The 116,012-nt window shown below is 42.9% G+C and overlaps 5 protein-coding genes across 11 annotated transcripts; 2 read left to right on the top strand and 3 right to left on the bottom strand.

The window, feature by feature from the left end:
* Positions 1–17,862: 17,862 nt before the first annotated feature.
* On the bottom strand, positions 17,863–32,901 carry ubtd1b (ubiquitin domain containing 1b). The gene is made up of 4 exons (XM_015963630.3): positions 32,624–32,901; positions 19,327–19,554; positions 19,084–19,241; positions 17,863–18,508 (listed from the first exon to the last, which is right to left on the bottom strand). The coding sequence occupies exons 1-4, from the start codon at positions 32,703–32,705 to the stop codon at positions 18,239–18,241; spliced, it is 738 nt and encodes a 245-aa protein (XP_015819116.1). The 5' UTR covers positions 32,706–32,901; the 3' UTR covers positions 17,863–18,238.
* A 5,551-nt stretch (positions 32,902–38,452) lies between these two features.
* On the top strand, positions 38,453–61,027 carry mms19 (MMS19 homolog, cytosolic iron-sulfur assembly component). Of its 3 annotated transcripts, none has more exons than XM_015963632.3 (31): positions 38,453–38,584; positions 39,028–39,076; positions 42,491–42,591; positions 42,706–42,791; positions 42,914–42,988; positions 43,216–43,285; positions 45,916–46,044; positions 46,121–46,182; positions 48,174–48,260; positions 48,339–48,413; positions 48,517–48,594; positions 50,161–50,299; positions 50,400–50,554; positions 50,632–50,710; positions 51,949–52,074; positions 52,144–52,225; positions 52,310–52,407; positions 52,501–52,644; positions 53,025–53,180; positions 53,889–53,988; positions 54,455–54,557; positions 54,641–54,715; positions 54,801–54,927; positions 55,015–55,121; positions 58,616–58,672; positions 58,782–58,968; positions 59,048–59,130; positions 59,203–59,367; positions 60,373–60,432; positions 60,616–60,716; positions 60,800–61,027. In XM_015963632.3, the coding sequence occupies exons 1-31, from the start codon at positions 38,467–38,469 to the stop codon at positions 60,828–60,830; spliced, it is 3,105 nt and encodes a 1,034-aa protein (XP_015819118.2). In that variant the 5' UTR covers positions 38,453–38,466; the 3' UTR covers positions 60,831–61,027. The 3 variants fall into 3 exon arrangements, with proteins under 3 accessions (XP_015819118.2, XP_015819117.2, XP_054605019.1); XM_015963631.3 differs by having other exon boundaries at positions 54,638–54,715; XM_054749044.2 differs by having other exon boundaries at positions 54,638–54,715; positions 60,610–60,716.
* A 5,929-nt stretch (positions 61,028–66,956) lies between these two features.
* On the bottom strand, positions 66,957–79,823 carry zdhhc16b (zinc finger DHHC-type palmitoyltransferase 16b). Of its 2 annotated transcripts, XM_015963636.3 has the most exons (11): positions 79,690–79,823; positions 78,228–78,308; positions 76,724–77,015; positions 76,446–76,640; positions 73,796–73,884; positions 73,682–73,710; positions 73,440–73,573; positions 73,013–73,098; positions 72,815–72,938; positions 69,166–69,236; positions 66,957–67,280 (listed from the first exon to the last, which is right to left on the bottom strand). In XM_015963636.3, exons 3-11 carry the CDS (start codon positions 76,982–76,984, stop codon positions 67,178–67,180), a joined length of 1,092 nt encoding a protein of 363 aa, XP_015819122.1. In that variant the 5' UTR covers positions 76,985–77,015; positions 78,228–78,308; positions 79,690–79,823; the 3' UTR covers positions 66,957–67,177. The 2 variants fall into 2 exon arrangements, with proteins under 2 accessions (XP_015819122.1, XP_015819123.1); XM_015963637.3 differs by lacking the exon at positions 78,228–78,308 and having other exon boundaries at positions 79,690–79,820.
* A 379-nt stretch (positions 79,824–80,202) lies between these two features.
* vps35l (VPS35 endosomal protein sorting factor like) lies at positions 80,203–97,856 on the top strand. Of its 3 annotated transcripts, none has more exons than XM_015963635.2 (30): positions 80,203–80,306; positions 80,913–81,012; positions 81,104–81,286; positions 81,384–81,503; positions 87,990–88,014; positions 88,143–88,222; positions 88,311–88,439; positions 88,504–88,588; positions 88,662–88,718; positions 88,818–88,914; positions 91,085–91,132; positions 91,202–91,295; positions 91,374–91,574; positions 91,669–91,715; positions 92,097–92,208; positions 92,338–92,454; positions 92,524–92,577; positions 92,657–92,737; positions 92,818–92,880; positions 92,965–93,050; positions 93,132–93,212; positions 93,345–93,408; positions 94,926–95,024; positions 95,090–95,167; positions 95,244–95,358; positions 95,440–95,579; positions 95,698–95,863; positions 95,987–96,105; positions 96,196–96,342; positions 97,689–97,856. In XM_015963635.2, the coding sequence occupies exons 1-30, from the start codon at positions 80,290–80,292 to the stop codon at positions 97,785–97,787; spliced, it is 2,904 nt and encodes a 967-aa protein (XP_015819121.1). In that variant the 5' UTR covers positions 80,203–80,289; the 3' UTR covers positions 97,788–97,856. The 3 variants fall into 3 exon arrangements, with proteins under 3 accessions (XP_015819121.1, XP_015819120.1, XP_054605020.1); XM_015963634.2 differs by having other exon boundaries at positions 96,193–96,342; XM_054749045.2 differs by lacking the exons at positions 80,203–80,306; positions 80,913–81,012; positions 81,104–81,286; positions 81,384–81,503 and adding an exon at positions 86,506–86,732 and having other exon boundaries at positions 96,193–96,342.
* Positions 97,857–102,235: 4,379 nt separating this feature from the next.
* On the bottom strand, positions 102,236–115,421 carry get4 (guided entry of tail-anchored proteins factor 4). Of its 2 annotated transcripts, none has more exons than XM_015963638.3 (9): positions 115,172–115,421; positions 114,266–114,344; positions 113,939–114,020; positions 110,313–110,462; positions 108,811–108,949; positions 106,055–106,195; positions 105,883–105,958; positions 104,580–104,652; positions 102,236–102,909 (listed from the first exon to the last, which is right to left on the bottom strand). In XM_015963638.3, the coding sequence occupies exons 1-9, from the start codon at positions 115,387–115,389 to the stop codon at positions 102,818–102,820; spliced, it is 1,050 nt and encodes a 349-aa protein (XP_015819124.2). In that variant the 5' UTR covers positions 115,390–115,421; the 3' UTR covers positions 102,236–102,817. The 2 variants fall into 2 exon arrangements, with proteins under 2 accessions (XP_015819124.2, XP_015819125.1); XM_015963639.3 differs by lacking the exon at positions 115,172–115,421 and adding an exon at positions 114,910–115,159.
* Positions 115,422–116,012: the final 591 nt, after the last annotated feature.

The following is a 116,012-nucleotide window of genomic DNA, read 5'->3' as shown; positions in this document are numbered from 1 at the left end:
TATTTGTCATTGTAACTGTGTTTTGATGCCTCCAGAAGCCATGGTAACTGGTGTGAGTGCAAACAGCAGGCTGGAAAGAGCCGACCCGTAAGCGCAGCAGTGGTTTCTGTGAACCTACATCCTGCCACGGGGGCTGGCGGTTGAATTAAAAATGGGAACAACAAACAGAAGCTACGGAGTTATTTATTGTTTATATTGTATTTTTCTGATCATGAACAACAATGCAAAATTCATAAACATTTAGGCTTCTTAAAAAACATTTCATGCCCTTGCTGATCTGTTTTACATGTTTGAGTTTTTCAGATCAGCAATGAAATGTAGTATCAGGCAACGAGAACCTGAGTAAATGTCATTTTTAAATGATCATTTTGAAATATTCAATTCAAAGCTGTGGAAGCTTATTACAGTCAGAGCAAGGACAAAATAAAGGAAGCAATGTCTCGTAATAAAGTAAAACAATATTTCTAGTTATTATGAGGTAGTTTTCTGTAAACCTCTTAATAATGAGATAGCTCGTAACGATAAAACACAACCATCTCGTGACCCAACCGTGGTCCTTAGGGCACACTGTCTTGCCTGTTTTCCATGTCTCTGCTTCAGCACACCTTTACATCGCCTCCTCAGGAGAACATCAAGTGCTGCAGATGCCTGTTACTCACTCATTCATTTAAGTCAGGTGTGTGGCAGCAGGGCAACATGGAAAACATGCAGGACAGTGTGCCCTGAGGACCAGGGTTGGGAAACTGGTCTAGAAGATATGGAGCGACCACCGTTATGACTTTTTAGCTGTGATTTGTCAAAGGAACACACTCCTACACACTTCGGTCAACAAATCTTCATGTTAAAACCAATGGAGAAGCCATTGTGTTTTAGGTGTGTTAGGCTCCTGTTACACTTCACCAGAATGCATTAAAAGCTGTTACCCCCAAATTCCACTACCTCCGCTCTGACACGAACGCCGGCGGAGGTAGTGGAATTTGGGGGTTAGTCTGTTGTCTTGGAAATGAGGTGTATATGGCAGAGCCAGCAGCGAGAGTGTAATTTGTTGAGTTACACACCATTTGTTTGCTGGTTTGGCACCTTTTGTTGTGACTCAGGCTGCTATTGACCCTTTGCTCCTACATCCTCTGATCACGAGGGTTCGCCATGGTGGATGTCAACAGTGAGTTACAGGAGTATTAAACAAAGAGCAAAAGTGGAGACGGAGATTGTTTTGTTTGCCAGTTTCACCTGGGCTTCTACTGGTTCGAGCCAAGTTCACTTGTAGCTGTAGCGCGCTAGGTGGGGCTCATAGGGAGCGGTACTCACAAAAGTCTTCTCACCAATTTAAACAAGTTTCCGACTTTGTCAGAATTCACCCTGCCAGATTTAAAGCGTAATGTGATAAACAGCGTTTCACTTTTCACTGGAGCAGATAAAAATACAAGAAAAGCCTGGATGCCTACCTGTTTTTGTCATTGGCTGGGTCACCGGGTTCTGCTGCTACTCTCATGCCGGGGTGAGACAAGACATCTTATAATGGTCAAGCTCATCGTGCTAAATAAATAACGTCCTTTTCACGTATGTAATCTTGAATTGGAACAACATTTAGATGGTAACACACATCCTTCATAGCAAATATATAGGATTATCACTAAGTAACATAAACACCACATCACCCCAGTCTTCTTCATGAACATCTATCTTACCCGGTAAACCGTGTTTGCTGCAAAAACGAAATATAGTCCGTTTGGTTAACCACTGCTTTTCATCCCCGTCTCCATTAATGTTATTTGATTAGAAGTTAAAGGGGCATTATGGAAGTTTGACAGCCAAAACATGTAGAGAAATAATAAATGTCTTCTTCATACATTCTCCTGCAATGCCCCGGTCCTGTAGAATGAGCCCTGGCATTTTTACTGTGATTGCCTGTTTTTCTGTACAATCACAGAAAAAGAGAGCTGCTCGGGTCGAGCAGTCTGCTTCATGCGCGTTCACGCTCAGGCATAGCCCTCCGAACCGTTCTTTGAACGTTGTTTCAGCTGTCATCAAGGATATAAGGCTTTAGCTCGCCTAGTAAAACTTCAGAAGACCCGGGTTCGATTCTGGATGTGAACATGGTTGTTTTAGAGTTTCTTTTTTACATTAATGATATATTTTTTTACAGTAAGATGCCCAAATTTTTATTTGAGACTCGCCAAACGGCATTCAATTCACAGATAAAAAAGATGTGGGTTCAACTTTCATTTTGGAACAATTTTTCAAGAGCATGCAGGAGGACTGACCCATCATAAACCTTTGTCGGCGGTGCTGAAGAGAAAGGTACAGAACCAAATTATTTAATTAATTAGCTGCGCGTTCTCCTGTCCTCTGTCCTCCGGGCCACACACACACGGGACTGTCTCAGCTGTTATTTTCGTTAAGGAGTGTGCACGTACAGCATGCGCGCCTCGTGCTCGAGCCTCCTATTGAAGCTGCCGTTACGCTTTTGGCCTGAGGGGGCAATCGCGAGCATAAAAATTCGAAACTCTGTGAAGCCCCTTTAAGTTGAGTTCACACCTCTGTCTGTTAGTTCAGCAAACTATTATCATTTTACGGTGAAATCGACTAAATTAATGTGATGCAAGCCTACAAACAGATTCGTTTTGGACTGGATTAACTGAGCCCAGATATTACGCGACCTTGCGCTGGATCCGGGCCAAATCTGGGAGTTTCAATCGCATAAATAGCTATTTTGACATTCATCATGGTGAAAGAGGCATTTATCTTGAATGATGCGTGCGTTGGGGTGCTTGCTACTTATAGTAGCAGGTGACATGAGCGTCACAGTCACTGGCCAATCAGGATTGGCGTATTGAGCTGAGTGGTTCTGAGGAATCTGTGGAGGGGCGTATCCCTAGTGAGACATCTCACTCATGTTACTCAGAGAACTGGGATTACAACAGTAATCTAAAGTTCCCATGATTATAGTGACATCACATGCAAGCACACTACCACCACCATGTCTGGCTGTTGCTATGATGCTGTTTTAGTGCTAGTTTTACGCCACATGGACACACACCTTCCAGAAAGTTCTACATGAAGGTAAATCTTGTAGATCGTGAGACATAATTAAAGTTGGAACTTCTAGTTGTGACACCCAAAGTAAAGAAATAAACACAAGATCGTTCAAACCTGCTCATCTGCTCTGTAGTGTGAACCACAGAGATTTTAAGGGTCTCAAGAAAACGTAGCTAAATTAATCGAAAAAAGGGAAATGCTTATTCACAGAAACCTCTTCTGCATTAACGTTCCTTACCTTGACTTTAGTCCCCGAGTTTGGACGTTCATGTTTCTCAAACTTTTCCAACTAGAAGTCGTTCTTCCTGTCCTGGAAAATAAGATTTATTTATTTCTATTCCAGTTTCTGTATATCTTGATAATCCTCTTCTTCACGCAGAAGTATGCTTGGACGTTACTGGGACATTAAACCTTGGCTTTATTGATAGATGGTATGTTGAAGTACTTGTAAATAAACTCTGCACACATTTTGGTATATAAGAGACCTTTGTGGTGTTGTGAGTTGAAAGCAAGCCTCTAATTAAAATGTTACACAAAACACTGAGTACGCTGTTTTACTTTACTAATCATCCAGTAAACAAGTGAATAATGATGAAAAAAATTTACTTTTTTATGTAAAAATAGTAGTGACGCACCAAAATAAAGTTTCTGGGCTGATACCGATATCAGAGATTAAGGTCACTGTTATGACCGATAACCGATATTTGCCGATACCGATGTACTGGCATTAAGGCTTCTAAAATCAGCAGATTTTGTATAGAATGAAAATTATTAAAGTTGAATTGACATTATTATGTACACACACCACACACATTTACGGTTCTGAGATGATTTCGTTCACTGTTCACATGACTAAACAATCACACATCACCCCCTCACCCTCTGAAACAGGCAAACAAATGAAGACGAGATGGAAAAAATATTGGTTGTTAATATCGGCCCGATTTTATTTATCAAATCAGTATCGATATGTTAAAAAAATGACTAACATCGGCCGATACCGAAATTGATGCCGATATATTGTCCATCCCTATAAAATAGGTTATTTTATCCTCATGTTTCTAAATTACTTTGTGAAAATAAAGATGCCAGATTGGGCAGCGGGAGCTCAGGAGGTAAAGCAGGTTGTCCTGTAATTGGAAGGTTGTAGGATTTATTTCGGCTCTCAGCAGAGAATGCTACTGTTGTGTCCTTGGGCAAGACACTTAACCTGCCTATCCAGCTGGTGGAAGTCGAAGGGACTGGTGGCGCCTATGTTTGGCAGTCTCGCGTCCATCAGTGCACCCCAGGGCAGCTGTAGCTACGATGTAGCTCATCATCATCGTGTGAATTTGTGTAGGAACGACTGATTGTGATGTGAAGTGCCTTGGGGGGTTTGTAGAATCCTAAGAAGGTGCTACACAAATACAGGCCATTTACCATTTTACCATTAAGGAAAGAGTCTAAATGACTTTAGCTAACATGTTACTGGAGCATCATGATTAAAAGGAGATCAAACATTAAAGTGACAATCAATAGTTTTTACCTTTAATCTCTGGAAATATCCATCAAAATGTTGAAACTTAATAAAATGATGTCCAGTTGTTGAAAAATATTGGCAGATTTGTACCACATACCCATAAAAATTGTGTCTAAAGTATATAGGGCGTGGGTCTAACGTCTTTGGGGGACGCCATGTTTCATTCTGGCCAGCTCGGGAACCTGAGCCTGTCAATGACGTCACACTAAATGATTGGCTGGACGGACAACTTATGGAAGTTACATTACCATGTTCAAAAACTTTTAGGTAGAAGAAACACAAATTTAAAAGCAAAACTGCTAAACTCTTTCCAAAAGGTGTAAAAGAACAAAAATGAAAAAGAGATGCAGTATATTTTGGCCGAGTAACGTTACCGTAGTATGATGACATCATCAGTAGGCGCAAGCCCCCGAGCAGATCAGAAAGCACAGCGCCAGAAAACTATGGGTGTTTCTCAATGTCAAGGCACCTGACCTCGCAAGGCGATGTCTTGCAAGGTCAGGTGCCTTGCTTACAAGGACACTGTCCTTCCTTGGTCAAAGAAAACGGTTAAATGGAACACACTTGCAACACCTGATTGACGCAGAAGCCGCGGTCACATAACGTCATGTGACACGGGAAATATCGTTATGTTTTATCCGTATAAATTTCATTATAAACATATAACGAGCCTTTAACTTTTTTAATTGTGTGTATATGTGTTAAATTAAATATATAAGTGAGTTAATACCTGCAAGACACAAAAGCTGCAACTACTAGCATCTAACCAGCCATAGCTAACTTCTTTGGATCTAAAAAAATAACATTTGTAGATTTTACAGGTATCAACCCGATGGCTACAATTTGTTGACTTACATTTAAACTTGAAATTTTCCCCCAAAGTAGCTGCCGACTTCTGATCCGTCATCCTTTTGAAAATACTGCGGTGTATTCTGGGACATTTTTGACCAAGGCTAGGCTACAAGGCACCTCCTGTGTATCCTTGCTCAGCTAGCTAAACGGCTAACAAACGGAGAATAGAAATCCTCGGTAGAACACGAATACACGAATACATTGGAACACTCCTTGGCGGTTCCTGATTACGTATCTCCTAGGCAACCGGGGCAGGACCAAGACATCAAGGCAAGGTTCCTTGGCATTAAAAAACACCCCATAATTGGCATTGCATTCTCTCATGGAATTAACTGAAGGACCATCAATGAGGAGTCACACCGAGGTCGCATGCTTTCTGCTCCACAGGTAACGACATTTACTGTAATGTTTTTTAAACTAGCGACAGTCAGGAAGAAATGGTGTAAACCTACCCTGAGATGTATGTATGCACTGCCCCCCTAGTGGCAGGAAATTACACACTGCCACTTTAAGAGAACTTAGAGCATGTATCAAAGTGAAAGCTAAAAGTGTGCAGCGGCGCGGACACTGAACCGGTCTCTTGTGCTGACAAGGAGCTAAGCTAGAAAGCAAAGGTTTAATTTACCAAGTGACCTTTGTTCCAATTCTAGCCGTGAGCTCTGGGTGAGGGCAGAAAGAACAAGATCAAGAACACAAGCAGCTGAGATGAGTTTCCTCTGTGGAGCGGCCGGACCCAGCCTTAGTGATAGGGTGAGGAGCTCAGACTGACTCAAAGTAGAGCCGGGTTGGGGTTAGGGGCCGCTGCTCCACCATGTCGACAGCATCCAGCTGAGGTGGTTCAGACCCAGGGGAGGTGCTTTGGTGTGCTTTTTAAATTAAAAATATAGCAGAAAATAAAGAACTCAACGTAACATTCAACTAAATACCATGTAATGGGCCATTCAAGAATATATAATAACCAAGGGGGCTGATAGGTTTGGCAACATTAAAGCTGGTAAAACAGAGAAATCAAATGTCAGTGTGTGCTGGTTGGCGGCAGCAGGTCATAATGGGTTAGTGAGTGGAGCAGCCGCTGTGTCAGCTCAGCTCAGCTCAGGGTGAAAAGATTTACAGTTCTTTGACGCAAACGTGGCACCAAGAGGTGCCCTCAATGGCCCCCACTCAACACACACTCCCGTCCTCCTCCTTGTCTATATTTCCTCCCTCTTCCTGCCAAACCAAAGCCACCGCTCAGACCCCAGGGGCAACTTGTGTGGCACCGATTCCCCTCCCCAACTTCTCACACTTCTACCAGACTCTTCTCAGCCCAGCTCATTTTGTTATCTCTGCTTGGATCAGTTGTAGCTCGGTGAAACTTGTATCTGAGCTGTCCTAAATAGACAGATAAAATTATAAAAACGTGGTTGTGGCTCATTGTTGAAGCTTTTCGGGGGTTGTATTTAGTTGACCCAGACTGTCTCCAGTAAACCTTTAACTTTTACGACGGTTTGACCCCTGACCTGGTGTGTGGGAAGGACGGGAATAAGAGACAGCGATCCTAGCTTGTTCCAAATGTTCCCAGATGAAATATTTTTCATCCAAAGTTCTAAATAATCAGTGTGTGTTGTTGAGAACTTCCTGGACAGCCTCTAAACTAAGAAATTAAAAACGTCATGCAGTGTTGTAAGAACGTGGCTCTTCCAAGGCATTTGTGGCTGGTGTGGCGGGAATTTTGTTCAAATACTAAAAAAAAAACCTAACATATGAAATGACTTCCTGTATTTTTTAAATACCATCTCTCACAGTGGGATTGCACCCACAATGTGACTTTCAGACCCCTCCATGATTTCTAAGTGGGAGAACTTGCAAAATCGCTGGATGTTTAAATACTGTAGCTGTTTGCTATGCTGGTAGTGTTCATGTAAAGGCTAGCCGTTAGCCATCAATACAAAGCACAAGAAGAAGAATTTAGCTTTTTTGATGGCATCATGGTGGAGCCTGAAAGTAAAAGTAAGAGAGTAATGTCTTTAGAGGCGAAGCAAAGAAAGTGTGAACTAGACTAGACAAAGAGCTAAAACCAGAGAAAGCATTAGTTCAGCCTGCAAACAAAAAAGTCCTAATTTTTGTCTCTGAATTGCCAATAATCTCACATTCATGAAAACATGTAAAAACAACATCTTGTCTGACTCAGTGGCAGTTTTACCATTAGGCATAGGTCGGCGGCCGCCTGGGGGCCCCTTATGTTGGGGGGGGCCCCTAGCCCTGACTGCTGGCACCCCTCTATTAATGCCATAATGGACTATTCCTTTAAGATGCCGATGCTCAAACAGGAAGCGATTGATAGTCATTCCACCCCAATCCAGTTGATGGCAGTAATGCACCAAATAGTTGTTTGCTAAGTGCCATAAGACCACAAAGAAGTAGAAGAAGAGAAAGCAGAAAAAGAAGAAGAGAGGCGGGAGCATTCGTAATAAACTCGAAGCAGTAATCAAAACATTAAGCATGAAATGGAGTTATCCTAGTGGCTCCAATAAAAGAAAGAAGCAGAATGCTTTAAAAAACTTTTATCTTCATTTCCAAAAGTGACGTTGTTTTTCTATGTAAACATCAAAAGAAAAGGAAAGACAATGAAAAATGTTTAAAGGGAGGTAACCATAGACCAAAATGGAAAATAGAAAAAAAAGAAAGACAAAAGCACAGGAGCACTGACAGGAAGAAGAAAACAGAGTAAATATTGAAGGCACTCAAAGGGAGGGAAAGACAGGAAAAAATAGGAGGACTAATAAAAAGTGAAAATAACTCATGTCAGAAGAGGGGAGAGTTTCACTAATCCAGTTAAAGATAAGATTGTCGAACATTTAGTGTAAGGGGGCTCCATGTCTGTGTTCACCTTGGGCCCCCAAATTGCTAAATCCGCCACTGGTCTGACTACATTGTTACCTGCAAAGCCTGCAGCGATTTTTTTTCACGATAGTTGTTATTCCACTTTCAACCAGTAGGGGGAGGAAGCAAGAAGCCGAAAAATGTGGGAAACCATCTTCCCGCTCCCCAGCTTCTAGCCGAAGGGCAAGAAGATGGCACACCACCACTCACCATCGTTGTTAACTGTCAGTTGGCAATAAACTGAGCTAAATGCCATTTTCACATGCAGCACTGTAGGCTGCACAAGTAGACAACAGAAATTTACAGATTTTCAGCTGACAGAATGCACTGAAGGCAATGGTTAGTGGCCACAGAGAGTGCCAGAAGATCTATCCACATTGTTGCAGCCAAAGTTTCATGACAGATAAAAGTCAAAGATCTGCCCCACATGTGCATTCCAGACACAAACATGTTATAGCCATTGTTTTCTAACCAGGTGAAATTGGTTTCTTTTTGCATAATACAGAATGTGTTCTGTACTTGGAGCAGGCAGCCTTTACTGTTATTTGTTTTGTGTTTACTGAGCTCATCAGAATAAACAGAGAACCTGTTCATCTCCAATGATGAACCGTTTCATGGAGATCCTTCAACATTAACCCGCTCAACACAGATAAGATCCAGTCACACCTTTGTTGGTTCAGCTGTGTAAAGTCCTGGCACGTTAATAAAATGACTGCAGATAACCCCAGACTAGTTGTCCCACAGCTAGTTAGCTATGCCAAACGGCTCTGGAAGCTTTGCCCTAAACACTGTCTGCTTTGAGATGTAACTTTTTAGTGATGCACCGATGTGAAATTTTTGGGCTGATACCGTTATCTGATATTAAGATCACTGTCATGGCCGATAACCGATATTTGCCAGTTCTGATATACTGACATTAAGGCTTCTAAAATCAGCAGATTTTATATAGAATGAAAATGATTAAAGCTCAATTTATGTTATTATGTACACACAACACACACATTTACACTTCTGAGATTATTTCATTCACTGTTCACAAGACTAAACAATTGCACATCACCCCCTCACCCTCTGAAACAGGCAAACAAATGGAGACGAGATGGAAAAAATACCGGTTGTTAACTCATTCGCTGCCAGCTGCCTGATCGGTAAAGCCCTTCACTGCCAGCGTTTCTCACCATTTTTACTGTTATTTTAAGAGTCACAGAACGTTGCGCGCTAGGATGATGTCGACGCCAAAACAACCAAAACAAAGAGGAGAATCACCTCTTACATCAGGAAGAATCTGCGCATTTCAAGCTTTATCCGTACTTTCATAACCCGTTGTCGAATTGTGATCGGCAGAAGCTTTTCCAGTTCGTGCCTCACTCAGCAGCGGCCCAAAACGATCTCCTAACACATGGATTTTCTGCTTCCTGATCATGTGACGTATGCGGATGAAGATCAGCTTTAGAGCTGAGATGTTTGTTCTCACGGTGCGGGGGGCTCGTTCCGACACCCACATAGTAAAAAAAAATGCAAATGACGACTTTAGTCATCAATGGCAGTGAATGAGTTAATATCGGCCTGGTTTTATTTATCGAACCGATACCGATATGTTTTAAAAAATGGTTAACATCAGCCGATACCGATATTGATGCTGATATATTGTCCATTCCTATAACTTTTTGATCATCTGCTCAAAGATGTGTTAGATGATCTAAAGTAGCAACATCTAAACCCCTAGGTTTTATTTCTTTAACTTAAACTGCAGAGAAACAGCTCTGGATAGCAGCTGCAGGCACTCTTTTTGCTCCCCAGCGTTGTGCTCATGTGCGCTAACACCCAGATGTAAACACCAACATTCACAAGGTCTACAATCATATATTTTTATGAATAAACTAAGAAAATTGAACCAGGACAGAAAAGACTGTTTCAGATGAATGAATTGTATTTTGGTCTAGTTCATATTAACACCATTTAGGTTAGTGAGAGATTCAGCTAAGCTCTAAGAACAGCCCACCGGTTCTCAACACAGATCGGTGTGATTTCTTAGCTGATTCCAAATTATATGTAAAAGATAGAAAAACACCCTGGTGTGAAAAATTAATCCAAGTCTGGAGTGCCTTAAGCCTGAATCTCTACTAGCTGAAGAGTCAACATGGACCGCTGTAGCTGCTTTTACCCATCCTTAGTTAGGCTCTGCCCCTTTGCGGCTGTGTGAGCGGTCCATCAGGCCGTGGGGTGAGCAGGTTTACGGTGTTAGCTAGATTTAAAGGACTCACACACATAGTTTGCAGGTTAAGGTGCAAGTCAGGTGAATGTTAGGTAAGTGGATCAATGAGAGCGGGAATGTTGGGATTATCTAGGGATTATGCACATATGAACATAATTACATCAACAACTGAGTTTAGAAGATTTTACTTCATTTATTCAGGGGAAAGACTCATTTTCTGGTCTAAAATCCATCTTGAATAACAGTCTGGGGTATTTATCTAAGGGTGTACTTGCACACACACACACACACACACACACACACACACACACACTAGACATTAGAAACCATCATAAATCGTAATATCTGTTTACAGATGCCAATAAACTGAATTTATATGCAATAAAACACAACCAGTAGTGGCCAAATGACTTGGCCAATAAGACAATCAAGTCACTGCAACAGGAAAATGATATTTTGAGTCTAAATGTGATCAGATGAAGGCAGTTTTCTTCACAAATACCATAAACTAAAAAGTACTGTGGGCAGTAAGTAGCTGAGGAGGTAGAGCAGGTTGTCCAGTAATGGGAAGGTTTTAGGTTGGACACTGGCTCTGACCAGAGAATGCTGCTGTTGTGTCCTTGGGCATGACTGATTGTGGTGTAAAGCACCTTGGGGGGCTGTAGGACCAAGGCTGGATTAACCATATGGGCAACTGGGTAATTGCCCAGGGGCCCACAAACTCTAAAGGGCCCAGGCCCAGGGCAGGAAGTGCACAAGCAAAATAGTGTATCTGTAATCTCCCGCTTTATATTAAACTAGGGTGACCGTACGTCCTCTTTTCCCCAGACATGTCCACTTTTCACTCTCTGTCCGGGGCTTCCGGCAGGGTTCTTGTATTGATGAAAATGCCCGGCTTTTCATCCAGGAGCAGGGATGGAATTTTGGGGGAGCGGGATATCCTACACATCCAGGGAGAGACAGAAAAAAAGTTTTCTACCTATATTACATCATTTATGGACTCTGTTGAGCAGAGAGCACAGACAGCGGCAGAGCGATGATCGTTGGTGCGCTCCAGGCTGCTGCGTCCAGCACACGGTCCATTCTCAAAGTGGTGCAACCAAAAAACTATAATTAACACACGATCGTTCATGTCCACACATGTTCTCTACTTTCTGTCTTATTTGTGCCTGAAGCGCTCTGCCACTGCGGAGCTCATCACCTGTGCTGCGGTGATTTCACCTCACTGACGCAGCAGCGAAACGCGCTCTCCGCTTTGTAGTCAGGAGACTGGGGGGAGCTTTTTCCATTTTTGCTTCCAATTCTGTTACGCTTGTAAAGTGACATTAAAGAAGCTAGTACGCTAAGATTCATGTGGTTTGTGCTACAACTATCAATAGTAAATTAGGATTTAATGACAGGAAATATATGCTAGAGAAATATGAAATGTATCAGTTTTGACCTTTAAACTTTAAACGGGTGAAAAGAACTACTCATGTCGTTTTTTCTTAGGTTTCAAACCCAAAAACACATTTCATGATGACATCATCTGGTGTTAGCTCTTGACAGTAAGTAAGAGCCACAGTTTGCAAGCAGGGAATTTCCGTATTTAAGGGGATGTTTGGGAGTAGTGGAGCCTTCCAGGCTAACTCTGTCTCTTTTTAAACGTACCTGTGACCCCCGGCTTGTGAACAGACTTTCCACAACTTAAAGAATTGAACCAGGACTAACGTAGATTTTTGGTTAAAACTTTTTCTACCTTGCAACATAGATTGAATAAATGCATGTCTTAACTTAGTGTCTTTAAAATTCTGCAGTTGGTCTGAGACAATTTTCCTTTCACCCTTGAACCAACCCCTCTACTGCAGACTCAGGTCATCCTGGTTTAGGAGGAACAGGAATCAGGGTAAGTCTGATTCTGTGAGTGACCACAAGCGGCTCCCCGTGTGAAACCCCACCGTCAGTAGGGACTTTTTCCAGGCCGGGTTACCACAGCCCTCCAGAGACTCTTTTATTGTTGACTGAATTTGCAGAAACTAAGAAAGAGACTCAAAAACTCCCCGTTCATGTGCAACAGCATGTGAGCTTACATAACAATCATGCAGAAACATGCTATGGAGAGGAGGCTACACCTTTTCTGTTAACATGCAGCTGTTGCAGCGAAGCATTCTACACAGAACAGCTATGGAAGAACTGACTTCAGCTCGTGCCTTCTCATTAGCTGTAGCTTGAGCCTCTTGCACAGAAAAACTGTCTGTGGATCTGAAATCCTTAAAAACAATTATCGTTTCCTTGAATCTCTCCAGATGGACCAAGCTGCTTTCAATGAACAGACATGCAGTAAGTCTCTGGGTTTGCACAAGATCACAGCGCCACCTTGTAGTGATAAGCAGACCTGCATCAGCTGCAGCAGAAAAACAAACAAGGTTTTTTTTGGACCATTTTGACTTTATTCAACAGTTTAAAAAGACAATTTCATTTGACATCTGCATATAAACGAACACGTGTAAATCCTAATATTCCCCTACAACCAATTTCTTTAAACATACATAAAATCTGAAAAATATCTGATTTAGTGCTTTAGATATGGCTGTTTTTGAGTTTTACCAAACTGCCGTCATTTAAAGGCATTAAGTGCAAGCCGTTCTGTAAAATGTGCTGCCCTGTTATGGCTTTTACTACCAGCATCATTTCATATTCACACAATAGCTACACACGTACTAAGTATTAAGTATATTTTAGTTATGTATTAGATGTTCTGATTTGTAGAAATGTGCCCTAGATGTATGAAAAGCTGAGAAAAAGCTCAATAACAAGCTATTAAGTGGCTTTTTGGTATTCTTGTTCTTTACAAATGGTTACAGAAAGAAGTCCACAGACTGGAGTAAATAACTGAAGGCCAGTTGAGTCACCAAAGTGAGTGTAAGGTCACAGCTTTAAACAAATTCTGTTTGTGCCATCATGTCTCATAAAATAACCGAAACAAATGACAAAATGACCCAAAAAATTAAAAAAGAGAAATATTAGACAACAAAAACAAACCAAGAAATAAACATGTTGTGCTTAAATAGGTCTTATGTTAGAGAAAATGAATGCTAAAGACAATATGACACTGCCACCTTGGGTTTCCTCTCAAGTTAGCATATTTGTTAACTTGTGAAGTAAAGTGGTTTCTGTGTGAAGTCTTACACTTAAAAAATAATCTGATGAGTATCCGATTAACAAGAATACGTCATATATATGGATGAAACGGTAACAAACTGGATTAAACGTGGTATCTCAGCATATTAATGTTTACATGCATTTGGACAAACCCCTCACTCGGATATTTTTATTATACTCTGATTCTGCGTTTTAGTTTTGTACCATGTTGAATACATACCAACTAAGTGTTGTCATGTGTTTAGCTACAATTGTTACTCACTTTACATCCATGTGTCCTAAAACCCTATAATTAAGGTGTCCTGACTGTGATCCATGGCTATAAGCAAACGTCTGCTGATTTTGTGAACCCTGGCGTTAATTTGATCAAAACCTTAATTAGGGTTGGGCATCGAGCATCGATTGGAACCGGTTCTAACTGTTAGTTTTTCCCGGAATCGTTCAGAGTATTTTTATTTTGATTCCTAGAACGCCGACCAGAAGAGGAATTCACGGCCAATCTCCGCAAAAAATGAACATGATCTGCATATTGTGATCAACGCTTTTCAGAGCTGATCACACCTGTCTGTGTGCAGCATTCTAGAAAGAATCAGAATCGGGAATCAATAGGAACTGGAATCGAAACGAAGAATTGGAATCGGAATTGTTCAAAATCAAACAATGCCCAACCCTATTTAAATTATAATTCTTATACATCAGAAAACTATAAACATGGAGGAAAATCTTCTATGAGGAAGATTAATTATTGCTAACACGAATTAGCGATTAGCAGGTTCACAGACTGGGAAACAATTCAATTCAAAAGATACTTTATTAATCCCAAAGGGAAATTATTGTTTCAAAACATTTATTTTACTAGTTTGTAGATCAGATTTTCTAGTTCAGAAAGCTCTAAGAGCTGTTAAAAACCCTTTTAGTGTGGGAGACCACATGTTTTTTTATTATTGGGGGAGTTACACGTCTACTTTTTAAGTCTTTGATATTATACCAGATTCCTAACCTTAGCAACTAGACAATGAATCTTTCATCATACAAAAGTGAAACCAGCAGCATGCAGGTTATATTTGGATGTCTAAACATGTACAAGGCTGTGTCCAAACTCGGGCTGCATCCTTTGAAGGACCTGTCCTACCTAGTCCACGTAGGCCGGGTTCTTCACCGACCCGGTTCTCTAAGTGAGCAGCTGTGAAATAGAACAACCGAGCTGTCAGATTTATTTTTGCCCTTACCTCACCATTTGTCCCATTGCCTAGCAACCGCATCAGAGCTGAACAGAAGTTAGTGAAAATGGAGCTCAAAATTCTGCAGCTTTTGTTAATCACCTCACTCACTCTTTATAGCCATACAAACTCCTTTACAATGATTTCCCTTAAGATTTTTGACAAAAGTTAAATTAAAAACAACTATGTAAACCAAGGCTTGGAAAACAACTGCTTTAAGCTTTTCATTTCTGTACATATTTTAAAATACTTACACTTAAACCTCTATTCCTCCCACGCTTCGCTCACCATCAAGGACTAAAATCTCACTTTCAGCCCGCAATAAATTCTGGGATATGGTGGGCCATGAAGGATGCACCAGGCCTGTCCTTCAAATCCAAGAAAAACATATTTGTGGGCCACATTTGGAGGAGGATTCCAATTCAGACAGCCTCCAAAGGACGCAGCGTTTGAATTTGGACATGGCCATTGTCGATCTAGCAAATTAACCGTAGCACACTAAAAGGGCCTTTACAGCTCTTAAAGGTTTTCTGAGTTCATTTGAATTTAAAGTCCCTTTAAATCAACCACAGCGGACTGACCACGGCTCAGTGGTTAATGCTTAAAAAATTCTAAACAAAGAAGAGCACAGGGACAAACAGTAATGGGTTCAAACACTCAATCAAGGCTCACTGCTGCAAGGATCTTAAAACACAAGAAATGACAGATAAAGCTCGACTTTTAGGCTCATTGGGTTCAACCTTCGCAGCTAAGACTAACATGTCAAAACACTCCGCAAACATTAAGAAATCAAACTATGTCAGTCAATGAAATGGGACTGTGTTAAAGGCTAAATCTGCTATTTAAACCCACTGACGGGTACTGATGATCTAAAGCAAGTTTGAAACGACAGCTGGTCTGGACCCGGATTCTGACACGAGGGCACCTTTTCATCACAAACACAGACAAAAATCTAAATGAGGTCAGCATCCATCATATTGCACATGAAGAGAATATGTCAGTTCAAGTTTGCAACAATGATTGCGTAAAATCCCTAAAAAACACAAAAATTAAACCAAAGTGTTTCTATACAAGAAATAAAACCGATCTCAAAATATGTGACAGGACCAAAACTCGTGAAACGACGTGTTTAAGCCAGAGTGAAAACATACTGGGGGCTCGTCCGGGATGACCATGCTGGAGGATTGTGGGGGGAAAGAGTGGTGAGTAAAAACGAAGACCTTCATGCTGTAGACACATAGGAAAGCTGGTTTAGTGAAATATCACAAGTTTGGCATCTTCTTCATTAACTTAGAAGTAACTAAAGGTTTTTTATGCTTCTCAGGTTCAAGAAAAAGTTGTTTGAACTGTTGTGTTTTGAAATTTCTACATTTTCAAAGTAAGAGAGGTCTTGTATGTCAATGGATTAGTTTTAGTTGCTAATTAGGAAGAATTTAGCTTATTTTCCACATATTTGTACCTTGGGGCTGGTTTCTTTTCCATTTACACATTTCTCTCTGATCAGTCCATGTTAGTGTGAGACCGGCTTCAACAGAGTGACTTCTTTTCCCAAACATTGTGACAACATTTTGTTTCATATCCTAATATTTTCAATATTAAATCACTAAAACACATTTGTGACTTTGTGGTTGTTAAAGACTAAAAATCTTTCATCTCGATCATGTTTCTATCATGAATTTTAACCCGAAAGCTACATCCAGCCTCTACAGGTCAGGTTACACTTCAACTATGTTGTTTTTGTTTTATTGGGCTTCTTCAAATCAGTAATTAGGTTTTCATTTTAAAAAGGTACTTTTACCCCTTAACACCTGAATTAGTTAAGAATTATAATTTTTTTTTTCACTTGTGGATTTTTTGCAGGTACATGCAGTATTCTGGTTGCATTTGGAGCAGATGCAGGTTTGATGCCAATTTGCGACAACCGGCGTTGAGGGCTTAAGATAAATCTGCCATGACATATGATTAAGTAATTGTTAGTGATGCAGTCACTAGGACCTTGACACTATACAGAACCACACTTCTGCAGCTACAGAATATTAGTCAGAATGGGAACGTTTAACAATAAAAACAAATCACATATTTTTCTTTTTGGCAGTGTGAGCTCATTATCAACCTTTAAGGCTTCTCTCATAGTAGTGCTTTAAGGGTTAATGAGAGGATGTAGCACCCAAATATATGTTCGAAAGGTAGTTCAGTAGAGGGGTGTGTGCTGGGACTGAACTTTCTATAACACACTGGTGTTCTCCAGCCCTTCAGCCAGGATTGCACCTAAGGAAAGCTGGGAGGGATTTTTGGGGGGACGCTCGATATTTAGACATGCAGGGACTACATGAACCATGACTCATGTTTCATTTTTAAATTTCTCCCTCATAGCTGAAGTGTGTTTAAATCACTCACACATGAAAAGTCTAACTATAACAATAAATATAACAATAAATCCACGAGAGGGAGCTAGAGGCACTGCGGCTGTTTGTAGGATCTGAGTTTACACTCACCGCTCAGTTTCAGTGAAAAGAAGTGTTTCCCATCAATTTACTCCACTTTTAATAAGCAGAAAATTACAACCAGCGGTTTACAAAAAGGGACAAAAGGTTTTAGCGACCTAATATGTATATAATACAGGGCTTTGTGGTTTCCTCTCAGTGGTCCAAAAGCAGTCAGTAAGGCAGCAGTCAAAACAAACTAAAAGACAAGCAGCAGAACTGATCTGCAGCTTCTTTTCCATCAGATTCATCTCCTAGAGCTGATTTGATTCAACTCAGATTGTTATTCTTCGCATTTACTTACACAAACACACACACATACACACCAAGAAAGGTGAAATTTAAGAAAGCGTTAAAAAGGCAGCAGTGAGAATTTAAAAATACACAGGGTTTAGACACCTTTCATGTTATTAACCCTTTTCATTAGAAGGCACACAAACTACCACAAAAATACAGGAATAAGCTTAAATTGTGCAAAACAGCTCAGTTACTGTCATCTCCTTGATGAAAGCAGAAAAAGAGAATGTTCTGCATCGTTTGCTCCAGCTTGCATTTCTCATCGTAGTGGAGCAGAAATAAGGAGGAAATGTGATTTAAGAACAACACAAACATCTGTTGGCACTGCAGAAGAGAAGTCCAAAGGCAAGGTAGATGTGTGACAGACACCATCTAAACTCCAGAGGTCTCAGGAACACAAAGGAACCACGCTGAACATGTCCGCCAGATAAAAGCAGCACGTTTCATTATTCCCTTTGAGTTTGCTCCTCCAGATAGACTTTGTGTAGCAGCAGCTGTTGTCAAAAAGAATAAAGTTATCCAGCATTGAGGTGGTGGGAGATGGTGGTGGTACATGTACTCCTGCAGCATCCTCCACCTGCTGCTCCAGCCCTCCATCACCCGTCTGAGTTTATTCAGAAGCGGGGGAAGAGGCGATGGCTGTGGGGGACACCCTGGGACCTCCGAGAGCCTGTGCGTTGACGATGACTTGGATCACAAAGTCCTTCTGGATCTTGGTGTCCTGCAGCCGTGTTTTGTCCGTTAGCAGCTTACCGGAGAAGAACCAGCGCTGGTGGGTCAGGTCGATGTCCTCCTGGGCCTGCAGCTGCTTCTTCAGCTGCCCGATGGTGTCGGCCATGCTGGCGTTGAGACGCAGGTCCTTCCCTGTGGACAGTCGTACCTACAGGGGAGTGAAAGAGTGATGAAGGCATGAGAGCTGACACACGAGGACATGAAGCTTGCAAATGGAGACATTGGTGTGGCTGGAAGGTGATGTTTGATGTAGCTTGTGGTTAGGATAACGGTGAAGCTCCTTGATGACTGATCGTCTCTCCTGATTCATGCTGGAGAGGGTTCTCAGTCATCCAGAGCATGATGACCCAGGTCAGTGCAGAAAAACATTCAACAACTCATTCAATGAGATTTCTCCATTCAAACAGAAAACGTGCAGCGCGATCTTCATTCATGAGAGCTAGTTTACAAATGCTGTCTCTGTCCCCAGTCCTGAACATGGGCTGCATTGTAAATTCATCTTCTACTCCATCACTCTTCTCTGTCCATAAAACGGTGTCCCTGGTCCAAAAGTAGACAGCTGGCTCTCGTTTCAGATTAGGCCTCAGCTGCACATGTGGACAAGTCCTTTAGGGACTGATTAGTAAACCAGCTCTCATTAACAAGGTTCTGAACCCTCATGCTCCACTGTTTCCATGGATGAGAAGTGAGATGTCTTCAAGGAAAAAGAAGATGTGCAGTTACCTTGAGCTGGAATTCCTTCTTGGAGGTTATAGAGGGTTCTGGGCTGTCGCTGGGGTCCTCATCGCTGCATTCTGTGATGAGGTTGACAGGTGGCGCCAGGCAGTAGACAGGCAGCTGGTAGCGAGTTCCAAGTTCATCATAACATTCAGTCAGAGTTCCTGTGGAGCGTTACAAACAACAGGACGTTAACACATGTAAAAAGGTACAACAGCAAAATAAATGTAAAAAGAGATTTTCCCTCACCATGTGGCAGTGTGATACTGGCTCCGTCAACGATAGCCTGAGCTAGCTCATGGTCATTGCACTCCAGGGCCACAGCAGCAGCTTTAAGGGCGTCCCAGATCTCATTGCGGCCCTCGAAGGCTGGCGCCGTGTCCCAGAACTCGTCTCTCTTGCTACGCAGCTGGCCCTCCGTCATCGGGTAGTCGCTCTTCCACTTGGGTCGATCCTTTCTCAGAGGTTCGTTACGTCCTGTGGTCGGAACAGGAGTCCAAGTCTTTAAAAGGTAATGTCAGGATGATACTGTGTAATTTAAATGAATCACAAGGGACTTGGATGTGTAACACTGCATGAGATTAATATTACAAACCCTTAAGAGTAACCCTGTTACACTGTATGAAGTCCGATTTAACTGATGCTGCTGTGTGAGATCTCGTTACAGAGATGCCAGTCTAACAGTAACTGGAAATCAGTAGCTAGCTCTTGTTAGAAGTTTCAGATGCATCAAATGAGGAGGAAAGGAAAGGAAAGGAAAGGAAAGGAAAGGAAAGGAAAGGGAGACAGAGGTGGATACGCTCGTGAATGGGGTGACCCAATAACACGGGCTAACTTTCTTCTTATATACCCATTTGGCTCTGACTTTTGATGTTGATCGGTTATTTATCAACCCTACTCTGTAGCGAGAAAGGCACAGCAACGTCTCCCAAGACAAGCAAACCTGCCTCTTCTAATCCTCATCATCTTCTACAGGGGCACGTGGAGAGCGTCCTGACTCGCTGCATTACAGGGTGGTTCTTTAAAGCTGTACTATGCAACTTTTTCATATTTTTTAATCATTTTCTTGAGCCAGAATGTGCTAGAACAACCCTTTACATGGTTAATGAAATATCATTCAGAGCCCCACTGCCCTCTGTGGTCAGAATAAATGGAGCTGACATGCTTGGTACTGCAGTCTGCTTCCAGCACGTTTCCTACGTGTTTTAGATCATCAACACAGCTGACTGGTTTGATTCAGTGATGAACCACACCTGTAGAAACTATTGAAGGCTGAGGAGACATTTCAGCTGTTAGATTAAGGTGTTTAAAGACAAACTCACAGCAAGGAGAAGAGTTTCACTTTTGGTTTTTCAACAGGGAATTAATAACGGAAACTAGGGGGTGCTAAAAGCAAAACAAAACTGCATAGTTTCTCTTTAACTGTAGCGCTCAGGACAAAAAGACCCAGCAACCAGTAGCGGCTCGTCCATAGGGGGCGCTAGCTCAACTAAAAAGTTAATAAAACTACAAAAAAGATGCCAGAAAGGAGGTTACTCCGTTAGCAAAAATGGAGGATTGGTACATAAAAAGTTTTAAACTACAGTCTAAGTTTGAAGATTTTGATTTAAAAAAAAAACATGTACAATTGTTAAAAGAACTGCAGGATGATAACATCAGGGAGTCCAAACTAGAGTTGCAGCTTTAAGAAACTCAGGAACAAATAAAAATTTCAACTTCACAATTTAATGAAGAATCAGGACATACATAATCAAACAGCAGAGAAATAGAAAAAAGAAAAATTCATTTGGAAACGTCCTGCCTCAGAGGGCATAACTGCAACAAAAGCCAACAAGAACCTAAAACAGAAAAGGGAAGATGAAGCTAATCTTCAGGCAACACCGAGGAAGGGTTTGATGGAGAGAGACCCAAAAACATTTAAAAAGATGACAGAAAGGAGTGTCATGTGAGGAAAAGGTCTGCCAATACCAACTACCAGGCCTTGCCCTCTACATCCCATAAACCAGTTACCTCCTGCCCTTCAACAGCTTCTTCCAGTCAGCATGGTCAAGAACAACCCTTCTACCCATTTGGGAAAAAAACAGTAAACAATCAGGTTCTTGTGCTTTTAAAATTTCCTTAGTAGGGAAGAGCATTGGAGAACCAGAGAAATTTGGTGGGCTACTGCGGAAAGTTATCCCGGGGACAGTGAGCCAAAATCGGATTGCACTTGGGGGTTTTCCCATTTCCTGCTCTGCTTCTGAAATATTTTTAAAGTCCTGGAGCTTAGTATCAGGCGTGATGTGACGGTCAAAGGAGCAGTATTATGATCCAATCACGAGGAACAGGATGCTCACAATGATTAGATGATGAGAAAAACATTTATTTAATTGGTTGCCATCAGTATACAAAGAACATTTCAAGCAATATCACGCTGGATCTGTATCTGTTGTCTTCTCAAACCCCCAGTCAGATGGCTGCTCATACTAAGCCAGGTTCTGCAGCTGGAGGTTTCTTCCTGTTAAAGGGGAGTTTTCCTCTACACTGTCGCTAAATGCTTGCTTCATGTGATGATTGCTGTAAAGTCACTGACACTACTAAGCAGCGACTCCATGCAATCTGCTGGGTTTGCTTAGTTAGGAAATTTTTAAAGCCTCTTTCCAGAGTTTTTTTCTTATCCGATGGCACCATCTAGTGGCTGACAAGCATATCACACAAAAAGTCTGTCGCACAGTTTTTTAAGATGGCGACTTCACGTTTCTTGTTTATAAATGTGCTTCTGTAGCCGACAGACAGAACTAAAACATGTTGTTTTATGCGTATTACTCTCATGTTATGCTGTGTTCTCATATATTTATATTTTAAAGACATTCTTGTCCGTGAAAAGTTCATCAACTCTGCATCAGCCAAGGTATTCCTTAAATTTGAAGCAAGTAAGCGGTAGTCCAATGCTATTGGTTAGTTCTGGTCGGCGCTCAGTTTCAGCGTAGGGCAGGGGGCGTGCTTAGCACAAAAAAAATAAAAGACGTATTGCTTATAGAATATCACAGTACATGATGAGATAATCACTGTTACGGATTTCTGAAAAACCATACATAAATTCTGAAAGTAGAAAACTCCAGAAAGCTACTTTAACTAATTGGAATAAATAACCAAAGTCAATGCACTGATAAGCAGGTTCAATATGAATGTTTCATTTAACTTATTTATTTATAACGCACCATACAACAACCAATCAAGGCAGCCCAAGGTACAATACATTAAAGATTTATAAAAACAAAAAATAAAAGCAATAATAAAGCCACGGTAAAAATAAATCACCAAAAGCAACCAAATACACCAAAAGTAAGGTCAAGATAAATAACAGCTAAAATAAAAATTATGAATAAAAATGTTCCTAATTTATAGCTAATAAAAGACCAAAATAAACCCTGTCAAGTTGTTAACTAGCTTTAAAATAGTGCTTGAGTTTAGCTTTAAAACCTCTGACATTAGTTGATCTAGAAGTAGTTAATTCCATAGTGTTGGAGACAGGATTGCAAATGCTCGCCCGCCTCAGGACCTACGGTTAACCAAGGCTCAACCAATAAATCACAATCTGCAGAGTGACGAGGTCTTTTTGGAACATACCTAGTTAAAAGCTCTGAAAGATATGGTGGTATTATTCCTGCAAGTGATAGAAAATCATAAACAAGTGTTTTCATTTCAATACACAATTTCACAGGTAGGCACCATAATGCATTCAAGGCAGGAGATATATAATCCCATTTTTACCCAATAAATTAACCTTGCCGCTGCATTTTGTACCATCTGCAATCTTGCAATTGCAGATTGAGTTATCCCTCCATACAGCGAGCTGCAATAATCAAGTCTGGAAATTACAAAAACATGCAAAATGTTTGCTTTTTAAGTGCTCCGAGACGACTTGTGAATTGGTGCCATGTAAATAAACCTAACTGAATTGAATACTTAAAAACTAGTAAAACTGTGTCTTCTAGAGTTGTTTTCTCTAAACAGAGGTCATTCAAAAGAATGTCTACAACTGGTAATCAAATTACGACTTTTACAATGAAACACAGCTTTGGAAAACAAACTGCATTTGTCAAGAACAAGTTCAAAATTGCATTGTACAAGAAAGCAACATTTTAAAATACACCTCATTAACAAGCAGTAACTTTCAATATTAAAAAAGGACTAACAGGTGGGTAAAGCTGGATAAAAATGGATTTCATGTTTACGCAGCACGGCATGGCGTTTATGCTCAGGTCATAAATAGATCTGTCTGTGCAGCTCAGAGCCTGTAACACAGGATGTTTGATGGGTACAACTTTGATCAACCATCTGATGTATGCTGATGATCTGGTGGTCTTTAGTCCAAGTAGTGCTGGTTTACAGCAGCTCCTAAATATCTGCTCTGAATATGGTGTGCAGTACGATATTCAGTATAATGCTGTTAAAAGTGCTATCTTGATATGTAGAACCAAGCAGGATAAAAAGCTAAACTTTCCTGTGTTCAAACTGTCTAATAGTGATCTTAATGTGTGTGAGAAGGTGAAATACCTTGGCCATTTTATAACCGATCAAATGCGTGATGATGCTGACATCCACAGACAGTGCTGTAAGCTGTATGCACAAGCTAACACTATAGCTCGTAAGTTTGGTTTTTGTTCACCTCCAGTTAAGGTGGCTTTATTTAAAGCATATTGTACTCCGCTCTACACAGCCCAACTGTGGTCATCCTACAATCAAAGCAGCATGAACAAGCTGCAAGTTGCATACAACGATGCCTTAAGGATCATACTTAAAATACCCAGAGGGGGCAGTGCCAGTCAGATGTTTGTAACAGCAGGCGTTTGTACTTTTAAAGCTCTTTTAAGAAAACTCATATTCACTTTTATAGGCCGACTGGATAGCTCTGCCAACAGTATAATTTTAGCAATCACTGATCCTACTGTGAGCAGTTGTCGCTATTTCTCCAGTATAAGGAAATACTGGTTGAAGTGTTTGTGTGGTTAACCTTGTGTGGAACAGTTTATAGTAAAGCTTTTAATTACATTTAGATTTTTATTCAATTTTATGCTGTTATCTTTTTATTCTATTTATCTATTTTGTTTCATTGATCTGTTGTTTTATATGTATTTTATCTGGACCTAAGAGTCTGTCAATAAAGATTATCTATCTATCTATCATAAGTACCTATAAATTTATAGATAAACAATACTTCTAGAATGTTTACCAACCCGTTTTAAAACCTTCATAATCGTGTAACAAATTACATAACATCATATTCTAATTCCTGGCGTTCATCTTTACCAGAAATAAACAGAGCTGACAGGAGAGACAAGTGCAAGCTGTCACCAGAGACAGAAAAACACCACATCCTGTTGTGTCATCTGAATCTAAAATTAGGTGGCTGGTTATTTGCAATATGCATGAAGCACACAAAGCCTGTGTGCGTCCATGTAACCTTACCTGAGCTTCCCACCAATCAGCATTAACACATAAAGCACGAAGAGGCCAGAGATGCACTCACTGAATTAAGGAAAACATCATAAAGTTAGAAAAACAGGATCATGTTTCTGCTGTTCTGTTTATTCACCACCACATCTTCCAAATACTCACATTTATAAAGTACTGTGAAATATTCCTTAACCAGAATAAGCAGTTATGTACATTTGAGATTTAAATAAAATAAAAGCTGCAGCAGTAGTGATGCCGATCACTGAGTGTAGATAGAATAGAGGACTACTCACATTCAACAGGATGTCTTTCTGTCAAACTAATTATTTATAGTGCAGGTGGCTCAGGAGTGATTGGGTCAACGAGAGCTGGTGGAGTTTTAGTTCCTACCACTCAGCCTAACATGGAAATTATATATTTTTTCCTCAGACTCTCAAAAAGACTCATAAATTCACCTTGGTTTAGAAATTGTTAGTGTTCCCATTTCTCTTTATTTCAAGTTTCTTTCTTTTAGATAAATCACAAAGAAAAAAACTAAGAAGGAAACTTCCATCAAGGGTGACTAAGAATTAGGGCTGCGCAATATGGCCTAAAACCAACATCACGATATAAGGACGATAACTACATTTATGTGCAAATACAAAAGTTGTCCACTAGATGGGGCTGTGTATAATATTGAGTCACGTTGTCATGTGACTCAAGGTGGTACAGCTTCTTAAAGTGACATGAACGTCGCCAACCTACACACATCTTTTCACTTATTTTTATTATCGAATTTTTTGACGTGCTGAAGAATCACATCCCTTCCCTAACACTTATCACCAAGTGCCCCTCACCATCCATAAAAACACTCGTCTAAATTAATTTCTGTGTCTCCTTGTGCTGCATGGGTGTTTTCTCTGGGAACCCCAGTATACCCCAAGGTTATTGTGACCAAAATTATCACAGTTTTCAGTATTATCGCGGTATTTTTTAAACGTGTTACATTTTCAAAATAAACCCTGTATATCAGGAAAATATTGTCCTCAGTTTGTGTCTAACTTCTGCCTAAAATTTGTTATTTTGTAATTACAGGTGCTGGCCAGTAAATTAGAATATCATCAAAAGGTTGAAAATATTTCAGTAATTCCATTCAAAACGTGAAACTTGTACATTATATTCATGCAATGCACACAGACCAATGTATTTCCAATGTTCATTACATTTAAATTTGATATTCATAAGTGACAACTAATGAAAACTCCAAATTTGGTATCTCAAAAAATTAGAATATTCTGAAAAGGCTGAATATAGAAGACACCTGCTGCCACTCTAATCAGCTGATTTACTCAAAACACCTGCAAAGGCCTTTAAAAGGTCCCTCAGTCTTGTTTTGAAGGCACCACAATCATGGGGAAGACTTCTGACTTAACAGCTGTCCAAAAGACAATCATTGACGCCTTGCACAAGGAGGGCAAGACACAAAAGGTGATTGCTAAAGAAGCTGGCTGTTCGCAGAGCTCTGTGTCCAAGCACATTAACAGACAGGCGAAGGGACGGAAAAAATGTGGTAGAAAAAAGTGTACAAGCTCTAGGGATAACCGCACCCTGCAGAGAATTGTGACGACAAACCCATTCAAAAATGTGGGGGAGATCCACAAAGAGTGGACTGCAGCTGGAGTCAGCGCTTCAAGAACCACCACGAGGAGACTCATGAAAGACATGGGATTCAGGTGTCGCATTCCGTGTGTCAAGCCACTCTTGAACATGAAACAGCGCAAGAAGCGTCTCGCCTGGGCCAAGGACAAAAAGGACTGGACTGATGCTGAGTGGTCCAAAGTTATGTTTTCTGATGAAAGCAAGTTCTGCATTTCCTTTGGAAATCAAGGACCCAGAGTCTGGAGGAAGAGCGGAGAAGCACAGAATCCACGTTGCATGAGGTCCAGTGTAAAGTTTCCACCGTCAGTGATGGTGTGGGGTGCCATGTCATCTGCCGGTGTTGGCCCACTCTGTTTCCTGAGGTCCAGGGTCAATGCAGCCGTCTACCAGGAAGTTTTAGAGCACTTCATGCTTCCTGCTGCTGACCAACTTTATGGGGATGCAGACTTCACCTTTCAACAGGACTTGGCACCTGCACACAGTGCCAAAACCACCAGCACCTGGTTCAAGGACCATGGTATCCCTGTCCTTGATTGGCCAGCAAACTCGCCTGACCTTAACCCCATAGAAAATCTATGGGGTATTGTGAAGCGGAGGATGCAATACGCTAGACCCAACAATGCAGAGGAGCTGAAGACGACTATCAGAGCAACCTGGGCTCTCATAACACCTGAGCAGTGCCACAGACTGATTGAGTCCATGCCACGCCGCATTACTGCAGTTATTGAGGCAAAAGGAGCGTTTTGAATGGAATTACTGAAATATTTTCAACCTTTTGATGATATTCTAATTTACTGGCCAGCACCTGTATGTTGTTTATTTGTTTACATTTTTCCCCTTTAGTCTTTAAAATACCAATATTTGCCCATAACTTCTTATTTTTTGTCTGTTTGATGTCATCATTTTAAAAATATTAGATCAGATGATACTCAGTACTCAAGTAGCCTTCTAATCAGATACTTTTTTACCCTTACTTGAGTAATAAATCCTATATCAGGAAAATATTGTCCTCGGTTTGTGTCCTTCCAGTGAGCTTTGCAGATGTGGGAAAATGTCATCAGGCAGTAATCATTGTTAAATTCATAATTATTCTCAGAGAGAGACCAACTCTTATCTGCCCCTGGGAGCCCCGTAATGCATAGCGTCATTTCAACATGGGGGTGTCAGCGACACGGTTTATATGCAGGTAGCGGCGCTGCGGCTGCTTTATATAGCAACTCGTTGCATTCTCCCTCAACCCAAATCCTCGGATCACGCATTTTAGCTAAAACGCTAACGTTAGCTTGCCTTGCGTTGACTGTAGAGTTGTGGGTGATGGTCATGCGGATGTGTCATGAGATTTGAAGCGTTGCTGCCTTTCACAGACACTTTTTCTGCATGTGCTGCAAACAGGATAGCCATCTTCTATCAACTGTCCCTCGGCATTCTTCAAATATCCAAAAAATGCCCGTACTTCCCACTTTGTCTTCTTTGAGAGATAATAAATGTCCTGAGCGCTGCCGTCTCCTCCTTTGGCCGTTATTTCAGCTTTAGTTTCAAGAAAGTTTTGGCTGTAAACAACAAAGTGCGCATGTGCCGCCGGCAACTTCAGCAGATGATACGGTGGCTGGTAAGGGTCACCGCGCCAACACCGCAGCCACAGTAATCCACCGAGATAATATATTTTAAAAAAACAAGACGGTTATTATTATTGTCAACTTTTTTACCTTGTGGAGACAGAGGACCTTCAGGCGCCCAACCTAGCGACTGCGCTGTGGCTCTAGGTTGGGCGCCTGAAGGTCGAAGGAAAAGAGGCCGACCTAAAACAACTTGGCGGCAAGTGGCTGAGGCAGAGAGAAACAGAGCAGGATGGTGTTCATGGAACTCAACAAGAAGCAGCTGGAAATCGTTCCCTGTGGAAAAATGATGTCCTTGCCTTATGTGCCTCCTGGCACAAAGAGAAATGATGATGATGAGACATAGGGTTGTCACGGTAACCGGTATAGCGGTAAACCCCGGTAAAAAAGTTGACAATAAAAATAACCGTCCAGTTTTTAAAAAACTATATTATCTCGGTGGGTTTACCGTGGCCGCGGTTTCGGCGCGATGACCCTTACCAGCCACCGTCGCTTCAGCTGAAGTTCCCGCGGCGCGCACACGCACTTTTTAGTTTGCAACGGCACCAAAACTTTGAAGCTGAAATAATGGCCGAAGGAGGCGACGGCAGCGCCCAGGACATCCATCAGCCCTCAAAGAAGACTAAATTGGAAGTATGGGCATATTTTGGATTTCTGAAAAATGCTGAGGGACAGTTAATAGAAGACGGCTATCCCGTTTGCAGAACGTGCAGGAAACAAGTGTCTGCAGAAGGCAGCAACACTTCGAATCTAATGGCACATCTGCGTGACCATCACCCACGTCTCCACAGCCAGTGCAAGGTAAGTTAACATTAGCATTTTAGCTGAAATGCATGACGTGAGGACTTTTGGCTGAGGGAGAATACAACGAGTCACTATATACTGCAGCCGCAGCGCCCTCTGCCAGCATTTAAACCGTGTCACGGACACCCTGTTGCTGATGAAACATCTTATTTGTTGATGATGAAGAGAAATACACAATTAGTTCCTTGTCATTGATTTGTTTACTTATTCATGCCATTTATACTTGAACATTTGGATTTGATTACATAGTGTAGTAGTTATTTTAGTAATTTGTTTAAAGTGGCTATTTATTTTAAATACATATTTTTTAAGGTTGACTTGTACAGTGCTCAAGTCAAGTGTGGACTGGAGTTTTAGATTTTCATTTTGATAATGAAGAAAACAAGTATATGAGAAAACAAGTGGTGTTTCTTTGATTTGTTTACATATTGTTTATGTTTTGAATGTTTGGATTTGTATAATTTAAACCTGCACTGACAACTGTAACATGTTCCAGAAAAATAAGCTATTTGTTCCTTTACTTGTGAAAAGTTGCACTTTTGCTAAGGCTTTGTGTTATTTTAGCTTTAATAAACACTGTTAAACCTTTTCAGAACTATTTCAGTTTGTGTAGAACAGGACTATCAATGCTTTCTGAACATATGCAACACCGTTTAAAAAATACCGCGATAATACCGAAAACCGTGATAATTTTGGTCACAATAACCGTGAGGTTAAATTTTCATACCGTGACAACCCTAATGAGACAGAGGTTGCCTTTGCTGCAAATTTCTCTGGCTTCTTGTGCTAATTGGATTGCTCCTTCTACTGTTTTTGTGCTTGTTACTCCGTCATCAACATAAAAGTCTCTCTCTATGAACTGTGAAACTGCTGGATGTGAGTGGAAGTGTTCTTTTGCTAAGTACTTGAGTCCATAATTTGCACAGCCTGGAGATGACGCTGCACCAAAAAGGTGTATCTTCATTCTGTAGGTTTGAGATTGTGTGCTTATATCCCCATTTTTCCACCAGAGGAAACGTAGATAATCTCTGTCCTTCTTAATGACATGAAACTGATGGAACATCTTTTCTACATCACACATTAAAGCAATAGAACGTTGCCTGAACCTCAAGAGAATGCCTGTCAGGTTGTTAATCACGTCTGGCCCTTGGAGGAGATGATTATTGAGACTTGTTCCGCTGTGTTTGGCAGAACAGTCAAATACGACACGCAGTTTTGTGGGCTTTCTGGGGTGGTAAATCCCATGATGGGAGTACCATTATTCACCAGGTACTCCTTCATTGTGTACTTCTTCCACATCTCCTCTTTCTATTATTTCGTTCATGTATGCAACATAGTCCCTTTTGTAGTTTTCATCCATGTGATCCCTCTTTCTAAACAGGGGGACCACCACCCCAGTCTGCTAATCCAGTGGAATTGCCACCAGTTTCCACACAAAATTGCAGAGCTGCCTCAGCCAACATTTTGAACTTTTTTTTTTTTACTAAAATGTAGTTTTAAAAGGTTCTGTTTTGCGCATGGGTATCTATGTGCTAAGGATGCCAGACTTAGGATTTAGTTCAGTTAACTTTAAAGGAACCTTCAGTTTACAAAAATCACATATATAACCAGCAAATGTGCAATAATCAATAAGGCTCAACAAGACTCATCTGGTCCTGATGCAGAAACAGCAGCTCCTTTTGCAGCAGAGAAACTTATCTCTGTGCTGTGATTTTATTTCTTACTGAGCAATTCCCTAATTTCTCTGTTAAAGAATAAAGATACAGTGTTTGAAAAACAAAAATGTCTGACAGAGACAATTCTCTAAAACCATTATGGCTCCCAGAAAATCCTAGTTACTTTATGAAACTCAAGAAGAAGAAACAAGGTTGATGGGAATAATTGTGGTTTTGCATTTGTGTCTGAACTGCGAGCGGCAACAAAAGGGAGTGATTCAAAGACAGCCTTGCTTCACACAAATAAAACATGAAGCAATGCATTGCAGACAGATGAAGCAATATCAGGCATTTTCCTCCAGCTGGGCTCATAAAAGCAGCAGCTGCATGGTGAAGCAGCTCTGAAATCCATTGTATTCATGAGTGTATAAGAAAGGTGTTATGAAAACTCAGAACCACTCTCTCTGTAAGCAAAGAATAGTAATGCACATAAAAACATGGTGTTAAGTTGGAGCAATTGTATGAATCATTCAACCATTTTGATCGGGTGATTTTTTTCATGCTCATCTTTAGTCTTGGAGGAGATATTGCAAACTTCCTCATCAAATCAGCATCTTTTTAGCCACACTTGTTCTATGTGCATTAGGGCTAAAACAAATACTTGAATAACTTGATTAAATCAATTACAAAAAATATACAATTTATAGTTTTTAAATCAACGCTTCATTTTTTTTATCAGCTCCAACAGTTCATACAGTTAGCAGAGCAAGCAACTAGGGTGAATGCAAAAGAGATGACGACACCCGGAGAAAAGGTTTCTAACGTGTGGGAATATCTCAAACTCAAGCCACACTGTACCGAACAAGAAGATGATTCTGCCTTCACAGGAAGCATGACGGAGAACATTCGGAAAGATCTTTCCAACCAATACAAGTACAACTGATTATTTATCATAAAGAAACTGACAGGTTTGCAGGAGCCGTACGCAGTTAGTTTTTTGCGACCTGTTTTACTACTCGAATTGATAAGGGAATTGGTAAGGGATTGGTAAGGGAATTGGTAAGGAATTGGATCGACAGACAGAATCGACAATGCCGTTGACATTGATAAAAAACGTATCAATTCCCACCCCTAGTGGTGATGCCATTTATGCAATGTACTGATGTCTGATTTATAGTCATGCTAATTACGATCTTTTACAAGCTTAGAAATTTCTAAGTATGTGACTGAAGTGGTCGAAACACACATCATTAGTTTTCATTTAAATAAAAGTACAGAATATATGCGCGATCCAGGGCGTAAAACAAAGCGGATTAGAAAATCGCTCTTTTAGCCCAGTTGACTTGCATTCATTTTTTTCGTTCTTCCGGGGAACCATGAGCCGACCAGAAGAGGAAGAGACTCAGGCTCCCTATAAACTGAAGGACTATCAAATTCTGAGAAGTCACACCGAGGTTGCATGTTTTCTGCTCCACAGGTAACAACATTTTCTGTAATGTTTTAGCGACAATCATGGCGATATGATGAAAAACCACCCTGAAATGTGTATATGAACTGCCTCCTAGCACCAGGAAACTACACACTGCCACTTTAAAAGAAGATTCTGTAGAGTCACTAAATATGTTGTAACAGCTGGTAAATCAGAAAGAAAATCACATCTTAACATTCTGGATTGTGTTTGATACATAATTTTACTGGGTCAATGTCTGCTTTTCTTCTGATGGAATAAATGAAAATAATTGTACTTAACTACCACAAATTTGACAACTTTATGCTACATCTGAAGGTGGATAAATGGGTTAGTAACTCAGGCAGTCATTTTCCGCCATGAAGCGTTTCTCCTTATGTTACATTTTGTTTGTTTAAATAAGCTTGAAGGACTTCCTACACTACACTACAACAGCAATGTAGTTTTTTTTCCTGTGACAGTGAATCCTGATATTAGGGCTCCACTGATGATGTATATTTGGTTAATTGTGCTCACACACAAGCTTAAATCAGGGTGGAGATTCAGATCTGATCTGACAAATCAGTTTTGAAACACTAAAAAAAACACAAACTTTTTTTTTATTCATAACAAAACTATTGAATAACCACAGGCTCGTTCTTAATCCCAAACAGTAATTCCACACAATGTACACAATCCATCCGACAAGCCCAAGGATTTGGAAGCTGAATAAGAGCCAGAAAATTGCTGGGAAGCTGCACAGCTAGCAGGACCAAGCTTTAGAACCAATCTCTGGCACAGAAGTGAGACGCAAGGATCTTTCACTTGGTTTCTTTAACACATATTAACTTTTAAGTATAAAAAGCCACTTAAGTTTCAATACTGACACGTGTGTAATTCTCACATTTGTTTTTTGACTCCCAAAAAGTCCTTTAAAACAGCCTTACCTCCTCTTCCACCGTTCCTGGACGAGCCTCGGCTGCGTGAGTCCTCCCAGCCGTTCCAGTATCTCCCCACGCATCCTCCCATGGTCCAACTCACTCCACTGGACTTATTAACTGAACAAGGGGGCCATCGTGGACCAATACGACGAGCTTAGGTCTGATGCTGATGAGGAGTCGCAGGTACAACACCGCAAACCTGATATGTCATTCGTAACCACAGTGGTATATCCAGTATCACGGATCAGGCTAGTTATACCTGAAGGATTTAGCCTGGATGAGCAGTTTCTTCGACTTTTTAAGCAAACGTTGTTTTGTGTTTGACTAATTTGAAATCCTGTGGCTCGCCTAAAGCAAACGCAAGCACACGATCAAACAATTACTTTTCAATTTTAGGTAAAGCTGTCTTCAATGCAACCCACCTGCTTAGCTGAATTCATTATAAACGTTGTTAAACTATGAAAACGCGCAGCTTTTCTCGCTAACAGGCTAACTGGGCTAACGAGTTAGCTACCTCATCGTCCGTAAACAAACTTCAGCACTTCCGAGATTATTTATTCCTCTGCATGTTAGAGCTTTGACCATGATAGGCAAGTCGCTACGGTTTTCCGCAAGCCTCGCTGGGAGGAAGTATTTCACTCCCCTGGCGTGGTCTCCGGTTCGTTTTCCCAAAGAACACCTATATCGATTCTTAACACCCAGTTGGTAAAAGGTGACTAGGAGCGGTGAGCTAGCGCAACCGAACTTTTTTACGCATGCGCAAAGCCACTCAGGTAGGGTACATGAGAAATGTATCCTCGGAAATTTTTGGACACATCTATTACGCGTTTATTACAGTTCTAAGCGTTACTTTTAATAATATTTTATTACTACAATCCAAAAACTTATGGACTCATCCTGCCAAAACAAGATTTATTTATTTATTTATTTATTTGGGTTATTTTTAATTTTACTATTTATTTCCAAATGTATATATTTATTTTTTCACAATTTCATTTATTTATTGACAATTTTGTTTGTTTCCAGAGATTGGAGAGTCCAATCCAAGGTCCCTTCGACTCTGCCCCCTGACTGGAAGACGTGCTGGTGGATTTAATTAAATTTAACTTTAATTAAACCCATGAATTAAAGATTAAAGTCCCATTAGTCAACACTGGTGAAATTCATTCTCTGCGTTTGACCTATCCCCTGGGGGAGCGGTGAGCTGCAGACATGGCCGCCTCAGGAGCTATTTGGTCCTTTCAGGGGCGTAGCAAGCTTTTTTTAAGTGTGGGTGTTGCAATTTGTTTGCTCTTATTCCACCACAAGGTGTGCACCAGCACCAAAGAGCAGACATGAAAAAGATGATAAGTATTAAACTACTCTAGGGGGGTCCGGGGGCATGGCCCCCCAGAAGAAAAAAGTGGACATATTTTATTTAAAAGCATCAATCTGATGCAATTTGAAAAAAAAAAAGTTGAGTTACAGGCTGGAAAAAATGTTTAATAAAATATCTATACATGTTCACAGAATTATAATGGTATATTTGAGTTAACAATGCTTCCCTGTCCTTTCTTTAATTAATTATGAACACTGACTTTAAGCGCCTCGTGATTTTTATCTTGAGAGGCGCTATAGAAATGATATTTTCTTCTTCTTCTTCTACTACAGTAAAATCCACTGATGCATCCATGCCGCTCAGTACCAGAACTGAACTGACATCACTAGTTACCAAAAGAACCAATCAACTGGCAGAGCTGCTGGTAAATGTGAGCATGCAAAACTTGCAAAACCAAAGTAGAGTCCAGCTGCTGTTATTTATTTGCTGTTGGTATTTATAGAAACACATATCTGCAGGGCTTTAGGCCCTGAGCAGAGTTTTATACCTCAGATGGACCCGCTTTAGATCATGACCTGTTATTAATAATATCATGTAATCTTTACACCAATCAGAATTTTCTGTAATGTTCACAGACATCTACACCTTAGAAATGAAATAAAATCAATATTAAAATTAAAAGTTATTACTATTTTTTTTTCATTAAAGATTAGTTATATGTGAACACTTTTTTATATTTGATATTGTCCAGCTTAAAGAGCAAATTGGAGGATTTTTTTCTAATTCATATACTATTTGAAATGCTTATTGTGGATATTTTGTTTGAAAATACATAACAGCAAAGTTTTCTAGTAAAAAGTATCCTTTCTCAGCAAAGCTTCTAAAAAGGCTCCTTTTTCTAAATCTGAACCTCTGACTTAACCAAAGGGAGTTAGAAGCTAGGCCGCCTCAGCTCAGTGTGGACAGTGGCTAGTTTTAGGGTAGAGAGGTCATGTTATCCAGTGAGTGTGTGGGTTTACTAGTGTTGGACTGTGTTCATTTGGATAAACTATAGTGTGTGAAGGCTGTGCCAACTCCAGCCTGTCTGGACATCAAGACCACGGGTTTCCAGATAAGAGAAACAACGCCTTTATCTCTGTACCTGAGGGCGTTTTGTGCAGCTGAAAAGACGGGACTTCTGGGCTCCGGAGACCCGTGGTAGGGTTTAAAAAATTAAATGTGGATTTCTGGTCAGGATGCCTCCTGGCGCCTCCCTGGTGAGGTTTTCCGGGCACGTCCAACCAGGAGGAGACCTAAAGGTAGACCCAGGACACGGTGGAGGGACTATGTCTCTCACCTGGCCAGGGAACAACTTGGGATTCCCTCGGAGGAGCTGGCCCAAGAAGCTGGGGAGAGGAAAGTCTGGGCCTCTCGCCTTAGGCTACTGCCCCCGCGACCCGACTCCGGATAAGCGGATGGATGGATGGATGGAACTTAGATCACCGTCAGAACCAGGTCAGAACCGACCACCAGAAAAGACGTGTGGCTCAGCGGGACAGCTGGTTTCCGGTGTTATATTGATATGTGTTCCACCCTCGAGATCTGTTTCTTTTGTATCCAGCTGCAAGTGAAAATGACCCAATCACAAAAAATAACCCTAACCCTTACCCCAACCATAACCACCCAGTCACCAAAAAGGTATGTTTTGCATAAATATAAATTTTGAAAATATTATGTGTAGCACAATTTTTATGTTTGTTTCAGGGTTATGGTTAGGGTAAGGACACACATTTTTTGCGAGTGAATGGTTCAAACTCGCAGCTGGGTGCAAAAGAAACAGATTTCGAGGGGGGAACACATATTGACGTAACGCTAGGAACAGAAGCTTGTTGGGTTGGGGTTGGCAGCAGATCACCTGTTTCACTGACAGGAGAAATCCTCTCATCAGCAGCAGGTGATCTACAGAGTGTCATGGCTGAACCTCTCATTGTGACACCAGAGCTTGGCTCATGGAGCTCATTTCTACAAAGTTTTCATAAATAAACACAACTTAGATCTGTGGCTTGTATTAAACCAAAACCAGAGCGCACTGCGGGAACGAGTTTGTAATGAGTTTGCACGTTTTTGCCGCTTGGGTGGTGCGGAGCGGTGGGGAAACGCGTTTCAAGAGCGGAACTGACCGGAAGGCTGACATAACACCAGTACACAAAGGTGGTTTAACCCTCAATCAAACCCTTTTATGCTGAGTGTCAGCAGGGAGGCATTGGGTCCAATTTTTTTATTATGACCCGACCATGGGTTTTAACCCACAATCTCCCAGTCTCAGATACTCATACCACTAGGCCTTTAAGCTGGTATTGAGGAGGTCTTCGAAGTTCTTCACCCACCAATCCACTACTTCCCATTCCCAAGTCGAGGTCAGCTGCACACCATCCCCACTATAAACAGTGTTGTTAGAGCACTGATTTCCCCTCTTGACGTGCCAGATTGTTGACCAGAATCTCCTGGAAGCCGTACAGAAGTGTTGCTCTATGGTCTCACCAAACTCCTCACATGCCTACTGAGGAAACAAAGTCTGTGGACTTCAGGTTGGGCTCTCCAATCTTTGGTTCTGAGGTCACTGAGATGGTTTAAAAGCCCAGGCCCCAGGGCTGGATGTGATGCACCCAGAGTTCCTTAAGGCTCTAGATGTTGTGGGGCTGTGTTTGTTAACGCAGATCTGCAATATCATGTAGACATCGAGGCCAGATCCACTGGATTGGCAGACCGGGGTGGTGGTCCCCCTATTTAAAAAGGTGTGGGGTGCAGGGTGTGTTCCAACAACAGGGCGATCACACTCCTAAGCCTCCCTGGTAAAGTCTATTCAGGGGTTCTGGAGAAGAGCATTCATTGGATTGTCGAACCTCAGATCCAGGAGGAGCAATGTGATTTTCGTTCTGGCCGTGGAAAACTGGACCAGCTCCATACCCTTTGGGGAGTCCGGGAGGGTATGTGGGAGTTTGCCCAACCATTCTACATGTGTTTTGTGATTTTAAAGAAAGCGTTCGACCGTGTCCCTTGGAGAGCCCTGTGGAGGGTGCTTCAGGAGTACAGAACCCTTTGATACGGGCTGTTAGTTTCCAATATGACCAATGTCAGAGCTTGGTCCGTATTGCCAGCAGTAAGCCGGGGTCATCTCCAGTGAGAGTTGGACTCTGCCAAGGCTACCTTTTCTCATCAATTATCTTCATAACTTTTATGGACTGGATTTCTAGGCACCGCCAAGGTGTTGAGGGGAACCGTCTTGGTGGCCTAAGGATCAGGTATCTGCTTTTTGTCAATGATGCAGCCATGTTAGCTTAATCAGATCATGACCTCCAGCTTTCGCTGGAGCGGTTTGCAGCAGAGTGTGAAGCGGCTGGGATGAAAATCAACTCCTCTAAAACTGAGACCATGGTCCTGAGTCGGAAAAGGATTGAATGCCTTCTCCAGGTCAGGGACGAGGTTCTGCTTCAAGTGAAGGAGTTTAAGTATCTCAGGGTCTTGTTCATGAGTGAGGGAAAAATTGAGCTTAATGGTCAATAGGCGAATTGGTGCTACGTTTGCAGCAATGTCTGTCGTGGTGAAGAGAGAGTTGAGCCGGAAGGGGAAGCTCTCAATTTTTCGGTTGATCTATGTTCCAGCCCTCACCTATGGTCATGAGCTTTAGGTAGTGACCAAAAGAATGAGATCGCAGATACACACGGCCAAAATGAATTTCCTCTGCAGGGTGGCTGGGCTCTCCCTAGGGTGAGAAGCTCAGCCATCCAGGAGGGACTCCAGGTTAATGATAAATCCAAAAAAAAAATTCAAGATTTTTATTGGTTCATTACCTAACCTTACATTACATCCACATTTTTACAGATCACAGTATAGCAATGAACAGCCCCCACCATGCGTTATCCAGGTTAATGATACATTTCCTGCATTTATATAGCACCTTTTTAGGGTTCTGGCTGGGGAAAGAGAAGATTGGGCCACTCTAGGCAATTGGCCCTGCGACCTGACTTCAGGTAAATAAATACATGTTTATTTCCGGTTTCATTTATTTATTTATGCGTTTATTTATTTGTTTGGTTGTTTGTTAATCTTTTTTTTCAGTTATTCAGTCATTTATTGGAATTTTTCCTGCGCATGCGAAGAAGGTGGGCGTTTCTACCACAGGTCTTAACCATGATTGGTCAGCTACGAGTCTGTGATAACCTATCAGCTACTAGGAATTTTACACAAACTTCCTGACTCTGCTAGAATCTTTACTTTTCTCACAGTTTCTCACAAAATTGCATGCTAAAATGTCTTTGTATCGGAAAACACAGAAGTTGACCTTTTTGTGTCTGAACATTTAGAGGATGTGGCTTGATTGAACAAAACCAAATTTTTTAACGTTTAGCGTTTTCATTGTTTGTCACAATTTAAGTTTAAAAATATGCTCACAGCTGAAAAAAATACTCAAATTAAATAATACTTGTTTAATAATGATTAGGACCATCTCGTTTTTTCTCCTAAAACGTGACTTTTGTCAAACTTTCCGCGCATGCGTAGTTCATTCGGCGTGACAAGCACGATGGCAGAAGAGAGTCCTTTGCTACTTTCTCTGGTGGAGGAATTTGTCTCCGGACAACAAGACAGCAAGGCAAAGGAGGCAGCGAAGGGTATACAAGTCCTCTTTATACTTAGTTAAATTTATTAGGGGACAACTGTGCCAGAAACTGGCTGCTGAGGCTGCGGACACGCGCTTTGGATGCGCAACATGGCATGAACGTTAACCAAGCTAACCTAGCATCACAACATCCTGTGCTGGTGATACGAACTGTTGAAATAAAGCAGGGTCGTTTCAGCGCTGATCTTCACATTTGTCAATTTGACAACGTGCTGTAAATAATGTGTTTTGTGTTAAATGACGACGGGTCGTCCGGGGTGTGTAGCCTGCTAACTGCTGTTTGTTTGTAGCTACCCCCTCTCATTGAACCATGTGAACCTTTGAGCCTACAGCTGGGTTTTCGGATGAATACTTAGTTATCTGAGTGTTTGCTTGTTGTTTGCTGTGTCGTCAGTGTCGTTAGTTGTAGTCCACTAAAACTACCTTCTTCTTCAGGGGTCAAAGATGGACAGTTCACCATGCTGCAGCTTGTGGAAGCGCTTGGGTGAGTTGTCAGCAGCATCACAAATAAACAAAACAAAAGCAGAACCATTCGTGCTTTTTGTTACACTGTAATCTCAATGTTATAAAATAGATGATTGACATATGTAAATACAAAAATGTTGAAAGTGTGTATTGAGGGAGGTAGAAGCTATCTAAACCTATCTAACTCAGCTTCTCATCACATCTTTAAAGTGAAAATGTGTAGTTTTCACAATTAACCTCTAGAAATATCCGTTAAAATATTGTAAATGAATTCAAAGATGCCCGGTTGATGAAAATATTGGTAGTTTCATAACATATAACCATAGAAGTCTGTTCTAAAATACATGGGAGCAGTCAAAGTCTCTGGGCGACGCCATATTGGACGTCATGTTTCCTTCTACGGAAGCCCGTGAGGACAGATTGCATTTAGTGATTTGTAACAAATGGTTACCAAACTTCCACCATTTATAAATATTGTTGTTTTACACATACAGTGGGGCAAAAAAGTATTTATTCAGCCACCGATTGTCCAAGTTCTCCCACTTAAAATGATGACAGAGGTCAGTAATTTACATCATAGGTACACTTCAACTGTGAGAGACAGAATGTGAAAAAAAATCCATGAATTCACATGGCAGGATTTTTAAAGAATTTATTTGTAAATCAGGGTGGAAAATAAGTATTTGGTCACTTCAAACAAGGAAAATCTCTGGCTCTCACAGACCTGTAACGTCTTCTTTAAGAAGCTTTTCTGTCCTCCACTCGTTACCTGTATTAATGGCACCTGTTTGAACTCATTATCTGTATAAAAGACACCTGTCCACAGCCTCAAACAGTCAGACTCCAAACTCCACTATGGCCAAGACCAAAGAACTTTCGAAGGACACCAGGAAAAGAATTGTAGACCTGCACCAGACTGGGAAGAGTGAATCTACAATAGGCAAGCAGCTTGGTGTGAAAAAATCAACTGTGGGAGCAATTATCAGAAAATGGAAGACATACAAGACCACTGATAATCTCCCTCGATCTGGAGCTCCATGCAAGATCTCATCCCGTGGGGTCAAAATGATCATGAGAACGATGAGCAAGAATCCCAGAACCACACGGGGGGACCTGGTGAATGACCTGCAGAGAGCTGGGACCACAGTAACAAAGGTCACCATCAGTAACACACTACAACGGCAGGGAATCAAATCCTGCAGTGCCAGACGTGTTCCGCTGCTGAAGCCAGTGCATGTCCAGGCCCGTCTGAAGTTTGCCAGAGAGCACATGGATGATACAGCAGAGGATTGGGAGAATGTCATGTGGTCAGATGAAACCAAAGTAGAACTTTTTGGTATAAACTCAACTCGTCGTGTTTGGAGGAAGAAGAATACTGAGTTGCATCCCAAGAACACCATACCTACTGTGAAGCATGGGGGTGGGAACATCATGCTTTGGGGCTGTTTTTCTGCTAAGGGGACAGGACGACTGATCCGTGTTAAGGACAGAATGAATGGGGCCATGTATCGTGAGATTCTGAGCCAAAACCTCCTTCCATCAGTGAGAGCTTTGAAGATGAAACGTGGCTGGGTCTTCCAACAAAGGAGTGGCTCCGTAAGAAGCATTTTAAAGTCCTGGAGTGGCCTAGCCAGTCTCCAGACCTCAACCCCATAGAAAATCTGTGGAGGGAGTTGAAAGTCCGTGTTGCTCGGCGACAGCCCCAAAACATCACTGCTCTCGAGAAGATCTGCATGGAGGAATGGGCCAAAATACCAGCTACTGTGTGTGCAAACCTGGTAAAGACCCATAGTAATCGTTTGACCTCTGTTATTGCCAACAAAGGTTATGTTACAAAGTATTGAGTTGAATTTTTGTTATTGACCAAATACTTATTTTCCACCCTGATTTACAAATAAATTCTTTAAAAATCCTGCCATGTGAATTCATGGATTTTTTTTTTCACATTCTGTCTCTCACAGTTGAAGTGTACCTATGATGTAAATTACTGACCTCTGTCATCATTTTAAGTGGGAGAACTTGCACAATCGGTGGCTGACTAAATACTTTTTTGCCCCACTGTATACCTCTTCACTCATGATGAAAGGGAAGATGATGTTCTTGTTATTTTGCTGGAGGATGCACTCTCAGGGATTTTTGACCCGAATGGCCATCCATTGGTAAGGTCTTACTTGAACACAAAAGTAATGCTTGCAATCATTTAGGTATGTACTGCCCCCTATCGCCAGGTAAACTACACATTGTCACTTTAAGGGAGAGCCCAGACACTCTGTGGAGGAAACTCATTTCAACTATTTGTATCTGCAGTCTCATTCTTTCTCTCGTGAGTGACCATAGGTGAGAGTAGGAACTTATATCATCCGGTCAATTGAGAGCTTTGTCTTCCGGCTAAGCTCTCTCTTAGGTACAACGCCCGCATCACTACAGATGCAGCACCAATCCACCTATCAGTCTCACGCTCCATCTTGTGAACAAGACCCTGAGATACTTAAATTCCTCCACTTGGGGCATGACCTCTACCCCGACCCGCAGAAGGCATTCCACTCTGACTCAAGACCATGGTCTCAGATTTAGAAGAACTGATTCTCATCTCAGCTTCTTCACACTCGGCTGCAGCTAGAATTCCTGTCCATAAAAGTTATCAGAATCAGAAGGGCTTTATATCCATATGTGCGAGAATCACAACATTAGGAAATTGCTGTGGTACTCGGTGCAAAAAAAAAAAAAAAAAGAAAGATAAAAGACGCCCTGAGAGACGCGGTCAGACTACTTCTCCAAATCCACAAAACACACATAGATTGGTTGGACGAACTCCCACACACCCTCCAGGACCCCCTAAGGGTATAGAGCTGGTCCGGCGTTCCACAGCCACGACAAAAACCACATTGTTGTTCCTGAATCCGAGGTTCAACTATCTGATGGTTATATGATGTTTAGGGTTAGTTTTATTCCAGATGGAACGGGACGCACCTTCCAGAAAGCTCTTTTTTGTTTCATCAGTCTAAGGAATACTTTCCCAAATATCATCCAGATGTTAGTTTTTTTAAATAAATGTGAGACGGGTCATTGAGTTATATGTATATATATATATTTTAATAAATGGTTTTGGTGTGTTACTGGGATGTGTTTGGTGATCTGTAATGTGTATGTGAGACAAAAAAGCATAAACATATGAAATCTGTTAGGAGGCACAAACTTTTGCACAGCGTTTCTAAATGATGATATTAACCAGTCGCTTTCAAATGTCTGACTGGTTTGTGTTCCTAATCTTTAGTCATTAACACGATCTCTAGCATGTACACTTTTGCTAGCAGTACACAACAATAGGCTGTACTTTTCTAAATCTAGCTCGCTGACTGAAACTACATTACTTGGCCTTATGCTCCGTTATCAGCTCAGCTGAATTAATGTTTTGTTTCTGTTCCTGTTGTAGTGGAAGCCTGACGAGTTCTCAGCCTCACACTCGCGCGCGAGGAGTCCAGCTACTCTCAGACGTTTTACAGGAGAACTATGCAGATCTCACAGAGAGAGAAGGTACCCCTCTTATGACGTCGTCCTCTCGCTCACATAAAGCACACTGCTGGTAATTAGGAATATTAGGAATGGGAGAATAGAAGGAAAGATTGATCACTTTTCTCACCCCCTCAGTGGAGGTGCTGATTGCCTTCTATGAAAACCGTCTGAAGGACCATCACGTCGTCACGCCGCCTGTTTTACGGGGACTTCAGGCATTGGTAAGTCCATCTGAAGTAGATTTGCAGTAGCCAAAGACCTGCCTGGCTTTAATCAATTCATTTAGATCAGAAGGAGTTGCAGAATTTTTGGTCTGTTAAGTGTGTGTTTTTGTTTGTCCCAGACAAAATGCACAGCACTGCCTCCTGGCTCTGCCGTCTCGATGCTCAGGTCTGTGTTTCAGGACGTTCATGTTCAGGTGAGGCTCACACACTGTTGCACAACAGTATCAGCATTTATGTAATGTTTCACACAAGCTTCCCAGTTTGGGTGTTGTTAAATTTCACCTCACTCTTTAAGGTGACCTCAGGTACCAGCGTAACTCCTGACCATAATGCTGTTCCTTCTTACTAAATGTGTTGTTAGGTCATTTTAAGTGTTGCCATTGTTGCTGCGAGCTCACCTCAGTTTGTCTCCCACCTGCAGTCGTTGATGCTCACAGAGAGAGGCTGCGTCTACAACATGCTCATCAACCTCATGGAGACGAGAGAAGCAGGTAAGAAAAGGGAGAGCTGGATCACCTATGAGGAAATGCTGAAAGCATGTTTTCTGTAACGTAAGGGAGTTTAGAATTATCGGCAGGGTTTGCAACAATAGAAGTTTGAGTGTGTGTACTTCTAAAAGCGTTGCGTTTGGAGTAAAGCTATGAAACAATCAGAGGGGGGAGCTGAAGCCATTTTCAAACAGTTAGGTTCTGATGTTGCTTAGACCTCACTATCTAAGTGCTTCATTGTGCTTATAGTTTATATAATAGAAGGTATGTCAGGATGCTTGGTGGTGCAGTTGGTTGCTCTGCAGTGCAGGTTCAAATCCCAGCTGCAGCCTTTCTGCAGGGAGTTGGCGTGTTCCCTCTGTGCAGGTGTGGGTTTTCTCCGGGTGCTCTGGTTTCCTCCCACAGACCAAAAACATCTAGGCTGGGTTGATGGAAGACTCTGAACTGTCCCTAGATGAGACACAGAGTTTTTCTCTGTGTTTCTCTGTAAAGGAGACCCTGTCCAGGGTGTCCCTCACCTCTCACTCCATGGAGTTAGACACCAGCACCCTGTGACCCTACGGAGCAATAAAAAGTTCTCATGATTAGTGTTGTGCATCAAGCATCGGTTGGAGCTGGGACTAGCTGTCAGTTTTTCCCAGATTCATTCAGTTTTTAACATTTTGATTCCTAGTTTTGATTTGCAGACTAGACTAGAAGAAGAATCTGTGGCGAAAAAAAAAAACATGTTCTGCAAATTCTGCTCAACACCTTTCAGAGCTGATCACACCAGCGGTCCTACTCTGCAGCCCACAGAGACCCTGAGAGCAGCATCGTGTCCCTCCTCCCTGTAAACAACAGTCTGCTGAACTTTTACTGCGTGATGTAAACTTTAATTCCTCAGAAAAAAGTACGGCGCAGTGGAAGCTCGTTAAAACGCATCGGTACAGTCAATTTAATACAAGTTTTAAAGAACAAACCGGGCGGTGTGAGGTGAGTTTGTCTCACTGCAGAAATAAAAACACACGGAGCGTCAGCAGTCAAACGCAGCCGCTCACCAACACTCGTCCGTGTGAGCGTGAGCGTCAGAAGGCTGAACAATAAGCTGTAAAATAATTAGTCATCATGCTAGAGCAGCTTTCCCTGTGGTGGACCACACCCGGTTCTGGCCAATAGAAGCCGGTAGGGATAATAAATAAATAAAGATAATAATAAAAATATCTCACAAAATGCAAAGTTGTGAGATTTTTTTCTTTTTTGAACTATTTAGTCTTTGGAGAGTTTTGTTGTTTACATCTGTTAGATTAGTTTGGACAGCAGCTACGTTTAAGTTCCAGTTTCCCTTCTGACTGAATGCTGCTGCAGCAGGCTGGTGTGAACTCGGTCACCCTGGACATGATCATCCTGAGAGGTTTAGGTGAAAGCAGCTGGAACTTTCTGGTTATGTTGGAGACATTTAGCCTGAGGCGTCTTCAGTTCCCAGACTTTGGTTGTGGTCAGAAACAAACACACGGATTGTGTTTCAAGTCTTTTTGTTTCTTTCTTGAAAACATGCTTTTGCCTAAATGAAGGTGATGTTGTTGTTCATAGAATTAAAATTCATGTCGAAATTCAGATTATTTCATCAAGTAAACCCTGTGGTTAGCTGGCTCATTTAAAACATGTAGTTTTTTGGATCCTACCACTTGAAAGAATCAGAATCGGAAATCTTTAGGAACCAGAATTGAAACAAGGAATTAGAATCGGAATTGTTCAAATTCAAACGTTGCCCAACCGTAATCATGAATGGATGTAGAGACAGGCCTACGAATGTAAATAAGGTTTATGTCAGTGGTGTCCAAAGTGGGACACACAGGCTATTTGTAGCCCTCATGGGGATTTTGAACAGTCCTGGGTGGTTCTGATAAATAATCCACACTTGTGTAGCTCCTTTCAGAGTCAGAGGACTCCAGAGCTCTTTACTCTACAGTGTATCACAGAGAATTCAGCTGATGGAGAAAATAGCTTCAGACGACAAGATTTAGACTCTTATTTCCTGATATTTGTCATCTCACATCTGATTGGATAACAGCAACACATCTCTACCACTGACTCTGCTCTACAATGGTAATGTTTCATCTCCACAAATAGCACAAGCCTGGAGGAGTTCTGCTGTCTGGTGGAGTTCCTAATGCTAATAGTTAGCTTCTACTAGCCAAAACGTTCTCAGCTGTTTCCTGGGAGCTAAACCCACAAGTTATATGTGATGTTTTTTGTTGTATTATTTGTGTTTTATAAAACAAAAATATTTCTGTAACAAAATTTTGTAACATAAATTGACTGAAGTCTCTGGAGCTCATGCAGCAATATTTTATAAACATTTAAGCTTCTGTGAATTTCTGCAGGAATATGAATAGATTTCTGCATTTGGTTATAGTTAAACTTTAAATAACAATATTTTACAGCACTAATGTAATGATTGATGGCGGCGTTAACACGAGAAACACGCTTTAGTCTTGGCTGCAATTAGACTAGCTGTTAGCCCATCAGTCTTGTCAGATTTGAACTGTTTCTCTGAACAGAGGCTGTTCAGTAAGCTGTCCACAATGGGACATTATATGTCCTTTTTAAAAAGCTTAATCAAAGTGGCTTTTTTCTGCTTGACGTTCCATCAGAGCTGAAAGGTTTGGGAGCCGACTTTGTTTTTGGATTTGTCCAGTCAATGGACGGAGAGAGGGATCCCCGCAACCTCCTGTTAGCCTTCCAGATAGCCAACAACATCATTCTGGGAGGATACAGTCTAGGTGAGGATCTTCTCACCGCACCATCCTCTGTTCCTCTTTTATTGTCACTGTTTCACCTTTTTACTTTCCCAATCAGGTAAATTCACAGAGGAGCTGTTCGAAGTGACGTCCTGCTACTTCCCCATAGACTTCACCCCTGTAAGTTCCTGTTCACTCAGCTGGTTGAGCTCATCACAGTTTGTTGCTGTCAGGCAAGACACTTAACCCCCCTTGCCTGCTGGTGGTGGTCGGAGGGACCGGTGGCGCCAGTGTATGGCAGCCTCGTCTGTCAATGCGCCCCAGGGTAGCTGTGGCTACATCGTAGCTCATCCCCACCAGGGTGTGAATGTGTGTGTGAATGGATGAATGACTGATTGCGTTGTAAAGCACCTTCAATCAATCTATTTATAGAGCGCCCTCCACTGCCTCTGCGGAAGCCCAAGGCACTGACCATGACATAGATTAAAATAAAAACAGATTGATAAAAAGTCCTAAAAACCACATACAAACATAAAAGCATGATGGAACACACACACACATATATATGTTAATATATGTATATATACTCTATGCCACATAGAGGATTTCACCTCGATAACGATAAATGGACGATAACTACAGGTATGCGCAGAAACAAAAGTTGTCCACTAGATGGAGCTGTGGCGTGTTTTAGTTGAGTCACATTTTTACATGACTCAAGGTGGTGCAGCGTCTTAAAGGTACATTAACGCTGCCAACCTACATACATCTTTTAATTTCTTATTATCAAATTTATTGACATGGGAACAATTATCTCGATAAGAGTCAGAAATTTAGATAACGATACATTTTTTATTTATTGCCCAGCCCTATTATATATACATCAGAGAAGGATAAGAAAAATAAAAACAAGTCACATAAAAGCCAAACGATAAACATGAGCCTTCACGTGACTCCTGGCCTGTATTTGACTCTTGAAGACAACAGGTGAGGGTGACTGTTTGATGCCAAGTGGCAACTCATTCCAGAGGGATGGAGCCAAGACCGAGAAAGCCCGATCTCATCTAGATCTGTACCGGGATTGAGGAACAGTCAGTAGCTCCAGCTCAGCCGAGCGTAGAGATCGTGAAGGGGTGTGACGTGTTAATAATGCTGCAAAGTATGGTGGAGCACCACCATATAGAGACCAGAAGACAAAGCAAAGGACGTTCAATAGACCACAGGAAGCCAGTGTAACAATGCCAGCACAGGAGTAATGTGCTGAATTTCCTCGTCCCTGTCGGCAAACGTAGGGGGTTCCAGGACTCTAGAAGGTGCTATATCAAATACAGGCCATTTACCATCACTGATGTTGGCAGAACAGACCGACTCTGGAGCAAAAAACTAAACCGTTTAGCGTAGGGATGGACAATATATCGGCATCAATGTCGGTATCGGCCGATTTTAGTCATTTTTTAACATATCTGTATCGGTTTGATAAATAAAACCGGGCCGATATTAACGACCAATATTTTTTCCATCTTGTCTTCATTTGTTTGCCTGTTTCAGAGGGTGAGGGGGTGATGTGTCTATGTTTAGTCATGTGAACAGTGAATGAAATCATCTCAGAACCATAAATGTGTGTGGTGTGTGTACATAATAATGTAAATTTGGCTTTAATAATTTTCGTTTTATACAAAATTACTGATTTTAGAAGCATTAATGTCAGTATTTCTGCATCTGCAAATATCGGTTATTGGCCATAGCAGTGATCTTAATATTGGATATCGGTATCGGCCCAAAAATGTTCATATCTGTGCATCACTAGTTTAGAGTCAAAGAGCCTCACACACACGCGATTGCTCTCAGGATTCTTTACTGTTGGAGGACACAGGACTGATGGGAGCACTCATCTTTTTTTCTTCAGGGGCTCCAAACAATCAGAAAATTATCCGTCATTTAAAGAGACTTGCATTCCAGTCTCTGAAGCTTTAGCAGAGCACGAGCCAAAACAAATCCTACACACTAGTTTCAGATATTCAGTAGATTCGTAATAAGTGAATCATTTTGGTTCATCTGATTGTATTTGACATTTTATCACCACTTGTTTAAGCTTTTCTTGGGTTTAATTTCCTGTAAATTATCTTGTTTTTTTCCTCTCTCTTCTTGTGACCACCTCTCACCCTCTCCAGCCCCCCAACGACCCCCATGGCATCACCAAAGAGGAGCTAATTCTGGCTCTGAGGACCGTCCTCACAGGGACTCCCAGCTTTGCAGAGGTGGGGCGGTATCGTGACATGACGATTATTCATTATGGTACAATTTCAGGATCTAAAAATGTTCTTGTCCATTTCCAGTTTCTGTTGCCACTCATCATTGAGAAGATGGACTCGGACATTCAGAGTGCAAAGCTGGATTCACTGCAGACTCTTGTGAGACTGACTACAGCCGCAGCTTAGAGAAGAATAAGCTAAAGTAAGATGAAATGTGACTTTTATGATGATTTGTCATCTCTTTATATTTGATCTGTTTCAGGCTGCTTGCGGGTCAAAATATGATCACAGAGACTTGGCTGAATTCCTCCAGGGACTGTGGACGTCACTGCGCAGAGAGGTCTGTAGTGTTTTACAAAGTTTGAGCCGTTTTAGTTTAACCCTGGCTTTCCAATGGATGCATAACCATTTTAGCCATGAGCACCTTTCCTACTGGGAGTGTTTCAGGTGCAAACAGCAGCAAAAGAGCTCCACACAAATGGTCCGCAAAGTCACTGAAGGACCGGAAATTGCAAAACCACACATTAGATTTCAGATAGATGGCAGCATGTATCCGAAAAGGTCTGTGGTTTATTTCCTGTTTGCCTCAGCTTTGGAGGTGTTACAGGTAATGACGTACTTTTACTAGTTGATCAACTGAAAATCTGCAAGTGACTTTTATTTTGAAAGTTTCTGGATGTTTTACCCTGCTTTTGTTCAACTTCCTGTCTGACCCGATCTGAACTGCTGAGCTTGACATGTTCTGGAAGCGTAGTGTATAAAAAAAATTGAAGTATTCACAGCATTTCTGGGACGCTTTGCGGCCGGTGGAAACACCCATCCACTATAACAGCGGCTAATTGCTTCGTACTACACTTCGCTGACGTTGCGTGACGCTTACACGTCTGGTGGAAAGGCCCGGTGAACAACCCTTTTTTTCCACCCATTCAATGCTGCAAAAACTATAATTTAACCTCTCACATATTTATTTTTTTTCCCTTTTTGTCCCACATAAAAGTTTCAGATCAGCAAACACATTTCAGTGTCAAAGACAACCTGAGTAAACACAAAATTGAGTTTTAGATGATTTTTCACGCTGCCATCCAACCAGACGGGGGCTGGGCAATAAATTCAATATTTATCATTATCAAAATTTCGACTTTTATCATGATCGTTTTTTCCACAATAATAATGATAATAAAAAATGAAAAAGGTGTGTGTAGGTTGGCAATGTCCCTTTAAGATGCTGTACCACCTTGAGTCATGTAAAAATGTGACTCAACATAATGCACGTGACGATATATGGTGATGTTGATTTTAGGCCAAATTGCCCAGCCCTAAACCAGACTGTGCCATAAATAGTAAGTAAGTACATTTTTTTTATATATAGCACTCATCACAGACATAGAAACACAAAGTGTGCTTCACATAAAACAAAGTCATAAAATCATAATGATCTCAAAACAGAAATAGATTGACATCAGAAAACATAAAATTATAAAATTTCATAAACAGAAACAAAAGCCCCATTCCCACCTGTACCGGGTCGGCCCGGGCCGGGTAGCATAGGTTGTTTACATATCTGGGTGGCCTGGAATTTTCCCGGGCCAACCAAGGCTCATTCTCGGCCCTCTTCCCGAGGGGTACTGCTTCAGGCCGACCAGGGCCAACACGCCCACTGCTGACAGCAAATTCACACCTTCCATTAGAGCAAGCCTCTGATTGGTGGGTAGAATCAGCCCACATGGGCTTAAGGCAAGGATGTGTGGAATCAACCGGGCCAGGCTGGGGCCGACTGGGGCTACCCGGCCCGGGCCGACCCGGTACAGGTGGGAATGGGGCTAAATAGAGACGTTACTGTGAAACCCAGCCTCTTCACTGGTGTGTGTGCTCTCAGTACAGCCCCGTCTCCGTTTCCTGCCTGCAGGTGTTTCAGACATCCAGTGAGAAGATCGAGTCAGCAGCCCTCACCGCTCTCACCGCACTCACTTCCTGTCTGTCTCGCTCAGTGGTGAACTCTGATTCTGAAGACACCCTCATCACCCTCCTGGATCTGGTTCTAACAGGTGAACCAGTTCTTTAAAACGAAGGCTCCTTTTACAGGCAGGGTTTCATTAAAACCGTCTAATTAACAGCAGTGCAAACATCTTTGTGACATTTTCCCAGACTGTAAACATCATCTGTGCGAGCCCGACCTGAAGCTGGTATGGCCCAGTGCCAAGCTGCTACAGGCTGCCTGCAGCGCCTCCAACAGGGCGAGCCACATCATAACAGCTGCTGTCATGCCCTCTCTCATCGAGCAGTACAACAGCAGAACACAGGTCAGACCGAGAATCCGTAGTCATGTGTAGAGCTTTGCTGTTGTCATGGTTACTGAGTCATAAGCTTCTCTTAACAGTGTTCTCATAGACGTACGTTGTTGGAAGTGGTGCAACGATTCATCAAGTCAGTGAAAACAAACACGTCTTCAGATACCGGTGAGTTCATCATTCCTCTGATTTAAAGTTGAAACCGAGTTTATTTCATTCAAATAACAAACACTGATAAGACTCTTGAATTTTCACAAAGTAATCACTAGATTTACTCTTTCAGCACCTCGTGATTCACTTTGATTATAGGTCAGAGGATTGCAGTGTGATTATTATTCAGGCATATTTCCACCCCTCCCACCTTTTTATTGTCAAATCGATGTATTTGTACAGACCCAAAAAGAGTGCATCTCCAATAGAGCTGTAATTGTGGAGAAAGATCTGAGCAATAATGTTGATCAAGTAACTGAAGAGTTACTGCTCGCTCCCATAAAGGAGGATCAGTTTTGGATGCACTAGTCAACCCTGCTGCAACAACGAGCTAACACTAAGTGAGCCACAAAGTAAAAGATCCACCCTGTTGGACAAAAAATATTATGATTTACAAGTCCATTAGCAACAAAGCCAGGTCACCATCAGTCCGTGATGTCGTAGCCTCCTTTAGCTCCCTCAGACTAGCGTAGGCTGCACCAAAGTTCACTCTGGTTTTAGCTCTTTGCTTCAGCTCCAAAGACATTTTTGCTCTCTTACTTTTACTTTCAGGGTCCTCCATGATGCCAACAGTAAACTGTTATTGCCATAACGGCAGATAGAGACCTCCCACTAGTGTTCCAGCCTGACCCATTAAACGGGTTCTGCTGGTTCTGGTCAGCAGAAGGCTGTCTGATGTGATGTGGCTGAAGTTTGTGGCTAAAGTACCACTGCAACCAGTTTGAAAGCAATGGTTTAGCGTGTTAAAAACCTTTTAGTGTTAAAATGAACAAAATCTGTTCTTATATTTAAATCAGTTCAGAAACATGGACATCTTCCAGGGATTGATGGGACTTAAATCGCATGATCAGGCTCAGCCATCTCACACCAGTGGCATGGATGTAATTTTCACTTTAGAGGTGGGGGGACACGGGGGAGTGTATCTACAGTATGCTCTAATGGGAAACAGGCTTCAACACAAACGGTTGTTTTCCGCTTGGTCCTAGAGCTCAACCAGTGTCAATTTAATATAATATATATATATATAATATTTTTGGATGGTAAAAAGTGCAGGGGTCAAAACTTGACTTTGGAAAAAGTGGGGGGGGGGGGGGGGCCCATCTCCCCCCCCCCCCCCCCCCCCCCCCAGATTACGTCCATGGCTAGTGGTCTGTATAAAGATGCACATAACTTGTACCCATCTCTGGTGTTTGTAGATGAGAGTGTGCTGTCAGCGTACAGAGCTGCTCTTTGCAGCATGGTGTTTTCTGCTCTCTCCGAGAGTAATTCCAGTCTGCAGATCACTGCTACCACCGTTCTCACCTCACTGATACAACATAAAGGTAGGACCCTTTCATATCTGACTATCTGGGCTGATCAGGAGTCTGAAATGTTTCCTTCCTGTTGCTCAGGCCTGCTGTTAGACTCAGATGTTGGTCTGGCTGTAGATCACCTGACCAGACTGTTGCTGACCGAGGAGGACGAGAGTGTCAGGTCAACTCCCGTTGGGCAAATTTTAATGCCTTGGTGTTTTTTTTTGTTTACTTGATCCTGTTTTGGTTATGTTTCTACTTCCAGTTCTGCTGTTGTTGAGTGTGCTGGAGCTTTAGCAGAGCTGCATCCTGCAGCCCTCATCACTAAACTGATCCCAAAGCTGAAGGAGGAGATGTTTTCTGGTGAGCAATGTCAAGAAATCGGAAAAAATAAATTAGAAATTTTCTTACATTTTCTGTTGATTATAATACACTTTTTCATCTCCTTTGTTCAAGATCCCAGAGAAAATTCAGAGATGAATTCCCATCATGCAATGCGCCAACGTTGTTTGTCTGCTCTGGCTGCCGTGTCCCTCCAACCCAGTGTGGTCTTTGAGAGTACACCTGTCCTCCTGCAGGTCCTCAGTTCAGCACACACAGGTAATCTGTCTGTAGGCGTTTTCTATCCTCTAATGCAGGGGTCCCCAATCCCGGTCGTGGAGGGCCGGTATCCAGCAGGTTTTGTGGTTTTTCTGCTCCAACAGACTTGATTCAGTGGTTGAAACACCTGTTCAGCAGCTCATCAGGCTCTGCAGAAGCCTGTTAATTAGCTGCTGATTGAAATCAGGTGTGTTGAAACAGAGTTCAAACTAAAACATGCAGGATACCGGCCCTCCAGGACCAGGATTGGGGACCCCTGCTCTAATGGATCTGTATTTATGTTTACCAGACTGGTGTTTTTAACACACAACATTTTCTCAGCGTGTCTCTGAAAAACCAAAAAAACCATCTGATAATCAGGATCATGTTGTTGCTTTCAGATGGGGCTCGTTTCTCTGTGGACGAGGTGGTTCTGGCGTGCCGCAGCCTTCAGAGGATAGCCGAGCAGGTTCAGGACACTGAGGAGACGGGGCGATGTTTCCATGATAACATCATCCCACGCCTACTGTCTTTAGCTCTCCAGGCTGCGCTGCAGAGTAAATAAACTTTAAATTCTTCCTAAAGACATTTAAAGTCCACCAATATTATTATTATCTTTTATAAAACTGCAAACGCCAAGATCCCTGTTTTTACTTGTCATCTTTTTAAATATGATCTGTCATTCTGAGTTTAACATGCAAGCTAAACGGGAAAATAGTCTTGTAGCTTTTTTCCCCCTGGAGTAGCTGCCAATAGAAAATGGACAGAGAGACACTCAGATTAGAAAAGCCAGTTGATTACACGTCATAATGGCAAATTAGCATTCATGGACTCATCCATTTTGGCTCCTGACGGGGAAGGCTGTTGTTGGTTTAGCACCCTGGAGAAAGTAGAGCATGTCTTGGCTAGTAGAAGCTAACCATTAGCATTAGCAACTCCACCTCATGGCAGAACTCCTTCAGGCATGTGTTATTTGTGGAGGTAAAACGTCAACATTTCAAAGCAAACAGAGTCAGTGGCAGAGTTGCATTGCTGCTGGCCAATCAGAGGTGAGATGTCCAAGTTTCAGGAAATGAGACTAAATCCTGTTTGAAGCTCAGCTTTGACGTGGTTCACTCCTAGTTCCTGAAACAGGCGCACCAGAGCTTTTTTCCCCACAGAGATTGACCCACAGAAGTAATGAGTATAGAAATATAGAAAAATGAGTGAACTTGGTCTTTAAAGTAGGAGATCATCATGTAAAATGAACACGCTGTACTTTGTAGATGAGGGGTCGTCTGGTCATCGAAGTCCCCTGACCGAGGAGGTGTTTCTGTCTGCGCTGGTTCCTGTCATCAGCACTTCCTGCTCCCGGCTGCAGCCCAAGTCAGTACAAACTCCATCAGAGGGGTGGTCGATGTGTCAGACACGCTTAATAACATCAGATGTTGCTCCTCATGTCATTTTCTGAATGACACAACTATTAAGCATACATTTACCTGTTATTTCAGCTGTCTATGTCTATTGTTTTAGCTTGTAATGGATCACAGATCCCTCCACCTCCCAACCAAGCTTCACCCTCCCACCTGGAAAATTCTCTAGCTGATTTTCCTTTTTTAAAATGGTTTGACATTAATGGTGAAAAGGGTCTTTATTTGAACTAATCTGAGTTATTTGAACAGACATATCCGGCCGTAGAAGCTTTAATCTGTTGTGTTTCTCATTTGCCGATCATAATCACTGATATAATTTCTCTGCTCTAGTTTTGTCAGTGCCTTTGATTTGTTTGTGCAGTCTGCTTTAGAAAGTGAAGTCCCATGTGGTTTCCTGTCGGGTGGTTTCATGTCTCCAGGTTGGCAGGACAGACGGCGGCGAGGGCGGTGTCTCTCTTCCTGGATGGCGACGTCTCCTTTCTGCCTGATAATTCCTTCCCCTCACACATTCAGCTTCTCACGGTGTGTTTCCGTGTGTTGTTTTTTTTTTCTCCATTATTACAAAGGTGTATGGTTAAGGAGGTGTTGATGTTTTTCCCCAGAAGCAGCAGGAAGAGTCATGGAGTCGGTCTCAGCTGGTTTGTCTGCTCATGGCATGTGTGTGTTCCTTACCTCGCAGTGTGAGTCTCAGTCCTGATGTTAGTTCAGATAACTCTGAGTTGGGGTTTGAAGTTTGCTGTTCTGAAATGGACGCGTTACGTTCAGGTGGAGGTGCCCCAAATGGAGAGGTTGCTGTTCCAGCTGGAGGAGCTGAGCTGCAGCTGCAGCCACCTGCTGTCCTACACATCTGCTGCCAAGTGCTTCGCAGGCCTGATCAACAAGAGGCCTCTGGGTGTGTCTGTGTGTTCATGGTCCGGTCACATTTTCTGCACCTGTAGCACACCTCTTTAAGTTAAAGGTTGTGATGTCTGATCTGCAGGTAACTCCCTAGACGACCTGATTCAGACAACAATGAAACGAGTGTGTAGTGAGTTGGGCTGCACCTCCTCTCCTGTGCGCATTCAGGCCTTCACCCTCATGACCTGGGTAATAATCACCTTTATTTCTCATTTTTAACTTCTAGTTCTTCAAGCCTTTACAACTATTTGCCCATTTATTTACTTTGAATCCAGGGAAATTGTTTTATCACAGAGTCTAGTGAGTAACTGCACTCCTGTTCACATCCATTCTAGTTTTTACAGCTGGTTCCAGTTTTTGTTCAGTTCTGAATTATAATTGTTAGAAAGTTGGTTATGAAAATGAACTTGGTCCGGAAAAACAACGTTTCCTCTGGATTTGTGAAGAAGGCTTCATGGAGACGAGGAAAGTCCAGTAGCTCCTGGACCTGTAAAGTTTATCCAGCTGCAGGGTTGGACAACCACCTTGTTGTTGTGTAGCGTTGTGGTTTTATGCTCTTTTATGAAAGAGGAACCATGCTACGTATTAATTCGGAATATTAATTTTAATAAATCAATAACCAAATTTTATATTGTTCAGAAGACTCAAAGGTTGTTTTCATCCATAAACTGCCGATAATATCTGAGTGTCTGTGTTTCAGTTCAATGAGGAAACCAGTTTGACGTTTAAAAGTTTTAATTCTTCAAATTAAACTAATGATTTTGAAATTGACAAACAGGAAATACAATCAACATTAGTAACTTTGTGGGACAATCTCTTTAACAGTTGATATGCTGTTCTGGCTCAAATAGACCTTCTGATGAATTTATGAAGATTGAGAATGTTGTGATGGTGAGAGTGATATGAGCTGGGATGGGTGCGTGAGTGCATCTGATTTTGCTTCAGGAAGAACCAGGTGTCTGAGTGAAAAGTGATGGTTTGAATAAACTTAGGCTCTTAGTTGGAAAAGATGCATCAAAACGCTAAACACCGTGTTCTGTCTCACCGAATTCTTTTGGACCCTCTTTCGGATCCGGGGCGTCACCTTAGGATGTTTCATCCAGGGCACCTTGGCTGGCAGAAAAGACAAAGATGCGCTGCGACCCGGTCCAGAGTTGCCCTCGGTACACGTTGATGGTAAAGCGTTTTGTCGACGCGCTTTCTTAAGTTAATTCACTCAGAAATCAAAAGACTCGGTAATGAGTCTGCGTTAGAAGTTGCGATTCAGCTATTCTGCCTGGCGTGGCAGAAACAGCGTGAAAGGGGGGAAGAACGAGCCAACAGGCTCTGCCCCCCCTTTGGTTTTCAGGTCTGTTCTCTCTCGTTGTCCAACACCAACTGACTCAAAAAAGACTGAAACTTACCAAAAACCTCTCTTCTCAAAGCAAAAACATGTGCGTCATCAAATGTGTCTGGATTTTACTGTGGGAAGGTGTGTGTGGATGTTTGTGTGCTTGAGTGTGAAGGTCAGTACCAAACATTCAACATTATCTACTTAAGTGTGGATTCATTAATCCATTATAATTACCCCAAAGCATAAGAACCATTCATTTGATTAAATACATTTATAATGAGCAAAATGATAATGGTTATTTTTAACATTAAAATCAAGAAAAAGAAGTTTAAACTTTATGTTTTGACTTGGTCTGGGTACAACTCATGTAAACACATCTTCTGGTAGACTGCAGGTGGTTGATGTTATGGTTTCCTCCCAGACTCACTGGCGTTCAGGTCTTAATCTGTGGGTGAAAGTTCTCAGCGACCCAGCTTTGACACAGCTGAGTCCAACACCACCTTTGTGATAGAAAACCCATATTTCCTCACGTTACAGTTGTAAGACTTGTTCAGGAATGTCAGCGGGCAGGTGTGAGTTCGTCTGCAGCCCAATGAAGAGACCTTAAGCCGGGCGTACGCTGTGTGACTTTTTTACTTTTTTGAGCCGATTCTCCACTCGTGCAGGAATCCACAAGATCGGGGCGAGTTTTGCGCTGAGCGTCGTGTCGTGTACAGGGGGTTACGAGAGGCGATTAACACACGTGACCAGCTACCGATCAGCAATCGTGAGCTCGCACGGACTTCTGGAGTGTTTGATATTTTGCTCGTTCCTCCTGAGGGTTGAAGCAGCGCAGCGAGCGGCTGCGACCCAAAAAGTACCAGAACCGCTCACGGCGCATGCGCAATCCTGCATCAACACCGCTCGCCCGCTATTTCCCTAATAAACACGTTGTTTGTTTTTATTTCTAAACGTCTTTTTTACACACATTGACAAAGATTGTCAAGAAAGCGTGTTTGTCGTGTTCATGTCAAATTAAACTGATCACAAAACACAGATTTACTTTCTTTATTTCGTTTTCCTCATCCAACCCCCATAAATCCCTGTGTGTCCTCCTGCAGCACTCCCAAAGGACAACAGGCAAAACAAGACAAAACAGTCTGATGTGTTGTGTAAAAACTGCTATTTTTAGCATATTTTTAGGTCCGACGTGTTGCTACCAGACGTAACAGTGTGAGCAGTCAGGTCGCATCAGAGAACTGGGTCGTACATTGTGAGCACATGACTCGTGAGATCTGCCCTGCGAGGAAGTCGTACAGTTTGAGCTGAAGCTTGAGTGCTACGAGTGAAAAAGTCGCACAGTGTCCGCCCGGCTTTAGGAGGATGGGCTGGTCATAGAAAGGGCAGTGAAGAAGCCACTTCTCTCCAAGGGAACCATCAGGGACAGGCTGATGTTCTGTTAAAGGACCAACGATCAGGCGGCTGGGGACTGGAGGAAATTCCTTCTGATTACTTGGGAGCTTTTGGCAAAAGGATCAATCCTGTGTCCTACAGTAAATCACCCTGAGACCATTCATGTGGGAGGGTGCTTCTCAGCCAAAGGAGTGGACTCACTCACAGTTTAGCCACAGAGCAGCCACGAGTAAAGAACAGTACCCAGACATCCTCCCAGAGGAACTCCTCCAACCCTCCATCAACAGCATGGTCACCAACCATGTCTTCTCCAGCATGATGGCGCACCGGGCCTGAAGAATGTCAGAATAGAGTGGATCAACATTTGGGTCCGGGTCCAGAAAACTCCAGACCATAATCCCTCTGAGAACTTGTAGTCAGGAGGACAAAGAAAACCCCACAAAGCATTAATGATGAGGAATGAGCTCCATCGGTCTGGATCTGGACCAGAAGATGTCTGACAGCACGTCAGGGTGAACTACAGAGTTGAGGAAGGACCAGCACTGTGGAGGTTTACTTGTAATCGTACTAAAGTACCCATCAGACAAAAAGATTTAAAACCCCTCAAACAGCAAACTTTGGATAACCACCACTTGTGTCATGGCTGCACAAGAAAACATTACATTCTAGAAAAAGGCTTTTAGAGATACTTCTCCCTGCAGAAGACTTGCAGTTTGGATTATTGCCTCAACCTTGTTTGCAGCAGCAGGAGAAGCAGTCTCTATACAGCCAGGATGTTAGCTTAGATGAAATTATCGTTAAACCTGAGCCTTGGTATCAGTAGCACTATTCACACACAGTATGTGAATATTGTACATGGGTATTATCGTTGAGACGACCTCATTAATGCTAATCGCCTGTCATGATGAATAAGGACAGATTGTGTCCATCTTTCTCCAACGTGTCTTGTTGTTTCCAGGTGGCGAAGGCTCTTCTCCTGCGGTACCACCCTCTCTTCTCACTATTAACTGACAAGGTGACATCGCCTCTCTTATCTGATCTTTTATTTTGTGTCTATTTGTTATTTGGTCTTAATAAAAACACCTTTTTTATGCTTGTGTTGACCTTTGCCCCGCCCCGTTCAGCTCTTCTCCCTGCTGGACGACCCTGATCTGGGTCCGATGGCAGCAGACAGCTTCTCCCTGCTGATGAGCGACTCCGCTGATGTTCTGAACCGCGGCTGCCATGCTGACGTACGCATCATGTACCGCCAACGCTTCTTCAGTGAGAACTCAGCCAAACTGGTCCAGGGCTTCAACGCAGCACCGCAAGGTTGGATTGGAGACATGCCGCCAGATGTTCCAGGTGTGGACTTCTGGTTGTGATGTGGTGTTTTTATTCTGTCCAACAGAGAAGAAGTCCAACTACTTAAAGGCTTTGTCCAACATTGTGAATGAGCTGCCGAAGCAGGTCCAGGTGTCTGAGCTGCCAGCGGTCAGTGTAGTTTAACAGGTCTTCTCTCAGTGAAAGCAACTAAATAACTAATTGTTATTATTTCCCATCCAGCTACTTTCTTTGATCCTAGAAGCTTTGACGTGTCCTGATCAGAGCGTCCAGCTGTCCACTCTGTCCTGCCTGGAGCCCGTCCTTATGAACCCCCCACAGGTCCTCATACAGCAGCTGGAGGCTTTGGTCAGCAGGCTGCTGGCTCTTCTCTGTAGTCCAGCTATGGTGAGTCACAAACTGGTCCCAGTGCTAGACCCAGACTGGTCCCTACAGCTGCTTCTGTGCTCAGAGACACATCCTTAACCATCTCTCCCAGTAAATGTCCGATCCTCCTGCTGTGGAGGCTCAGTGCAGGGGGGCGGTTTGGGTGTGTCCACACCCAGGCTGCATCCTTCAAGGACACGGCCTATCTGGTCCACATATGTCGGGTCCTTCGTCGACCAGATGGACCGAAAGCAAGCGGCTGTGAATTAGGACGGTCTAGCCTTCAGATTTATTCCCACCCCTACCTCGGTCACCTAGCAACCATGATGACCCGGAACAGGGGCTACAGAGAATGGAGCTCGACATTTTGCTTAGCTTTTATTTTAATCCTGGAGGAGTTACAGCAGCTGTACTTGCAATGAGAGCTCTGTTAAAGTTATTATTGTTATGACGTAAAAACCTTTCACATAAATGACTAAAACCCTAAATCTAACCGTTTGAACCCTAAACTGTTAACTGGAATTTTTGTCCACCATTGTTCGAAAAATCTCCCGTTTGGTCCACAATGCATCTTGGGATATGGTGGGCTGTGAAGGATACACAACACACTTGTGGTGTTCTTTGAATTTGAACAGCCTTCATTGTTGCGCTATGACATCATCAGCCATCAGATCCAGCTGACGAAGGATGCAGGCCCTGAATTGGGACACGCCCTTCATCTCTATAGATGTAAGGGTCTGTGCTTAATCCTGCTCACAAATGTCCTAATATCACCCGTCTGTTTTCTAAACGCGAGTTTCCAACAGCAACAGTGTTGTGAGCGCTCTTTTGGACGCGGTGTGAAAAGCTCTGGCTTTAGTGGGCCTCTGGGTGGGAGAACCCTCCTGTGTGTTTCCTGTATCCTGTCACCGTGGTACACGGATCTGATGCTGGGAGGCAGAAGTCTGAGAGGACAACATGATGAATGACTTTAAAAATTCTTACACAAATCAGAAAGAGTTCATCTTTGTTTGTTTCTCCCACCAGAAAATACGGATTGCCTCAGTACGATGCATCCACGCGCTCTCCCAGTTTCCTGTGCACGAGGTACCTCAAACATCTAGTCTCCTGTAGAAGTAGAAAAGACTAATCCTTTTATTCAACAAGCTTTGATATTGTAACAATGCAAAAGTAAATGTACTCTGGCTGTGTGTGTATAAAAACCAACCGTGAAGTCGAATGATTCACCTGAACAGAGTCACTTTTAGGATTCTGTCGTTTGAGACGCAGGTGTTGCCGTTTCGAGCGCGGGTGCTGCGAGCGTTGGCTCAGGCTTTGGATGACAAAAAGAGGCTGGTGAGGAGGGAAGCGGTTCATGCCAGAGGAGCGTGGTGAGGAGCAAACCCTGCTCTTTAGATTCATATCTCTTCCTCCTCCTCGTCCGTTCCCTAAGCTAGATGTTTATATCCTACAGGTTCCTCCTGGGAAGCCCTGGGGGGAGGTGATCTAGGGAGGGAGCACACTTGAGCACCAGGACCAAGGAGCAACGCCGTGTACTCTTGTGGATTTCCCATCCTCTTCCATCTGTTCTCTGTGTTCAGACATGTTAGGCTACATAGACTCACATCACTGGATGAGGCTTTGGTCTAATAATTTATCGGACCAGCGTGCTCTGTAAACTCTACATTTTGACATGACTAGGTAGATCACCAGTTGGAGCTAATTCATCAGACTTCTGGTTTCACTCCTTCAAACATGAGCTGTTGGTTAATTTAATTTGAGTGGTTTTCTTTCTCATTCTGGGACAGACAATGAGCCACACCTGAATGTTTATTAAGGGCGTGATCAGCTGAATGCTGTGATCTGAACTGGTTATTATTTTGCAGTGCTCCGATGTTCCTGGTGTTGTCAGAGCGTTGCTGTGACTCGTTGGGTTGATTCATGTTGAGGCACCGGCTTAGAACACCCTCAGGGTTCAGGAAATACCCAGAATCTTCAGAGCAGAGGGTCTCAGAACCGACGGGATCGGTTCCCAGATCCAGCATCTGGGTCGGGTTTGGCTAGAGGAATGATTCAGCTACCATCTCTGATCAGCTCTAGTTAGGATCTACCACACGCTGAACAAGGACGAGGTTATATCAGACTCTTAGTTTGTGATGATTATTGAAACATCTGAGTGTGGATGTCATCCGTGGGTTTTTTTTCTTCAGGACCACATTAGACCAGTTCAAAAAGTGATATTTTTACCAGTTAAACATGACATAAGTTTTTCTACACTAAAAGCAGAATCCATTTTGGAGTTGGTGAAAGCTTTTTTATGTCTGAATATTAAAGAACATTTTCATGTTTTGTGTGTTTTGTGCACAAGGACAATAATAAAACTTTCAGGTTAAAAACTATAAAATGTTAGAAAACAAATGTTCTCTTACCAAGCTTTTCCTAAGTTTCTGAAACGTGTTTTTTAGCGGTCTGGTGGAGAAACATTAAATTTATCTGTGAAGAGTTCCATATCCAGCATGTTTTAGTTTTAACTCTGCTTACTGATTTCAATCAGCAGGTAATTAACAGGCTTCTGCAGAGCCTGCTGAGCTGCTGAACAGGTCATTTAACCTCTGAATCAAGTATTTAGAAGCAGGTAAACCACTCAGATCTGCTGGAGATCGAATACTCCTGGTTCAGGGTTTTACAGTGTCGCTCTCCAACGAGGGCTGATCAAAGATGGTCCAGTCAGTAAAGTTAAATTAGACTTTTTTTCTTTGTGATTTAGAACCTGAAGTTTGGGTTGGTCTTTAAATGAACTCTGTGCTTTTCACCGGCTCCTTTACGTGGAGAAGACGCACCTGATGGACCGGTGACTGCTGAAGTTGGGCCCTGCTCATGAATAGGTGTTTCACAAAATGAACAAATGAAAAGGAAGCATTCAGAGAATTTAAACTCATTAACTGGGTTTGCCACGTGAAGGCGAACCCAGTGCCTGAGAAATGTTTAAAATGCAGTAAAGTCACAGCAGAAGCCTGATTGTTGTTAAATGACAGAATGTTCTAAGTGTCTGGTTTGCACACAGCATTTAAAGCAATGCAGTACAAGTCCACTGACATGGGATCATTTTGGAGAAATATCCAGATTAATGTGCTTTTATATGATGTTTATTTAAACGGATGGCCGCTTGTATTTCGTGTCATGAACTTCTTGCCGAGGAAACGTCAATCTAAAGATGTCATTAAAGTGTCATTTATAAAAATGCTAAATGGATCATGTTTAAAGAGACTTTTCTTGTTTTCTTAGCTACTCAAAGCACAGAACAGTCATGGGGTTCAGGGTCTAGTCTGAAGTCATGATGTCACTGGAACTGGCCACAACCTAGAATTTTAGAGATGACAGGTAATTTTGAACCTGTAGTTTTTAGGCTGAGAGGAATCCAAACTGGGTTTTTAAGTTGGTGTCAAATCTAGAAAATCCATCTACTGCTGACTGATTAATGACCTCTGATTGAGGGACAGGATCAATGTTGATCGGACATGCAACTGTGGTCGCTCACATGAACCTCTTCCAACATGGAAGCGGTTGATGTTAGTCCCAAAGAAAAAACATCCAGAGTATGTTCTGTTCAAAGTTAAAGTTGCTGTATGAAGGCATGAAAAGTTCAAACTATATTCAACCGCTCAGTTTGTAAAAATAGAATTTCAAAACCAGCTAATCTGAACAGGACCCAGAATAAAGAGCACGCTACCATTTTACACTACTATAATAACATAATGCAAACTGAATAATGAATAAATTAACCTGAACCTAAAAAGCAACAGAAAGAGGCTGTTCACATACAGCTCATTGCAGGAAGACTCCTGTTTGGTTGGATTTATTTGTTCTGTGTGAAAACGAGTGTCCCTGGGCAGGACTCAAGTGGGGTGTGCCACAGGGGTCTGTACTGTGTCCACTTCTCTTTGCCATCTACCCAATACCATATGCGCTTTCATTTTTATGCTGACGAACGATCGGGGGGGGGGGGGCTTGATGGATCAATACCGAAGCTTATAGATGCCTTTGGGGATGTCTGCTCCTGGGCTACAAAACCAACCTTTGAATGACACTAAGACTGAAGTCATTGTACTTAACCCTGGTGTCTGCACACTGGATCTGGGCCCTTTTAATCTAGAGTCTGACACCCATGCTTCTGATCTCTCAAGGCTTGACTACTGCAGTGCATTGTATGCCGGCCTCTGTCAGGGCGCAGTAGCATGCTTGCAGCTAGAACAAAATTCAGCTGCTAGGTTTGTGGCTGGGACTAGGCTCAGGGACCATATCACTCCTGTCTAGGCATCCCTTCATTAGCTGCCAGTGTAATGCAGGGCAAAATTTCAGCTCTTGGTACAAAGCTCTGGCACATCTTGTCAGACTTTTGCATTGACATGCCCCTTTATGGGCCCTTCGCTCGGCCAGCGGAACTGTTGATGGTTCCACGCACCAAGTGCAGGTCACGGGGGGGACCATGTGTTTTCGGTGTTGGCTTCTACACTCTGGAACCAGTTGCCCTTGGTGGTGCATCAGATATCTTAATTTACGGTTTTTAAGGTTCACCTGAAGACCCATTTGTATGTTAAGGCATTCCAGGACTAGCATTTTTTTGACATGGTTTTGCTCCCCCGGCCTCTTATTCCTTTTGCTGTATTGTATTGTCGATTATAATTCCTCTCTCTCAATGTTTCTATGATGGTTTTATGATTGTTACATTTTATTTGATGGTTTTATGTTTTATTGGTGTTGTGTTCAGCACCTTGGGCATTCGCATCGGTCGCAGAAGGGGCTTTAAACAAATGAATGAAATGGAAAGATTTTTTGTCCCATCATGAAAGGTCCAACAAAATCCACAGAACCCAGAAATCCGGGTCAGAGCTGTTATTTTACCAGGTCAGCAGATGTTTGTTTTTATTAGGTCCAGCTGGACTGGTGGTAGTCTTTCATCAGGGCGTCTTCATCCGGTTGCTGAGTTTTGTATTTAAGAAGTGTATTTTTAGATCTGGTAGAACTGGAGATGCTGATGTGGATTGTTTCATCTGCTTTGGTTTCTGGTTCCTAGATCTTATCTATTGATTTTATTTGGATTCTTGAAGGATTTCCTCTTCATCTGAGCAGGCAAAGTCTGGTTTAGCATCTTAACTTATATAATATCAAGATGTAAACCTGAGAGCAAACAAGATCCACCTGATACGGATGGTGAGAGCTAATGAAAACATTTTTCATGTAGCGCCTCTCAAGATAAAAATCACGAGGCGCTTCACAAGAACAAAAATTTTAAAATAAAAACATATCATAGAAATGAGAAATGTAAAAATTGTGATGAAAGGGAAGAAGAAAATGAATGAGGGGTGGATCCCGGGAAAGGCAGAAGTAGTAGAGCTGAAACAAGAAGAACCAAAAAGGGCAGAAAGACAAAACTACGACCAGTGATGCTTCTGCCAAACCAGACTGCACAGATTAAAGTACTGTTGCTTTTGAAAGTTTTTACAAAATGTAGTGAAGTCAAAAGTAGGCCTCAAGAAAATTACAAAAGTACAGATACAGAAAAATGTAAGAAAAATACAGAAATAAAGTACGTTTCACCACTGCACAGGGATCAAACTACCAACCTCCTTAATGGGCAGATTCCCACTCTGTCCACTGAGTCACCAAAAATATGTTGGTATTTATAAACACCCTAAATAAAAAGCACACCAGAAAGAAAAAAAGCTTTATTGAAAAAGGTGGAAAACAAGATGGAGCACAGCTCCTGTTGGATTACATCAGAACCGTTTCCAAGGCAACTAATGGGCCATTCCCATCTGTACTGGGTCGGCCCGGGCCGGGTAGCCCCAGTCGGCCCCAGCCTGGCCCGGTTGATTCCACACATCCTTGCCTTAAGCCCATGTGGGCTGATTCTACCCACCAATCAGAGGCTTGCTCTAATGGAAGGTGTGAATTTGCTGTCAGCAGTGGGTGTGTTGGCCCTGGTCGGCCTGAAGCAGACCCCCTCGAGAAGAGGGCTGAGAATGAGCCTTGGTTGGCCCGGAAAAATACCAGGCCACCCAGATATGTAAACAACCTATGCTACCCGGCCCGGGCCGACCCGGTACAGATGGGAATGGCCCATAAGGGCCAGTTTTTCCATCAAGTCAAAGAAACAGCCATTAAAAATGAAACTGAAATTAAAGGATTAGATGTCAGTGTCTGACTTGATAATGTATAAATAATCTGTAACAGTTTCATCCCTTCAAACTGATCAAAGACCCAAATGATCACATCAGAAATTCAAAAAGTCTTTATTCTTTGGCATTAGAGCCCATCTGATCACATTTCACACACACATACATACACGCACGCACGCACGCACACACACACACACACACACACTAACAAGAACAGGTACAAGCTTTGAGAAAATAAAACATAGTGCCCATGTGATGCTCTGATCTTACAAAAGCTTTGAACAGGTGTGGTAACTGTTGTAGGAAGCTTTTTGAGCAGCCTCAGTTTGGAGAAACAAGGACTATTTTTCTGACTGATGGACTTTACTAACATCTAGTTCAATGACACAGAAATCCCTAAGTGGTCACTTCCACATGAAAGCTATTTTATAAACATTTAAAACCCAAGTTGTTTTTTTTAATTAACGTTGATCTTGCTTGGACTAGCCGTTAGCTCATCACTCTGTCACCAAGTAATACAGCTGTCTACCACAGGTGATTATTTGCTTATAGAAATTCCAAAGAACTAATTGAGGAGATCAGAAAATTATAGGAATAATTAAAAAGGCAGAAACCAATAATATTCAAGTGTGCTGAGCCAGTTTTATAAAGGATTTGAATGTTTCTGTGTAAAATTAGAAAAAAACATCCCTCTTTTAGACTTCTTTGGTGTGTTCTAGCTGTGTTGAAATTCTAATTCCATCTTTTAGTTCTTTTTAAAACACAGAAAGGTTTTATTTACCTGCAACGTTTCATTTGCACTGCAAACTTCGTCAGGCTGACGCTGATGGTGGCGTCACTCCCTTCTCCATTTATCAGTGGGCAGCAGAGGACGTTGTCGCCCTCTGCTGCCCACTCTCCCCTCTCCGACGATGCAGTCCCATGCGCGACCCAACAAGTAAACTCCATCGTCCCTATTTATGGTCCCACATCCACGTCTCCTTATCTCGATAGCTTCTTTTATCCATCTTTTGTTTTTTTGTTGTTCGGTCTTTTAGACTGCCAAATGAATAGCATCTGTTGCAAGAAACAGTTGACCAAGCTGTATTCTGAATATATTTCCAACAGGAACAGTGTGAGATACGCATGTTGTTTATTAAACTTGAGGCACAGAAGACCTGACCCTCCAGGGCAGCTGAGCATCTGGAATGAACCCCAGGACAGCTGCGATACGCTCCGGTCGTGATTGTGCTCCGACTAGTCATTAAAGGTGCACACACACACTTGTTCATAGCTCACCCTACTTCTCTGCTTTAGACATAAATTCCTTAGATTGTCCCCATCCATTAGAGCCCCTTATAGACATGGGGGCCATAAACACTGAGTCAAACAAGGCCTCTTGTTTACGGAAATACTGAAGGAGTACCTGGTGCTGACCAGCAGCACCAGATAATCCAGTCAGCCAGCAGCAGAGCAGTCACATGTTGGATTAACTACTCAGGAAATGATGACTAATCTTTAGTGGGTGGATGTTTCATCGGCACTAAAACTATTTTCCCGTATAAAAAGACTGCACCCACCAGGGACACATGTTCTCTGCAACACAAACACAGAAATGAGCAATCCGTCAACGCTTGTACTGTGCATGTATGTAAAAGGTGTCATTTTTCTAATATAACAACACTGGCTCAAAGTCAGATGGCCATGGGGTCTCTTTGGGTAAAGATGCTGTCCCACAAGATGCCGTCCCCATTTGGAGGATGACTGGAGGGTAAGAGGACCCGGGTCAACCAGTGACTAAGGGAAAAAAACAAGATAGTTATTTACTCTGAAAAAAAAAAGGTAAATAAATCAGGTTTATTTTATGGCACTTTTAAAACAACACCAGTTTAAACTGGATCCTGAACTGGACAGGAAGTTAGTGCGAAGATTTGTATCCAATTGAATGGAGACTGGTTTAAAAATATTGTAATCAGAGATTTGTGAGAAATGCACAAATTGCTGTAAACTGGCCAGATGGTAGCGTCTGAGAACACTAACCACACTTTTCTAACCACAGAGGAGGTCAGATTGAACAAAAAAATAACGTCAGCTTTGTTTGTTTATACTTTATCATTAGCCAAAGGGTGAGGAGCAAAGGGTTTTCTGGGAATGACTGAGCCCCTATGGAGGCAGCTATGAGAAAAGAATGGGACCAGAGATGGAGCCTTGAGGAACTCCAAAATCAGCAGAAGACACATTAGAAAGTGAAACCTTCCAGGTACAACTAGAACCATTTAAGAATTGTACTTATAACATTATAGGAGTTCCTGGAAATTTCTGGTAAGGAGAAAAGTGACCAAGAGATTTGATGGCTCGGTTCTTCATAAACAATCGGCCCTTCCAAGATTTTGCTAAGATGTCAGCTAATCACGGCTGCTTCGGTCACTGATCAATGCCACAGATACTGATCAAATTAAAAGTTTTATTTTGTCAAAGTACACCGTTATTAAATTCATTTGGGGGACAGGGAGAGAGAAAAAAATATGGCAATCAACGACCATAAAAAGCATGGTTTTTACGGAGTTTTGGGAGACCACAAAGCGCTGTGAATTACAGCTTTGCGAGGTAATTTCTGCTGCATTTTTTAATGTTGGGAGTTTAGAAACGTTGACTTAGCATTACATAGTAACTTAGCTTATTTTGTATTCAAATTGAAAAAAGCCCGGATGTTTTGGCGGCGTCTGCCAATATCATATCCTACTGAGTTACAACCAATCAGCGCGAGTTACCCACAAGTTCTGCCCAGGGACTCTCCCCGGGCCACTTCCAAGTGCATACCCCAATTTAGGTACTCTGTTGGTTCCTGAAATGGCCCGGAAAATGGTCGGTTCGGCCTGCCCTGAAGGAATGGAGACATGCCAGAAAGGTCCGGTAAAACTACCCTGAATTTCCGATAGTGGAAGCAATTACAACCACAACAATAATAACTTTTTCTTTACAGCACCTAAGCATTAGAACTGTAGAGAAAACAGCACGAATGAACTATCAAAACAATAGTATCAGTTAAAACTCATTAAGCAATAAGATCAAGTCGTCAATAACAGCTAGGTACAGTAGGAACAAATTAAAACAAGAAGTTAGTAAAAACACCAAAAACCATCTGCAATCAACAAGATGATTAAACAGTAAAGGTTTGAGTAAAAGGAGGTTTTCCATTTAGCTTTAAAAGCATTAACCAAGCATGCTTCTCTGATGTTCCATAGCAACGAAGCACAAAAAGCAAAAGCACGCCTACCCAGAGTTTTCAGTTTTATACTCGGATTGCATAGAGCCCCAGGGCCACGCTAAAATAGTGCTATACGCCTAACATATGGGTCCTGGAGAGCAGCGATGCCTTGTCAGTCAACCACAGTACCTTCAAATAAGCCAAATAAACCAGAGACAAGGGCATTACATTAGTCAATCCTGGACTTCTGCATCGTCAAGTGGCAGAATCAGTCGGATTTTTGCAATTCTCAATTGGAAAAAAGCTGATTTGATGCATTTAGGGGGAATTCAACTCAGTCAAGAATAAAATCACACTCCCAGGTCTTTGAGCCTATGTTATTAATAGTGTGCTTTTCAATGTGTGCAGTGAGGGCTTGTGATGGTCTTGTCCATGTTTATGTGAAAGTGTGATTAAAGATGTGCACAAACTCACCTCCTCGTCTCCACACCAAAAAGCAATTTCCAGTTGTTTGTCCTACCACGGTGGTACGGACTTCTGAACACCTACAGAAAAGAGGGATGACGACAACAATTATTACTGCCCCATTTAAAATGGAAACGTGTGTTTAAAACAGTCACACAGCACAAGTTTGCTATTGCTTATGGAGAACAAATGGCTTAAAAATACTTTGGACACTTGGAAGAGGGATTCTGTGGGAAAGGTATGAAAAGGTAATATTTAAACTGTATTAGAAAGATATTTCAGCAGCTCAGTTTGTACAAACAGAGTTACAAAACCAGCTAATCTGAACAGGACCAAGAATAAAGAGCATGCAACATCTTACACTACTATAATATTCACTTATAAACCTTTACAGTGCTTTCCGTGTTCCGTTAAAGTTATTTATATAGACTTTGGTGGAGATTCACAAACAAAAGAAGCTAGCTAGCTGAGCACTTCCAGTGCAGCCTGTGGCATGATGGGGGAACCATCGATTATTTCTGCTGGAATAACAACATAATGCTAACTGAATAATGAATATATTAGTCTGAAGATCTTTCATGGACGTAAAAACAAAGAGTCTGAGTACCCGGCCCAGAGGGTTACCAGGGTCCCACCCTGGAGCCAGGCCTGGGGTTGGGGCCCGTGAGCGAGCGCCTGGTGGCCGGGCTTTCGCCCATGGGGCCCGGCCGGGTCCAGCCCGAACCGGATACATGGGCTCATCCAACTGTGGACCCACCACCCGCAGGAGGAACATGGAGTCCGGTGCAGTGTGGATCGGGTGGCAGACCGAGGTGGGAGCCTTAACGGTCTGATCCCCGGACAAGGAAACTGGTTATTGGGACATGGAACGTCACCTCGCTAGCGGGGAAGGAGCAGGAGCTTGTGGCAGAGGTTGAGCGGTACCGGCTAGATATAGTCGGACTCACATCGATACATAGCATTGGCTCTGGAACCCAAGTCTTTGAGAAGGTTGGACACTCTCCTTTGCTGGAGTTGCTCCGGGTGAGAGGCGGAGGGCTGGGGTTGGCTTTTTGTTAGCCCCAAGACTCTCTGCCTGTGTGTTGGGGTTTACCCCGGGGGACGAGAGGGTAGCTTCCCTGCGCCTTCGGGTCGGGTAACGGATCCTGACTGTTGTTTGTGCTTATGCGCCAAATATCAGTTCAGATTACCTACCCTTTTTGGAGTCCCTGGGACGAGTGCTAGATAGTGCTCCATCAAGGGACTCCATTGTCCTGTTGGGGGGCTTCAATGCTCATGTGGGCGATGACAGCTTGACCTGGAGGGATGTGATTGGGAGGAACGGCCTGCCTGATCTGAACTCGAGTGGTGTTTCTCTATTAGACTTCTGTGCAAGCCACAGTTTGGCCATAACAAACACCATGTTCGAACATAAGGATGCCCATCGGTACACTTGGTACCAGGGCAGCCTAGGTCGCAGGTCGAAGATAGACTTTGTAGTCGTATCATCTGAACTGTGGCCGTATATTTTGGACACCCGAGTGAAGAGAGGAGCGGAGCTGTCAACTGATCACCACCTGGTGGTGAGTTGGATCAGATGGCAGGGGAAGGTGCCGCGTAGACCTGGCAGACCCAAACACATAGTGAGGGTCTGCTGGGAACGCTTGGCAGAAGAACCTGTCAAGACGGTCTTCAACTTCCACCTCAGGCAGAGCTTTGAACGCGTCCCGAGAGCAGTGGGGGACATTGACTCCGAGTGGGCCTTGTTCCACTCTTCGATTGTTGAGGCGGCTGTTGCTAGCTGTGGTCGCAAGGTGGCCGGTGCCAGTCGTGGTGGCAACCCCTGTACCCGCTGGTGGACACCAGAGGTTCGGGGAGCCGTCAGGCTGAAGAAGGAGGCCTACAGGGCGTGGCTGGTCTGTGGGTCTCCGGAGGCAGCAGACGGGTACCGGATAGCAAAGCGGGGTGCAGCAGTGGCAGTTGCCGAGGCAAAATCTCGGGCGTGGGAGGAATTTGGTGAGGCCATGGAGAAAGACTATCAATCAGCACCAAAGAGGTTCTGGCAAACTGCCCGGCGCCTCAGGAGAGCAAGGCAGCAACTCGCTCACACTGTTTACAGTGGGGATGGGGAGTTGCTGACGTCAACTGGGGCTATTGTCGGGCGGTGGAAGGAATACTTTGAGGAGCTCCTCAATCCCAACTACGCACATTCAGAGGAGGAGCCAGAGCCGGGAAACCTGGGGATGGACTGTCCAATCTCTGGGGCAGAAGTTGCTGAGGCAGTCAAAACAACTACACAGCGGCAGAGCTCCGGGGGTGGATGAGGTTCGTCCTGGGTATCTTAAGGCTATGGATGTGGTAGGGCTGTCATGGTTGACATGTCTCTGCAACATTACGTGGTCATCGGGGACAGTTCCTGTGGAGTGGCAGACCGGGGTGGTGGTCCCCATCTTTAAGAAGGGTGACCTGAGGGTGTGTTACAGCTATAGGGGGATCACACTCCTCAGCCTCCCTGGAAAGGTCTATTCCAAGGTACTGGAGAGGAGGGTCCGATCGATAGTTGAATCTCAGATAGAGGAGGAGCAATGTGGTTTTCGTCCTGGCCGTGGAACTGTGGACCAGCTCTATACCCTTGCAAGGGTGATGGAGGGGGCACGGGAGTTTGCCCAACCAATCCACGTGTTTTGTGGATTTGGAGAAGGCTTATGACCATGTCCCCAGGGGCACCATGTGGGGGACGCTCCAGGAGTATGGGGTGGGTGGCTTTCGTTTAAGGGCCATTCAGTCCCTTTACCAGAGGAGCGTGAGTTTGGTCCGCATAGCCAGTAGTAAGTCAGACCTGTTCCTGGTGAGGGTTGGACTCCGGCAGGGCTGCCCTTTGTCACCAGTTCTGTTCATAACCTTTATGGACAGAATTTCTAGGCGTAGCCGTGGTGTGGAGTGTGTCAAGTTTGGTGGCAGGAGAATCTCGTCTCTGCTTTTTGCGGATGGTGTGGTCCTCCTAGCTTCATCCAGCTCTGACGGCGGAGCTCTCGATTTACCGGTCGATCTACGTCCCAATCCTCACCTATGGTCATGAGCTTTGGGTAATGACTGAAAGAACGAGATCGCAGATACAAGCGGCCAAAATGAGTTTCCTCCGTAGGGTGGCCGGGCTTAGCCTTAGAGATAGGGTGAGGAGCTCGGACATTCGGGAGGGACTCGGAGTAGAACCGCTGCTCCTCCGGATCGAAAGGAGTCAGTTGAGGTGGCTTGGGCATCTGGTCAGGATACCTCCTGGACGCCTCCCTGGGGAGGTGTTTCGGGCATGTCCTGCCGGCAGGAGGCCCCTGGGTCGACCCAGGACACGTTGGAGAAGTTACATCTCCAATCTGGTCCGGGAACGCCTTGGGGTCCTGCCGGAGGAACTGGTGGAGGTAGCTGGGGAGAGGACGGTCTGGAGCTCCCTAGTTGGGATGCTGCCCCCGCGACCCGGACCCGGATAAGCGGAGGAAGACGACGACGATTAATCTGAACTTAAAAAAATAACAGACAGAAAGTTCAAATCCAGCTCATCACAGGAAGATTCTCGTTTAGTCAGATTTATTTGTTCTGTGTTTAAGTACTGAGGCGTTAAGATGACTGAGAAACTGAAATGGCTCCCATTGCACTCCTGATGACCATACCAGAGAGGACTTACTTTTCCCATCTCCTTCAGCCTTTTGGCCTCTTTGTTGTTGATGTGGCGCTCCACGCTTGTTTCGCCTTTATTGATGAGCCTGGCGTGCCACAGGGTGAGTCCTCCCAGAGCTACTGCAACTGAGCTGCAGACCAAGGTCAGGAGTACGTTACAACTTGACCTTCAGGTGTGATGCTGCAGACTTTCTGAGCTTCTCACCTGGTCAGCACCCAGAGGAAGATGATACACTTGTGAGCCGTGCTGTCACTGAAGCTGTAGTCTGGAGGAGGGGTTTGAAAGTAACTCTGGAAAAGACAAGAAACACTGTTTATTAATTATGTTAATGTCTACAGAGGAGATATGTTACTTTTCCAGGAGTTCATGCCGTTTACTCGTAAATTAGAGTTCATGGAAACTTTCCATCTGAAAGGTAATCTAAGGCTAGAGTTGTTTAATTAACACCTGGTGCTTGTTTAGCACGTTAATCAAATGTAGATAAAATTGAGGATCACATTCTCGTCTCCTGTTTTTCTCTTGGCTTGCCAACAGAGCTCAAATTCTGCTTTCCTAAAACAACTATCAGGTGCTGCTGCTCAGAACATTTTGACATCCAGAAGAAACAAGTGTATAAATGTGGTGGACTCACCTCTACAGCATTGTACGCCTCCAGAAACATGTTTATGCTGCTGATGCTGCAGTAGATACAACCCAGCGTCATGTAGAGGCAGAAGGAGAAGAAGTAGCGATGGTTAAAGTGGCCCACGCAGTTGTTGAGCCAGGCTGGAAATCAGTTCAGGTAAAACCCGTACAGCAAAAGGTGTACAAGAGAACAAATACAACAACATGGTTTAATGCACAGTGTGTGCATGTTACTGGCTGGAAGGATACGACAGTGGTGATCCATCTTCAGAATACATCTGTAACATAAAGGATGGAGTTTTACTGTGATGATTAATAAGAAGAACTGATTATTATCAACCTTCTGACAGCAGAGGAGCTTACATGCTGCAGATGCTACAGTGGTGCGTCCTGGGTGGTTTTGGTGCGACACACTTCTTACAGATGGAAACAGAGGGGGTGTTATGTTTGTCCTGAAATAAAGTCACATAGAAGAAGAGGTGTTACGGCCCTTTACAGAAACGTCCTCCTTTCACGAAATATATTATGTTGGGTGTGGCAAGGTGTAGAAGCGAGGGCCCGGGCGGGATTCGAAACCTGGACTCCCGGATGAGAGTCATGTGCGCTAAACAGTCAGCCAAATGGACATCAGTCGGGATACTGTGACAGGATGCTCACACTGCTACATAGGGATGCACCAAAAATTCAGACACCAAAAACTTGTGTCCGAAAATGACCCAAAAGTGCATTTTCGGTTTTTGGTCGGAAACACCTAAATCACCGAAACAACACAGCCGTAACAGACCGTCTGGTGAACCCCGTTTTTGTTTCATCTCGCTCCCTCCTCATAACAACATGTCTTTGCTTCATAAAAATCGTACATTGGTACTGATTTTTAAGTTTCCCCCTTTTAGTAATGCTGTTTTATTACGATCGCTGGAATATTCATATCAGTTATGTGACGCACTTTTAACTTTCAGTTTCACATCTACCACGTCTGCCCGGTTTTCTTTTCTTTTTTACATACTTAACGGGTATATTTTACAGTCTGTTTTTCAGCAAGCCTTTTAGTTATAAGCCTGTACATTTATAATTAATTATTATTTAATGTACACATGAGTGGGATCAAATGAAACATTTTATTGAGTTTTAATTTATATTGTGCATTTTTGTTATGTCAGTGCTAAATAAATATTTTCATGGTTTGTAATTGATTTTTTGCAATGACTTGATTTTAGTGAGGTTAGTACACATCGTAGTGTTCATTCTGCCCTCCATTCTATTTCGGTTTTTGGCTTTGGTGCACCCATACTTTATTTAGATATAAAAAATACATTTTTACTGGTAATTATAACTATTTTAATGAAATATACTAGTGTCTGGATTTAGGGACCGCAGCCTTCGAAGATGACATTTTATGATGGATTATGTCACAGTAAAACAACAAGGCTGTCCAAATTTGAAAGCTACATATAATGTGTCCTTTTATCCACATGGAAGGATGAGTCTGGAGGATCTTTTGTGGACTCAATAGGTGGGTTTCCTTTACTGGAACTTCAGAGTAAATGCAGCGAGGGGGAAATTGACCGGGTGATCCGAAGGCCCGGTCCTCTTAATTGTCCTGTAACGAATAAGCTAAAACGCCAGCACATCCCAACCACTGCGTTGTGAGTTACGTCACCGATTAGCGCAGTATGCGCCAACAACTCTGTTTTCCTAAATGCTGGTTCTCCGCCCCGCATGCATTTCCTATTTCCTACGCTGACGTCATTTCCGACTGAGTTACAACCAATCGACGGCGTTCCCACTCACCAACTGCACCGTACCTTTTACCAGAGTACTCAAAGTGCTTACCTCTGAGCAGGTATTCATAAGGTTCCTGAAAACGGCCGTTCGGCCAGCCCGATCAGATGGAAACAGGCACATGACAGTAGGTTTCTGTAAATATACCCTGAAGTTCTGGTAGTGGAAACAAAGCTAATGTGGGCCAAACAGGAGATTTTAGTTCTTGTAATAATGGTGGACAAAGTAGGACATTGTAAATGTAAGTAAATCCACATCTATTGGTTAAGGTTTTAAGCTTTTGCCATTTGCATAATCTTTTAAATAAATGGTTTGTCAAGAAAATTTAAGAAACCATCGTAAACGAGCCCATATGGTATGGTGGGTCCCATATTTCTGTCAGCTTCTGTTTCTGTCACTGCTGCTAGGCAACAGGTAAGGGCAGGACCAAATCTGAAGGCTAGCCCATCAAATTTCACAGCCGATCACTCCTGGTCTCTGAGGTCGACAGATGACCCGTGGACCGAGTAGGCCAAGTCCTTCAAGGACACCGCCCCTGAATTTGGACACAGCCAAAGATTCAGTGTCAAAGATAACTCCTTTGGGATGTTTGGATCATTGTCATCCCAGAGGAAGTTGCTCATGGTCCTAACCCCGGTTTCACACTGCAAGCATCAGCGGAATGGAACGGCAGCGAAGTGGCACCGCTTCAAATAGAATCCAATTATAGTCTATGGAGTGTTTCAAACCAGACGCGACGCGGCAATTTCCAGGCGCATCCCAGAAGCGGCATGCCGCGCCGCGCTGCTAAAGATAGGATCGAGTTCTATTTCTTCCACGAGCATCTTCTGGGAAACGTCAACTTCCGTAGTTCACATAGTGCGAGACAGGAAACCACACGGTTTCAGTGTAAAATCCCCAGTTATTTTCAAAATAAAATGCAACATTGCGATGTTATATATAACTTACGTCAGTACGTGTGACCGAACGGCTTTGTTTACCACCAGTTTCTTTCGAGAAGTGCAATGGTGTGATTCCTCGCAGGGATTGTGATCTCTCGATGAGGAAGGTGTCGGAAGTCTCGGGGGATTTTAGAATCTCGCTGGTACAGTGAGGCGCAGAGAGGAAGTCGTGCCGCGGCCAAGACTCTCCCGGTGTGAAAAGGACCACTTTGAAGTTCGCGAGTGAGCCGCTCCGCTGCTGTTCTGTTCCGCTGATGCTTGCAGTGTGAAACCGGGGTAACACTATCCACCTTTGGTGGGTGTCCAGGGGAGGTGGTGGTAGCCTTGTAGTAATGGAAGACTATCATGACAAGGACCCAGTGACCAAAGCCCAGGTGCCAGATGCTCCAGTGTACAGGGTAGGTTCTAACAACCATGGGTATGACAAACAGGTAGACGATGATCACGACAGAGGACGTCAGCAGCACAACTAGGCAGACAAACACCTGGAAGATTAAGAGAAAAGAGAATTTTTAGGTGAGAAAACAAAGAGTCAAGGAGCGTAGAAATTATTAAGACAAGATCTTACCACTCCAAACCAGCGGGTCAGGTTGTCCACAACCCAGAAGACAGGTTCAAATATACAGTCCAGCAGGGTGTCAGAGTCAGAGAGGGTGTTGTAATAGAGTGAGCGGAGAAGCAGTTTGCTGTAGCTCCACAGCTCCGACAACCTGTTGCAGATCTGCTGCTTGCCACGTCGACCTCGGCCCCCTCTCTGCAACTGGCACCAGCGCAGTGCCAATCGCATGGTTCGAGAGAGCTGCCACTTCCAGCTGCTGCTCACACGCATGCTGCCACTACTGCCTCGCCTCCGAAACACTCTGTGTTTCAGACACACACAAACACACAGGCACACGGTCCAGCAGTTAGAAAGACAGGCCATGTAAAACAGCAGCTCCTCATAACGGAGCCTGAAAACAACTGTGTTCTCCATTGTTCTTCTGCAGGAGCACTGGCAGCTCCTGGTGCACCCAGAAGGCAACCCACACAGGACAGGAAGAGAGAGGAGGCAGCAGACACCACCGGGAAAAGCTTTTACTTTCCTGTATAGCACTGAGGTCATCCAAGCATGAAGACAACGTCCCATTTGGGACATCTGTCCATCACAGTTCATTAAGACCGGGGTTATTGGTTACTGAGCAGCACCTATCAAACAAACCAACTTCTCCTTTTAATAATTCAGAGCGAAGGGAGACCTGCTAGCCCAAAAGCTTCAAGAAATTAAAAGAGGAGAAGCAGAGTGGTAACCCAGTAAGAGAGCAATGCATGAATGTCTACAGAATCAAATAAAGTAGCCATCTGATCCTCAAGCATCACTTCATTAAACCGAGTATTGGTTACACTGATAAGATGTCAATAAAAATAGCTCTGGCATGAATCCTGACAGGTGCAAAACACAAGACAAAGACAAGGCAGTAAAGCGAGTCAAGCAGCTTTCTTTACTTTCAGCTCTAACTGCAAAGTTCATTTGTTACAACATGATGACATTTGGTTTGAGACACAAAAGGAAATTAAAATAGGCTGTAAGCCTCAATAGAAAAAATATATTCTTTTCACATCCACTCTATTTTTGTTAAATATATCAAATGTTAGTTAAAATCATATAAATACAACACCCTTATGAGAAGAAACAAAGTATAAGTGGAGAACTCTATCTACATTTTCTGTTTTTACTGTGAACAAAACTGTAGGTGACATTCTGCAGTCATTGATATTTGGGGACTTGTCCGGGATGCCATTATTTTATCACCAAAACTCTGCAGCATCTTTACAATCAAAAGCAAACAAAACTGATCTAAATAGTTGATAACACATTTTCTGCTAAGCCTATACATATGGCCAGGCAGCTACATTACAAGATTACTTGTCCTTCTTTGATCAGTTTATTTAACATATGGTTATTGTGGTTTTCAAATTATATACATCATTATATATTTACTGTCATATTCCAAATATTATGCTCAATGCTTGTGACTATCACCAAAGTAGCTGTAAAGATAAAGACGTTCACGGTCAAATCAATCAATCGTTACCTAAAATTTGTTTGCGACCTCTTGGTTCGTCAGCGTTATTGTCATCACCTGCTGAGAGCCGTCACTTTGTTGAGATCCGGGCTAAACAGATGTAAAATAAAGTTTCAACAAGCACATCAACTGATATTAACACAGTTTTTAAAATGCAACTAGTCTCAAAGTTTGGACTTAATACTAGAAAATGTCTGACATTGAAGGACACAAGACAAGTTTTTCTGTGTTGTGAAGCAAAAGTTTAAGGAGGTCCATATGGATGCTACTTCTCCCAGGCTAATTTGTTTAACTTCCCTTAGCAGTTAGCTGTACTCCAATGCTATTGCTAGCAAGTATAAATTTTTGCTTGTGTTAGTGGGTCTTGTTCATGAGTGAGGGAAAGATGTAGCACGAGATTGACAGGCGGATTGGTGCTGTGTCTGCAGTGATGCAGGCGTTGTACAGATCTGTCGTCCTGAAGAGAGAGCTGAGCTGGTAGGGGAAGCTCTCAATTTACTGTTTGATCTACGTTCCAACCCTCACCATGGTCACAAGCTTTAGGTAGTGACCTAAATAATGAGATTGCGGGTACAAGCAGCCAAAATGAGTTTTCTCCGCATGGTGGCTGGGCTCTCCCTTAAAGATAGGATGGTTCGGCCATCTAGTTAGGATGCCTCCTGGACACCTCCCTGGTGAGGTTTTCTGGGCATATCCCAACTGGGAGGAGACCCAAGGGAAGACCCAGGACACGCTAGAGGGACTATGTCTCTCGGCTGGTCAGGGAACACCTTGGGATTTCCCTGGAGGAGCTGCCCAAGTGGCTGGGTAGAGGGAGTCTGGGCCTCTTTGCTTAGTCTGCTGCCCCCTGAACCCGACCCCGGATAACCAGCTGAAAATGGATGGATGGACATTCTTCATGTAGAATCCTATTCAAGTGAGATGTGTGGATCAGATGGCATGAAATGAAAACGTTATTAGACGTTATTAGGAAATAAAATCTGACAAGTGTTTGACATCTTTCTGTACAAACAGAAATGGCAGGAATTCCAACCTTTTGAATTTCTTGTCATTTTTGAGCTGATGAAAGAATTAAAAAAACACACATGTTGACAATGTTTCTGTTGTCTATATGCTCACATGTTGCATTGATTTTGACCGCACTGAAATCATCTTTCACTTAGCATAAATATGATTAACTACACCTTAAGATGGATCAACTTCCCTGTTTCTGTCCAGCGTTGACTTCTACTGTCAGTCTGAAGTATGTTGAGACCAATTAGTGTCATTAAGGCCTGCATTACAGGGTTTTTCCTTTTACAGAGGTAAATAAATATCTAATCTTGTTTTACCAATATAACAACATTCCTCTAGTCATGATCATGTTAGCCAGCTGTCATAAGCTAGCTACAATCAAAGCCGCCGGTACTGTGTTTATTTAGACTGAACTAGAAGATTAATGATGTCCAGATCGGACGGTGACTGGCCTTACCTTGTCTGGAGAACTGAACCGCCCTTTAAAATCTCCACGGTCAGGTCATGGTCATCCAAAAATGTGACCTGTACAAGGTTTCACCTGCCTGCTGAAAGACTGGTTGGGTTACACTGACTAACATAGCTCACATATTCATTAGGAAACCCGCTATCAACAAAAAGGTTGGACATCTCTAGATCTCTATTTCTGGTTGTTTAAAAACACAATAGAAAAGATAATTTGAATAAAACGTGGCTGCACCATTCTACGAAAAGTTAATACATAAAAATAAATTATTAACTGGTTCTACAAATCAGACTAGTACTCAAAATATCAAGTTGGAGTCGGACCTCTTCTTCTTTTTGTAGCTGAGAGCGAAGGTGCACGTTGCATCATGGGAAATGAAGTATTTTTTTCTACAAAAACGTTACACAAAAACTTCTCGACTTCCACTTTCATTGTAGTGAACGATCAGTTAAACTAAAAATGTATTTAATTATAACCTTAACTGAAGTTACAGAGAATATTTAACCGCGGACAGTTTAAGAGCAAGAAAGCATCAAGCTAGCTAATATTAGGCTAACCAGGAAGTTCAAACTGTGTCATGTGATGTAAAAAATGGCTGCAGTGCAGTGGTAAGATATTCTTACTGTGTTTGCAATTTGGTAATATTCTACGAATGTTCAGAAGATAAATATAGTTAAAATACGTGTGTCGCTCGTTTTATGGCAAAGAAATATGGTTTTGGCAGGTTTCTAAGATAACTTGAAGGGTGTTTTTGCTGCTAAAGCTTTGTCTTTGAATCAAGTATCCTAATAAATGATTTAATTGTTCGTTTGCATCCAGGTATTGTCAAGTTATTCATGGTTTTACCAAAGCACAGCCATAAAGGCTAAAACAAGGAGAAGAAGAAGTGAAGAAATTTGGTTTCTTGAATAACAGAAAATTATTTCAAAATAAAACCTGGATTATTCTACGTGTATCTGCAAACGTTGTCTGAATACACTGGCACGTGTGTTTTTTTATAGTTTTCAGATGTTTTAGGCCCAGTTAAACAGTAACTAATGACCGTTAGCATTTCCTCTTTATTTTTGCACCAAGTACTGCAGCAATTAATGTTGTGATTTCCTGCACATATGGCAATAAAACCATTCAAATTCATGTCAGCTCATATATTTTTTATGGGAATTTAGCAGCTTTTTTGTGTGTTTGTGAATGAACAACTCTTTTTCCCATCTCAGGTATTCCCGTGGTCGTAACTATGATGCAGAGCTGCAGATGTGTCGCCCTGAGGCGATGCCGGTTGAATTCGGAGACTATCACCCCCTTAAGCCCATCATGGTATCGACACACGCACAGCCATAAATCTGGTCATGTTGCAGCAGTTAACTTGAGACTGAATTTCAGATTCACTCTGCCTTTTTTCATCCAGGTCACAGACACAAAAACCAGCCGTGGAACCCGCAAAGGCAGCACGTCATCCTCTTCGTCATCCTCCTCATCAGCCCCTCCGGATCCCCTCAGCTCCATGCTGGATGGGACCGATCCCCTGTCCTTGTTCGCTGCAGCTTCGGCTACAGAGACTTCAACCATGTCACACAGCAGCTTCACAGGGGTCAGTTCACTCTGCAGCTAGTTTTGAAGGCAAAAGTTGATCTAGGCAAAAAAAAATGTATTTAAGCTGGGAGTGAAACAAAACACTTTGATTCCAGGACCATGGGAGGAAGAGAAAAGAGAAGCAAGAGGAGACCATGGGACCAGATTTTGAACCCTGGTCATCAAAGAGAGGAGAAATCTTGGCCAGGTTCACCACAACTGAAAAACTCTCCATAGTAAGATCACTTCTTATTTGAGTGCTTTTAGCGTCACACCCAAAGCAGTTTGACTTTTATTTCATATCAACCCAGTTGAGAATACCTAAACTGATCCATAACAGTAAAATGTGTCCTGACATTCAGACACTTAAAATGACTTTCTCCCAGATTTTTGATGCAAACGTGTAAGAAAAAAAACAAAAGACAAATCTAACTGGTTTTAAAGGAACCAGATTATTCTATTTTAAACCTTTGAGAACAAAGGTAGGCACAGTATAAGAATAGGAATACCTTTATTTATCCCTCAGTGAGGAAACTGCGTTTTTGCAACAGCTCAAGGACAGAGGGTAGCAGCAGTTGCATGAAAACTATCACACGAGAGTATAAATGTAAATTAAGATAATCAAGATACAGTGGTGTGAAAAGCTATTTGCCCCCTTCCTGATTTCTTATTCTTTTGCATGTTTGTCACACAAAATGTTTCTGATCATCAAACACATTTAACCGTTAGTCAAAGATAACACAAGTAAACACAAAATGCAGTTTTGAAATGATGGTTTTTATTATTTAGGGAGAGAACAAAATCCAAACCTACATTGCCCTGTGTGAAAAAGTAATTGTCCCCTGAACCTAATAACTGGTTGGGCCTCCCTTAGCAGCAACAACTGCAATCAAGCGTTGGTGATAACTTGCTACGAGTCTTTTACAGCGCTCTGGAGGAATTTTGGCCCACTCATCTTTGCAGAATTGTTGTAATTCAGCTTTATTTGAGGGTTTTCTAGCATGAACCGCCTTTTTAAGGTCATGCCATAGCATCTTAATAGGATTCAGGTCAGGACTTTGACTAGGCCACTCCAAAGTCTTCATTTTGTTGTTCTTCAGCCATTCAGAGTTGGATTTGCTGGTGTGTTTTGGGTCATTGTCCTGCTGCAGCACCCAAGATGGCTTCAGCTTTAGTTGACCAACAGATGGCCGGATATTCTCCTTCAGGATGTTTTGGTAGACAGTAGAATTTATGGTTCCATCTATCACAGCAAGCCTTCCAGTTCCTGAAGCAGCAAAACGACCCCAGACCATCACACTACCACCACCATATTTTACTGTTGGTATGATGATCTTTGTCTGAAATGCTGAGTTACTTCTACGCCAGATGTAACGGGACATTTGCCTTCCAAAAAGTTCAACTTTTGTCTCAGTTCACAAGGTATTTTCCCAAAAGTCTCGGCAATCATTGAGATGTTTCTTAGCAAAACTGAGACGAGCCCTAATGTTCAGTGGTTTGCGTGTAGGAAATCTGCCATGCAGGCTATTTTTGCCCAATCTCTTTCTTATGGTGGAGTCGTGAACACTGACCTTAATTGAGGCAAGTGAGGCCTGCAGTTCTTTAGAAGTTGTCCTGGGGTCTTTTGTGACTTCTAGGATGAGTTGTCTCTGCGCTCTTGGGGTAATTTTGGTCAGCCGCCCACTCCTGGGAAGGTTCACCATTGTTCCATGTTGTTGCCATTTGTGGATAATGGCTCTCACTGTGGTTCGCTGGAGTCTCAAAGCTTTAGAAATGGTTTTATAACCAGACTGATGGATCTCAATTACTTTTGTTCTCATTTGTTCTTGAATTTCTTTGGATCTTGGCATGATGTCTAGCTTTTGAGGTGCTTTTGGTCTACTTCTCTGTGTCAGGCAGCTCATATTTAAGTGATTTCTTGATTGACACGGGTGCGGCAGTAATCAGGCTTGGGGGTGGCTACAGAAATTGAACTCAGTTGGGTTATTTTTTAACAAGGGGGCAATTACTTTTTCACACAGGGCAATGTAGGTTTGGATTTTGTTCTCTCCCTAAATAATAAAAACCATCATTTCAAAACTGTATTTTGTGTTTACTTGTGTTATCTTTGGCTATTGGTTAAATGTGTTTGATGATCAGAAACATTTTGTGTGACAAACATGCAAAAGAATAAGAAATCAGGAAGGGGGCAAAAACCTTAGGCCGCAGCTTGATTATCGACTTTGTTGTTGTTTCATCTGACCTGCGGCCGCATGTCTTGGACACTCGGGTGACGAGAGGGGCGGAGCTGTCAACTGACCACTACCTGGTGGTGAGTTGGCTCAGATGGTGGGGGAGGATGCCGGTCAGACCAGGCAGGCCCAAATGTATCACGAGGGTCTGCTGGGAACATCTGGCACAGTCTCCTGTCAGAAGTAGCTTCAATTCCCACCTCCGACAGAACTTCCAAAATGTTCCAAGGGAGGCGGGGGACACTGAGTCTGAATGGACCCTGTTCCGTGCCTCCATTGTTGAGGCGGCCGACCGGAGCTGTGGTCGCAGGATCGTCGGTGCCTGTCGTGGCGGCAACCCCCGAACCCGCTGGTGGACACCGGCGGTTAGGGAGGCTGTCAAGCTGAAGAAAGAGTCCTATCAGGTCTTTTTGGCCTGTGGGACTCAGCTGACGGGTACCGGCAGTCCAAGCGGAACGCGGCTTGGGTGGTCGCCAAGGCAAAAACCCGGGCATGGGAGGAGTTCAGTGAGACCATGGAGCAAGACTTCTGTACAGCTTCGAGGAGATTCTGGTCCACCATCCGGCGCCTCAGGGGGGGAAAGCAGTGCACTACCAACACTATCTATAGTGGGGACGTGTGCTGCTGACCTCTACTCAGGACGTTGTGGATCGGTGGGCAGAATACTTCGAAGACCTCCTCAATCCCACCAACACGTCTTCCAGTTAGGAAGCAGAGTCTGGGGACTTTGGGTTGGCCTCTCAAATCTCTGGTGCTGAGGTCACTGAGGTGGTTAAAAAGCTCCTCTGTGGCAAGGCTCCAGGGGCGGATGAGATCTGCCCGGAGTTCCTTAAGGCTCTGGATGTTGTGGGGCTGAGTTGGCTGACGCGGCTCTGCAATATCTCGTGGACATCGGGGGCAGTCCCGTTGGACTGGCAGACCGGGGTGGTGGTCCCCTTATTTAAAAAGGGGGACCGCAGGGTGTGTTCTAACTACAGGGGTATCACACTCCTGAGCCTTCTTGGTAAGGTCTATTCAGGGGTTCTGGAGAGGAGGGTCTGTCGGATTGTTGAACCTCAGATTCAGGAGGAGCAATGTGGTTATTGTCCTGGCCGTGGAACACTGGACCAGCTCTATACCCTTAGGGGGATCCTGGAGGGTGCGTGGGAATTTGCCCAGCCATTCTACATGTGTTTTGTGGATTGGGAGAAGGCGTTTGACCGCGTCCCTCTGGGGGCCCTGTGGGGGGTACTCTGGGAGTATGGGGTACCAGGCCCTCTGATATGGGCTGTTAGGTCCCTGTTTGACCGGTGTCAGAGCTTGGTCCGCATTGCCAGCAGTAAGTCGGGTTCGTTCCCAGTGAGAGTTGGACTCCACCAAGGCTGCTCTTTGTCACCGATTCTGTTCATAACCTTTATGGACAGGATTTCTAGGTGCAGCCAAGGTGTGGAGGGCATCCGTTTTGGTGGCCTGAGGATCAGGTCTCTGCTTTTTGTAGATGATTTGGTCCTGTTGGCGTCATCAGAACGTGATCTTCAACTTTCGCTGGAGCGGTTCACAGCCGAGTGTGAAGCAGCTGGGATGAGAATCAGCTCCTCTAAATCTGAGACCATGGCATTAAATCAGAAAAGGGTAGAATGCCGTCTCCGGGTCAGGGATGAGGTCCTGCCCCAAGTGGAGGAGTTTATGTATCTCGGGGTCTTGTTCACGAGTGAGGGAAAACTGGAGCATGAGATCGATAGGTGGATTGGTGCTGCATCTGCAGTGAAGCGGGCGTTGTACCGGTCTGTCGTGGTGAAGAGAGAGCTGAGCCAGAAGGCAAAGCTCTCGATTTACCTGTCGATCTACGTTCCTACCCTCACCTATGGTCATGAGCTTTGGGTAGTGACCGAAAGAACGAGATCGCGGATACAAGCGGCCGAAATGAGTTTTCTCCGCAGTAGGGATGGGTACCGAATTCGGTACTTTTTAAGGTACCGACCGAATTCCATAGTACCGACCGAGCACCGATTCACGTCATTTCAAACGGTGCCTCGTTTCGGTACCCGTCCTTCATAACGAGAACTTGCCAAGACAGCTGCGCATGCGCAAGAGTGTTATGTCATCGCTCGCTGCGAACCAGTTGTAAACAGAGCAGCATGGTAGAAAGAACGCACGCTAAAGCTTGGGTCCACTTCACTAATTGTGATGGGTAACTGGTAGGGCTGGGGGTAAACGATTATTTTTAAAATGATTATTCTGACGATTATTTTATCGAATAGTCGACTATTCTAATGACTATTTAGAAAATTAATCTAATGATTATTTTTCTATTGCACAATTAACAAAAACCAGAAAATCTCAAATAAATTCCTCAAAAAAATGGATAAATTCTTACTGTAAGAGAATAAACACTACAGGCCTTCCATTTTGTATAACACTGCTTTTATTGTGTTGGTTGATTATGTTCTGGTGACGTGTAGAACTTGGGAGTGCAGGCTGCTGCCTGAGAGGTGGTAGAAGATGGAGTGTCTCCATGCTGCTTTGTTTTGGTCACTTATGTGCGTGAGGCGAGTGGTCTTACGGGTTAAACCAAACTCGGGTGATATTTTACACTAAACCAAAAACCCACAACACTCTAAATGTAATAAAAGGGAGATCTGCACCACAAAAAAGATGAACTCTAAACCAAAACGTAACAGCTTATCCCAACGCAAGAAGCTGTTAGCGAAGATGCTAACAGTAGCTTTACCAACATTAAGTTAAAGTTACCAAGTTTAAATAAACCAAAAACACCCAGCAGCAAACAGACCAGCACGGAGGAGAGACTGCTACCACCAAAACAGCTCTCCTCATGTCTGAAAGAAGCTCCTTAATGAAGAGAGAAGCGCTCCCGGTGATTTTCTACATCTGCGATAGACACGAAGCAGCGCATCTGACCCCGGAAGTTGTTGCCCGTTGCCGGGAGACGAAGGGGCAAAACAGGAAAATAATCTAGTAGTGGACGGACGTTGTTCCGGGTCTTCGGTATTTGGCGGAGATGTTAGTGAAGGCGGAGAAGAGGGCGAACTAGAGGAAAAACAGGCAGATTCTTCCTCTATTTACAAACTCCTGGGGATGCAACAAGTGGGCGCGGTGCGTCGACTTCCGGATCTGACGTCGACAAATTTTTAGAATCGAGTCATCGACTTCGTCGAGGCTTCGCTACAGCCCTAGTAACTGGGTGATGATGAAACCAGCGACAACGATCTAAGTGAGACATCCTCGTCTGCTCCGGTAGGTAAATAAAATGTTTAAGATAATGTTAGCTTGATATGTTAGCTTCCGTTTCGTTAATGGTGCGTTCGCTTTCTCCTCGGAACTCCGATTTTCCGACTGGAACATGAACGCGCTCTAAAGTTTGGCTTCACTTTACTAAAAGCGACGGGTGATTGGGTGAAGATGAAACCAGTGACAACGATCTAAGTGTGAGGCACCATCATTTTAATCTGCTCCAACAGTTAAATAAACTGTTTAAGATAACGTTAGCTTGATATCTTAGCTTCCATTGCCACCGTTGTTATCAGCTAATTATGCCTTCGCTTTCTCCTCGGAAATTCTAACTTCCCAGTAGGAAAAATCAAATGAAAAAAGACTGCAAAAGGAATGAAGATGCACAGTAAATTTAGTTCACAGTAAAGATGTTTGCTTCAGTTTAATTATCAGCTTATAAAACTACAAGGACGATGTTAAAATAAAAACAGTTGAATGTTATTTATCGTGATATTTATCAAATATTGTTATATATTGAGAAAAATATATATTTAATTATAAAAGAGAATTAAAATAATAAACACTCAAAAGTATCGAAAATTGGTACCGTTAAGTACCGGTATCGATTCCTAGGTACCGGGAATTGGTACCGAATCGATTCAAATGTCAAAGGTACCCATCCCTACTCCGCAGAGTGGCTGAGCTCTCCCTTAGAGACAGGGTGAGAAGCTCGGTCATTCGGGAGGGACTCGGAGTAGACCCGCTGCTCCTCCACATTGAGAGGAGCCAGTTGAGATGACTCAGGCATCTGGTCAGGATGCCTCCTGGACGCCTCCCTGGTGAGGTTTTCTGGGCACGTCCAACCGGGAGGAGACCTAAAGGTAGACCCAGGACACGGTGGAGGGACTATGTCTCTCACCTGGCCAGGGAACGCCTTGGGATTCCCCCGGAGGAGCTGGCCCAAGTGGCTGGGGAGAGGGAAGTCTGGGCCTCTCGACTTAGGCTACTGCCCCCGCGACACGACTCCGGATAAGTGGATGAAAATGGATGGATGGTGTTCAAGTCATTTAGAACAAAGAAAAGAGCTGCAGCGAACTCCGCTTCAGACACCATCTTTGTTGTTTATGAGAAATAAATGAGAAATGCAGCCAAAAATGGGTTTGGGGTATTTCTCATGAGGAAACAACAATATTATGTTAAAAAAGCTCCAAAAAGTAGATTTTACCCTACATGCTGCTGTGGTTTGGAAAATAAATACCAACAATGTGTTTTTCCTTCCAGAATCTTTTCATGGGTTCTGATAAAGGTAAGGTCTGTTTTCTGTTTAAACCCATCCTAGATCTTAACAGGCTTTTGTCTGTTTGTTGATTAGCTTTTAAAGTTTTTGCCACAATTAATTTCATATTTTGTCTGAAGGCTGTTTATCATTTGCAGGAAAAGCTCCAAATCCAGGATCATCAGCTGTTTCTGAGAAAGTGCGCAATCGGCTGGAGGAGCTGGATGACCTGGAGGAGGTCCGTTGGTTTCCATGGGAGGTTTTCTCATTTGAAGAATAGAAAGAAACTTCTCTAAAGTAGGAGACCTGGTTGTTTGTGTGTTCAGGGCTCCCAGAGAGAGCTGCTGAACCTCTCCCAGCAGGACTACGCCAACCGGATCGAGGAGCTGAACCAGTCCCTGAAGGAGGCCTGGGCCTCTGATCAGAAAGTCAAAGCCCTGAAGATCGTTATCCAGGTACGCTCTAAAAACGCTCATCCTGGTTCTTTCTTTAGTGAGTGATTTGGGTTCTGTGTTCCAGTGCTCCAAGCTTCTGTCAGACACCGCCGTGATCCAGTTCTACCCCAGCAAGTTCGTCCTCATCACTGACATCCTCGACACCTTTGGTGTGTGTTTTTTCTCCCTTGTTTCGTTCGCTGTAAGAGGAAAAGTTCTGATGGCGTTCTTTCTCATTTGTAGGTCGCCTTGTGTTTGACAGAATCTGGACCATGTGCTCAGATCCAAGACCTCTTCCAGGTGAGGATGCCTAGCTCATCAGTATCTGTAGGTCTTTAGTTTCTCAGCAGCTTCTGGGTTGAGCCAGTCTCCAGTTTGACCGTGGTTGTCTCGTCTCAGACTCCTTTACGGTGGAAGACGTGAACGACACGGCCAAGGAGACATGCCTCAACTGGTTCTTCAAGATCGCCTCCATCAGAGAGCTGCTGCCCAGACTGTATCCGTCAGCACCTGCTGCTCTCATTTACTGGTTTTAATGGTTGCTGGAGGAAAATGACCCATTTTAAAATGATTTCACTGTTAAAACCATCCAGTGAGCTTTTGATTGTCCATCAGACAAGAGAAGATGCCCTCTAGAGAGGATCAGAGGTATTTAAGCCAAATCTGCAGCCTGACGGCAGGAAGATAGTAATCACAAAATATAAATAAATAAAAAAAACACGAAAATTTATATCATCAGCATTTAAGTGTAGTTTAAAATGTTCTCTCACACTTTTACCACGACCGAATAGTCATATGACCTATTTCCTGTTTCTTTTGGGCGCAGCAATTTTTAACAATTCCAATACTCGAACTGCGTCCTACGGTCTTCTGTGAAGTGTACTTGTCAGGAGTGAGGAAGTGCAAAGGAAGGCTTTGAGTGTGCAAATAATTGCCCAATCAAGACAGGGAGCATTGCGTTATCGATCACAACGCATGCCGGGATGCTGATCGTTGTGCTACTTTTTTAAAAGCCAACCATGTGACGGTGTGTAGTTTCCCTGGTGATAGGGGGCAGTAGATACCTCAATCATTGCAAGCAAGCATTATTTTTGTGTTCGAGTAAGACCTTACCAACGGATGGCCATTAGGGTCAAAAAACCCTGGGAGCGCAATCTCCAGCAAATAACAAGAACATCAGATCTCTTTCATCACTTACAACGAGTGAAGAGGTAAATGTGTAAAAGAACGTTTATTAATGCTGAAAGTTGTGTAACCATTTGTTACAAATCAGTACATGCATTATGTCCTCACGGGCTTCCGTAGAAGGAAACATGGCATCCAATATGGCGTCGCCCAGAGACTTTGACCCTCTCCCGTGTATTTTAGACCTGATTATTATAGTTGTATGTTATGAAACCACCAATATTTTTCAACAACTGGGCATCTTTTAATTCATTTACATTTCAATGGATATTTCCAGAGATTAATGGTAAAAACTACACATTGTCACTTTCACTTTCAAACAAACAACCAAACAATTGTTTGAAATAAATTTACATGAATTGCTGCTTGGTCTAAAACATTCAGATGGTCCTAAAATGAACTACTTTCATTTGAAAATACATATTTTCAGAAATGGTACTTGAGCCCTTTCTCCCGCAGCAATGGATTGTGGATAATTATACCCTTGAGAATCTGGACACCCTACGCACTCGCAGCCCTGGCCGGGATTGCGTAATTGAAGGCCGTGTGTGTGGAAGTGTTTTGAGATGAGTATTGGGACTGGGCCATAGAACTACATCATAACGGGTGCATGCACGCTGGATCCGCCTCCAACACCAAAAATAGGAGAGCCATGGATGTCAGAGGTTTGCGACAGAAACTGGGTAGAAGCTCAGCTCAGCTCAGGATGTTCACCCAGAGCACAGTTCACCGTTCTTTTTTATTTTTTTTTAGCTCACCTTTTTTGTTCGTTTTCGAGCGGCTGAGTACATCTCTGGAGTTTTTTTTTATTATGAAGAACTGAAAAATGATGTAATGTAGCATCAGAGACTTGTAAACACTCTCCAGCAGGTCAAAAAGTGGATTTTTAACTATAACACAGACTATTACAAACATAAACCAGCAAAGGTAAAACTGAATTTACACTTTTGAGTGTTGCTTCATCCATCCATCCGCTTACCCACGGTTGGGTCGCGGGGACATCCGTTTAAAGCTGTAACATGCAACTTTTACATATTTTTGAATCATTTTCTTGAGCCTGTATGTGCTAAAATGACCATTTACAAGGTTAATGAAAGGCCACCCAACTCCTATCGTCCCGTGTGGTCAGAATATTCCACTTGCAACTTCAGAATGGCGGGACGACTTAGAAAAAAATGGAGCTGACATACCTGGCGCTGCAGTCTGCTTCCAGCATGTTTCCTAGTGATGAATCGCTACCCAGGTCAGCCTAGAAACGTAGTCCCTTCAGCGTGTCCTGGGGACTCGAGGAGTTAAAAATGTCGAATAGAAATGTTTTACATTGTTATATGTAATTCATTTGTGTTCATAAATGAAGTTTTCTATCAGTAAACTGATGATTTTTTTCACCAATCTCTTATTTAAAAAACAACAACCACTTGATCAGCTGTACCGATGTTTTGTTATGAATCTAAAAGAGTTTCTTTAACATCTGGACTCAGATATGTTGAAACTGCTATCCTTAAGTGCAACCGTTTCCTCAACAAACTGTAAGTTATTCACTCAGCTTTGCTTTGACTGCATTTGAGAACACAAGATGATTATTGTTTTCCTCTCAGAGGCATTCAGGAGACACTCCCTCGGCTGACATCTACGATCAGAGGGATAGGAGATCCACTCGTAGCTGCTTATGCCAGAGCGTATCTCTGTAGGGTTAGTTTTCTTTTTGTTCTTCCCTTCGGACTTTTCTCCCGTCTTCAGGCTATAGCTGACTCTTATTTTGAAATCTAGGTGGGCATGGAGGTGGCCCCCCATCTGAAAGAGTGCTTGAACCAAAACATATTCGACCTGCTCGCCACCTTCCGACAGATCAGTGGAGAAAGTATCCAGAAGCAGCTGGTGGTGCAGAGGGTGGAGGCGCCAGAGTACCTGACTCTCTACTCGCCCGCCATCAACTGGATCCTGCAGTGCATCGCCTACAGAGCTCCAGAGGTCCGCCCTCAGTCTGAGACAGCTGTTACAGCAAATATCAGCTCTAATAACACTGTAATGGTAATCTGACCCTATTCCTGTGTTTCCACCTCAGTCACTTCTCACAGAGATGATGGAGAGGTGCAAAACGCTGGCTAATAAGTGAGTGTTTCATTTAAAACAACATACGTGTGTGTGTGTGTGTGTGTGTGTGTGTGTGTGTGTGTGTGTGTGTGTGTGTGTGTGTGTGTGTGTGTAATAATATTTTTAAATAACAAAAATGTACACTTGCCACGTGAAATATTTAAATCTTCCACCAGAGGGCAGAATCCATGTTTAGGATTAGGTGCATTAGGTGTTTTTTTATTTATTTATTTATTTTATTTTATTTTATTTTTCCAGCCTTAAAACAATAAGCAAATGACAAAAATGTAAAATATTCTGGTGATTTACGGACGTGTTAGATTTACAGTTTGCATTTTAATCTAAGCTGTATGTGAAATTCTCACATCAGTATGTTGTCCTTGAATGCATCCTTTCCAGCGCTTTGCTCCTGAACTCAGTCATGAGGGCGTTCAGGCCAGAGTTTGTTGCAGCCAGAGCAACCGACTTCATCGGCATGATCAAAGACTGTGATGAGTCCGGATTCCCAAAGGTCAGAGGGCACGAGTGAACGTGCATTTTATTACTTCTGCCCCTAGAGGTGTTGCAAACTGTATGGAGGTCGGAAAAATGATGTTTTCATTTATAATTTCTTATTTATTTGAGTTGTTTTTCCCTGCAGCACCTTCTGTTTGGATCTCTGGGTCGCAGTCTGGCCTGTGCAGACCCTCCCGAGTCCGAGAGGCTGACCATCCTGAACGAAGCATGGAAGGTCATCACTAAAGTCCGCAGCCCTCAGGTTTGTTAAACTGAGTTTCCAGTCGGGTGTTTCAGGATTTTACTCATGCATTTCTGTGGCTGTTGGTAGGATTACATCAGCTGTGCAGAGATCTGGGTGGAGTTCACCTGCCGACACTTTTCTGTGAGTTAAACACACTTTTTATTGGAATCAAATGGATTTAAAAATGCCCAACTTTTAAACTATTGTGTCTCTCATGCAGAAACGTGAGGTGAACACTGTTCTGGCTGACATCATCAAACACTTGACTCCAGACCGGGCGTTCGAGGACGCCTACCCCCAGGTTGGCAGGATGAATCTCTGGCTCTCGCTCCTCCCCTTTGTCTCTTCTCTGCATCGACCGTGTTGTTTATCTGTCTTCAGCTGCTGCTAGTCATCAGGAAGATCCTCACCTACTTCCATGACTTCTCAGTCCTCTTCTCTATGGTGAGCAGCTGAGAAAACACAAAAAACAGAGCCTTTCCCTTTATTGTGCTTCTGTAACAAAGTTTTCACTTCCCTGTTCCTCAGGAGCGCTTCCTGCCTTTCCTGGACATGTTCCAGAAGGACAGCGTCAGAGTGGAGGTCTGCAAATCCATCATGGAGGTCTTCATCAAGTACGACACGCTTGCTGAAAGAGTTTTTAGTTTGATTTGCTAAGTTTCTCCTTCTCAACTGGCTTGTTTTGTTCCCTGCAGACATCAGGTGGAGGTCACCAGAGATCCTGTCATCCTCAACGCCATGCTGCACATCTGCAAAACCATGCACGACTCTGTCAAGTACACTTGGAGTTGCAAATGTCCTCTTTGCTTTTCATTGTTGAATTTTTGTTACTTGAACTGTTAATGGCACCTTGTAGCTGGTCTTTAAAAATCCACTTTTGGTCAGATTTGGGTTTTTCTGTACTGCAGCGCTCTGACTCTTGAGGATGAGAAGCGATCTTTGTCCCTGCTGATCATCGGCTTCATCCGCATGGTGAGACCTCATAATTTTATTACTTTCCTTGAACTGAGCAAGTAAAAATCAGCACGTACTCAATCTACTGAAGTCCATACAACGTCCACGTTAAGTTGCTGCTTCCTGCAGTAATATGTAATAAGCTTCAAGAGCAAGTCACCCCCGAATCAACTTGTTTTTTTTTGCTGATAAACCATATAAATGAGTGTGTAATCGTGCTGCAGACACGTTGAGTCAATAATGTGGCACTTTAGTGCATCTTAGTTAAAAATGTAATATTCTGCCTAAAACTGTCAGTGTTGTGACTGCACTGCATTTTAATTCAAATCTGCCATCGCTATTGGCTAAGAGTTAGCTGGTACATTATGATGTCACTATGTCCTTGTGTGTGTGTGTGTGTGTGTGTGTGTGTGTGTGTGTGTGTGTGTTAGTGCCTCTGCCCTCTTGGTCATTTTTCATTTCTTGTTTCTGATTTCTCTTGAGTTTTTCCAACAGGCTGAACATGAAAATAGTCTCCTACACCTATCTCCTGCATTAGCTTCTGATAGAAAATAGCCGGTGAAACTCTAGGATTAGAAAATCCTGACGGATCTACGTCACACTTTCACCTAACATTCATGGACTAACGCATCTTGACTCACGACGGGAAAGGCTGTTGTTGGAAACAGCAGAGAATGTCTCGATTAGCAGAAGCTAACCATTCGCATTAGCAACTCCACCACACAGCAGAACTCCTCCCGGCCTGTGGTATTTGTGGAGATAAAACATCAATGATGCAGAGCAAACAGAGTCAGTGCTTGAGTCATGTTGCTGTTAGCCAATCAGAAGAGAGATGTCCAAATATCAGGAAATAAGACTCCAAATCCTCCCATGTTAAGCTCTCCTCTGATGTTTCCTGAAATGGGCGCATCCCCCCCCCCCCCAACTCACAAGGAATAAGGAATTAATTTCTACTAGAGACCACTGATTAAATGAGTGTCCCACACCTTTAAAGCTCGTGTTTTGTTTCCACACACAGCCTTTTTCTCCATTACCTGTCCAGCTACCTGGTCGATTTGAATAGAAGCATTATCTTTTTGTTTGATTTAACCACTAAATTGGTTGAGTGTAATTAAATGTTTGTTAGAACTATCTTGTGCTGTTGTTCATGAGTGATGGACCAGATGTGGGGTTTGTTTTGGTTCCCAGAGGTGAAGAACTTCCTAGAAACGAGCAGCTAAAGCGAGTTTCCTCCGTACGGGGCTGAGCTTGGTTAGAGCTATAAGTAGAGCCGCGGCTCCTTCTTGATGACAGCAGTCAGCTGAGGAGGTTCAGGCTTCTGATTAGGATGCCTCCTTCTGGTTGCTTGGAAGAGCCGAAGCTAGACCTAGAACTTGCTGAGGTTAAATGTCCCCTATGTCCTGGGGACTCCATGGGATCTGGTCTGGAGGTTACCTTTGCAACACGAGGGGAGGATCAAAGGCAGAAAGTAAATGAATGGAAGAAACTTAGTTCATGAACGTCGGGATAAACTCCTGAGCTTTGTTTCCTCTCAGGTTTCCTTCGGTCGGGACTTTGAGCAGCAGCTGAGCTTCTGTGTGGAGGCCAGAGCCACGTTCTGTAACCTGGAACCTGTTCTGGTGCAGCTCATCCATGTCAGTGCAAGTCTGGAAGGTTGTTTCTCCAGAAGCTCCATGTTTACTGTAACCTTGTTGTCCAGACGGTGAACCAGCTGGCCATGGAGACCAGGAGAGTGATGAGAGGGAATCACTCTCGTAAGACCGCTGCCTTTGTCAGAGTGAGTTCGACACACGTCCTCTGGTCACACCAGGACGTCCGTTATGTAATGGGTTTGTGTCTGTCTCGTCTGCCAGGCGTGTGCTGCCTATAGCTTCATCACCATCCCGTCTCTCAGCAGCATCTTCAGTCGTCTTAACCTCTATCTGCTGTCGGGTCAGGTTGCGTTGGCCAATCAGTGTCTCTCTCAGGGTAAGCACCTGATTTCTACCTTCCATCTCCACGCACTCCCACATCTGTGCACTGCTTCCTCTAAAAACCTCTTATCTCCAGCTGATGCTTTCCTGAAGACAGCAGTTGGTGTTCTCCCAGAGGTTCCTCGTTCCATCAGCGTTGAAGGGAAGTTTCGCTCTTCTGAGAGCTTCCTGCTAGATTTCATCAACAACTTCTTGGCCACGCTGCTAGTTGTGCCGGTAACACTCATCATCCTCAGAAGGAAACCTCTGTTTCTAGTTATTTCTGACCCAGTTGGGATTATGAGAGACGCAATGGGTCCTGTCTTGTCTGATGAGTCCTTTGTCACGTTTCCAGGACCATCCAGAGCACGGGGTGCTCTACTTGGTCCGCGGACTGCTCAACATGGTCCAGGATTACACCTGGGAAGACAACAGCGACGGGAAAGTGCGGGTTTATGTCAGCGCTCTGCCACTGCTGGCTGCCATGAGCCAGGAGACTTATCTCTATTCCATCCCCAAAAGTAACCACACACACACACACACACACACACACACACACACACACACTTCTTATTCATGTAACCACAGTCTAACCAACTGCAGCCCAAAGAATTTAGTAATCAGGATGTAACTTGTTCCTGTAGTGGACTCCAATGAGACTCTGTACGGAGGCGACCCGAAGTTTCTGTCAGAGATCAACAAGCTGTGTGAGACTCTGATCGGACAGATCTTGGACCATCTGAAGGCCCTCGCTCGGGATGAGGTCAGACCACTTCCCGAGACCAGAACGGTTCTGTTTTGGTGTTTGTGCTGCTCGGATCTGCAGTTTCACTCATCTGTTCTCTTGCAGCAGAACGCTCGCCGTCAGAGCACCCTGGCCTTCTCCTTGTTCGGAGTCCTGTTGGCTCACGGAGATCTGAGGAACATCAAGCTGAACCAGCTGGCCATCAACCTGTGGAACCTCAGCCACAAACATGGACACTGTGAGACCAGAGTCTCTGTGAGTTCAGATTGACAGGATCAGGTCATCGTTGGTGTTTTACGCCTCCCAGTTCAAATGTTTCAGATCAACAAACACAGTTTAATATGCATAACATTCAGTTTTCAGTCCTAATTCAGCCACATCGGAGGGTTTTCTAGCATGAACGACCTGTGTAAGGTCAAAGGTCAGACATTCTCCTTCAGGATGTTCTGCTAGAGTGCAGAATTACAGCAAGTTGTCCTGGAGCTTCATTTATAAAATGTAAAATCCTTAACTAATCCCTGCTTAGGAAAAGCAAAAGTGCACGAACCATCAAAATCCTGATGTATGAAACATGGTTGGACACACTTACGCATGTTCCTGTGCAATCGAGTGATGATAAATCCCACCTGTGCGTACCCAGGTGCTCGTGTCTGTTCTGTCAAATTCCATTTCTGTTCTTTTTTAAACACAGGAAAGGTTTCTCTTTACCTTGCTAACGTTTCGTTTGCCGACTGCTAAACATCCTCAGAGCTGACGCTGATGGTGGCGTCACTTCCTACTCCGTTTATCCGCGGGCAGCAGAGGACGTTGTCGCCCTCTGCTGCCCGCTCTCCCCTCTCCGACGATGCAGTCCCATGCGTGGTCCAGCGTGTAAACTCCATCGTCTCTGTTCATGGTCCCACATCCACGTCTCCTTATCTCGATAGCTTCTTTTATCCATCTTTTGTATTTCTGTTGTTCGGTGTTTATGATCCTTGTGTTGTCCCAGTCCATTATATGGTTTTCTCTTGTGCAGTGATCTGTTACGGCTGACCTCTTTATTGTGCTTTCTGCTTCTTCTTTTGCTGCTCTTGTGTGTTTTTGACTTGCCTCTTTCTCGCACTCCTTTCTGTGTTCTATTGTTCGTGTGTTGAGTTGGCGTCCGGTGCCTCCTATGTATGTTTTATTGCAGAGTTTGGTATTTTGTAAACGACTCCACATTTAAGTCCAGCTGGTATCTTGTCTTTTGCACCAACTGTTCTTATATTTAGGAACATTTCCACACACAAGTACAAAATTGTAAATACCACAAAATGCATCATGTGTGTGGAAAGTGCTCTTTAAATAAACCTGACTGGTAATCTGGTTAAAACGTGGGATTTTATAGAGAGAGGGGTAATTAGTTTCTCACATGGTACCTGGTTGGTTATGTAGCTTTTATCACTTAATAATAAAGAAAATCATTTGAAAAACACATGTTGTATTTACTCAGGTTCCCTTTGGCTGATATTAAATGTGTTTGCTGATCTGAAATATTTGTGATTCCAAACAAAAATGTGTGAGGGGGCAAATCCTCTTCCACAGCGCTGTAAATTCACCCCGACTTGTGTCGTCTTTACCAGGTTCGGACTCTGGAGAGCATGAAACTTCAGGCTCGGCAGCCCGACTTGGCTCACCTCTCAGACACGGTCCAACGGCTCACGCTGCAGTCCCGCACCTGAACTTCAGCTAAATGTTCAAAAATACTTCCAGCAGTCAGACTGATGTAAATAAAAACATACAAGATTAAATGTGTCTCTAAACGGAACGTTCTTCACCTTCTAGGAGGTGATTCCATTCATTCCAGCTTTTGTAAATGGCCTGTGTTTGACATGGCACCACCACCCTCCAAGGTGCATTACAACCAAGCCCCAACAATGCAGCTCTAAAATTGGTCCCAACCCGGAAGTACCAGAAATTGCAGTTCCACCCTCATCCGCTGGGGGCTGGTGTCAGAAGCGAGCAAATCCTCATTGACTCCCATGTTAAAAATACCTATTTCACAGCAGAAATAAACATGTTTACAGCCTGGTACCAGAACATGTTTTTTGTCTAAATTATCTAGTTTACACTCATGACAACTCTGAGGGGGGGTGAATTTTTTTCTCACTCTTCTGTTTAAGTGTATTGAAAGCCTAAAATTCTGTATAATTAATGAGCATCAGACCCACGTGACCACAGCCTCAGACCCACGTGACCATAGAGTGGTCCGTGGAAAGGCCTCAGTAGAGCCTCGGTCTCTCCTGGAAACAGCACTATATTTCCAACAGCAGTTAATAAAAGGAAGATGGGGAGTTGCTGTCATTCAATGGCTGTATCCTGAAAAAGCACTTTGTTCGTTATTGCCATTTAGAAGAAAATATTTTAACCTCCTTATTTTAATGAAGCGTTAAAAAAATCCCAATCTTTATTTTAAACATTTTGGGAACATTAATATTGTGGAGGAAAAAGTGGAGGATTTGAAGGAGAAGATGGATCTTGATTAATAAAGTTCAAATACTTTCTTGGAAGAGACACTGCATCTAAATTCTTCTAAACAGTTTGTTTTCTTAAAAGAATGGGAAATTTGCGCCCTCTGCTGGCAACAAACAGCAGTAAGGAATAATGAGAAGATGGGAAATTGCTGCCCTCCGGTGGCTATTTGCTGTAAATGTACCTTTTTCATTTTAGCCATTTAGAATAGAACATTTTAGCCTCCTTGTCCTAACGAAGCTTAAAAATTCTTAATCTTTTTAGTAAACATTTTGGGAATTATAATATTACGAAGGAGGAGGATTTGAAGGAGATGAACCTGTTTTAGTAAAGGTAAAAGACTTCCTTAGTAGAAAGACTATCTAATTTCTTCCAAAGACTGTTTTTTTCCTTTAAAATTTTCATCTCAATGTTGGCAATAAACAGAACAGCATTATATTTCCAATAGCAGTTAATAAAAGGAAGATGGGGAGTTGCTGTCCTTCAATGGCTGTATCCTGAAAAAGCACTTTGGTCGTTATTGCCATTTAGAAGAAAATGTTTTAACCTCCTTATTTTAATGAAGCTTTAAAAAAATCCCAATCTTTATTTTAAACATTTTGGGAACATTAATATTGTGGAGGAAAAAGTGGAGGATTTGAAGGAGAAGATGGATCTTGATTAATAAAGTTCAAATACTTTCTTGGAAGAGACACTACATCTGAATTCTTCTAAACACCGTTTGTTTTCTTAAAAGAATGGGAAATTTGCGCCCTCTGCTGGCAACAAACAGCAGTAAGGAACTATATGTCGATGATTATAACACAACCAGCCATTCAATCATTCACGCACTTGTGGTGATGAGCTACAATGTAGCCACAGCTGCACTGGGGCTCACTGACACCTCTGGTCCATCCAACCACCACCACCAGCAGGCAAGGAGGGTGAAGTGTCTTGCTCAAGGATGACTGCAACAGATGGGGCTCGAACCTGCAACCCTCCAGTTATGGGGTGGGCATTTCATTCGCCCTTTTTTATATCTACTTGTTTCACAGATGGATTCTCCACACACACACACACACACACACACACACACACACACACACACACACACACACACACACACACACACACGTATTAATAAATGAACCGCTGAAAGGACAAAACACGTTTCTTTAAGTTCTTAAATATGTCAGTTGGGTTTTAGGCCCTCTTAGCTGGATAATTCTCATTAAATGACATTCGATTTAATAAAGTGTCAGCATCACATAAAATAAAAACCTGCTCAATTTCTGTGGAAAATGGTCGCAAACGGACCTTTTATTAGTCACTAATGAAAGAAAAACCTTGTGCAGGATGAGCTGCTCTAGAATCTTGACTCACAACTTCATTTTACTTGTTTAATTTCTTCAGTATTTTGTTTCCTAGTTTGTGATGTCAACCCTCCCACTGTCCTAGCGGGTGACCACTCCAGGATGAGATGGTTGAGCAGGGTTGATGGTCTATCCCTTGGGGACAACGTAGCAGGGGTGAGGTAGTGCTCATTCCTCACTCGAAAACAGCACCTGGGGTCCATTGGACCAAGACACAGGATACTCTCACAGGACTCATCACATCTGGATTAGTGGAGAAACTGGACAAGTAATGAAAATTGAAAAGGAAAAACAAAAACTGTGGGGTCCATCTGACCCCATTAGGAATGCGGGAGGGTTTAGTGCTACACAGCAGAGACCTAACAAGTAAACACTCCTCTGACTTCATGTAGTTCTCGTCGTCTTGTACGGAAACCCAAAAGGGACCAGATCAAAGCTTTTTACAAAAGCGATAGTTCACACTTTTTATAGGAGGAGTTCTGTGGAAATGTGAACAATTCAAATCTCAGCAGCTGTGGGTGGTCTATGAACAGCCTCAGTTTAAAGAAACGAGATTAGTTCTAGACCAAAACAAAAATGTGTTTAGTCGTAATGTGCTTAATCAGTCTTTACACAAATGTCAATCTGGTTTTACTGACAGCTAAAACATTCCATTATTCCTGTGAGCAGTGCACAGCTAGCTGTTGCTAATACTAGCTTTGCTCACAATGGACCACAGAGCTACATAAATAGTGACCCAGGTAATGTGACTTATTCAGCTATATTAAAGTTATGTTCACGCCACCTTCAGTTTGAATGTAACAAACCAACTTTGTCATGCCCTTATTCACACTAACCATTAGCATATCAATCCAGTCAGACCTAGTATGTTACTCCAAACTGACAGGTCAAAATGTTCATGTTCTCAGATTTATTTTCCTTTATTTGAACCATCTCTTTATGCAAAACATTTAAACTTTAGGCTGCTTTTCTTTACATGTTTTCAATGAAACTTTAACGAATTAAAACATTTCATAACCATAAGTATTGTCCTGTTTCATATTTGGACATTCTTGGGTTTTGGCAAAGACTGAATAATTATTATTTTCAGATTGAGGTGGACAATAAATCAGCATTAATATCGGTATCGGCCAATGTTAGTCATTTTTTAACTCATTCACTGCCAGCCGTTTCCTGATCGGTAAAGCCCTTCGCTGCCAGCGGTTTTCACCTTTTTACTGTTTTGAGTCACAGAACGTTGCGCGCTAGGATGACGCCAAAACAACTAAAACAAAGCGGAGAATCACCTCTTACATCAGGAAGAATCCACGCGTTTCGAGCGTTATCCATTCTTTCATAATCCGGTGTTGAAATGTGATCGGCAGAAGCTTTTCCGGTTAGCGCCTCACTTTTACAGCAGCGGCCCAAAATGATCTCCTATCACATGGATGTTCTGCTTCCTGATCATGTGATGTGTGACGTACGCGGAAGAAGATCGGCTTTAGAGCTGAGATGTTTGTTCTCACGGTGCGGGGGCTCATTCCGACGCCCACACAGTAAAAACATGCAAATGACGACTTTGTCAATGGCAGTGAATGAGTTAACATATCGGTATCGGTCCGATAAATAAAACCGGGCTGACATTAACCAACATTTTTTCCAGCTCGTCTCCATTTGTTTATCCGTTTCAGAGGGTGAGGGGGGTGGTGTGTATTTGTTTAGTCATGTGACAGTGATTGTAATAATCCCAGAACCGTAAACTTGAGTGGTGTGTGTACATAATTTAAATTCAGATTTAATCATTTTCATTCTATACAAAATCTGTTCATTTTAGAAGCATTGTCAGTATATCGGTATCGGCCATAACAGTGGGATTAATATCTGTATCAGCCCAAAAACTTCATATCGATGCAGCACTACCTTCAGACAGGCGCAGACTAATGAAACTTGGACCGATTACGTGTCCCTTTAAAGACAAAAGATGAAGATCACAGCTCACAATCTAAGCCGTTTCCTACGAAACAGAAAACTTCATCTGCAGCTTTTTCAGAGCCGATGGTTCTTCTTGTTTGATCACAAATTAAAGTGAAAGATGATTTTTTTCTCAAATCCTCTTCAGACATACAGCAAGTTTAAGTCCAACAGGTGATTTTGACATCCTCCTTTGAGACTCCGATTCACACCGATAACGTTTGACGACAGCAGCTCAGCAGAAGCAGTGTACCACGTTAACATCTCAGTGACGCTGCTGTAAAGAAACATTAAACCATCTAATCCACATGAGTGTGATGTTTAATGTAAGTAGAGAGGAAACGCTGACACATGGCCTTGGTAAGGAGTATGTTTTAATTTACATCTGACAGAAGAGACAGAATGGAGTATGTTGAAGAATGCCATCAGGAGCTGTGCCGAGCTCTCAAAACAGACAAAACACTGTAAGAACTGTAGTGAGCAGACTAAACCCTTAGTGTCAACCAGGCTTGTCGAGCTTGTGGTAGTGCCGTTCTCTCAGACGCACTTGGGTTACTCCCGTCTCCTGTAGGCAGGTTTTCACACAGGAGACAGTTCATGTGCTGATCGTTCACTCCTAAACAGCAAGCAAAAGTCCCAAACTACCAAAACAAAAGTATAGTTAGAATAAAATAATCTTACAAGAGTTCAACAGGCGGAGGGTTTGGTGCTTCAGTCCAGGCAGAGCTGTGTTTTTGGTGGAATGACACTTGTTTTGGTTTGGAACTGAATAGTTGGGATGACTGGACTTGAATCAAACAGCACACCTCTGAAATCACAAGAGCAGCGCCTCGCTCTCACCCCCGTCTGTGGAGGTGAAGGAGGGGAGGTGGGGTGCTCTTCCTCTTTATTTTTTATTCTCCCCCTTGTGTTTGCTCTTCCCGTCGTGGTCGGCAGGCTCAGTCTAGCTCTATGGGGCTGCTGTCCTCATGGGCCTCTTCAGCACCGTCCTCCTCTTCACCAGAACCCATCAGGCTGTTCAGCAAATTTCCTGCCGAGATGTGGCGAACCCATCAGCATCGTTTCATTAATGCATTCACATCACCACAGTGACCTTGAGCTTTTTAGGAAGTGTTTTTAGTTCAGTATTACAGGAAGTGCTCTCATGGCATTTCCTCCAGCTGCATTTAGATCAGCGAGTCAAAATCTCTTCTCGCGCTTGCTTGGGTTTAGTAGTCTCTCTCTCTCTCTCTCTCTCTCTCTCCCTCTCTTCCTCCCCCCCTCTCTCTCTCTCCCTCCCTCCCTCCCGTTGCTAATTGAAACGCGCACCAGTGTTGTTGAAACGCGTTTCTCCACCGTTCTGCACCACCCAAGCTGCAGCAAAAACGCGTGCGCTCATTGCTCGCTTCCCCAAGCATGCTTACAACAACTGACTGTTGTTTAGTTAGGGTTAGCTCACTGAGAAACCATTTTACTTATTATCTTTGAAACATGATCGAAACTCAGTTTCACACGCAGGCTGAACGTGAAAAGTTCTTCGTGGAGATAAAATATCAACGCAAAGCGGAGTCCCGTTGCTGTTAGCCAATGAGAGGCGAGATGTTCAAATATCAGGGAATAAATTTGTATTTACAAAACAACGCTGTGGCGGCATAAGTCATTTATGAGTGGTCAGACCGTGGCGCAACTGTGTCCTTTTTTATAAAAGATTATGCAATGGCGGCATAAAGGGGGTATGGGGACGGCCCCTGCACCGCCGGGGACTTCCGTTTATCTTGGACATAATTTGCGTTTTATTGCGATCGAAGCTGTGCTCCTTAAGTTTTTTTAAACAAGCTCCTAATGGTGTCTGTCCTCCACAGTCTCTGATGATCTGAGCTCCAGCTCTAACGGAGACGCTCTTGCAGTGCCGGAGCGCTCCAGTTCGCCGTCTGGGCTGATTTGTTTAAAAAGCAAAACTTACGGTCCGTGTTTACTTTCATTTTCAATATTTTTGCCAGCCAGAGCTTGGCATTATCTCCCTACGTCATCATGACACCTCGCTCTGTTGCGCCAAGGCGCAATCACGGTTTATAAGAAAAACAATTACCGCAATATTACTACCAAGTGAGGCGGAACCAATGCCGCTAAATTATCGCAACACCGTGCCAGCATGGCGCGTTTATAAGACACACCGTTGTGCATGGTGTGTCTTAAAAAAAGGGCTTCCTGTAACAGGAGCGCTAGCGCTTTATTCCCCTCAGATCTTCTCACAAGGCATTTATTTATACTAGAGATCATTGCAAATGTATTGAAAAAACAAGTGAACTTGGTCTTTAAAATGGCATTTATCAAATAGACACAAAAGATGTTTTTTTTGTTGTTTTTTTACACAACTTCTGTGTAGATTAACTGTCTCCCTACACTGTGATCCTGGAGGCCATTGCACAAAATTGAGGCTGTAACATTATATCAGATTTGTATTTGAAGCTGTGAGTGACGGTCGCATCACAGGTCCTGCTGCAATGTGACTGTCACTGTTTAGACTACCTGATAAGTATTTATCATGCAGATGTTATTAGTGAACGTAAAAAATATATCAAATTAAATTCTGCAGCAGTGCTGAGCTGCCCAAGGATGTGCCTGACTTTAAATCAGCTTTACTAAGGACAAATATCAGCCAATGCAGATGTATAAAAACAGTTTTGACCCTAGTCTGGAGCAAGTAAACAGTTTACTCACCTAGCAGGCCTCCATACGATGGTGACTGTTTGGGTGGAACACCAAAGAAAAGCTGCCCTATTCTGTCCAGATACTGAGCAGCCACGGGCGTCGGAAGAGAAACAAGGAGAGACAACCGTGAAAACACAACCTTACTGAATGCAACTTTTATTTCAGCCAGCAGTAGGGCTGGGCGATGTGGATAAATACCCTATCACTATATTACTTTTCATCAGTCGATTTGAAGATGTAAAACAAATCACCATTTTTGTCTGTCTTTAATGTTCTCTGGTACTTTCAAGTGAGATTTAAAGATATGATGTTTTTTTAGACTTGTTTTCAAAAGCAGAACATGGCATGAAACATTGTTGTTAAAAAAGTGTAGAATAAACTACATTCTCCATCAGAACAGAAGGAAGATGAAAACATTCTTCTGACATCAAATTAATGAAGCTGGGATTGAAATATAAATGTTCAAAATCTGTGGAAATTTTAGCAGCTTTTAAAGAAGAAACAGTCAAATGATCTATTATTTAAGTTCAGAAAGAAGAGCCATTTTAATTCTTTAGGACACTGGAGAAAGCCACCTCTATGGTAGGAGTGTCTCTGGGATTATAAAGTCCTACGTCCTCCAGCTCCAGCTGGTGATTCAGGGGCTCGAACGGATCGGTGGGTTTTCCCCGACTTTGTCACAACCTGCATTTATCATCGGCGCCACAGCTCCTTCGTTTTTGTCCAACGTTAATTACGTGCACGACTGTTCAGTCGCCTAGCCGGCCGAGCCCTACCTGTGAGCTGCAATAAGTCTACAGCTGTGCTAACATTAGCAATTAGCGTATCCAATTGCTACTGCGCTGTGTAGCTCTACTCCAGCCAGCGCCGACTGGACTTATGAGTGGCTGCTCATCTCCTTTATATGGAAGGTTTCCGTCGACCTGTTCACCACTTGGGGTGACGGTGGCACAGGAGTTATGTGCTCGCTTCATAATCGGAAGACTTCATCGGTTCGAGCCCCGCTCAGTTTGTCGTCGTGTCCTTGGGCAAGACACTTAAACCACCTTGTCTGTTGGTGGTGGTCGGAGGGAGCGGTGGCGCCAGCGTTCGGCAGCCTAGCCTCTGTCAGCCCGCCCCAGGGCAGCTACATCGTAGCTCATCCCCACCAGCGTGTGAATGGGTGAATGACTAATTGTGTTGTAATGTGCCTTGGGGGGTTCCAGGACTCTAGACAGAGCTATATGGAATACATTTTCTCATATGTCTATTTGGGAGAAGTTATTATGGTTCCATCACCCAGCTCTACTTAGACATGGATAAACGATCTCACCTCATTATACATGGGATCCCTCTTCAGGGAAGGCTGATATTGTTCACATAACACTGTGAAAACTGTTAATTTACCTCTAAAGAGAAAAAAGGAACAATTTTAAACAACATTTCAAGTTACTTGTCTAATACAGTTAAGTATTAGTTATAATAGGCAGAAGTCAGGTCCTCACCCATCCACTGCCAGCAGCAGAAACCAGATAAAGTTTAGTAGAGGCTGGACGAAGGGAGGGCCCTTCTCTATGGACGGGTGTTTGTCTGTGTACGTGCTGAACACCACGGAAGCACTGCTTTTGTTCTTTAGGCAGAGGAACCTGCACGGGTAGAGAGGTGAGAAACAGAGGAGGAAAATGAAGACACGGGGATGAGATACAAAACCTCAACCTAAAACAGGACGGTTGCAATCAGGTGAACATTCGTGGCTCACATTTGTATCTCATAAAAACTAGACCCATGAACAGAATAAGAGTCAAAGGGGGCAAAAGCACCACCTAGTGGCCGGCTGCAGTACAAATTTCATGCCCTGCCCCCTTCCTGTACATGAATGAGAGGTTTCTGAAAACATTTAAATCGTGCATTTCTAATATATTTAACTGTAATTAGTTATTTGATACTTGGAAACAGAATCGTGTGCGGAGGGGTAGGTGGGATTTTCAGCCCCACAACCAGCTCAGACTACGGCTGTGTCCAAATTCAGAGGTTGCATTGCCTGGCAAGCCATCCCATATATGTAATTATACAGTCTGGCCATGCTAAATAGACATAACTCAGTCATGGGGTGGAATCTACGATTGTCTTTCAATTTGTCTGCACACATTTGGACAGCACTAGGACCAATCAGAACAACGCAACTCTGGTGCCAGGGCTGCCCAACGTCTCTCAACTAACATGAAAGCTGTGATTGGCACAGCCTAAAAAGATTTCAGGACAATAGTAGACATGCTGAGGCTACAATGGAACGTGGCCGGACCGGCCTGCAGAGCAAGATCTTTTGTCTACAGCTTGTCCAGATGTCTAGGCTGGAGGTTGCATCACAGCACAGAGATGAAGGTTTTCCTAATTTGTCATTTTCACCGGGTGTGAAGGATGGTTCTGTTTCATCCTTCAAGGCCTACACTATCCCCGGATTAACTCTGTGCCAAAGGGAAGACTTTAGGTCTTGTATTAGTGGTGCACAAAGCAGAAGAGGTTTAGATTTAAATGCAAGTATATCAAATCTGGTGGTACAGAAATTAAACGCATAAAGCATTTTTGTTGTCAGACTTTTAACATTTGCATATTTCTATTTGTATTTTTAAATAATTTGCCAAAAATCATTGTAAATAAGCTCTAGGCTGTTATTCACCCCTTCATCTCCTCACACTTAGACTACTGCCACTCCCTCCTCACGTGTCTGAGCAAAACCTCCCTGAACCGTCTGCAGGTGGTTCAGAATGCCTGTGCTCGACTTCTGACCAAATCGCACCAGGCTAACGACCAAAGGTGACAGATCATTTGCTGCTGTGGCCCCCAGACTCTGGAGCTCTCTCCCCCTGAGCCTGAGATCAGTGGACTCAGTGGTCTCCTTCCAAAAGCAGCTGAAAACCCACCTGTTCCAGCTTTGGTGCAAGCTTAATCACCACCCTCTCCTTATTTTGCTCTTTCTACCTGTTCCCACTTTCATGGGATCCACTGATGTTCCCCTGATTTCCCTCAGCCCCTGAGTTTGGACACAGCCTCTGGATCCAAGAATACAAGATAGGATTGTCTGTAATAGGGTTGTCACGGTAACCGGTGTAGCGATAAACCCCGGTAAAAAAAAAAGTTGACAATAATAATAACAGTCTAGTTTTTTAATAACTATATTATCTCGGTGGATTACTGTGGCTGCGGTGTAGGTGCGGTGACCCTTACCAGCCACCGTATCATCTGCTGAAGTTGCCGGCGGCACATGCGCACTTTGATGTTTACAACCAAGACTTTCTTGAAGCTAAAGCTGAAATAATGGCCAAAGGAGGAGACGGCAGCGCTCAGGACATTTGTTATCCCTCAAAAAAGACAAAGTGGGAAGTACGGGCATCTTTTGGATATTTGAAGAATGCCGAGGGACAGTTGATAGAAGACGGCTATCCTGTTTGCAGCACGTTCAGGAAAAAGTGTCTGTGAAAGGCAGCAACGCTTCAAATCTCATGACACATCCGCATGACCATCACCCACAACTCTACAGTCAACGCAAGGCAAGCTAACGTTAGCGTTTTAGCTAAAATGTGTGATCCCAGGATTTGGGTTGAGGGAGAATGCAACGAGTCGCTATATAAAGCAGCCGCAGCGCCGCTACCTGCATATAAACTGTGTCACGGACACCGCCATGTTGAAATGACGCTATACGTTACGGGGCTCCCAGGGGCAGATAAGAGTTGGTCTCTCTCCGAGAATAATTATGAATTTAGCAATGATTACTGCCTGATGACATTTTCCCACATCTGCAAAGCTCACTGGAAGGACACAAACCGAGGACAATATTTTCCTGATATAGGGTTTATTACTCAAGTAAGGGTAAAAGTATCTGATTAGAAGGCTACTTGAGTACTGAGTATCATCTGATCTAATATTTTTAAAATGATGATATCAAACAGACAAAAAATAAGAAGTTATGGGCAAATATTGGTATTTTAAAGACTAAAGGGGAAATATGTAAACAAATAAACAACATAATTACAAAATAACACATTTTAGGCAGAAGTTAGACACAAACTGAGGACAATATTTTCCTTATATACAGGGTTTATTTAGTTACCTGAAAATCTAACACATTTTTAAAAAATACCGCGATAATACCGAAAACCGAGACAATTTTGGTCACAATAACCGTGAGGTTAAATTTCACACCGTGACAACCCTAGTCTGTAAACAGGATAACATGGTTTATTGGAGTCGATGGTTTACTCACTGCAGGACGGCCTGCGCCACAAACATGTCGACTTCTGTACGGTAGCCTCGTGACGACGAATACTCCACCAGCATCTGAGCACAGCCCTCCCCGTCAGACGAATGTAGGAAATGATAACGAGACTCGCTGTAGTTTTGTTCTGAAACAGAAAAACAGGACAACACTCCACGTCAACACAATTTGTTGACAATTGTAAAATATTTTGCTTCAGGACTCTTCTGAAGACGTTCCACAGATAACATTTAGTGATGTTTGGCAAGTAAAAAGAATGCCTTGCTCCTTATGGATCAGCCAACATTTTATTCAGTCATTTTCAAGGTGAGTTTAGGGGATTTTCTTGCTTTGTACGCTGGTGATGATTTCCACACATGAACAATGCACATCAAAAAGCCAAAGGAACCAATAAACATCTGAGGAAATGAGGGGTTTTCACAGGTGTTTATCCTCACATTCAGAGTACAAGAAATGTCTGTAAAATCAAATATAAAAAATTAATAAATAATAAAATAAATAAATAAAAGACCTTGGCAGGAAATTACCTGGGGCCTCATTTATAAAGCTTGCTTACACACACAAGGCCAGAAAAGTAAACAACTCATTTTCCATGTAAACTTTGTGATTAATAAAGAAAATACTTCACAGGAAAACGTGCGCATCTTTCAGCACAATCTGACCGTGGTGTAAGCATGTTCTGGAGATCTTGTTAAACACGGCAGGCTTCTGATGATACAGCAGCGATGAACTAGTAACGGAGACATCGATTATATCGTTATTTCTCTTTTTTTTTCTCCCGTGTCCTGTCTGGCTGTGAAGCAAGCAGAATTAATGTCTGAATGCTGGTGACAAGCCTTACAGATTTACTCTCAGGTGGAGCATCAAAGCGTCTGCTTTTAATGTCACGCCTGATACTTAAAACTTTATTGTTATTGTTTTTGGATGCTTTTTAATTCCGACCAGACACGGAGACAGAGGTGAAAGAGAAAGGGAGTGGTTTCCCTGCTTAGTATGCATTACTTAATATTGACATTAATATTATGCAGTTGTACTTATTAATAATAGCTACTTATATAATAGTTTATTAATCCCAATAATGTAACCAAGTAACGTTGATAAAGGGACCCTTATTGTTAAGTGTTACTGATTTTTTATGCTGTTCTACACGTTTTTGTTCTGTGCTACAAAACCTACAGTCTTGGTAGCACCAGTGCTACAAGCTAAAAATGTTATTGTACAGCCCTGAGTGGTGACTCTAGTATTCACTAGTCCTGGACTGTTGTTGTTGATCAGTTAGCTTAGCTAGGGTTGAAGATTTGACCGTTTTCTTTTCATCTGTCATAAAATACTCCAAGCCTCTCAGTCTCCACCATCGATCTAACCGCCCTGGAAGGATGATGCGTTTAGTTCAGGGGTCTGCTTTGTCAAGTTACGTTAGCGACTCTATACTAATTACCTTGGGAAGGAGAGGTTATGTAAATAAATGAAGTAAAAGATGAGCCAATTACCTTTCCACAGGATGACAGCCAGCAGCTGGTGGAACTTGGGGTGACCCAACTTGCTGGATCCTCCAGTGGACCATTTCAGAGCTCTGGATACAAAGGCTACTCTCTCTGGAGAGTTCGGATCCATCAGACTGAACAGCTTAGCCAGACATTCTGTTCCACAAACACAAACCAAAACCACATCAGAATGTGTACTGTGATCAGCAGAATTACACCGTAGCTGTGGATTAGGGTCTTTATGATCTATTTGCTTTACCAAAGTTTTTCCATTATTATGAAACTATATTTTGAAAGAAATATCTTCACAAATATTACTTCCATCACTGGACTATGCCTGGAAAGCACAGATTTTTTTAAGATGCGTAAATAAGAATGGCATCCTGTGGTCAAATGTGGGTACTGCAGTCCACGTATCAAAACAAACAAGCCTGATTCAGCAACAGTTGCCAGCTACGGATCAGCACCAGAAGATTCTAGATAACGAGTGAAGACAAGACATTTACAGTAAGTTGATAAGTAGATAAATACATTTTACTGTTTATATTGGCGTGTTTGAAAAAGTAGCTTAAGATATTGTTTGAGCTGTTTTTGTTTTTATTCGCCATTAGCATTAGCTCAGTGTTAGCCTCTGTCCATCTTTACCTGATATTTGAGTAAAAAAAATAATAAAGGAAGCCATGTCTTCTTAGGAGTGCAAGATATAAATTCTTGGTCGCTCCTTTTGCTGGTTAACATTTTCCCGGCCAGCATGCTGGTGTAGCAGCGTTTGCCGCCACAGACTTGGCAACCCTGCGGGCTCACAGATTGTAAACAAAACTTTTTTTAAAGGAGAAAAACTGACAACTGAGCCAACTGGGAAGGAATTCGGTTTCAACGTAACCTTCAACATTAATTAACTGATTAATGTAGCTACCGCCGCGATGTGCGTAACGATAAAAATATCAGCGCATCTGCAGCCTTGAGGTTTCTCCATCAAAATAAATGATCAAAATCGTGAAATGTCCCGTCATTGTGAACCCTGTTATTTAACTGTTTTGCCTTCTTGTGAAGATTGTTGCAAACAGGAACATTAAACTTGATTAACACCAGAGCCATGCGCACTACGCCATTATCTCCATCTCTGTAAATGACGCAAAAACAAATTGATCTGAGCCTTTTCTTACCCTTTCAACATTGTTTAATGTAAAGTTTAGTTCAGCACAACGTTTAATTACAACAATCCAACGAGACAGAGCCTGGATTTGTATTCTGAACACTTTAAACCTGTTTTAAAAGGAGACGTGTGTGACACGTCAAAAAGCGTCACCTGCTCGACATTAAAACCACTAACCGAGTGAAAAATATCTAAGTACTGTCGACACAGACGGGCTACAAGTTCTGGGTCAATTTTATACAAACTGTTTTATTTATTATCTTCTGTTGAAAGATAACTTTAAGGTACATGAGCGACTGGCATTGGTTGCTGTCACCTGTTGTGATTGGTTAAAGCAGCTCTCTGCTGTCTGAGGGCAGGCCACGCCCACAACGCCCCGGCTGCTGCGGCTCCCAGTGTTTTCTTTACTGTGGGAAATGAGTAATAATGGCTCTTTGATGGGAAAAGGTTGCCGACCCCTGAACTACAGCGTCATCAACAATGGTGGGAGGAGAGAGAGGTACGCTTTCTAGCTGGAAATATAGTCACTATTTTGAGTTTGTATCAGCTAAAGAAGAAAATATTAAGGTTCGTTGTACACTCTGTGCTGGCTCTGTGTGTTTTATTTTTTATGAATACTATTTATTTTAAGTGAGGTCAAGAAAAACTGTTTTTATTTTATTTTATACAAACAAGCATTACGTCAGGCAATAGGTTTTAAGTTCAACTTAAAATGTAAGAAGATACGTTGTTGACATTACTGTTAAAAAACATTTGCAATAAAGTGAGTGTTGGCAAAACCTGTTGTAGTTTTTATGTTGAGGCAGTGGAGAGTGTTTTTGATAGATGCTGAAAGTAACTAATAAAGTAACTCGTAATCTAACTTAAGGCGCTATTAAAAACCTTTGATCTTCCCCTGAACCGGCAGTGCGCCTTTTATACATGTATTAAGGTAACTCTGGCCCAGCACGGTACCCCCCAGCGCCGTCCTCATCACCCTCACCTAATAAAAGGTGTGGCACTGCTCCACACAGCTATACCGGTAACCAGCCATGGCACCAGCGAAGAGACACACTTACGAGGCAGAGTTCAAGCTCAAAGCCATCGCTCACGCCGTTGAGCATGGAAACAGAGCAGCAGCGAGAGAATACAAGATTAACGAGTCGATGGTCTGCAAGTGGAGAAAGTTGGAAGACCAGCTGCTGCAGGTCAGTCAGTCAGTCAGTCATGCCGTTACCAGAGTTTAAATCTTCATTCTTGCTGCTAAAAGCACCCGTGCATTAAACTGGGCCATTTATGTTACTTTAATAATGAGAAATTTATTTTTTAGTATAGATAATGAGTGGAGTAACGTTTGACTTTGATCTAATTGCCCAATTTGCCTTAATTGTGCCGACCGGGACGCTTGTTTGCTTTGCTGGGTGCGTGTTTTGATCCAGTGAGCCTAATGTGCGGACCAAACCTTTAACTAGGACGCTGATTGGCTGTGCGCCGTATAATCAGGTGAGCCTTATGGTGCGGAAAATACGGCAGTTACTTTTTAAATGAATGAATCAGTAAAGTAACTACGTTACTTTTGGAAGGAGTAATCAGTAGTCAGAAATCAGATTACTATTTCAAGGTAACTATGGAAACACTGCTGACAGAGGCGTCAGGCTGATGAGCACAGGTACCACCGGTCTCTCTGAATCCCACCAGCAGGCAAGGTGAGTTAAGTGTCTAGCCCAAGGACACAACAGCAGAATTCTCTGTCCAGAGCCAGGATCGAACCTGCAACTGTCTGATTACCAGACAAGTCGCTCTACCTCCTGAGCTGCTGCTGCCATATGAGGCTGTTCCTCTCCACTTGCAGGATTAAAGCCATAAAAAACACACTATTGCACTTCTGGAACAATGCAGGGAGTAAACAAACCATTAGGTAACTTCTTTTGATGTAATCTACATAGATATGAAATCGCATTGCTGCAGTAGTCTTATTTTGAGAATTACCAGGGGTTTTACATTGAAACCGTGTGCGACTTCCTGTCTAGCCCTATGCTAACTGTGTAAATTGTTGTGTCCCAGATGCGGCTTGCTGCAAAAATAGAACCCATCCTATCTTTAGTGGCATGGCCAGCTGCTTCTGGGACGCGCTTGAAAATTTCCGCATAGTGGCTGGTTTGAAACCCCCCCATAGATTTTAATGTCTTCTCATTTGAAGCAGCGACAGTCCGTGCCACTGATGCTTCCAGTGTGAAGTATGGGTGAGTTTTCAGAGGAGGCAGGTGTATGTTAATTGGATCACATAACGATACAAGACCAAGCTTGTCTTGGCAAAACAATTTAACCTTTTTGTTGTTGGTTTCATTATTTTAGTGATTTCTTAAATCGAAGTTCAAATAAAAATGTGATAAATTGTACAGCTCTATTGTCACATAATGAAAAGAAAGCAGATCAAAATCAACACAAAAGACTCAGTAAGAGTTATTTTTAGACACAATGAAAGCTCGAAACCCACCTAACATTTCATCCTCAACTTTAGTATCAGACTTCTCCAAAACCTCCAACACCAGCATGGAAAGATCTGCTGCGCTGTTTTGCTGTAAAGTAAACCACAATGAACTCATGTTTGGGGCAGCATTATTGTCACAGAACGTACTGTAATCGGTAAACTTAACCCAAGCCACAAGTCAGGCTGTACAGTTAAAGTTATGGTTAATTCAGCAGGCAAAGATCAAAACTGTAAACCTGACAGCTGTTGTGTACATGCTAATTTCTAATGAAATGCAATTTTAAACATGAAATCTGCGGATGTTCTAGTCAAAAACGTGGGTGTGGTCTGTACCTGGTTGTAGCTGAAGAACAGCAAAGCACCGTTGTACATCAGCTCCCTCGCCTCTGCATGTTTTCCTTGTGACATATACCTGATGGAAGGCAAAGGGGAACGGAGTCGTGCACTTAAAGACAATCTCCTAAATCTCCCTAAGGCCAAATGACCATATACATCTGATAAAGTAAACGATAGGATTGTGACAATCAAGAAACGGACGGAATTAACTGAAAGAACATACATTTGAGGGAAATTGGCTTTAAACTGGGAGCTTTCTCGACAGCTTAGTACGTTTTTCAAGAGGGAGTAAGCAGTTAAGTCAGACCACAAAACTAGTATTCTACCATAGTAGGGTGGGATATGACATAGTTTATGGAATATGATATAGAAGTGAAATGCATCAAATCAGTCTGGTATAGCTCAAAATAAAACAAACTGTTTAGAAACACGTCGTTATTTCGTATTTTACTGCGAGGAGATAGCAGAAGGCTGCTTCCCACCTAGCGAAATGCTAACGCAAATGAACATGAATGTACTCGTTCACATAACTGCATTGTAAACCAACGAAAACAGTTGGTCGCTATTTTCAGTTTGTTTTCAGTATACATTTCATGATTAATACAGCCAAAAATAAGTTATCGTTGTCACATTTTACTCACTCTGCTAACAAAAAATTTGCTATCATCAGCTCGGTACTAGCGGTATCATTACGGTAAGCCAATAGCAATTGTTCTTCTAAAGATAGAAAGGATCACTGTCCAATCAAACACAAGAACCATCAAGGGAAGGCGGGACACAGAGCGAATACAACCAATCACGTACAAGCACCAGTCAAAGGTTTGACAGCGGAATGATCTGGAACAGGCCGGCCTGACCGTAACTACAAAAGCACATTAGAACGAACATATTGTGAAGTCTCACCTGAAAAATAAAGTTCTATACATTTGGTGGGCTTCATAGTAATCTCCCTTTTCTACGCTTGCTCGAAGCTTCCCTTCGACCCTCTGAACGCCTCCTCGGTTTCTAGCACTGGAGCACCTCAGGGACTCGGGCTCCGCCATAGCGATGCCTTTAGCAGCAGCAGCGACTAGCGAGAAGGTCCTGGCTGCGGCTCGTAGCAAGGGGCGGGGACGGGGCATACGGAGCAACTATAACATCGATGACTCTGACGACTTAGCCTTGTTCTTGTAGAGAGGCACTAAACTGAGAGGCACTATATTAAAAAAAATGTTTGTTCTTCGTATTACTTTTTTTTTAAATTGGACTGACTCTTCACAAAACAGCACACCTGGATGAACTGGGTCAATCATCACTGCGCCGCCTACAGGTTGTGCAGAACAGCGCAGCCAGGTTACTGACTGGGACCAGGAAACGGGACCACATCAATCCGGTTTTGCCCTTCCTGCACTGGCTTCCGGTCTGTTATCGTTCACACTTTAAACTCCTCGTCTTTGTTTACAATTTCTTCCAGGGTAGTGCTCCCCCCTATCTGGCCACGCTCCTGAACAGACATTCCCCATCACGCACACTGCGCTCCTCTGACCAAGGCCTGCTCGCTGTCCCTCGTTCTAGGTGTCGTACTCGTGGGGACCGGGCTTTCTCAGTCATAGCCCCGTCACTCTGGAGCCAGTTGCCACCCTCAGTCAGGCTATCCCCATCTCTGCCAGCCTTTAAGAGTCGCCTAAAAACCCACCTCCTCCGCTTCGCGTTCCCTGAATATGTTTGAGTTAGGCCTTCATTTATGTTAATTTTAATTCCCTGC

Source organism: Nothobranchius furzeri, chromosome 16 (assembly GCF_043380555.1).
Source record: "Nothobranchius furzeri strain GRZ-AD chromosome 16, NfurGRZ-RIMD1, whole genome shotgun sequence".
Lineage (NCBI taxonomy): Eukaryota > Metazoa > Chordata > Actinopteri > Cyprinodontiformes > Nothobranchiidae > Nothobranchius > Nothobranchius furzeri.
This window is presented reverse-complemented; position numbering and strand designations above follow the sequence as displayed.

Excerpts from the sequence above, each read along its gene's own strand:
- zdhhc16b (XM_015963636.3), bottom strand. The coding sequence starts at position 76,984 with ATGCGTGTGAGCAGCAGCTGGAAGTGGCAGCTCTCTCGAACCATGCGA. Across the intron at positions 73,885-76,445 it reads CCCCTGGACACCCACCAAAG|GACAAACATAACACCCCCTC; the intron begins GTGGATAGTGTT and ends ACTTTATTTCAG. Across the intron at positions 69,237-72,814 it reads GGCTGAAGGAGATGGGAAAA|GTGTTCAGAAGTCCGTACCA; the intron begins GTAAGTCCTCTC and ends TCTTTTCTGTAG.
- vps35l (XM_015963634.2), top strand. Across the intron at positions 81,013-81,103 it reads ACCCCCTTAAGCCCATCATG|GTCACAGACACAAAAACCAG; the intron begins GTATCGACACAC and ends TTTTTCATCCAG. Across the intron at positions 95,580-95,697 it reads CCACGCTGCTAGTTGTGCCG|GACCATCCAGAGCACGGGGT; the intron begins GTAACACTCATC and ends TCACGTTTCCAG.
- mms19 (XM_054749044.2), top strand. The coding sequence starts at position 38,467 with ATGCGTAGTTCATTCGGCGTGACAAGCACGATGGCAGAAGAGAGTCCT. Across the intron at positions 42,989-43,215 it reads TTCAGGACGTTCATGTTCAG|TCGTTGATGCTCACAGAGAG; the intron begins GTGAGGCTCACA and ends TCCCACCTGCAG. Across the intron at positions 52,645-53,024 it reads CCTCAGTTCAGCACACACAG|ATGGGGCTCGTTTCTCTGTG; the intron begins GTAATCTGTCTG and ends TGTTGCTTTCAG.
- get4 (XM_015963638.3), bottom strand. The coding sequence starts at position 115,389 with ATGCCCCGTCCCCGCCCCTTGCTACGAGCCGCAGCCAGGACCTTCTCG. Across the intron at positions 108,950-110,312 it reads GGCTGTCATCCTGTGGAAAG|AACAAAACTACAGCGAGTCT; the intron begins GTAATTGGCTCA and ends TTTCTGTTTCAG. Across the intron at positions 104,653-105,882 it reads GGGATCCCATGTATAATGAG|TATCTGGACAGAATAGGGCA; the intron begins GTGAGATCGTTT and ends GTGGCTGCTCAG.
- ubtd1b (XM_015963630.3), bottom strand. The coding sequence starts at position 32,705 with ATGGGAGGATGCGTGGGGAGATACTGGAACGGCTGGGAGGACTCACGC. Across the intron at positions 19,555-32,623 it reads CAGGAACGGTGGAAGAGGAG|GACGTAACGAACCTCTGAGA; the intron begins GTAAGGCTGTTT and ends TTCCGACCACAG. Across the intron at positions 19,242-19,326 it reads CAGTATCACACTGCCACATG|GAACTCTGACTGAATGTTAT; the intron begins GTGAGGGAAAAT and ends AACGCTCCACAG.